Source organism: Phascolarctos cinereus, unplaced genomic scaffold (genome assembly GCF_003287225.1).
Source record: "Phascolarctos cinereus isolate Bilbo 61053 unplaced genomic scaffold, phaCin_HiC Scaffold_3;HRSCAF=262, whole genome shotgun sequence".
NCBI lineage: Eukaryota > Metazoa > Chordata > Mammalia > Diprotodontia > Phascolarctidae > Phascolarctos > Phascolarctos cinereus.
The window spans coordinates 90359504-90503682 of record NW_027555736.1 but is presented as its reverse complement, the minus strand read 5'-3'; the positions used below and the strand labels follow the sequence as shown (position 1 = coordinate 90503682).

The 144179-nt window shown below is 37.7% G+C and overlaps 1 protein-coding gene across 2 annotated transcripts; it reads right to left on the bottom strand.

Moving 5' to 3' along the window:
- Positions 1-35960: 35960 nt before the first annotated feature.
- On the bottom strand, positions 35961-122347 carry CACUL1 (CDK2 associated cullin domain 1). 2 transcript variants are annotated; one of them, XM_020988196.2, is made up of 10 exons: positions 121746-122347; positions 109185-109311; positions 105413-105515; positions 65682-65777; positions 59029-59131; positions 53287-53376; positions 48401-48539; positions 38964-39007; positions 38794-38843; positions 35961-38479 (listed from the first exon to the last, which is right to left on the bottom strand). In XM_020988196.2, exons 1-9 carry the CDS (start codon positions 122278-122280, stop codon positions 38815-38817), a joined length of 1266 nt encoding a protein of 421 aa, XP_020843855.1. In that variant the 5' UTR covers positions 122281-122347; the 3' UTR covers positions 35961-38479; positions 38794-38814. The 2 variants fall into 2 exon arrangements, with proteins under 2 accessions (XP_020843855.1, XP_020843857.1); XM_020988198.2 differs by having other exon boundaries at positions 121914-122347.
- Positions 122348-144179: the final 21832 nt, after the last annotated feature.

The following is a 144179-nucleotide window of genomic DNA, read 5'->3' as shown; positions in this document are numbered from 1 at the left end:
TATTTGTTTGTAGTATAGCTGTCAGTGGATATGCCTGAAACAAGTATCATGATAACCATCTTTGCTCTTCAAGGGGCTATTGTGAAGATCAAATGACATATAGTATGTGAAAGAGCTTTTGGAAACACCCCCCCACCAAAAAAAAATAGAGAAATGTAAGTTATCAAGATAGGGTGTCCCAAAAGTCTTAGTGCAGTTTAAAGCTATTTAAGCTATTAAAGCATTAAACTTCACCAAAACTTTTTTTTACAATTTTAAAAACATTTTTATTTAAAGTTTTGAGTTCCAAATTCTATGCCTTCTTCCTTCCCTCCCCTTTCCACTCCCTGAGACTCTAAGTAATAAGATATAGGTTATACATGTGCAATTATGTAAAACATTTCCATATTTGTCATTTTATACAAGAAGACTCGAATAAAAGAAAGTAAAAAATAGCATGCTTCAGTCTGTATTCAATTGGTATCAGTTCTTTCTCTGGAGGCAGATAGTATGCTTCATCATTAATCCTTTGGGATTGTCTTGGATCACTGCGTTGCTGAGAAGAGCTAAGTCTATCACTGTCGGTCATTGCACAATGTTGCTGTTACTGTGAACAATGTTTTCCTGGTTCTGTTCACTTCATTCTGTATCAGTTCATGTATGTCTTTCCAGGTTTTTCTGAAATCATCCTGCTTGTCATTTCTTAGAGCCCAGTAGTATTCCATCACAATCATATACCACAGCTTTTTTAGCCATTCACCAGTTGATGGGCATCCTTCTGATTTCTAGTTCTTAGCCACCATAAGAGCTGCTATAAATATTTTTGTACAAATAGATCCTTTTCCCTTTTGGGGGATGTCTTTAGGATATAGACCTAGAGGTGGTATTGCTGGGTCAAAGGGTATGCACAGTTTTACAGCCTTTTGGGCATTGTTCCAAATTGCTCTCCAGAATGGTTGGATCAGTTCATAACTCCACCAACTACACTAAGACTTTTTAATGCTTTAACAGCTTAACTAGTTTTAAACTGCACTGAGACTTTTGGGACACCTGGATTATTGTCTTGATGGATCCAAGATTTCCTTAACATGGGTACTCCCTCCACCAGTGAAGATTGGAACCCTTCCAAGATGTCTTAGGCAAAATATTACAGCTTTCAGACTTAAGGGAGGTTTCAGGAACTAAGGCTACTGCTCCCCACCTCAAATTACTCTGTATTTACTTTGCACAATTTATATTGATGATCTGGATTCATTATTCATATACACATTGTTTCCCATGAGGGCAGAGGCCATTTCAGTTTTATCTTTGCATCCCTAATGGCTTGTACTATACCTCATGTAGTAGGCACTTGATAAATACTTGATAAATGAATGAACCTATTTGGTCACTAAAAAATACCAGTAGAAATGTTAACAGCCAGTGATGGTCAGACTCTATTACAAGATTAGGCCTTGAGATCACCATAACAGTTTCTCCTTAAAGGGAGGCTTGTAGCTTATAGAATCTATGCATGGAAACCATTGTTATAAGATTAGGCCTGATGGTTTTAAGGCCATCATAATAGTTTCCCTTTAAGGAAAGTTGTAAGTCTATAGAACATACTTATGTAAAAATGCTGGCAATAACATTGTACTCCCCAAATAATATTTTGTCCACTACTAGGTTGTTTTCTCCCTAATAATGAACTCTTGGCTCAGATTCCTAAAATCTAGCCACTGCTCTGATTCTTAGAATCTAGCCAATACCTCACAGACTCTCAGATTCTTCAAGAGTCTGGCTAATATGGTGGATCTGTCTTTGGCTGAAAAAAAAAAATAAACCCTTCAAAATAGCATTTGGCCCTGACCCCTGATATGCAATCTGGCTAACTCTAGGGAGGCCATCCCAAACCATAGCATAAGAACTTCACTCTCAGAAGAGTGCTCTAGAGCATCCACTCCTCTCCAGCAGGCACACACCTCCCTGCTGAGCGGACCAGAGTCTCTGTGCTCCCCAGACAGCACTGCCCTTACCTGAGTTATATTCTATGTTAGTGTGTATGCCTGAGTTGTAAGTTGGCTCCCCTCTTTCCTTATTCCCCCTTCTTTCCCAGTGCTTGCAATAAAGCTTTGCATTCATTGAACTGACTCCCACTGTCCCACATGTTATTCTCAGCACCTGATCCCATTAAGAGGCTGTTTTCCCTGCTGTCTCTGGCTGGCCCAAAGGCCTTTCCTTAGACACAAACTAGATCCCAAAGACTTAACCTATCAATAGCCACACCTACCCTGGCAGGGGATGACACTGCAAGACCAATTGTAGAAAGCAAGGGTCTACAGGGGACTCCTCTGTGTTCCCAGAAGGGACTCCTTTAAGCTGAAGGATGGTGTCAAAACAATTGGTAAAGTGAGCAGGATCTAAAAAAAGACTCCCAACAATTTTAACCAGAGAAACCTGGAAGTCAATGGGAAAAGACTTCTGAGCACCACAGAAAATAACTGTTCACAAAGTTCATTCAACTGAATTCAGCAAACACCTATAATGGGCAAGCTTGAAAGAGGCAGCTACTGGGTGTGAGGGATGGAGACCTGATCTTGGAGTATCCAGGGGGATTGAAGTAGCATACAGCAGAGGAAAGGGCACTAGATTTGGAGTGAGAGGGTCTGGGTTGGAATCCCAGGTCTGCAACTTACTACCTGTGGGACCTTGGACAAGTTATTTAACTTCTTTGGGCCTCAGTTTCCACATATGAAAATGATGGCGTTCGACAAGATGATCCTTACAGCTCTAAATCTATCTTCTGCCACTCCTGCATACCAAGGTTGTGCTGGAGTCGGCTCTAGCAGAGCTGATTGTTAAATTTTCCAGGTAAGCATTTACACTTTGGAAATCAGCAAACTACAAATCAGGTCTTGATTTACTGTTTTGTTGATTATCCTTAAGAAACTGATGGAAAACAATCTTAATAAAGCAGAATTCAATTAAAAATATATTGTGGATTTTTTTTCTCAGAGAGTCAGTTGTTAAACATTCACTAGAACACTATATGACCACAAACAAATCACAACCCCTTGGGATTGCAGGCACTTTTCTAAGGCTCTAAGTTACAAAAAAGTCAGATCTGCATCCGTGGAGCAAGTTTCCCAGTTGCTTCCACTGATAAAATCACAGCCATGCCCCCCCCCAAAATGTACAAGAGATATAGTGGAACACTGGAGATTCAAAGACAGAAATGAAAGACTCCCTTCCCTCAAAGAGCCTATATTCTGCTATGGTAGGGGCTTCTATCTAATGGTTCATAGATGATCAAGGGGCTCTAGTTAAAAATTATTGAATGGTGCCTTAAGCAGGAAGTAAATGCAGAATATTTCAAGTATTATAATAATATTATCCCAGGGTTTGACAACTTTGTTGTTGCTGAAAAAGATTCAAAGAACAAAAAATGTTAAAAGGCTCCGTATCTATTTCAGCTGTAATGTCTGATTCTTTAAACACAGAAAAGTGCAAGGTGCGGACATCATGGGGGCAATGGAAAGAGTAAAATGCTTTAGCCTGCACAGCTTGGGATCCTGACAAAGTCAAGTGGCAAGGAGCTTTACAGCCTCAGAGGGGAGTGCCATCTTCGCTCACTAGGAAAGCCAACCGATTTAGCTGGGGGAGAAATCTTTTACTGAATTTGTTTCCCCAGGGCGCCATCCGTTCCTCCATTATATTAGATAGGAGATTAGAAACTGTAAGAGACTGGAAGTCAGTTAGAAATGAGAAGCAAACAGCGAGAAATGAAAAAGAGGAGTGCTGAAGGAAAAGAATTAACAATTATGGTATCTGGGGTCTTGGGGGGTCTCAGTAGCTCCTGAGGTCATCTCCAGAAATCAGCCAGCAGATGTTCTGAGTCATTGAGAAAAGATTTAATTACACTGGGCATATGTGACTTAAAAAGATGTGGAGATGTGTAACACATTTTAGAAAGGTTTCCTTCAAAAGGATAAAATAATAACAATAATGTTTTAAAGTATTTGGTGCTAAGGGAGATAGCTGTCATGAATCTAAAAAAGTCATGGAGGTAGAGCAGTGGATAATCAAGGTGTCCTTATCTCTGGTTCACTTACATCATCAAACAAATGAAGGCATTTAAAGAAAAGAACAAATTACACTACTACGTCAAACCCTTCAATGGCTCCCAATTGCTATCAAGTAGAATCAAAACTTCTTGGCCTCCTCTTCAGTGTTATTTACATTCTTTTCTGGCTAGAGCCAGCTCACAGTGGTTCCTGAGAACTGATGGCTGAATGTGCAGTGTGAGCATTTACACCGCGGAAATCTACAAATTGAGGTATGATTTATTGTTGGATTGAGTGTCTAGACTTAAGAAAGTGATGGAGAAAATGTTAATAATGCAGATTAAACCTAAAAGTACGTCATACTTCCCCCCCCTTCCCCAGAGACAGTTGTTAAAAATTTACCATCCCACCTAGAATCAGAAAGACCTGAGATCAACCTCATTCACTAGCTGTGGGACCCTGCACAAGTCACTTAACCTTGATTGCCTCCTATATACATGTATATCTGTATATGTATATGTATATGTACATATATATAGTATATGAATATATATGTATGTACATATGTATATATAAATTTACTTATATATTATATCATGACATAATATATACTGTTATATAATTTACTTATATCTAATTTAATTATATAGATATATAGAATTTTTGTAAATTTATAAACTTTGCCAGTCCATCCTTGACCCCAACTTGCCTTTTCAGATATCTCAGTGTGCCCTCTCATGGAGCACGGCCTCTGGAGTTTAATGAGCTGTATTTAAATCCTGATTCTGATACCTACTGCCTCTTAATGGCCTTGGGGAAGTCTCTTCCTTGGCTTCAGAGTTCATTTGTAAAATGAGGGAAATTACCTAGATGGCCTGGGTTACTTACTCCTACAAGCACACCATGTTCATGATCATTTCTGAGTCTCTGGCCTCCTTACCATACATACCGTTTTCTTCTCTTCTCAAGTGCCTGCCTACCTATTTATGGATCATCTAGTCCCATCCCTTCATTTTATAGATGAGGAAACTGAGTCCCCAAGAAATCAAGTGACTTAACTAAGGTCACTTAACGATATAGTAAATTGCAGGGCCTCCTGGTAGTCTCCTCATAACAATCCCATCCCTGCCCATCTTATTTAAGACAACCTACAAAAAGAAGCTGAAGGGGTTGGGAGTGGGAGAAGGGGATACCAGGGAGTACCCGGCATGGGGGCATGATCAGTATGACTCAACACCAAGCAGAGGTAGTAGTGGAAAATGGAGAGTTACCTAAATGTATTTCTTTGCAACTTTTACCCATTGTTCTTAGCTCCTCTAGAGCCCGAAAGGATAAATCAAATCTTTTTCACAAGCCAGCCCTTCAGATAATTACAGACAGCTATCATGTTTCTCCTAAGTCTTCCCTTCTTCAAACTGAAGATCCCCAGTTCTTTCAACTGTTTCTAAGCTAGCAGGGAGCTAAGCCTTCCACCATTCTGGTTGCCTTCCTCTGGCCACTTTCCAAATTATCAATTATTTTCTAATCTGTGATCTAGATGTGGTTTTACTAATGCAGGGTATAGGTGAGACTACTGCCTCATTATTCTTGGAAGCTTTGACTCTTTTTGTGAAGTCCCAGTTATTCTAGTTGTTTTTGTTTTGTTTTGTTTTGTTTGGAGAGGAGGCCTTATCATACTGTTGACTCCATACTATGGAGCTTTCAGTCCACTAAAACTTCTTATCTTTTTAAGACAAACTGTTATCTAACCATGCCTAGCACATTTTGTACCTGTAAATTTGATTTTTTTAACCCAAGAGTAAGATTTTACATTTAACTCTCTTTAATTTCATCTTATTTGATTTGGCCTGAGAGAAATAATTATTAATAATCAATGATTTGGGGAGATTAAGAGTTCCTTCTTTTTCTACAGTCCTCATTTCAAAGTTCAGTCTTTTGAAGGACATTGCTGATAATGAGATTAAACTAATTCTCCTCAATCTTGGTCAGACCCCACCCACTCCCCCAACTTTACAAGGAATTGAAAGTGAAACTCCCAACCCACTGTCTTCTGCTCAGTCTGGGGTTGGGGATATAGATTCTTTGTCTAGATTTCCCCTAGGCTGGGGGTAATTTAGAAGTAAATGACATAGTAGAAGTTAATAAGTCCATCCCTCATTGTAATATTCATTCTTTCTCATTACTTGTTAACCAATCAGAGTTGATTGCGACACTCTGGAACATCCACTTTTCCAAGGTCACATAAGCCTCAAACCCACTGCTGTGTGGTATCTGGCATTTGAGAGTGCCACTCACCTCTTTTGTTAAAATGCTACCATTATTAATAAAATGACTAATTATCCAGAAATTATGTCTCTTGAACTTTTTAAACATCATAGGCCCAAAGGGCTAGCCTCCAAAGATACTTTTACATCCTATCATCCGAAGCATTAACTACCTCATGTAGCTTTATGTATCATCTGTAAATGCCATAAAATTGCCATAAAGTTGACCTATGACTTGAGCAGGTAGATGGTGCCTTACTATGTGGCCTTCCTTATCTTGGATACCAATTTCTGCTTAGCCATTTTTGTTTTACTTCTTCCAGTCCAAAGTCACTGATAAAGCTGTAAATGCACAGGGCCAAACCCAGAGGCTTGGAGTATTCCACTAAAGCCCTCCTTCTAAATGAACAGAGTACCATCAATGAGCGCTACTTGGGCCCAGTATCCATCTATCATCCAGCCACATCTGTCCACCGTTTTCTCAAGAATAGCATGAGTTTTGCTAAAATCCGAGTAAACTCTACCTATAATATTCTTCTGATCTACCAGTATATTAACTGTCAAAAAAAGAGAGAGAGAGAGAGAGAACAAAAGAAAGAAACATGTAAAGAAACAAAGAAAGGTCAATCCAGCATGATATATATTTTTTTTAAATTTGTATTTATAGCTTTTTTTTTAGTTGTTCAGTCATTTCAGTTGCATCCAACTCTTCATGACACCATTGGGGTTTTCTTGGTAAAGATGCTGCAATGATTTGCCATTTTCTTCTCCAGCTCATTTTATAGAAGAGGAAACTGAGGCAAACAGGGTTAAGTGATGTGCCCAAGGTCCCATAGCTAATAAGTGCCTGAGGACACTTGAGGACACATGAGTCTTCCTGACTTCAGACTCAGCACTCTACCCACTGTACCACCTAGCTGTCCCTTTTATTTTCACACTGTCTATATTTTCCCCATTTCTTTCCTCTTCCACCTCCCAAAGAGTAATCCTTTATAACAAGGAATTTTTGTTAAGGAAAAAGGATGACTTGAGTTTTCACAATAAAGCTCTGAATGAGTGAACAAGTCGATTGGCATAGCGAGCAGAGTGGGGAGTTTGTTTTCTGACATGTGAAAACTTAAGAATAAGATAAAGAAATGAAAGTTAAAATACAGTTTATCCCAAAAAGTCTTAGACTTTTGGGACATCCCCTAATGGAAAAAAAAGAAAAAGAAAAGAAAAAAGGATGAGGGGGCAGCTAGGTGGCACAGTGGATAGACCACAGGCCCTGGAGTCAGGAGGACCTGAGTTCAAACGCAGCCTCAGACACATGATACTCACTAGCTATGTGACCCTGGGCAAGTCACTTCATCCTGACTGCCTCATCAAAAAAAAAAAAAAAGGACGAGAACCAATAAAACAAGCAAGAACAATTCAGCAAAACCAATCAATACTTTGGAAAGAAAAATCCGACATTATATGCAAGGTTTCACACCTTTGACAGTGACACCTCTGCTAAGGATAGGGGCGGAGGTGTCTTCCCATTTTCCTTCTTTGGGGCTAAGTTTGTTCTTTGTAACTTTGCAACCTTCATTTTCAATTATTTTGTGGTAATTGCTTTTTCCATTTAAATTGCTGTAGTAATTGTAGATGTTCTCTTCACTTTGTAACAGTTCATAAAGTTTTCCTGTGCTTCTCTAGATTTATCATTATGTGTTGTTTCTTACAGCACAGTAATATTCTATTACATTCATGTACCAAAATTTATTTAGCCATTCCGCCAATTAACGATGGCCTACTTTTAATGAGGTCAAGCAGTCTTCCTGTGATCACCATTTCATTTTTCAGATGTTAACTAAGAATCTCTTTAATAATCCACTCTAGAACTGTGCTAGGGATCTAAGTCAAGCTTGCTGGCCTATAGATTGCAGATTCCACTCTCTTCCCAGAAAAACTGCACGTTTGTTTTTGTCATGGTGCCTCTCTTGTTCTCCACAGTAGCATGCATAGTGTCACAGCAATCATGTGTGGTAGTTCCCTCAAGATTTAAGAACTTTGCTCATCTTAGGACATGTGTCTTGACCTCTTGGGAAGATAGGGGGTCCCTCAATATCTGGCCTTCCTTGTCTTGGATTCAATTTCTGATTAGCTATTTTTGATTTATTCTTTCCAGTCTAAAGAACATTTTCCTTGGCAAAGAAAACAGAAGGCAAAGAAGAATTAAATAGCTCTACCTTCTCTCTGGTATCAGTGATCATCTTTGTCTCAGCCATCTGAATAATGGTCCTTAGACTTCTCCTTCAAAGAGATTCTTTGATACTCTTTCCCACAAAATAGCATTTTTTTTAAAAAAAAGAATTCACTATCTTTCGGTTTCCCAGCAATAGTCTGTTCATGTAAAGCTTCTGCATAATATTTCTTGCATCCATCCCCTTCTTTCCACTAGAATGCCCATTGTTCAGTTGTTTCAGTCATGTCTGACTCTTCATGACCCCTGGACCTCTGTCCATGGGTTTTCTTGGCAAAAATCCCAGAATGGTTTGCCATTTCCATCTCCAGGGGCAAAGAGGTAAGTGGGACTTGCCCAGTCACATAGCTAGGGAGTTTCTGAGGCTGGGTTTGAATTCAAGTCTTCCTGAACTTGTTTTTCTGATTCCATGGGCAGCTGCCTCAAATTCAAATCTGGCCTCAGACACTAACTGTGTGATCCTGGGCAAGTCACATCACCCTGTTTGCCTCAGTTTCCTCATCTGTAAAATGAGCTTGAGAAGGAAATGGCAACTCCAGTATCTTTGCCAAGAAAACTATCCAAATGGACAACTTCTTGAATCCAAGCCCAGCATTATATCCGCTGCGCCACCTACCTAGAATGTCCATTACCGCAACTCAATAATAATAATAATAGCTAACATCAGATAGTATTTACAATGTGCCAGGCAGCATGCTAAGCTCTTTACAAATATTATCTCACTTGAGCTTTACAATGGTCGAGACAGAGGTGCTATTATCATCCCCATTTTACAGTTGAGGAAACTAAGGCAGGGTTTTAGTGATCACACAACTAGTTAGTGTCTGAGGCCAAACTTGAACTTAGGTCTTCCTGATTCCAGGCCCAGTGTTCTATCCACTGTGCTACCTGGCTGTCCTAATTTAGCACCTCATTACCTGTCAAATAGATTACTACAATAGCCTCAGAAATGGTCTCCCCACTGTGAGAAATGCTTAATAACCAATGTCTTAGGGAGATTCAAAGCTCTCCCCTTATTTCAAAGTGTTGATTTAAGTTGTCTGTTGAATGACATTACTGATAATGAGACTGCATTAACTCTCCTCAATCTTGGTCAGACCCCACCCAACCTTACATTAATCTAAGGTGGGGAAGCCCATTGAGTTCTACTCAAGCATGGGTGGGGACAGATCCTTTTATCTAGACAGCCCAAGGTTGCAGTGGTCTGAGTAGAGATAATTCTCTGCCCAAGGGTGACATGATGTCACTAGCAGCCCCTCATTGCTTTGAAGGGAATTATGAACTGTGAGTCTGCCACCAGGATTGTCTTTGGTCAAAGAGAGATGGCCAAATGGCCATCCTTTTATTAATAACCTGCTGGCCTCATTAATAAAATGATTAAATTACCCAGAAATTAAATCTCTCAAACTTTTTTAAAAGTTACCCCACCTCTAATCTCTCCCCACCCTAATTTACCCATCACATTGCCAAATCGATACTCCTAAAGCCAGGCTCTGAGCACATCCCTCTCCTGCTCACAAAACTCCAAGAAAAACTATAACTTTTGCCTGCAGGATCAAATAGAAATTTCTCTGATTGAGCATGTAAATGCCTTCACAATCTGACTTCAGTACACTCTGCCAGGCTTCTTGGTCATTCCTATGTTTCATCTTCTATAGATTTCTGTAGCGTTATGGGAGAAATGTCTCCTCTCTGAGTTCATGGGGGTAGGTAGCTGCTGCCAAAATAGTTACCACCACACAAAAATCAGAGAGGCAAAAACCTACACTTTATTATTATGCTCAAGCATAGGTTCAGATCTCAGAGAAAACCTCAGCTCCCATTAGGATTCCAACCAAATAGGCCAAATTACATCAGAGTGATGGAGAAATAACTCTTTTACATATTGTAAACTTGTACAGTTAAAGAGAAGATAAAAGGCCCATAATACCATACTTCCTTCAATGACATAAAAGCTGAACAAATTTAAACAGAGTCATAGTCTCATTCATCCCCTAAGGAAACAAACCTGCCAAACAAACTCTGTAGGTAAACTAAGTCAACTTACATTTAAAGGATTCACAAATATGCTGATTGAGGAGGAAGATTCACAAGTTACCAAGATAACCAAGAACAGGCTTCAGGAAGTCCTTCCTTCAACAGTTAGCTGGGGGAGGGGGGGGGGCGCAACAAATAACTAAATCACTTTGGCTTCCCTTTGGCTTCTACCTGAGGAATGTCAGTCTTCCCTTATCTCATGAGTCAGATTTTGGTCAGTTAAGGTTAATATTAAGAGAAGACAGACTTTTAGTTAATCAAAATATGCAGGAAGAACGGCCCTGAGTCTTTAATAATAAAAGGAAACTTAAAAAATCAAAAATTCCTATTGTATTAGGCATCCCCAGCTTGCTCACTTTGAGTTTTCCTTCCTTCCATCTGTGTGTCTCTGCTAAGGCTGTCCCCCTTGACTACAACGTACCCCCTCCTCACCTCTGCCTCTTAAAATTCCTTACTTTAAGGCTTAGCTCATGGGCCACCTTCTACAGGAGACCTTTCCTGATCCCTACAGTTGCTTCTGTCCTCTATCTCTAAATACTTTATATATGTTTATATTTTCTTTTTGGTAGGCAGAGACTATTTCATTTTGTCTTTACATGCCTGTCTGAAACCTAGTAGATGCTTAATAAATGCTTAATGGATGAATGAGTGGTAACTGGCACTGCCATCTATGGGGCATCGGTGCTTCTTTGATATTGCCCCTACCCTCTGCAATTAGGGGCACTCTATGCAACAGGCACAGGACAGCAATGACACCTCCTGAACTGCTGTCATTTATACTTTGCCCCTCAGTTGGCCATGGCTGGTCCTTAGGAAGGGGTCTGTCTGTCTGTCTGAGTCTCTCTCTCTCTCTCTCAATCCCCTAAACTCTTTAGATGTCCTGTTCTCTGGTGTTTCCTGTTCTCTGATGACCAGCATAATTGTGCTCTGCATTTCCCAGGTCCCCCAAGAGACCTGGTAATTTCTGACTAGCCTGACATAATCACAAGGAATCAAACTAATTCAGCTTTGCAAGGAGGCTGAAAATTACTTGAGAACTATGACTGCAGCAAAAGGGAGAAGATTAAAGGCACCAAACACAGAGGCTGATGTAGGAAAGGACATCAAAGAAGGAAATTCCAAGATCAAAGCGTTGTTTTCTTCTCTCCCCACCCCCCCCATAGCTATCTGATCAGGGGCTGGGGAACCCAACCACACAGCCCCCCCTGGGATGCAAAATGGGAAAATTCAAAATGAAATTCAGATGTTCAATACAGGATTGATGGAAAATCAATTTCTAAGGAAGAGGACTGAAAATTAACAGGGGTCTCATAGGTCTCACGGGAAAGTTGGCCAGACAAGTTGCGACAACCACTGCACTGCGGAGAAGAGCAACTATGAGTCCCCAGATCTTGTTGGGGTGAGGGGAGGTAGTGAGATGGAGTCCCAGATGGAGGAGTCAGGAAGTGCTACAGGTGGGGGTGATCAGGAAAATCACAGAGGCACCTTGGTTTAATAGTTTGTAGGGTTATTCTAGGAAAGATTTCCTACAAGTTTCACAGGAAACCAGAGAAATTTCCTTTGGACTGTTGTGGATTGTGAACACTAATAAGAGACACTTCCTAAAGGAAAAGAAAGGAATATGTGTCCTAGAGGAGTACTGGACTTGGGCCACAGCTCAGGAAACAGAAAAGCTCTTAGAGATCAGGGTCTTGTTAACTTTATATTGTCATCTAGAATCGCTTATTTAAACTAAGGACCCCTTATCTGACCACTTCTTCCTGGCCTCAGAGTAAAAGGCAAAATGCTAGAATTTCATAAGCATGTATGAATTCCAAGAGAAAATGAAGTTTGGTTTTCAGAGCAGTCATTCTCAGGAAGATGCAGTTACTAAGTAAAGGAATTGTTATCCTGTGTAAACAAGGTCCCCTCTAAGACTTTTAGTGGTCACATTTGCATAGGAAAAGTTTAGGAATGGGGCTGAGTTGTTGGCAGAAACAATGGCTTTGCCCTCTCAGTATTTGAATACTTACCAGCTTTTCCTCCTTTCAATCAGTTACAAAAACAGGAGTTAAAAAATATAATTGGGAAAGAACTAACCCATGAGAAATAGTCTGTGACAGAAGTAAGGCCTTGGGACCTGGAGCGGAGATCCTGCTGCTTGGGAGGTAATAAGACTCAGAACCAAAGGGACAAGGGAACAAAACTGGGGAGATTCTCTGCTGGTCCCAGAGATAAGGTTCTGGTTCTTCCTGAAAGAGTCCGGTAGCACCCCAAACAAACATTTCAACTGAGGCAGAAGCTGGAGGCCATGGAGAATACAGCCTACCTACCAGCAGAGGAAAGCTGGAGCTGATGGGAACTTCAGAGTAACATGCCCAGCATAAAACAGGTCCTGAAAGTCCAGCAGAACAGAGCCCAGAAGAGATGTCTCACCCAGCCCAAGTGAGACATCAAGGCGTAGGAAGACACCAAGGCCTTATCACAGCTGTGTTTGGCCACGTGTGTCCATTCACCTTGCTGATATTGGGTGTACTCATAAGAATACCCCCAGTTTAGGGAAGAAACACTACTGTAGCACAGCTTCTTATCATGCCATTTCAGGAAAATGTCTTTGCCTTGAACTAACTGCAATCTCTGGAACTCTTTCTCTCCTCATTTCCACTTCCTGGCTTCTGTCAGAATCTAGGCTAAATTCCCACCTTCAAGAAGCTCTTTTCTTAATCTTAGTGCCCTCCACCAAGTGGGATCATCTCCAGTTTATCCTGTGTGTGACTCATTTGTGCCTAGCTGTTTGCACGATGTCTCCACCATCACTTCGGGACCTTCCTGAGAATGGACTGGGTTTTGTTTGTCTGGTTTGGTTTTGATTGCTTTTCTTGGTATCCCCACTGCTTAGTAAAGTGCCTGGCACAGAGTAGGCACTTAATCAATGTTTGGGAGTTCATGAGCTCTAGCTTTAGGGCTGTAGCGCCCCCAGACTACCCCGGAGCTGTTATCCAAGGGATCCAGCCTGCTGCTGTGAGTTGGGAGCAAAGGAACATTCCCATTAGATTACAGACTTAGAAACAAAAACTTAATCCACAGATTTGCAAATAAAAGCCTTGTGGTGTCTCAAAACAGAAGAAGCAACAGACCTGAGTTTGAATCCTGGCTCTGCAAATAACAAACTTTATTATTTTTGGAGAGTCACTTCTCCAATTTCTCCTCGGTGCCTTCGTCCTATAAAATAAGGGAGTTGAAGTGTGTTATCTCTAAGGCTCCCCCCAGCTCTGAAATCCTAGCATCTTCTAGCTGGTTCACAGAAAGCATGAGGCAAAACAATGTTACAAGGGCAAGGGTCTGCTTTCACAGGAACAATGTTATAAATGGCAAAACAATGACACAGTATCAATGAAGGTATTAAGAAATGGCTTGAAAAGGGTGATATTGATGGGGGAGGGGGAGAAGGAAGGACACATGCTGGCTTTCTTCTTTTCCAGAATCGATGCTAGTCAAAATTCCAAAACCTAAGCCAATGCAACCAAGATTAGGAGGGAAGCAGAAAACTGGGAAAAAATTTTTACAACCAGTGTCTCTAATAAAGGTCTCATTTCTTTCTTTCTTTCTTTCTTTTTTTTTTTTTTTGGTTAGGCAATGGGGTTAAGTGACTTGCCCAGGGTTATGTGTCTGAGGCCACATTTGAACTCAGGTCCTCCTGAATCCAGGGCCGGTACTCTATCCACTGTGCCACTTAGCTACCCCTAAAGGCCTCATTCCTAAAATATATATAGACAACTGAGTCAAATTTATAAGAATACAAGTCATTCCCCAGTTGCTAAATAGTCAAAGGATATGAACAGGCAGTTTCCAGATGAAGAAATTTAAGCTATCTACAATCATATGAAAAAATGCTCTAAATCACTATTGATTAGAGAAATGCAAATCAGAACAACTCTGAGGTACCACATCACACCTACCAGATTGGCTGACATGACAAAACAGGACAATGATAAATGCTGGCGAAGATGTGGGAAAATTGGAACACTAATGCATTGTTGGTGGAGTTGTGAACCGATCCAACCATTCTGGACAGCAATTTGGAACTATGCCCAAAGGGCTATAAAACTGTGCATACCCTTTAACCCAGCAATACCACTTCTAGGGATGTATCTCAAAGAGATCATACAAATGGGAAAAAGACCCACATGTACAAGAAATATTTATAGCAGCTCTTTTTGTCGTGGCAAAGAATTGGAAACTGAGGGGATACCCATCAGTTGGGGAATGGCTGAACAAGTTGTGGTATATGAATGTAATGGAATACTACTGTGCTATAAGAAATTGTGGGGGGCAGCTAGGTGGCACAGTGGATAGAGAATCGGCCCTGAAGTCAGGAGGACCTGAGTTCAAATCTGGCCTCAGACTAAACACTTGACACTTACCTGGAAAAAAAATTATGAGCAGGCAGACTTCAGAAAAACTTGAAAAGACTTACATGAACTGATGCTGAGTGAAGTGAGCAGAACCAAGAGAACACTGTACACAGTAACGGCCACATTATGTGATAACTAACTTTGATAGACTTATCTCTTAGCAATGCAAGGATCTAAGACAACCCCAAAAGACTCATGATGGAAAATGCTATCCGCCATCTAGAAAAAGAACTATGGAGTCAGAATGCAGATCAAAGCATACTATTTGCTCTGCCTGTCTGTCTGTCTCTGTACCTCTCCCCCTCTCTCATTTCTTCTTTCTCATGGTTTCTCCCACTGGTTCTAATTCTTCTTTACAACATGAGCAATGTGAAAATAAGTTTAATATGAATATATATGTTGAGCCTATATCAATTTACACACTGCCTTGGGGTGGGGGGAAGGGAGAGATGGGGAGAAAATTTGGAACTCAAAATCTGATGGAAGCAAATGCTGAAAATGAAAAATAAATTTATAAAAAAATTAAATCAAATTTTAAAAAAAATTCCGAAGGCCTTAGATGGTCCAGCAGGAAGGTGGAAGAGGGAACCAATGGCTTGGGCTGTTTAGCAGGTCTGGCGTTAACTAATGGTGGGACTCTGGGAAGGGACCCTCAGTCTCTTTGGGCCTCACTATAAAATGAAAACATTGGGCCAGATTAGCTCCCAGTTCCTGTCTGACAGAAGAACAGCAACTGGCCTTCTCTTTAATTCTACCAATATTTAGAAGCACTACAAGATATTATGCAAAGGCCTAAGAATAGAAAGGCAAAATAAACTGTCTCTACCCTCAAGGACGTACATTTGAAGATTGAACATGGAGTAAAACTGTAAACACTTCTCTCTAAATAGGGGCCGCCAAAGAGGCTATATCCTCAGGTAGCCCCTGGGGATAAGGGAACAGCTGTAAATAAGGGTTTGAAAATCAATCTGTCCCCAGGAAAGAGGAGGGACTTTTGAATACATTTGGACAGGTCTTTTGCTGGTCCTTTTGACCCCCTGCTTAGGACTTAAGTCTTTTCTGGTACACCATCAGAAAATTCACCCAAGTCTTTCCAAAGGACTGACACTCCATTAGAGCCTACACTCAGTTCCAGACATTCGTAAATTACTTTCTCACCAAAGTCTGGCAGGAAGAAAATGCATTTTCAAACCCAAGGTTAGGCTAGTTCTATTTTCAAAACAGTAGGGGATCTTGCTATGAAAGGCAGCTCTGTGACCCCCTAATCCCACCCCTGATGTTATCCAGTCTGTCCTAGAGGCTCCATAAATAACAGGAAAAAGGGAGGAAGTCAGGATCCTCCCAGAAAGATGGCCAAAATGGGTGGGTGCTTCAGGGAGAGTAACCCTGGAAAAAGTTGCCTGCGGGGCTCTTTCCAAGCTTCTTTCTGGTCAACATAATCAAGGTTCCTTCTTTTAGAGCTGTGGAGGATGCTCAGATAATGTGAGTGACACAGAGGTGGGAGGGAAGTGGAGGAGAGCTAGGAACTAAGGGACTCTAGGATCTTTTACCTCTTAAAAAAATGTCTTCATGAGAGGGAGCACAGCATAGTAGGACAGAGGGCTGGCTTTGGAGTTGGGAAGACCTAGGTTCAAATTCTATCTCTGGCATAAATACCTATGAGGTAAATGACAATGAGGAAGATACTTAACCCCTTCTGCCAAGTACTTTTTCTGATTTATAGACCAACATATTTTTTTTCCTCCTTTAAGCCAGTAACTGCTGGAAGAATTGTGTGCACTTGGAGAGATTAAGGAGTATAATTAATGAGCTCTTCCCCCAAGATTTTTCAAATCAATATTTATTGAGAAAATATAAGAGTAGAAGTACAAACATCCTCTCCCCCAACAATATCTAGGGACACACTCTCCCCTATACCATCTTAGTCCTAGGGGGAGAGTGAAATCAAACTTAAAGCAGTTTCTACATAGCATCCACCCCACCCAGTTCACTTCCAAATTGTCAGATCCAATGGATGATTCCCTGTTGTCTTTCTTGGCTTTCTTCTAGTCACTAACTCACATATGGAGTCATATAGGTCACTTCTTGGAGGTATACTAATAGCAAAATATGGTATAGGTCCCATATTCCAGACCTCTGACAGCTCACTCTCTCCTGACATTTCAAAGCTCACAAAGTATCAGCCTGGTTTATACTCTACTAAGAGCAGGAAAGAACAGACACAACGAGACAAAAAAGAGAAGCTCATGTTCATGGGCAGCAAGGTAGCACACTTATTGTGTGCTGCACATGGAATCCGCAAGACCTGAGTTCAAATCCAGCCTTAGGTACTTCCTGTGTGATCCTGATCAAGTCACCTAACCTTTGTCTGCCTCAGTTTCCTCAACTGTAAAATGAAGAGAATAATAGCACCTACCTCCAGGGTTGTTGTGAGGATCAAATGATAATATTTGTAAAGCAACTAGTGCAGCACCTGGCACACAGTAGATACTTAATAAATGCTTATTCCCTTCCCCTTCTTGGACTATATACTGTATGGAGCAGAGAGGCAGCTGGCAGCAGGAGGCTACTACCTCCACTGCTGTTACACTGCTACCTTTCTCAGCAGCAGTAAGGCCAGATATTCTCAGTTCTATGGCAGCTTAGAGGGAGAGAGGGCCCAAGGTCCCTCTCCCACCTGGAGATGACCAATAACATTCTGCTCACCATCAGAGAAGGAAAAATGCATGAACTAACTTGAGGAGCAATGCATTCCAGGCAATTCTGTAAGAATCTAAGTTATCAACAAGGTGCCAATCTGCATTAGTGGAGGGCATTTCCATACACTTCTGAAATAAGAGACACGGAGAAAGAAAAAGACCTCCTATTACTAACCTTATAGTGTGAGTGAGTGATCAAAGCAACAGTCTAGGCCTCAAAAACCCTGACCAGGTTCAGCCACTAACCTGAAACGTAACATAGAGCAATGCTCAGAACTTTTAGGGGTCTCAGTTTACTCAGTTGTAAAATGGGAATTAAAATAATCTGCTCTCCCTATTACACAAGACTGTTCTAAGGATTAGGTGAGCTAATGAATGGCAAAGAGCAATGAAAGATGCAGAGTCCTATAAACATGTAAGGCAGAGGTGTCAAACTTGCTACTAGCCAACTGGATTAAAATGTACTCAGGAAATATTAAATAAACTATGAATAAAAATACAACATAGGTCATGCTAATTTGGGGTTTTCTATGTCAACATGCTGGCAGGGATCCCTTTCTATCTGAGTTCCTATTTGAATTTGACACCACTGATGCAAGGTATTCAATAGGAACTTTAAGCCAGATTTATCATGAAGATCACATTTCTTTTCCCCTTTTAAGACCAAGAAAAGAGCTAGAAAAAGTCCTCCCCAGGCCTATCCAAGTGTTTTAAGTGTTAATGAAGGACAACATATCACTATAGCTCCTAGAACATTAGATATAAAAGGGGCCCTAAATATTCAAGAGTATTCATGCAATAAACATTTAAGTGCCTACTATATGGAATGCCCTATGCTAGGCACAGAGTATGGGGGGAGAGGACAAGCACTTAGTAAGTGCCAGAAACTGTGCAACATGCTTTATACATATTTGGTTATTTGATTCTCACAACAACTCTGTAAAGTAAGTGTTATCATTATCCCCATCTTACCAGAGAGAGGTTAAGTGACTTGCCCAGGGTCACACAGCTATGACGAGGCTGAAGCTACATTTGAACTTAGGCCTTCCTGATCCCAGGCCCTGTGATCTATCCACAGTGCCACCTAGCTGACCTAGATAAAAAACACATGAGTCCTTTCTTTCAAGTTTACAATCTATTCTAACCTCCCTCGTTTTACAAGTGGCAAAAATGGGCCTTGAGCTAAGAGTTTGAATTGTTGTCTTTGTATCCCTCCCACCAATATATTTGGCATGGGGGCAATGTGTTTAGAGTTGTAAAAATAAGGGTTTTTCTGTCTTTTAATATGATAAGATTTCAGTGATAAATGCATAAGTTCATAATAAAGTTGTGAAGGCTATTTAGGAAGTAGGAAAGAAAAGGGGAGAGAATTATTTAGAATAGGAATTATCACCACATGTCTTCTTAAGGGAATATACACATTTGTGGAGAATAAAAAAAAATGGGTCTCGAGAAAGGAACGTGACATGTCCAATTCCACACATCTAGTTAGGGGCAGAGCTGAGATTGCAACACCAGCCTCATGATTGCCAGACCTTTGCTCTCTTCCTAACCCCAGACAATAAGGGGCCACTTCCCTTTCCCAAGGCTGGAGCTAGAAGGTAAAAGTTGACTAGTCAAGATGAATTCTCTTCTTGGGGGATGCACATCTCTCAACTTTATTTTTAAGGGTCTTTCCCCTCTGCTTCCCAGAAGCTCCTCAAGGCATAATTCATTCTGGAATCTCCAAATGGGAATTAGGAATAAGTTGATTTTTTTCTCCCTTTTCCCCTAGATCTGAAGTCATGTAGCACAACTGTCCAGCTGAGGCCTGAATGGAGGATCATACAATATGGAGTGGTTAGACATCTTGGAGAAGGGATAGTCTAGCCTCCACATCTTACAGATGAAAAGACTGAGATCCAGAGTGATTCACCCAAGTGCACATAGGCAGTAAATCTTAAAACTAAGGTTCCAGCTAAGTGCTTCTGAATCCATTATTTAATGAAATTTCTAAAACCAGACTGCCTCTCAACGAATAGTGCTCTTCCTATTGGTACTGCTTATACAAAATTCTAAACTATTTAATTTTTTTTTGTCTTTCCAAGAATAGATAAATTTTCCAACAATGAACGGCTTTAAAAAATTGTTGATTAGCAAATCTGAAGAGCATTTGGCAGAAAAAAGAACTTGTGTTTGTATGCAGATCTTTCTGGGAACTCACTGGATGTACTCTACAAGGGTAAAAAGACAAGCAGTCTCAATGTAATAGCTCACAACACTACTACCTAACAATTATATGGTGTTTACTATATGCTAGGTACTGTGATAAGAGCTTTGCAATTTAATCAATCAATAAATATTTATTAGGCGCTTACTACATGCCAAGTTAAGTGTTTCACAAATATCTCATTTGAGCCTTGCAACCCCCCCAGGAGGTAGGTACTATTATTATTCCCATTTTACAGATGAGGAAACAGAGGCAAAAAAAGTTAAATGACTTGTCCAGGGTCACACAGTAAGGGTCTGAGGCTGGATTTGAACTCAGGTCTTCCTGACTTTAGGCTCAATACTCCATCCACTGCACTATGTAGCTGCCCTGATGTGACAATTCAATCACAAGGTTTTTGCCAATCCTTTCAAAGAAGGTCCCAGGCTCATGAGGCAGATACCACGAAACTGCAATCCATTTGAAATGTGTGTCCATCAGCAAGAATGATTATGGCTCCAATAAATAACTATTGTTTCTTTTTTTAATAGATGCTCAAGTTTGCAAAACAATTTAACCATGATCACACAGGTCACACATCAGAGGTGGAATTTCAACCCGATTCTTGACTGTATCTACTCTGCAATGACACCTCGTGGTTTGTGACCCCCACACCCTTTACTTCTTATTCACTACCTTGGACCCACTACATGGGAGAAACCTAGAACACAGTGTTAAAGCTAGAAGAGAGGTCACAGATGCTCAATTTATAGAGGCAGCTAGGCAGAGCAGAGTTAGACCTGGAGCCAGGAAGACCTGAGTTCAAATCCTGTAAATGGGGACAATAAAAGCACCCACCTCATTGGGTTATTGTGAAAACCAAATGAGACAGTATATGCAAAGTGTTTTGCAAATTTCAAAGCACTATTAAAATGCTACCTATTATTATACCACAAAGAGCACTAGATAAGAGAGTTTGATGTGGGTTAGTATCCTGCATTTGTCACTCCTAGCACTTATCACTGATAAGAAGTCAGCTTGTCGGAATCTCAGGTAAGGATAAGACTGGCACCACTTTCTAGCCCCAAGGCAGTTGTAAGGATCCAATGAGATATTTTGTAATCACAAAGCATATGTGAGTGACAGCAATTATTATCTGTGATGAAGGACCCGGGGTCAAAGAAAGGAAAATGACCTACACGAGATCATACACCCTAGCTGGGAAGAAGAGGTACTAGAATCCAGATCTCTGCACACCTACCTGTACTTGGTTCAACAAGAAGCATTCGTGAAGTGCACACTTGGCAATCTTAAACTTTTTCCACCACATGATGATTTATTTAGCCTCCTCGTGGAAAAGGCTTGAAATGGAACGTTCTTGCCTCCCACCAAGGGAGTGTTCTTGTGGATGAGATGATAAGCCACAGAACGAGGCAACAAGAGAAGCCAGAACCACCAATCCTGGGGTTTTTCCTCCACAGACCCCTGTTTCCCCTCTTTTTGCAAAACCAAGCTATGATGAATCTTGAACAGAGCTCATTTGCCTTAGTGTAGCTGGTGCAGTGCCAGGATCATACCTAGCAAGCTGTTCGGGAGATCTCATAGGAGAACCACAAAGTGGTAAGACTTCCAACACTGTGCCCACTGCAAAGGCTCAGGTGAAGAGAAAGGCATGGATGGCAGCTGAATTAATTCACTCCTGGAGTGTGTTCCAAATTTCAAGCTTGTACATCTTCCCCTGGAAGCCTGTGTACGGGAGATCAATCATCCCTTTCTCTTCTGAGTCATGCAGGGTTAGACATCTTTCACCTCCATCTCCTTTTGACCCAAGGGAGCTACTGCTCTCAAGAGGCCCCAGAAACCATTTGGGGCATAGAAGTAATTTACCTGTACTTTGTTTATCTGCCTCTTCCCATGGGCAAGAACTTGGCTCCTCAAGAGCACTGAACTCCACAGATGCTTATGCTCTGCTTGTTAATGAGTGCTGCTGGCACATTTGCAAAGGTGCTAATTAGTAAGGCAATTTAGGTGCTTAAAGCATCCCAGAGATCATTCTACTATCAATTGCTCAAATTACAGAAAATGGTTGTAGGCTGAAACTGCATGTGCACAACCACCCTACTCCTTCCACTGAGTTTTTCTCCCAAGATGGGTCACATGCATGCCTATGTCTTATCGTTTCTAACTTTCAAGTAGATTCTGGCAACTGCTCCCTCCATGGAGGTGGGGAGTGGGGTATAGGGGGGCAGAGCTCAGACCATCAGAAAAGGTGACTTCCTCCTAATTAGTTCTCTCTAAACACGAAACTGTAGCTATGTCTCTTCCTCCTCCTAACAAATGGACTTACACCATTCCTCGCATATAGGGTAAATGGTTAATCTCCTCGGTTCAGTACTCATTCAATATTTATTATTCAGATCTCTATAGCTATCGCTCATCAGGTACCATATGCTTAGATCTTGGGTTACTCAAGCATGGGGGATTGTAACCATACCTAGTTCTTGTATCCTAGGGATGGGAGTAAGGACAACCCCATCCTTTCCCCCTTCTTGAAATCCATTACAAGAGTGAGCCACATGGGAGTGAGGGGTGGGAGCAGAAAAAATGAGGATTGTCACCCTTACCTCTAACAAAAGAAGGGAGCTGCTTTTTAAAAAAAAAATTCTCTTCTCTAAGGCCAAGATTATCATTATGATTACACAGCACTTGGCTTTAGCATTTTATATTACTATACTGATTGTATATATTATTCTTCTGGCTTTGCTTCAGTCTGCTTTGGTTCATAAACTTCCCATGTCTCTCTGAATTCATTTATACTTTTGTGGCACAATATTCCATCACACTTCATTACCACAAATTGTTCAAACATTCCCTAATTGATGGGCAGTTTCCACTCTGGCAAACAGCTTAGTGTTGGGTTTTTTCCCCCCTGGCATAAAAAGTGTTGCTATGAATGCTCTGGTACATTTGTGGTTTTTTTGTTTTTGTCTTTGATCTGCCCAGTATCTCCTTCTCTGCCTCCTTTGCTGGATCATGCCCTTTAACTATGTCTCTCAGGCTTCTGTTCTGGGCCCTCTATGCTCCTTTATTTGGTGACCTCATCAGCTCTCAGGGATTTAATTACCAACTCTATGCTGAGGATTCTCAAATCTACCTCTCCTGCCCCAATCTCTCTGCTGACCTCCAATCTCACTTCTCAAATTGCCTTTTAGACATCTTGAACTGGATATCTAGTAAACATCTTAAACTTATGTCCCAATTGGAACTAATCGTCTTTCTGCCTAACCCCAGCTACTGTAGAGAGCAATACAATACTCCCAGTCCCTCAGGTTCACAATTTAGGAATCATCCTGGACTCCTCACTATCTCTCCCCTTCCCCACCCCTCCCCCATTTCCAATCTGCTGCTAAGACAGATCAACTTCATTTCTGCAACATCTGGGAAAACATCCACTTTCTCTCCTCTGACACTGCCATCACTCTAATGAAGGTCCTTATCACCTCACACCTGGATTATTGCAAGAGACTGCTGGGGGGAGGTCTGCCTGATTCAAGTCTCTCTCCCCACTCCAACTTACGGCCCATTCAGCCACTAATCTTACTAAGGTGAAGGCCCAATCATGTCAACACCTGCCTACTCTCCCACTCCCCAATTAATGAACTCCAGTGGCTCCCTATTGTCTCCAGAAGCAAATACAAAAGGCATTCAAAGCTCTTTGTAACCTAGCCCCCTCCTACCTGTCCAGGATTCTTACACCTTACTCCCCCATACTCTTCAATCCTGTGACGCTGGCCTCCTGGCTGTCCATGAATAGTGTGTTCCATCTCTCAAGTCTGGGCATTCTCCATGTCTGCTGTGCTCTCCCTCATCTACTCCAACTACTAACTGACTGGCTTCCTTTAAATCCCATCTTTCCTCAACCCCTCCTAATTCACATGCTTTCTCTCTGCTAATTATTTATCCTGTATATAGCTTGCTTTGTTTTTGTTTGCACATTGTCATTTCCACTGGATTGTGAGCTCCTTGAGGGCAAGGGCTGTCTTTTGCCTTTTATTTATTCATTTATTTTTGTGTCCCCATAACTTAGCACAGTGTCTGGCACATGGTAGGTGATTAATAAACATGTATTGATTGGGTGCATTCTCTGGCTTAAACAGTATAACCAACTTGGAATTGAACAGGAAAGTTACTAAATTGTTTGCTAGTGTGGTTGCATAATTCCAAGATCCACTAATGGTCTATTCATTTTGGGTTTTGGGGTTTTTTTTTGCCTTCTGATCAAATTTTTATCAGACTTAGATATAGGTACAGATGCCATGTTCATCGAATTTATGAATGACCCAAAGCTAGGAGGAATAACTAATATATTGAATAACAAAATCACATTACTCATTACCAAGATTCCTAAGAGGAGGGGGGTGGGGAGAGAGGTTGTACTAGGCAACCACTAAAGTCCCTTGCAACTTTTTTCCCATGATTTTATAAACTGTAATCTAAAAAGATCTCAGCAGAAGAAATTGGTAGGTTTTATTTTTTTACATTTGACCTAATAGGCATAGATGTAGTCCTATGCTAGGGTTTTTTAAAGATACACAATGGAAGATACGGGCAAAATTCTTACTAAGACCTCAGGTTGTTAATACACTACAAGATCAACATGACAGGGAAGCCAACCCCAGTTGCAAATCGACATTCCTCTGACCATAATCTTTTATCATTTCAACTCTCCCTAGGCTTCATCCTCCTAAACCTGTTATTTGCTTTCATTTCAGCTTCTAGTACCTCTATCCCTCAGTACTTTCTCAGGCCATACTCCTGTTCTGACTTCACTTTTCCTCCCTCACTAAAATCAACTCAAATATTGCTCCTATGTCAACTCTGCAACACCCTCTGCTCTTGAATCCTTCGTCCTATTATTACATTTCTCTGGACAAGGCCTAGCTCTGAATTACTCCCACCATCTGGCTGTTCAGTTTCTACTCGTGAGACTGCGTAAAGCTCACAACTGTGCTCTGTACATTACAAATTCACAGTATCCAATGTCATCTGGGCCTTTTGCTGAAAAGCAACTTTTATTCTTCCCTAATTCATTCTATCACCCTGCTGAATCTACTGCAAACCTTCAATCTTCAACTTCCCTCCCTCACTATCCTCTTAAATAAACTTACCCCCTATTTTACTGGGGGGAAAAGATGGGACCATTTGATGAGAGCTCAGTCTTTTTCTATTCCTTCATTTAAAAAGTCCTTGACATCATTTCCCACTATCTCTTCCTTTACCACAGTCTCGACAAAGAGAGAGCCTTTCTCCTTGTCATGGCTGACTTCTCTATACATGCACTCATTCCCATCTTCTATCTTCTCCACCAGACTGCACCCCCAATCATCCCACTACTCTCTCGAATCTTCAGTCTTTTCTGATCAACTGGCTCCTTCCCTACCTTCAGATATGCTCCACTCTCCTAAAACTACCATCCCCTCAAACCATCATCCTACATTTCTCCTCCTATTCTTAGCCAAACCTGTTTTAAAAAGCAGTCTACACTTCTTTCACTTCCTGTCCTCTTAATACTTTTCAATTTGGTTTCTAACTTCATCACTCAACTCAATACTGCTCTCTCCAGTTACCAATAATGATCCATTTTTTGCCAAATTTAATGCTTTTCCTAGTCCTAATCCTTCTGAATCTCTACTGCATCTGACATGGCTGACCATCTATTCCTGCTCGATAATCTCTCCTGGGGGGCCTAGATCCATATATTCATCTCCAGTCTCTCTTCTGAGCTTCGGTCTCACAGCACCAAATGCCTATCGGATAGTTCACATTGCATGTCCTGGAGTGACCTTAAACTAAACATAACTAAAACAGAACTAAATCTTCACTCTACTCCTTTCTTTCAAACATTCTATTTTTTTTTTCAGAGGAATCATTATCCTTGCAGTCTTTTGGACTAGACTCCTTACTCCCCCTCACCTCATCCATTCATCCAATCAGTAGTTAAATCTCACCTTTTCTAACTTCACAATAGCTCTTGCCTCTGATCCCTCTCTTAACACAGCTACCTCCATAAGCCAAGCCCTCATCACCTTACCTAGATTACTGCAAAAGACTTCTGTTTCATTTCTCCCCAATCCAGCCCACCCTACACAGTAGTGTCAAAATAATTTTCCTTAAACACTCTTCTACCCAAATAATTTGTATCTTGTTGCCTCTAAGATCAAATACAAATATTGATTAGTTTTAAAAGTCTTACATAACCTGGTCCTAATCTTTCTAATACCATGACGTTACTATCTCCTCAACTTCACAATCCAGGCAAACCGGCCTTCTGTCTGCTCTTCATGTGATAGTCATCTCCCATCTTCATGCCTTTGCATTAGCCACTCCATAGGCCTGTAATGCACTCCCTCCTTACTTCCCAAGTCCCTCTCTTCAAGCCAACACCTTCTGCACGAAGCCCTTTCCAATTCCCACAACTGCTAGTGTCCTCTCCCTCCCAAACTACTGTATTAAACTACCTTGTATGCATTCACATTAACTATATAGTTACACTATATATATTTTTAAATGTACTTATTGTGTCCCCCATTAAAATGCAGACTGCTGAGAACCAAGGACTGCTTTATCCTTTGTATGTCCCCAGCCTCTAGCACAATGTCTGTTACATAATAGTTGCTTGATCAAGAGCTGTCTTTAAGAAATGGGGCTGTTTAGCCTAAATTAGAGTCGGGAGTGGATGAAGGCACACAGGACATCAGTCTTCACTGCTTTGTAGAATCATTTCTGCTTTTCACTCATGCTAACTGGGACGTAGCAGACATAGATACTTGTTTCCTCACTTTACTATCACTGCTTCTCCTTGGGAGAGAAATACATTGACTGCAAATTGCTATCTATTCTTACCTCTTCATCTCAGCATACTCCCAAGTATCTCTTCTAGGTTTTCTCCTTTTTTTAAGTGTCTATGATTTCAAAAAATTGAACTGCAAATTACCAAAATTTGCCGATGGTCTTTTGTCAAATTCTAGCAAAGCCTGCTGCTTCTAATTTGAGTCATTTTTTTCTCCTCTTCTGTTTCCCAGATCACAGGTTTTGAGAGTTGGGGATGGGGAAAGGTACAGAGCGAAAAAAATATCAGCAATCAATTGACCCAGAGCTAAAGTAGGTTCCAGGAGTACACTGAGGAGACATCACTTACCAACAGAGGGAACTCCTATTGATTCCTACCCACCTCCCCAAAGATAATATTCCCACCATAAGATCTTGAAGGTAACAATCCTGGTGCAGCCCCCTAAACCTAGAGCTTCAGGACAGACTGCAGTAAATCAGAGTTGTCAAACACATATTCAGTCTCATGCATGCCATCAACACTCTGGAGTACTGCTGATCTAGATTAAAATTAACTGGAAAATAATAACAGAAGAAAATATAGTAAAACATAAATAACATTACCTTTTAAAACTGTCAATATGCAACCAGCAGGGATCTTTATATATAGCTTTACCTCCCTGTCCCTTCCCTGCACCAGCCAAACTATGAGGAAAAGAGATAGGGTAAAGAAAGTATCCCACTGCCCATTTCAATCTGAAGAGAAACTATGTGGAAACCCCAAGTCACTTTACTTTTCTTTATAAGGGTTGCTTATAAATCTGACATAATTAACATATCATGACACTTTACATGCAGTCTCATCTCATTAGATCATTTTAACTTGCTTTGAGATAAAGCAAGTAGCATTTCTAATAAAAACAATAAAAATCATATTTAACGACTTGTTTTCAGCATCTCTAATGATCTTATAGAGCTCAAAGTTAGGCTAGAAGGAACTTTAAAAAGACGGAAGCTCAGACAGGAGAAATGACTGGCCTAAAGGTCACATGAACAATGGCGCTGCTGGAATGGCATAGCCCAGATCTCCTGAGAAGGCTTATGCGAGTCCACATAGTGCACCCTTAAACCCTTACTCTAGCACTATTTTCACTACAAATCCTTCAATGGAAAATTTTTGGAAGTTTATGTCTTGTCTTAGACAAGTAGCACATCCTCAGTGTGGTACCTTAAGTGTGATGTTGCCTTTAATACAGTAAAACTTCAAAAGTTATTGATTGTTTACTCCTATGACTCATTTTACTCACTTACTGATTCAAATATCATTTATTAAAAATGCTTGAGAAAGCTCAGAAACAATCTTTACAACAGCAAGTGTCTCAGATAAAGGCCTCATTCCTCAAATATAAAGAGAAGTGATTCAAATTTTATAAGAATACAAGTCATTTTCCAATGGATAAATGGTGAAAGGATATGAACAGGCAGTTTTCAGACAAAGAAATCAAAGTTATCCATAATCATATAAAAAAATGCTATAAACCACTATTAGAAAAATGCAAACTAAAACAACTCTTGAGGTACCACCTCATACCTATGGGATTGGCTAATACGGCAGAAAAGGAAAATGACAAATGTTGGCAAGGATGTAGGAAAATTGGGACACTAATGTGCTGTTAGCGAAGTTGTAAACTGACTCCACCATTCTGGAGAACAATTTTGGAATTATGCCCAAAGGGTAATCAAACTCTGCCTGCCCTTTGATCCAGCAATACCACTACTACATCTGTATCCCAAAGAGATTTTTTAAAAAGGGGGAGGGGGAAGAAAAGGACCTATTTGTACAAAAATATTTATAGCAGGGTTTTTTTTGTGGTAGCAAGAATTGGAAATTGAGGGGGTGCTCATCAATTGGCTGAACAAGTTGTGATATATGATTGTGATGGAATACAATTGTGCTATAAGAAATGATGAGCAAACGGATTTCAAAAAACCTGGAAAGACTTTACATGAACTTATGCAAATTGAGCAGAACTAGAAGAACATAGTACACAGTAACAGCAATTGTACGATAATCAACTGTAAATGACTTAGCTATTCTCAGCAATACGCACATCCAAGACAGTTCCAAAGGATTCATGACAAAAAATGTTATCCATATTCAGAAAAATAACTGGAGTCTTAATGCAAATGAAAGCATAAGATTTTTCAATTTTTTTTCCCCTTTGGGTCTGTGTCTTCTTTCACAAGTCGACTAATATGGAAATGTTTTACATGATTGCATATATATATATATATATATCTCTATATATATATCTCCTATATCAAACTGCTTACTATCTTGGGGGGGGAGGTAAGGAGAAAACTTGGAATTCAACATTTTAAAAAACTGAATGTTAAAAATTGTCTTTCTATGTAATTGGGAAAAAATACAACACTATGTGAAAAAACGAAGGGGGAAAATGCTTACTTGGGCAAAGCAGTAATGTCAACAGAATTCTGTGGCTTTATATCCATTTCTTCATCCATCCTTAACTTCCTTCTACAGCCCCTAGTGTCAGCTGCTCTCACTGCTTCTACTACTGCTACTTTCTTTTTTGCACTGCCTCTTACTCTTTGCTTTAGCACAGGAAGAACTTAATTTTTATTGACATCTTCAGATAAAAGTGCTCCTTTCTTCTGGGCAGGGAACTGATCAATTATGGCTTTCAAAAGAATCTTCTTGTGTGACTCAACTCTTTAGAACTCCCTTTCTTTAATTCAAAGGTCTCAGGTACCCTGGACAATTGAGGGCTAGATCTCAGAACAGAGATGAGCTAGTGACAAAATACTTGCACTTCTTTGAAAATTCTTGGATTTTAAAACAAAACCAGTCAAGTACTGAGGACCACCATGCTCATCTTTGGGAGAATGTGTGTAATCTGATACCAAAATATTGAGGTTTACCTTTGTCCAGAATACACTCGTAGTTCTTAATTCAATAAGATTAATTTCAAAATGCTGTATGCTCGGTCAACAACTCTGAGGTACCACATCACACCTATCAGATTGGCTAACTTGACAAAACAGGAAAATGATAAATGTTGGAGAATATGTGGGAAAACAGGAAATGCTAATGCATTGTTGGTGGAGTTGTAAACTGATCCAACCATTCTGGAAACAATTTGGAACTCTGCCCAAAGGGCTATAAAAACGTGCATACCCTTTGACCCAGCAATAGCATTTCTTGGGCCACATCCCAAAGAGATCATAAAAATGGGAAAAGGACCCACACGCACAAAAACATTTACAGCAGCTCTTTCTGTGGTGGCAAAGAAATGGAAACTGAGGGAATGTCCAACAACTGGGGAATGACTGAACAAGTTGTGGCACATGAATGTAATGGAATATTATTGTGCTATAAGAAATGATGAGTAAGTGGACTTCAGAAAAACCTGGAAAAACTTGTATGGACTGATGCCGCGTGAAGTGAGCAGAACCAGGAGAACATTGTACACAGCAACAGCCACGTTTTGTGAGATGACTAACTTTGATAAACTTAGCTCTTTCTCAGCAATGCAAGGATCTAAGACATCTCCAAAAGTCTCACGATGGAAAATGTTATACACATCCAGAGAAAGAACTATGGAGGTTGAATGCAGAGCGAAGCATACTATTTGCTCTTTTTTTTCCCTTCTGTTTTGTTTTGTTACTTTTCTTTTCTTTCTTTCCTTTTTTTTTTTTTGGCTAGGCAATGGAGTTAAGTGACTTGCCCAGGGTCACACAGCTAGTAAATGTTATGTGTCTGTTTGAACTCCAGTCCTCCTGAATCCAGAGCCGGTGCTCTATCCACTGCGCCACCTACCTGCCCTTTGTTTCTTCTTTCTTGTGCTTCCTCCTATTGGTTCTAATTCTTCTTTACAAGATGACTAATGTGAAATTATGTTTAATAGGAATGTACATGTAGCGCCTATATCAGATTGCACACCGTCTTGGGGAGGGAGGCAGAGAGTAGGAGAGAAAATTTAAAACTCAAAAGCTTATGGAAGCGAGAATGCTGAAAATGAAAAATAAATTAGTAAAAAAAAGACCAAAAAAGTGCTCCATGTTCAAATTATTGCACCCTCCTCGCCCACCCCCTGTCAAATGGACACCACAGTTGTCTGGTTTTGAAAAGCCTTAACTCCTCACCTAAACCGATGAGTGTGGATAGGGCATTTTAACTGCTACTGGCTAATTCCATCACCAAGCTGCATACAGGGAAAGCATGTGACTCACTCAACTGACCAATATACATCCAACAAAAGAATGAGACAACAGACACATATATAACATAACCAGGTCTCTCTCAAAAGACACCAACATTAGATTAGCATTTCCTCCCACGTGGCACTTAAAGGACTTTAAAAGACCATCAGTGTGTGATACTGATGGTTCCATTTCCCAGAGAGGACTGAAAAGGAGTTATTAGAAAAAGATGGTAATGCTGGTTGATGGAAGGCTATATTCCTAGCCAAATTAAGGAAGGAGAAAGGTGAATAAAGTTTTCCTTTGCCAGTTACTAGCATTCCCTACATCTTTCCAATTCCCCCACACAAAAAGTATGCATGAGCTTTGAAATATAATTTTAATTGGAATTAACAGGCTGGAGGGAAGGAGGAAGGGGACATTTTTAACAACAGAAGATGCCAGTAGATAATAAAGCATCTACTCTGCCGAGAGAGTATATGAGCTTTCTAAACAAAGATGTTTTACACACACCACCCAGAGAAAGTAAAAATGGATTAATGTGAAACCAAACAATCTTTTTATTTAAGTGTAAAGTGTGGCATTGGCACAACTGTTTTAACTGTCTCAACTACTCTGTCTGGATGACATAAATAATCATTTTAAATTGGTGTCAGCTTATTAGTCCAACAAAAGATATGAAGGACTAGGTTCTTCTTGGAACCCCTCAACGATCATGGTGAGTGGCTGCCTACACAGAATAGTGCTTAGTAACTGCAAATGTAGCAATGACATGGGACTTAAGGCCAAAAAGCAAACATCAAAATTCCAGTGCAACTAAGAAATAGGCCAAATGTGCTCGATTATACACAGCTCAGATGAAAAAAACAATGCTGAAACTCAGTTCAGGTTTAGAAAGAAATATAAATGGAATAAAGATTAGTACAAAATTTGGGGGCAGCTAGGTGGTACAGTGGATAAAGCTCTGGCCTTGGAGTCAGGAGGACCTGAGTTCAAATCTGACCTCAGACACTTGACACTTACTAGCTGTGTGACTCCGAGCAAGTCACTTAACCCCAATTGCCTCACCAAAAAGCAAAAAAAAAAAAGAGAGAGAGAGAGAGAGAGAGAGACAGATTACTATAAAATTCAAAAAGCCTTGGCATATTAGGAAATAGGCTGGCAGAGAGTAAACTACACTTTTTTGACCTACAAAGAAAGGCAAAATTGGACCTAATAGAAACATGACATGTGCTCAATAGAAATGCTAAGTGAGAAGGGCAACTTCCTAAAAAATTCACATAAAGAGACATAAGAGAAAAGTATAACACTTGAACAAAAAAGGACAGAGAGGCTAAACAAAGTTAGACCAAATAAAAAATAATCACACATAATACGTATACTATATATACATATACTGCTCATACCAGAAGACTGGATACGATGAAAACTGAAGAGGCAATAACTCAGGTGATAAGTAAGAGAAGAGCTTTTGGGAATTAGTATTCTAAGAAAGTACTCAGGAATGGTATTTCAAAAAAGACAATTACATACAATAAAGTAAACATTCATAGCAAGGGTTTAAAAAAAATAGCAGATATGATTTTAATTTAATTTCAAACAAAGGGAACAACATCTAAAGAATAAGGTAACCAAAGTAAAAACATTTCCACACTGAAAAGCAGTAAGACTAAGGAGTAGCAAAAGGGAAAAAAAAAGTAAGATGAAGTAGAAAAGCAGAACTTATAACTTTAGTATTAGGGCGCAAGAATAACAACACCTTACATTATAGGTAACCAGTTTGTGTGTTAGGCGTTTACCAAGTAACAGCTGTATTTCAGAAGATATGACCAGACCTATAGTATAACCATAATACAGGAACCATATTATACTTGTCATATCAACATAGCAAGACTCAAAACAGCATTACAAGCTTTATTTCATCAATAATAATATTCATAGAAGAAAAGTATTATTTCCTAATACAGAAAAGACAAGTAATGACCTACTGTAAAGTAAAACACCACAGCAAAAGTTTTGGCATAAGTCTGAGGGCAAACTTGAGGGAATATAACAGGGTCTCTTCTGAATGCCAGGAAAATGAAGTATCAGGTACGTCAAAACTCAAAAAAAAAAAAGAAGAAAAAAGAAAAGAAAAGAAAAGAAAAGAAAAGAAAAGAAAAGAAAAGAAAAGAAAAAGAAAAGAACTATGTATAAGATCCTCCAATGCCATCATTACAATTCAGCAGGTAGGTACAGAAGCCTCTTGCCTGGATCTGGCTGGTGCAGGGGGTATCATGCTAGTGAACTTCCCCTTCTCAACCACAGTTCTTTGCAACTACATTTCTAATGATTTCTTCAGAATACCCCGGTTGTAATATTGACTAATGGGCCAAAAAGTAAATGCCACTAAATCACTAGCTGTTTTGAACTCAGCATATACTCATGGAAGAATGTCCAAAGGCTTACTGCATTAGCTACATATTCACCACATTAAAGTAATGAATGAAAAGTAATTTAAGGTTTTTTTTTAAATTATTAACCTCAGATCTATATTGTTTCTCAGAACTGTAAGTCACTATAATTGCTTTGTTTTTATATTTTTTTTTAAAAACAAAAGTCTGAGCAAAAAGAGATTTAAATCATTTCAAATCAGCATGTGTGCAATATATACATGTATAAAGAGAGAGAGAGAGTGTTGCACAAAAATATGTACTCCTGAGGTGGCTCTTTCTTTAATAATCCTCTTAAAGCCATCCAATAAAAATAAAGAGATTTGTTAAATATATTTACTGTCCTCCAAGAACAGATACGAAGACTAATTGTGGATTAGGCACCCAAAATATCATCCAGCAAATCTTTTCTTGGAGGAGGAAGGGAGGACACAGTCCTGGACTATGCCTTTTAATTGAGAACCACTGAAATAATTAACTTATCTTCAGAAAACTCAGTAAACACAAGACAGAAGTTGATGAGTCATTTTTCAATCAACCAGTATATAAAAAAGGATTCTGGTGTGTTTTAAACATTTTATATTGGTGGGGGGGGAGGGGAAGTAGAGAGGGTAGCCCTTTTATATATGTAACAGCTAGGAGGTGAGCCAGAGCAATGAAGGCTGTTTCCCCATGAGCTCTTGCATCCTCTAATTCTTTCTATAATTACATGAAATCTTATTAAAAATTGCTAATTTAACACTAAAAAGTCTTGTGTTTTCTTATAGGCACTAGCCGCTAATACATAGTATACTTATTATGTTCAAGCTTGCTATTGAAAGGCTGGGTCTCATTATCCTTTGTTAAAGACCAAGCTAAGAGGCTCAAAAAGTAAGACCATAAAAATCAGTCCTAAATGTTACACGTGGATTTTGTGTTTTTCATTTTAATGGCAAGGCTTTTAATAGCTTGGATTAGTTTGTACTCATAACACAACATTTAGAATTAATAGCAACTGCACTTAGACAAAATATTTTAATTTTAGCCCTGAGGGCAATGCCTCTCCCACAATAATCACTAAAGTAATTAATTTCTCTGCAGCAGAGTAAACAAGAGGAGGATATACTGCCAATCTTAATAACAATAATACAGTCTTGGTTTTTTGTGGAGCATATGATATGGGAATAGAAAATGAAATAGAAGAGTAAGAGATCTAGAGGCAAAGCTACTATTCAGGTTAGAGGAGCAGAAGCTGAGAAGGTTTCTTTAATCACACCTGCTCCCCTCACAAGGAAGCCAGTGGACTTATTGTGAAAAAGGAGGGAAAGATTTGTTCCTTTTTCAGTCAGTACAAGAGCCTGCTATTTAATCCAAGTGTAAAGTATTCTTGAGGAATAACAAATACACACAAAACTACCACAGAAGAGACTCATACATGGGATAAAATAGGGAAATTTTACATATTTGTACTACTAAGGCCATATGTTCACAAACCATTGTTACAGAGGAGCCTGTATCACATAAGCATTTTTTAAACAAACCTCCTTAGATCTTAGCACCACGATTCAATCAGGTTCTAGGACTAAACTCCCTTAGAAGGGAGGAGAAACCGCTCTTCTCAACTGATCTTAACATACCTTCCCAAAATCTGTTATGATAGAAAGAATAGCAATTGTGTAAAACTTACTGACAGAAAATTAAGCATGTACCAGATAAATACTTTAAAACATTTTTTGGTTGAAGCTTATGCTAAAGTTCACATTTCCTGACAAGATTTTCATTTTTTAAACTCCTACAAGAAAAACAGGAGACATTTCCTTTCGGGTAAGGGTAAAGTGGTGAGACAGAAAGACAGCAAAGATGAGGCTAGTACTAAAAGCAAATCATTAAAACAAATAATATTTATAAAAAAATCATTAATTTGATCAACTGTTACATAACTGTTTGAAGGTTTTTTGAGGCCTTCTGCCTTCAATTATTTTTCATCCAGGGCACAAAATTTAATTAGGGAGGGTTATGAGACATCTGCAATAATATGGTACTGACAAAAAAATAAGCAAAAAATATTTCAGACAGCATTTTCATGGTGAATATTTTCTATAAAGTCAGCATGTTGTAGTAAATAGTCTGCCTTACAGTGATGAAGACCTGGGTTGGAGTAACAACTCTGAAATAGACTAGCTATGAGATACAAGACAGATTCTCTAACTTCTCGGTATCAAACATGAACACCACTGTGCAGCCCAAACCAGATTAAAATGTAACTGGGAAATACTTAGCAAAATAAATAAAACTACAATAGAACATAATGTCAATATGTGGTTTTCTGAATTAATATGAGGCCCACAAGTATCTGAAGATATGATCTAGAGGCTCATTTCCATTTGAGTTTGACACCACTGCTCTCTAGGCAACTCTGAGGCAGAGAAGAAGCCAACCTGCACTGGCAGAGAGGCATTTCCTCACCTAGAGTACTATAGCATCAAAGAAATCCCCAATCTGTTTGCCTCCCCATCCCACCTTTCCCCCCACTCCACCCCAATTATTTACTTAAGTCTCATGGCAAATTTTGCCATTACTTAGCATATCTCAAGCCAGCAAATTACAAATAAGAATTCAGTATATAATCTTAAAAATTTAAATATCACATTGTTCAACTCAACAAATTAAATAAAAACATTTAATATTAATACAGAAATATGTTCCAAAGTATAGTTTGTATTTCTGTTATTGATGAGTTCATTTCAGGGGTGGAGTGGAGCTTGGGAACAATAAACAAATCAAAGCCAGTTATGTTGTTAAAAGAGTTACCAGTATCAGTCCTACCTTACCCTCATGTCTTTACAGTACCAGCTCCCAGAAAGGAGTTACCTTTAATCAGTGTAAAATTTAGAAAACTAAATGTAGACTATTATCTATTATGTTAAAACACACACAATAATAAAGCCATAGAAGACAATATAAAAATACCTCTGCATTAAGTTAATAATGCAAAAACATACACAAATTTTAATGCCAATTCACAACATAATACAGTATTTTTTTTCTTACAAAGGAAATTCATACATACTGCTGGACAAGCAAGAATGCTACATTGTGGAAAAAGGTTTTCACTACTGCTAGGGTGCTTATGCATTCATCTACATTAAGAGGAATGTTCGGTTTTTCCTTCTTGTAGGACATTGAAGTTTATTTCCTAATGAAAATTTGTTATAGCCACCTTCTCAGACGTGAGACTTCAGTTGTGTACTATTTACAAGCTCAATATCAAACTTTTTATTAAACAAAGTAAAATTCTAACTGCATGATGAAAGAATTCTTCAACACTCTAAATTAGAATGTTACTGATGTAGCAAATCAATTTCTCAGGTCACATTTTGTTCCTGTACATGTACATATATATATATATATACACATATATATATATTTTACAATAATTCAATATCTATTACCACAACCTATAGATCCTTGGATGGTTAAATGGACCCTGCTCAAAGTGCTCCATAAGACCTGAAGGTTCTCCTTAATCACTGATCCTAACTAACTGGAAAACTCAATAACATCTTCAATTCTTGCTTTCCTAGTGAAACAAGCTTTCCTAAAGTGGAGGCTTCCTTTGAACGGATGAATTGCACCCCTGGATCTTTCTTTTCAACCCTATGTCTTATTGCCTAACTCCCTCCCAAACAGAGCTAGTTGGAATTTATGGAGGCTACATGAGATAAGGCTTCAAAACAGGAGTGAGTGGACCAATCCAAAGGGTCCCCCTAAAGGCCTCTTTGCCACCTCTACAATTTTTGAGGAGGTAAAAGTTATCCTGACATAGCCACATAAAACTGAAGTCTGTAACACAAAACACTATAGTCTGTTTGGACTTACGGAAAAGAAGAGAAATTTTTCCCTGCCACATCTTGCAATTTTCTCCCCCTTTTAAACTGGAATAAACTTAAAAGAATTTGGCCAAGAGAGAGTACTGTGGGTGTAGAAGAAAAAAATGCTCCTTTGCCTGTGCTGGGAAAGGTCCTGGTGACAGAAAAGTAGGTCTAACCCCGCCTCCGCCATGCCAAGGAGCTCTGTCAGGATGATATGGCTACCAAAAGCTAGAGTCAAACTGCTTTGTTTTGTCAAGTACATTTCTCACCCATTTAAAAAGAAATGCATCAGGAACCCTACAACACTGACTTTATCTGGATTCAAAACCTAATTCAGAACTTTAAAAGGTGCTAGTTGTTCTGACAACCCTAGAAACACAAAAGTGGTATGTGTTCTGAGATTCAAAAATTAACTTACTGCCATCACTGCAGCAGCTAACAGAGTCATGGTTAAGTGATAAAGGGAATGGAAATTTCTCCAAGAGTTGGTCCCCAACACTAATATGAACACACACATATTAAAGCAGATGGAATATCTCACCAATCTGCTACAAATTAACAATTTCCCCCCTCAATTAGCACCCTGCCAGCTGAGTGCCTTCCTGGGTTTGTATATGACACCATGAGCATTTTCAGGAAGCATCTTTGAATTTGAAATCAGTTGTTGCAAAGTGCACAAAGCTCAAGGCACAGAGCGGAAAAAAGCAAACCAATGAGAATTCAGAGTATTTATGACAAAACAAAGTTAGTAATCTCTTTTAACACACTTTCTAATGCTAAACAAAGGACCAACTCTTTAAAAGGGGGATTTTGTTTTGGTTATGGACAAAAAAAAAATACTGTATTGTAATGATTTTTAAGTAAAAGCTATCTTGACATATGAAACTGATATATAACAACACACTTAACAGTCCACAAATGAACAAAAAATAAGTGCAAAAAAGGATTCTTCTGGTCTTTTGCAGGAAGCTGCTGATTTGGGCTGACAATTTTCACTGAGTAATGCTTCTCAAGATACCTGTTCCTCAGAGAAGAGGCGTGAATAAAATTTGTTGAAAGATTGTCACCTCTCAAAATTATCCCCAGGTTTAGCAGCAATTGACGTTTTAAGAAAAACTAGAAAACCAAGCATGAAGTCCAACCTCCTCTTCCAAATCTACCTTGGCGACAAAGCTCCTGAGTCTTAGCAGGGCCCAAGCTGGTGCTTTGGATACAATCTCAGCTCCTCCAGGGTCTCCTTTTAGGAATGAAAGCACATCCAGGACACATTCACTATCTGCACCCTCTGGAACTGGCACATGCTGATGAGCCATCTGGAAAAACATTTGAACAGTAAACAACTGTGTACACAAAACACCATTCACGAGTACTTTAGGGGGCTGTTGCTATTTCCCTAGCTCACACAACCTCCTCCCCAAATCCCCTTGTTGCAAAGGAAGGGTTTTACAAAAATATTCTGGGTAGGATTAAATGGCACCAAACATATAAGGGTCATGAAAGGTGCTAGATCACTAGCATGTGAAACTGGGTCACCCTTTATTCTGGTGAGAAACTGCACAGTGTCAGCTTCTTCACAATCACCCCACCAATGTCTACCACCACAACTTGATTTCCCTACTGAAACTACCTGCAGGAGTCAGTTTGAACTTCATGAAAAGTTGGTCCTTATGTGGACACCTGTTTCATCAAGAAACACACCAATGTTAAAACACTTCATCACAGAGTTATCAACACTGTTTGTATCAGGTCACAAAACTTCTGATTTTTAGATAGAAGAACAAAAACGTTATCACTTACTATAAGCTAATTCTTCTCCAGCTCTCTTACGTGACTGATCACCTCTAGGAAAACAAAAGCAAGAAGTTAAGGTAAACAGGACTGACTTACTGGTAGAGATACAAAGGAAAATCTGTCCTTAATTATGATACAGATATGTGTATGTGCATATCTATGGCAGACACAGTCTTAATCACTCCTTTGCACAGGCTGTCCCCTATTCCTAGAATGCACCACCATCCATTAGAATATCTAGTTTTCTTTAAAACACAACTCAAGCGTCATCAACAACATGAGGCCACTGCTGATCCTCCCACCTTCCAGTGACTCTGCTCCCCAATGACCCTGCATATATGTGTACATGATATCTCCCAACAGAAGGAAAGCTCCTTGAGGACAGGGACTATTTCTCTTTTGTCTCTGTATTCCCACTGCTTAGCACATAGCAGCCATTACAAGTGTTGACTTATTGGTTCTAATCCAAGCAAACAGATTTAAATCATGATAATAAAAAGCAACACTGCTGCAAACTCTGAAACTTGAATCATATACATTTTGAAATACATTCAACTCTCAAATATTTACATTTAATAGAAGGACAGTGACTATGACAATTTATATTTTGTTTTCAAATGTGTTTTTGCACAATGTTTGAAAGATTTGCACGGGATAAGAAATGTATGAGTCTAATAATGCAGTGTTTCCACATTATGAATTTGATTAAGCATTAATTCTAACAGACATGAAAAGGCTATTTTTTTTCACCATGAATTTATGAAACAGACAGAGATGGGACAACTCTGCTCTCCTTCTGGCCCCTGCTCATCTCCTCCAAAAAACCTGTCATATAGTTTGAAGATAACAAGAGGTAACTGGGTTGCCAGCACTGCTACTGACATACAGATTTAGGCAAATCCTCAGACTCCCCAAATGCCAAATAAACACGTGAAGGGCCTTACCTGAGAGATTATAACGAAGCTAAATAAAATGGCTAAAGTATTTTGAAAAGTTCATAAACATCACCCTAATGTACCATAATGTCTTTCTTCCAAGAAAAGGAAGGGATTATAGATATTATCTAATGTACCTTAAAACATATGCAGGAGAGATGGGGATTTCCTTAAAAAGTAAAGATTTCTTTACTCTTTACTTTATAGATGAGAAAATATGGAAGCTAAAATTGGCACATCTAGAGCACGTTAGTGGCAAAAGCTAGGACTAAGTCCACACATCACCTATAATCCATTCTTCTCTGCCTTCATCTAGGCATTTTAGTTAATATAGGCAATATTCCAGAACATATATGAAACCATTTTCATGCTTAAGATCACTTAAGTAATATCATTTCATGTGGTCATTACTTATGAGTTATTAAAGCACAAGTATAAATCTAGTTCTGAATTATCTCTCCAAATTTATATATTTTCCTGATCTGAAAAATACTAAGTTAACTAAGTAAAATAGGCATCTAATTCTCTTTTCTGGGCCGAAAATTCTAAGAAAAACACATTTTTTTTGAAACTCAACTCAATGGACAATTTGGATCCAGATGTTATCAATTCAGGAAAAAATATTCTATTAGGAAATGATATTTATAAACAAGCTTGTAAAACTCTAATTGCAATACTTAACTAAATGCCAAATGAAATTCAGTTTATCATAATGTTCTTTATGAGAGTAATTCTGAACAAAGGAGGTTCAAGGACCCTCTATCCGTGATATAAACTTTCATGAAAAATTTTCATTACTTCACCTCAACAGACACAACTGAAAACATAAAACAGATACCATGGAAAACTAGAAATGCACACAATGTAGAAAAACTACAAACACAGGAGAAATTAAGAATAAAAATATTATCCCTTGAACCTATCTATAATACAGCCAATGACATGCCATCTAATCATACTAATGACAAACTGTGAGGTACTCTAGAGCTGTAATCTCTAGTACCACATGGATATAAAGAGTTTTCAGGTTCAACTACTAGAGGAAAACAGACCAACACATTTAATGGGGTCAATTTTCTTTTGTAAAAGAAATTGTTCATTATACTATTAGGAAGTTTTCTTTTACTATTAAAAGCAGTTGGTAGTTACCTCCAAGGACCCCAAATTCAGCTGTAAATTAGGGATGGCTCAATACCTTTTCAAGCTGAGCACACACTTTAAAAGCTCAGAGTTAAGCTTACTTTCCATTATTTGATTTCAGACAACAAACCAGAACCTGCAAAGTCAATTCAATTAAAGAACAGGAAAAAGTTGACTCCAGTAAAGAAGAACAAAAAAAGTTAAAGAACAGGAAAAGTTGACTGCAGCTCACAATATTAATTGTTTTAAAACAAGACACTCTGTAGAATTCTTTACATTCACAAACATCTTTTCCAATTCACCAAAAAAACCAGCTCAAATGTGAATGTGCTCACTAGCAACCAATAACATAGCATGAATGCAACAACATTTATATATTAGGACAAAACACTGCAAAGACTTCTGTGGCACACTCTATTAAATCTTGGACATAGTGCTAGACTCCAAAATAATGTGATGGGAATATAATCTTAAATGAAAAAGTGGTTTGCAAAGCTGTGCAGTATAATCTTGTGGTTGGCTGAGCACGAACCATAAAATGACTGCTCGTATCAGAATAGCCAGTAACAGAATTATTATTAGATAACTGTACTATATTCTTGATTCTTCTCGCATCAGTGGATACAATTTCTTCAAAAACTGCTCTGGCCAAATAATGATCAAAGAAGGCACTGAGTTTTACAGAGCATAATTTATAAGACCCATCAACAAGCTCTTAGGAGCAAAAGGGTGGCTTTTGCATTAACCTAAGTATGGTTTCTGCAAATCCTCTCTGAATACTATTCAGTGGGAGGATAAAAAGTTGGACTGGAATAGTCGTATATGATGACATGAGCTTATGTTGCCTGTTCTACACAAAGTACTGTCAGTATAATTTAAGAGGAGAGTTTAATCCCCACAATAAACGTATAACCATAAATTTAATTATATAAAAAGCACAATTAACTTGATTATAATAAAATCTATTTTAATCTTATTATGTTCTGGAATATTGCCTGGTACTTAAATTTTAGCCAGAGGCTGAGCAAAGAAAATGAAGTTTTTCCATATAAAATAAAATTTTTTATCATTTTTATGGATGTAAGGGATTTTGTCTTAATTGTATAATTCAGTGATATATTTAAGTTAGTATTGTATGTACTCAGAGTTTATACATGAAAAGATTCAATGAAGCATTCATACCACACCTAAGGACTTCAAACCCCAAACCTTAAAATGTCTTGTCCTAAGGACTAGAGAAATGGTTCTGCATATTCCACTCATCCTAATAAATTGTTCTGGCACAAAGCATATTCATTCTTCAGAGAAGCTATAAATTGAAAGCACCTTGAAGACAGAGACTGTGTCATTCTTGTCTTCATTTCCCCATCAGAGAGCACAGTACCCAAAAGTATTTAACGAGTATTTGCTGAATTGTATAGCTACAATCTTATACTACCTTCATCACAGTTCAAATAAAAAAATCAAAAAACGTTTAAAATTGTAAAAGTGATTCTCAGTCCCATGTAGGCCACCTTTTAGTGGCAGAAACAGAGCTTTAGGGTTAGAAAAGTTAGTTTTTAGCCTAGGAGTTAGGTTCTTATCCTTTTTTGTGGGTATTGGATTCCTCTGGCAATAACCTATATATTTCCTTCTCAGAAAAGTGTTTCTAAATATATAAATACCTAAGATGATAAAAGAAACCAATTACATTAAAATGTGGTTATCAAATGGTTAAAAAAAATTGATGGTGCCCAGGTTAAAAAACAAACTTGTTTTAGGCCATCTATAAATACTAAACCACTGGTACATGAAATATAAGCCACTAATCCAATGACCGAAGAGTAGACATAAAAACATAAACTCAATCATATAAACCTTGACATTCCCATTATAAAAGATACTAGGAGACAAAAGAAAACTTCAGCTAAGTGGAATTAGGGCACATGGATTCTCCTTAAAAAGTGAACAGTGGAGTTGGTTGTATTGTTTTACTCATGCATCGAAAAGTAACAAAGAAGTAGTTCACAAGATACTAGGTAATCTTACATTGGTAAGACGCAGAAAAAAGATACACCATGAAAATAACTGCCACTTATATATCATCACCTGTTGTGGAGACCAAGGAGGTAAAAAAAAAATTCTATCAAAAAGCTGATAAGCCTCTCCCTACTAAATCAATATTATTAGGGATGGAAACAAAAAAATCTAGAAAGCCTGGCTTAAGATTAAAAAATGAGAAAGGCCAAAGGAGTATAGAACATACTCAAGAGTTGCCTCTAATAGCAGATAATATTTTTAACAAATGCTGACTGTTTGACTGACACTGAAAAGAATCAGTGCCCTAAGTTGATCTGCCCTAGTTCCTGCCCACACATGCCAGACTCTAAGCCATCTTGATGTTCCTAGTCAGCAGAAATGTTCCTTCAGATCTCCCCCCCCAAAGGATTCTGTTTGGTACACCTCTCTAATGATTCTTATAGAAGATCATATAGTATAGTTACCAAAGCGTCTACCTCATCCCTCTAATAAGCTCCCTATCTTCACACACACACACACACACACACACACACACACACACACACACACACACACACGACTCACACCTGTGTGGGAAGAGTACTTAAAAGAGAAGAAAGTCATAAGGTGCTAAACATGGCAAGCATCAAAATAACATCAGAAAATAAAATGAAATTATATTTCAACTGAAAGAAAGTGACTGGTTACTGATGTGGAAGTCATTTTGAAATTAACTCTCTGCATAGTCAGACCACTGACTAGTTAGAGAAAACATCAAAATCAGTATGAAATTAAGAGGAAAAAAAGATATGGCATGTAACTGAGACAATTGTGACCTGACCTAAACAGGCTGTTTGTGTACAAAATGAAAAATGGGATATAAGATTATCACCATTTCCTAAAGAAATTAAAATACTAAATCAGCAGTTACAATAAGGAAACCAAAACCTCAACTGGTAAACACTTGATTTCCTCGTCAAAGTGATACAGCAGTTAAAGGAATGAGTTTTTATAAACTCAAAAAATCTCACAGAGTAGTACAGTGCAAAATTATGATCAGTGAATGAATAAGAAACAAAGTAAGACATGAGAAACAGATACTATAGATGTAAAATTCTAAAGGCTCATAATTAAATAGGAATAAAGAGTTCTATTGCAGCTTTGCAACCAGGTGGTGCATAGATAACATGTTGAACCTGGAGTTAGGAAGATCTGAGTTGAAATCCAGCTTTGGACACTTACTAGATACGTGATCCTAGGCAAGTTACTTAAAAATCTTTGTTTGCCTCAGTTTCCTCAACTGTAAAATGGACATAACAATACCCACCACATTCCAGAGTTGTTGTGAGGATAAAATGAGATAGTATTTGTAAGCTTTTAACAAGTGTCTGGCACGTAGTAGGTACTTAATCAATGTTTATTCCCTCCCTCCTACCTGATTGCAAAACTGCTCCACTTTCATCCCAAGCGTCTATCTGAAACAAAGGTCTATATTTTTTAACACCACAGTGATCCATATGGTTAAGGGATATAAAATTTCACAGTCTCCAAAGAATTCAAGTTAAGGGTCACTCAAAGGTCAATGACAATGCACATGACAAGGCATACACAGACCAAAATAAACTACCAAGAAGGAACTGTGTAGGAAGAAAAAATGTAGTAAAAGAAGTCAGACATAACTGACCAGAAAAGAACTGAGGGCTGGTCACACAGCACAAATGAAGGCTAACTGATAGACTGCTTCCTGCTCCACTGGTATCCATGCAATGGCAAGAGATCCAGAGGAAGTCCCCCTAAGCACAATGGGTGGACTCCTCACCGTATGGATTTAAGGTAGACATCAGTAAACAGTGTTCTGCACAAGTGGAACACTGATGAAAACCTAGAACTGTAACAGTTTCTAAGAGAATATTTAACTTACAATGCACACAATTTTAAGATGGTCTCTAAAAAAAAAAATCCAAAAGATTCTGGGTCATGCAAGATAGTGGTCTTTCTCCAGACCACTTTAATTTTTTGAAACCTCCAAAAAAAGATTTCAGTTAAAATAAAAGGTTTCAGATAAAGCAATTACAGCAAAATCCACAACTAAAAGAGAAAATCCCCAAAAGGTAAAAATCCTTATGAATGAATACCTCTCTCACCTGCCATCATGCTCCTGGCAGGACAGCATAAAGTAATTCACAGGCTTGAGCATGAGGCCCACATATATTGGGATCCAGACTGCTGCCAAGGCTCCACTTCACACTTTATCTTTTATACCCACAACTCACAACAGTAAGCAAACACTGATTCCGCCTAGGGGCACGAGGAGGAATGATGATAGCAGGGTAAAAGCATCCTCCCCTTTGACTGGGCCCAACCCCAGGTTATCGCTCCCCCCTCCAACCCCATCCCTTCAAGACTTCAAAGTAGCATACAGAGACAACTTAGGAGCCACAGGTATTTCAAAAGAACATGACAAATCAAAAAGCCTGAATGTCATAATGCAGGAAATGCAATACAACTGATGTGCGGTTTTGCTGAACTTCTTCATTCCCCCTTTTTTATTCTTGGTTGAAGAACTGCTTTGATGGGAAGGGGAGGGATATAGAAATAAATACAATGTTAAAAAAAACAATAAAAACATTTTTGAATGCTAAAATCTAGATTTCCTTCTCTCCATCTTAAAAGACGAATTTCAGATTAATGCATTGGTGATTTCATGTGGGCACTCCTTTCGCCAGTACAAATGGCAACGTTTGTTTGCCTTCTCATCCTATCATTCCTGTCCATGTCTTCCCAGAAATTCTCCACAGGAGGATCTATCCAACTGCACTTCAGCCTCTGCTTTAAGACTTAATCTTTCATAGGTGCCTAAGCTATCCAGCTGTTTTTCCTCAAATGATTAGCTCAATTCCTTTTCATCCAAACCCTTTAGTATACCTTTTACACTATTTCTTATGTGCATATTATGGGTAATATGTTTTACCCTATTTACTTACACACGACCTGCTCTACTTTTCACTGCCCTAGATCACCTTCAATTTAGATTCTTTGGAGATGAGGTACAATTTGTATCAATAAACACCAAATTTGTATCATCACCAGGAGAATACTGATATTAAAAAAGATTAGTTTGTGTTTCAGGAAGCAGCCTAGGACCCAAGTGCTGGTAGTTTCGCAAAAGTAATCCAGCCCACTCTCCTATTAATTTTAGGCCCAGTTCATTGTCCACATGCAATATCACTCCAAATACACGTGCTGATAGAGACAGGCTACAAATGAGTTGTCCATCCAATTGCATGTCCTAATCCGGATAGCATGCATTCTCCATCATCCATTTTCTTCTTCCTACGCACGCTACTAAGCTGATTATCTTTTAGGGACTGTGGACCTCAATGAGGTAGCCTTAGGACTTCACTCAATCTGAACAATATCAGTATCTGGAGAAACTCATCGCTATGTTTTGCAAGTAAGTGTTTGTTGAATTAAACAATCTTGTACTTAAAGCATTAAAATTTAAAGACAATCATGTATTAAAAATCCTTGGCTGTTTCCTGTCTCCACTGACAAGGAGACCAAGAGTTTACTAGTTTGGGTGATCTGGGGACTCTTTAGACTCCATGTTGTGATAATTTATTTACATAAGTTAAACTTCTCTAAGAAACAGTAATGATGGTAAAGCTAACTAATAAAAGCTAATGATGTTCATTTAGCTGCCATTTTTCAGAGTCAACAAATTATTTAGAGAGGATGGCATGCAGTATTTTCTCTTTATCCTTTGTTTTATAATTTGATGTTTATTTTGGTCTTTGCTTTTAATCAGTTAGTCTGATGGTAGAAACAGATGAGTAAGAAATGTCTCCAACATCAGTAACCTATAATTTGCTATCTAATGGGATAGAACCAGTTTTGTCTGACAATGAACCAAAGTGAGAGTTAACGCCTCTTTGAATCCTGGCCACTAGAGGGAACCAAAGATGGGGCAACATTGCTGTAACTCATGCAACTCACTTGCAGCTAAGCAGTGAGGCTTTACCAGGCCTATCTACATAGATGGATAACGTGAAGAAGCAGCAGGAAACACTGTATGCTAACAAACAATGTGGGGGTATAGTTCTACCTTCTATCTCCCCACCCCACTGCCAGCCTCCCCTCTTCCAGGCACCTACAACTGGAGGCAGAGCCATCAATAATATTTTCATTTACAAAGGAAAACAGGAGTCTGAATAGCTCCATATCAAATGTTATACAAATAAAGAGAATATGATCATATTCACTATTCATCACTAAAGGTAAAACACATATAACTGTGGAACTGAAAAAGAGCTGTTATCTCAGCCAAGGTTACCCCAAAGACTCAAGCAAACACCAGAACCTTTGATAAGTCCTCACTCATAAGAGTGTGTTTATCTGCAGCTCTGAAGAAAGGAGCCAAAAGAAGGCACGTTCCTTTCCACAGTTTAACATCCTGTCAACAGTTGGTATACGATTAAGAAGTACTCAAGCATATTCATTCCCTTTAAAGGACTGCTGAGCCTGGTTTTGTAACATGTTAGGGAATCTCCAATTTTTTCAATGGATGTCAAAATTCAGATAATTTTCATTTACTTCAACTTTAAAAATAAAGTACAGTATGGCACTTTAGCAAAAGGGGTGTATATCACTCAAAAAATATGCTTAAGAAATAATAAGATATGGTCAACTAGATGCAAAAAATTTCTGAAAATTCTAAAGGAAAATTTTCCAGGGGAAAAAAAAAACATGTAAATACCTTTAAAAAAAAGCACCCTACACATGCTTTGTTAGCTTAGGACTAATAAAATTATATTTCACATAACTCAATTTGATTAAAATGTTGTCTATTTAGAAATGCAAAGGTCCAAAAGTAATCATCTACCCCACCCAATTTTTACAATTTGGGAGTGGGGGCAGTGTAAAGGCTGTAAGGGTAAAAAGTATCTTCCCTTCTAAGAATTCCTACTCTAGGAAATCTCTAAAATAGGGGCTCTTGATCTTTTTGTGACATGAACCCCTTTAGAAGTCTAGTTAAATCTATGGGTCCCTTTTCAGAATTTTTTGTATGCAGAAAATAAAATATAAAGGAATGCAAAGGAAACCAATTACACTGAAATACAGTCATCACACTATTTAAAAAGCATATTCACAGACTCCAGGTAAAGAATCTCTACTATAGAACTTCACATAATGCAATAAAATCTCTTATATAACCCTGCCATGGACCCAACCCATCCCCTATTTTAATGTTATAAATGTTCTCCTATCTTGTGGAAACCCATGTTAACACTGACCAAACTACTAAAAAGGTTTTCCTTCAGCTGTAGCCCTAGCTTATGAGAGCTGGTACTGAAGCATAACTCAACATACCTTGCAAATCCGTTTTGTAAAAGGTCTCTCTGGAGTTTCTGATCTTGAGCTGCATATTGCTGAAGCTCTGATTCCACGGCAGGTGGGAGTATGTTTGGGATGAACTTAGAAAATAAAGCTGGTGCCATCTGAACCCACTCTGTGAAAGGAGGAAAAAAAAGAAAAATTAAGTGGAATGAAGAGTTTGGGAGTTTATTTTCTTTGAAAAGCAAAATTTATACCAAAGTAAACTTCAAAAGAAAAAAAATATATCATTAAAAGATCTCTACTACTAAATTTTAAAACTTGACTATCTACTGTATGTAAGCCACGTAAGCTGCCAAAGATGAATAATACTGTCACTACCCTCCAGGAGCAGGTGAATATAAAACACACAAATAAGTATGGAACAAAATAGAGTGTGGTAAAGATGCTCAAAATGCTGTGGGAATTTTAGTAGCAACAAGGACACCTTATGGGAATGGTTCCCAGGGAAGAAATTTCTGTTCTAGGCAGTCACAGGGATTTTGAGTGGAGACACAGGGAAGGAGGCTATTGTTCCCTTTCTATTACCAGTGGTAGTACCAATTTGTTAACTGCTTACAGATTAAGTGTAAGAGGTAAAAAGGGGTGGAGGAGTGGTACAGGCACAATTGCTGCTGTTCAGTTGTGTCCAACTGTTCGTGACCCCATTTGGAGTTTTCTTGGCATCAATACTGGTTTGCCATTTCCTTCTCTAGCTCATTTTACAGATGAGGAAACTAAGGAAAACAGAGTTAAGTGACTTGCCCAAGATCACACAGCTAATAAGTGTCTAAGGTTGAATTTGAACTCATGTCTTCCTGACTCCAGGCCTGGCACTCTATCTGCTATGCCCCCTAGCTGCCTGTATGCACAGTCACATATTCTAGGATGGCTGGAAGGATGTGAACTAGACAGAAGTTAAAGAGAGTTTTTGTTCACCTATCTAGAAGGAAAATTCACATCTCCTCTCTTCCTACCCCAATCATCGAAAATTATTTTATGCATATATATATATAAAACACAATGCCCTGTATTTAGAACTCTATAACTTTTTCACAGAAAATAAAAGATCTCCCTCATCTCAGAACATAGTAACGCTATTTTAAGCCACTGTTAGTTAAAATTTATCTCCATTTCTACTAAAGAAGAAAGAACTTTTAGGTGCTCTGGGGAGTTTAAGATGAAAGAAAGAAGCAGTGTGCCCCAGGGGACAGAAAATAAGGCTTGAAGTCAGAAAGTCCTGAGTTCAAGTCTTCCCTCTGACTGTATGACTCTTAACTTCTCCATTGCCCTCAGACAATTCAAGACAACATATATCTAAGAATAGTTACTAATCAGTATAGGTAGAGGAATCTGGTTCATCTTAAGTTCCTTTTACCAATTAAATCTTAAGTGCAGACCTTCCCTCACTCCCCAAAATGCTAAAAGAAAATAGGTACAATGTGGTAAGTAATGGTAACAGTCAAATGCTGGGTTATTAAACCACAAATCATGTCTTTTTTAGGAACCTAATCTTTTTGAGATGAGTACAGTACAATACAAACTCCTCAATAAAACAGAAATACAGGGTTCCTAAAAGTCTTAAAGCGCAATTTTTAAGCTATCAAATCTTAAAACTATATTTAACTTCTAAACTTTTTAAACATTTTCAAGACACCCTCCATAATGGCTATTGCTAGTAACATAAAGGTGCCAAAAAATACGTCCCTCAGAAAATATCTAGAATAGCAAAGGTTGTCTAAATGAAAAAGAAAAAAAAACTGTTTAACAGGTCAATTCTTGAATATCAAGTTCTTTTCACAACATTATGAATTCTATTACTAGTGCTCCAGCCTAGATAAAATAACTTTTAAAAAAATATTCACCAACATTTCTTTTTACCCTAAGAGATTACCTCTATTTATTCTAAGATTCTCTTCATTATTTGTGATAAAAGCCACACCCAATAAAGCTGTCTATTCAGTATACAGAACTCCAAAATGCCATAAAGGACCTGGTTGCCATCCAACATGAAAACATTATTCATAGGCTAACCCTTAGAAATCACATGAGCTCTGTTTAGCACTACTGTTTAATTAAAAAAGCTCCAATTGAGTTCAATAAGATAGGTAATAGATTACTCAGGAACTTCTGGTCAAAAATTTTCAGGTATATAACCTAGTAAAAACCTGACACAAATTTCTAATACTTCACATTAAGCTTTGTAAACAACTAGGGAACCACTGGTATTCATAATTGTGTATGGGCATTAGGAATTTCTAGGAAATTAGGAATGGGGGAGGGGCAGTCCTATTTTACATCAACCTTGACAGGCTTCATTGGCTGATTACAGAAGAAACTTTCCTTAGAATCCTCAATAGAAATACAGTAATTAAAACTAAATTAGATGGGTACGGCATTTTACCAATTTACAAATAGCTATTAAATGTTTTACAGACTCATCCAAAGAAACATTAAGAAACTGTTCCTAGAGAGTATTTTTTAAAGTTGTGTTGTTGTTGTTTTTAAACTAAGAGAAGGAATGGCTTGGGATGTTTTCCATTCAGATGGAACAATGATTCAAAACTTCTCAATCTGATATTCAAGACTGTCCATATCTGCCAGATTATCACCTTTATTTCAATCTCAACCCATGCTAATATCCCATTACTAATTTTATAATTTAGTTTAACTGCTCACTGACTCCAGGGATCTTCTTGTACTCCTCTACACTTGTACTTTTGCTCCTGTCATTCCACAGGCTAACCCAATTTTTGCTGGTGAAAAACTACCATCTTTCAAGACCTTACTTAAATGCTGCTTCTTCCAGGAAGCCTTGCCTGCTCCTCTTCTCCCAAGAAGAAGACTTCCCTTCTCCTCTCACGAATTGAAGCGGGACAATATATCTGTGAATATCTAGTCCAAATCATAACAAAAGACAGTCTCCTAGGTTTTACACTGAATAAGCAGTCATTCAGCCTTTGCCTGAAAACCTCCCAATGAAGGGAAACCCACAACCTTCAGAGTCTGTCTTACTTCAAGGAAGCGTAAGTTGGAAGAAGCTAGGCCATTGTGATACACTCACTAAGTCCTTGAAGTCTGTTTTATGAATATTCTTGGCCTCTAAGTAACCTCTCCAAAATAGATTGAACTTGAAGAAACATAGTATGTTTCAGTCTTTTTGGAGGGCATACTCATATCAATATATCTTATACTCAAATTCAATAAATACTAAGTGCCCATGAATAATATAATAATGATGATGATGACTAACATTTATGTAGCACTTATTATGTGCAAGTTAACTCTGCCAAGCACTTTGCAATCATCTCATTTGATCTTCATAATAACCCTGAGTACTATATTTTCCTTGTTTTACAGATGAAGAAACTGAGGCAAACTGGTTAAGTAACTTTGGTCAGGATCACACAGCTAGTCAGTGTCTAAGGCAGGATTTGACTCCAGGCTCAGCACTAGGGATGCAAAAACAAAAACTAAAAAGTCCCCAACCTCAAGGAGTTTACACTCTATTAGGAGGACACAATACACATACAGAAAAGTATACTACACAAAGTAATATGAAGAAGAAACTAACCACTGAGGTGATGTGGAAAAGGTTGCACCTAAAATGAGTCTTGGATTCTGAGAGGCTGATCTCAGAAAAGAGAGCATTTTAGTCATGGTGATGCATGATACGAACGCAGAGACAGGAGATAATGTCAAGTTCAGGAAGAGCAAAGAGTCCACTTTGGCTGGAATGTATCACACATGAAAGCGAATAATATGAAATAATGTAGAAAGGTATACTGGAAACATTTTAATAGGGCTTGAATGCCATACTATGGAACTTATATTTTGTGGTAGAGTAGGGGGAGAACTAGATTTGGTTTCAAATTCCTTTGGTAATTCACCACCCCGTGTGACCCTAGGCAAGTCAAAATTACGTCTTAATTTCTTTATGTATAAAATAAGGGGGTGAACAATTCTATATTTCACACCCTTACAAACAGCCCTGTGAATACCCTTATTTTACAGAGGTGAAACCGAGCGAGCTTCAGATTGATTCTGGGTTACTGGGTTTGATAACCAATAAATGTTGACTATCCAGATCTGCCCAAATAATGACAGCACTCTACCTATTAGTCCATCCTGCCACTAAATCCTATAACATCAGGAGCCATGTTTTATCCACTTCGCATTTCCCCTTATGACTAGTACGGTATTCTGGGCACGGTAAGCTCCTTTAAAATATCTGTTAAATTCTATCTGGACAAGAAAGTCTCTTGGGGTTTCCTTCATACTTGTGCTGCTCTTATTTCAAGACAGGTACACTAGAAGAGCATGCACTCCCAAAAGAAGCATTGAAAACTTCAAATCTTTTCAAAGCAGTTACTTCAGAACTGTGGCTTCTATTTGACACTTAACTTTCTTTTATTTGGGGGGGGGGGGTGCAATTGTGGTTAAGTGACTTGCCCAGGGTCACACAACTAGTAAATGTCTGAGGTCAAATCTGAACTCGGGTCCTCCTGACTCCAGAGTCAATGCTCTAACCATTGCATTACCTAGCTGCCCGCACTTAACTTTTTAAAAGCCTTAGTTTTCTCATCTCCAAAATGAGGATTTAATAATAGCAACCACCCCCCAAGGTTGTTGTGAGGATCACGTGAGGTAACATATGCAAACCTTAAAAGCGCCATATACACAATAGCTAATACTACCATTAGAACAATCTATAAAGTGGTAAATTAAATTGACACAATTAAATGTCATACTATTAACCTTCATAGAGGAGAAGATTTAAAATACACATTTAATTTTTTTTAAAAATTAAGCCATTTCACTCTTGGTTGAGGCTGACCCTCAATCTCTGCAACCCTTTTCAAAGGAAAAAAGGTAATGTTTACCTGGTCTAAGTGTATACAGGCCTTTCACAATATTTGCCATAGTTGAAGGTGTTATTTGAAATGGTGTTGACTGGGCTTCTAAAAGTAAAGCTGAAATAAAAAAGAAAAAAATGGTTACAAAGGCTAAAACCCTTACTAGTCCCCAAGACTGCTGTTTATGACCTTCCAGTTTCACTTGCTTCTCTAAGAAAACCTTATCAAAATTTCTACAAAAGATCTACATATAACTAGAGATAGTAATTTCTGGCTTACTAGTAAACACGAGAGTCTGTGGGAATGTCTAATGGAAATAACTCAATTCCTACACATTCTAGCACATATCACATTTGAATATTGACACCGTTCATGTTACCATAATGAATGAACTTCTAAGTGCTTCCATTAAATTGCTAAATCAAACATTTTCATTGAGGCAGTAGAATGTTCTCTAAACTCAATAAGGTCACTAACCCTTACCTTTCCATAAGAGAAATATTTCTGGTAAGTGAAGTCAATAAATCCTGACAAGGAAACACTCAGAAAAATAAAATTTCTGGATTGCAACGGTTTGAGTTTATTCTAAACATGGCAGTAGGGCTGATAACTGAGCTGCTTTAATAATTCCAAATGAAAATGAGTTTTCTTTTTGTCACTAAGGATTCACTGAGATTCATTAACACTTATTCATTATAAAAATTATCAGATTACTCTAGATAACCAATCACTAATAGATACAAATTTTTACTATTTTTCCATTAAGGTTTAGTAAGCTCTAAGTAATTTTTTGGCAGATACTACATGTGAATCGATAATGTTAATTTTTTTAAATTTATGGTCACTGTTATTTATAGCTAAAGTCTTTCAAATAAGTCAATAGCAGAATTTTACTATCGTCTGATATAAAGTTACAGAAAATAATTCTTCATTTGTACATAAATACTCAAATGGATCTATGATCTCATTGATTAGGGAATTCATTCCAAGATAGATTACAATCCATCCACATCTGCCTATTTCATGTTACTCAGGTCCATGGCTCAAGAAAGGTTGACAAAGAGAGTTCATCCAATTTGTTGGAGGCCTTACTCTTTCCCCACAGGGTAACAATGGAACACAACTGCTGCTTATCTGACCCACACACCCCCTTGTTATGTGACCAGACTTCACTTCTGGTCATGCAATTCTCTAAAGACATCTTTTACTCCTATCTGTCAGAGTTTCTCACTTGTTATGTGCTTGCAGGCACCATCCGCCCCTATATTGCCCTCTGTGTGATATTCCTTTTTAGTTTTCCATGCCATATAGCAAGATCAGTAAAACGTTAGTATTAAAAATATGGGCCTTTGCCTTTATAAGAAGTTTTGTAAATGGTAAAAAAAGCTTAGCAATTCCCCTAAAGTAATCCAGTCTGCTCTCCTCCTCTTATTTGTTGAACAAACTCTATAAGGCATCTATCAAAATACATGTTGATATGTAAGCAATACATCAGGCCTGCACAAGAAGTTCTTCATTCACTTGGTCTTTCCTATCTGGATGAACAGGCCAAACTTCTTTGAATGGTTACAGATTTCTTCCAGGAGGCTATATATTTGATGCAACCAGCACAGTACTATCCAAAGACAGGAATCTGGAGGACTTCACAACCCAGTGATTATCCCTCCTTAACTTGGACTGTGAAGGCCAGATCTCTCTCATCACAATGGTAAATACCTTGGGTTAGAATAAGTCTCCCTGTTTTATGCCTCACCTGATGTTTATTATCAGGTCACTGAACAGGATTATTTCTATTGTTACATTTTCTAAGAAATCTAAATTGTTTTGTTGCATGGATGGAAGATATCTTGCAAAAGATCCTGTAAGGTTGTGTTTTGTTTTACCAAGCCAAATTCCTTCATAACCAATAAGCACAACAGGATCATAGTTTATGCAACTTTTTAAAATGAGAAGTATTTCCATGAGAGATATGAGAAAATTCTTTTGACAAACTTAATCTTTCATTATTTAAAAAATGTTCAGCTAGTTAAACTTAAATTTGACCTAATGAGGCATATCATCATCAATATGCATTACTCATTTAATTCTAATTTCATCTGGAAAAAATCTTGACTATATTTAATGCTGTAACAGCTTTTACATTTATATCCAAATTTATTAATAACAAATTGTCAAGAAGATGAATTCTATATACACTAGAGATGCACTGCTGCACGTTCTCTTTTACTTTAGAATATTTAAATTAAATGCCAGATTTTAAGTCATATCTAAAGGCTCCCAAAAACTTCAAGATAATCCTAGTGCAATCATTAGAGGCATTCAATAAGCACTGCTGTCAGTAAATTCTCATTACTCAACCCAATGTTTCAGTAAAGGCAAAGGTAAATGCCTCAGTTGTGTTGTCAAGTAACATAAACATCTAGATGTAGATACTACACACCTCAAAATACATTGTGCTAGGCAAATTTGAAAGCTTTGGGATAAGCACAAGTTAAGAAACAGAAATAAATTTAACTGATGGCTCTTTTAACATAAGAAAAACAAAATATACGTAAGAGTGATCTATATATATATACACACACACAGAGAGAGAGAGAGAGAGAGAGAGAGAGAGAGAGGAGACAGAGACAGATTTTTTTTTTTCAGTAAAAAAAGATCACAGTGTGGTATAGGAAAGAGTACTGGAGTCAAAGAACCTAGATTGAAAAGCTGGCTGCAACACTTAAGTATGTATACAACCTCTGTTAGCTAAGTCATCTGACCTCAGTTCTCATATTTATAAAATGGGAATACTAATTGCATTATTTACTTCCCAAGGTGATAGGAAAGTGGGAGAGAGGAAGCACTTCGCAATTATGAGCTCATGATGTTATAATAAAATGGAGTAAATATGAAAGTACTTTGTAGCCTCAATGCTTATGTAACTTATACTTAAAGTTAACATAATGGAAGCTGTTATTATCACTGATGATTATCAAAGAGGAACTGTGAACTTTTGTCTAACATTATTCCTCTTCAAGGACAAACTTATTTTAAAAAGATACCAATTCTCTTTTTGCCTGTCCCTCCCTCCCTCCCTCCCTCTCCCCATCCCCTTCCCATCTCATATTTCTCTTCAAGTAAACTATTTTGCTAATTTTGATGTGCAAACTAACATTAATCTCTTTGCAAATCAAAACACTCATCTCCTGAGACACTTTCTGAAATTAGCTAACCAAAACCTTTGCATGTTTAGCTTAGCTTGCTTATTCCCCAAACAGTATCACAATGTAGCTTCTTTTGGCTTATAATGACCTTAGTTCCTAAAGCGTATTTCTAGTTGAAACCAAAATAACTATTTTCTTTCAAAGGAGAATACGATTTTTATATCAGCCAGAAGAAGGTATGTTTTATTCTACTCCATCAGGTATTCAAATAATTGTACTACAGGTACCTAACAGAATATTTTTATACCTGCAATCAAAGGTCAGTGTTTGGAATTATTCATGAAATAATTCCTCTCTACAAATCACAGGTTCAGCTTTGGCATTTAGTCATGAATATTTTCTGCACATGGCAATATGCCTTCAATGACCAGGTCTTCTATAAAAACCTCATAGTACAAGACAAAGTGCCACTCAGTTGACATGATAATCCACTTTTCACTGGAGAAAAGAGGGTGTCTACCAGCTCAGTGAGTGTGGAAGGACTGGGAAATGTTTTATATTTCCATTTCTAAAGAGAGGTTTATAGATCAGCTGGTAGGAAGAAACTGATAAACTGGAGTTTAGGTCCATAAACCATGAGGTTTTGTTTCTGTTTTTGGTGTTGTTTTTTTTTTTGTTAGAAAAGTTAACAAAACATAACTACATCACTATTGTTTAGATTCTTTATAGACCTTGAATTTGAGGATCTGGTCACCTTTTCCTTCCTGGGCACTTTGACAGAGTAAAAAATGTAATGTAACTCGGCAGACCAAAGGAATGATCACTCCTAGAGAACAGACCATTTCTATAAAACTTTTATGCCCTATATTAGGTGACATGAGTGTTCTCAGAAAACCCACAGATTTATGAACAGACTCATGTATTCACTGAAAATCATCATAATAAGAAATCTGACCAATCTCTCCTCCCCAACATGAAAATAGCAATTATACCTGCATAAGTATTCAAATAACAAAACTACACAAAATAGGTGGTCAACAGAAGAGCAACATCTTCCTTAACACTGGGAAAAAATATTTAAAATGTATAGGCAGGTAGTGGAAAATAAACCTTCTGGCACTTCCTACATTCACTAGGTGAAGTCAATGAGCAGATAGATGCTTTAGAGTAAAGTAGATACAACAAAGTAAAGTAAAATACAACAAAATGTCCTATCCCATAGCTGACCAGTAGTTGCTATCCATTCATGGGATTTAAAAATATTCATGGAGTTACTTGCTATATTCCCCCTTGAGTAAGTGGGTACACTCAACTAATGCCCATCCTTTTTTGGAAGACCAGAAGCCTTTCTTTTTCATCTCTTTAGCGTCATGTAAATGATAATAAGCAAAGAAACCTTTTATTCATTTGACCTAAACTTCTAAAATCTCTGAAATTCCCTAGAGCTGTGATAAATGAGCAAAACGAAATTGTTTTCCTAGTTATTGCCAAATACAAACGGATATCTACAAAATAAGTAACTTTTTTGTCAGATGGTATAACTTCTCTGTAGGATTTTGGCAGTGTAGATTTTCAACATGCTATATATACCATTATACCAAGGAAAAAACATGAAAATATCAACAGTCTAGGGAATACTTATTAATTAATAGCCAGAATACTAACACATGAAATGTTTTAAAACATCTGTTCAAGTTTTTAAAAAACAGATGGTATTCTTTTAAAATCCTAGGCATCTAAAATGATTCTATGATTTCTCAGGAATTAAATAAAAGATACAGATAACTTCTACCTTTTACCTTCACAAATTGTTTTTTGCATGTTAGTTATATACAACCTCCAAAGATGTCAGTGATTCCCAATACTCTCTCACCATTTAGCTTTACACAGTGGATTCATTCAAACATTTATTCATCTGAATACATACTGTGTAAAAGGAGCTGAGGGAGATAGTTATTTACCAGATGTAAAACTCCTTCCCCTAACATTTTTTTACTGTGTGATTTTTAGCACGTCACTTAGCCTCTTTGCTTCAGTTTTCTCCTCGGCAAAAATGGAGATAATATCTGTACTACCTCACAGGGCTTTTGTAAATGAGATAAAAGATTTAAAGCGCTATATAAAAGTCAGGTATTACCCAAATGCTATGAAAAAATAATGCACTGCTTTCTAAAATTATCCCCTTTCATCTCTATTCATAGTATATTTATATCACCATTTAACATTAAAGAAATTTCTTAATGAGTGATGAGGCTGCATGAAATAAAATGAAATACAAAAAGAAAAGCTAAATAGAATGTTTATGAACTGACCATTAAAGTCAAGTCTGGGTATTAAATCAGACAAAAAATAAAAACTATGCCCAGATATTTTAAAATAAAATCCACTATGCATTTTCATGTTATATGCTAATTTATATGACTTAGTTTTATGCAGTTTTAAGACAATACAATACTATTCTTTTTGTACCTTCAATGCCAAAAGTATTATCAGTTTTCAGAAATAAAGTAAATGATAATCATGAAAGCATGATTCTTTCAAAAGATTTAGTTTGAACCAGAAACCTTTGCCAGAATAATTTTAAAGCCTCCTCAACTTTCAAAAGGTAAACATATTTACTTACGCATTAGGCTGTAAATGTGCTTTTCTGCAACATGTTCCGTAAACAGCTTTATAAGATCATCTTTTAAGTCTCTGTTAAGCTTGGTTTCTATGTAAAATTTATTCTGGAAAGTAAGATTAAAAAATAACATTTAGAAGCAAATAATCATTCCAATGAAGTGATTCACTAAAATGCTAATAACATTTTTACTTTTAAGTAGTAAGGGGTACCAAATCTCTAAAAATAGTTTCCACCACAAATATCAAAGTCATCTTTGTTTTAAAGGTATAACTTTGTCCAATTTTATGAAATAATGCTAAAACCCACAAATTTTTAAGTTAAATAATGTTGTCGATTCTGTTTCACAGTCAATTTCACAGAACCAAGGCAAGTAGAAATGAAGACTTCTCAGTAGAGGAGAAAATAAGGGAAGAAGTTGTAACTTTCCAACCATTCATTTAAAAAACTGCATTAGAGGAGAGAAGGGAGCCAGGGATGCAAGAGTTTAGTACAGTATCTGACCTGGGCTTAACTAATTTAACTTTGCTGTTACAACAAAATTTAGAAAAAGAACTGAAGATACAGAGTGGATTCTTTTCTCTCTCCCCCATTCTGTTCTCTATCTCCCTCCCATCTCTTCAGATAATATATTAGTCTAAAATCTTTGATCCCAATCTGAATTAAGAAACCTTATCAATACTTAAATCAAACTTCTAGGAAAAATTGTGCTCATCTTTTTCAAGGGTGACTCCGCAAAAGCAAGAAGTTCTTGACTGATTCATGTAAGAGCAGCACCCTCTCTCTCCATGCCTTGACCAAATTAGAGTAACAATTATATTAAGGAGAAATCTTTGATTCTTCAGTTCATGCAAGTATCTCTAGATCATCTTTGGTGAGGTACAAAGGAAAACTCTTACAGTGAGTAATCAGAAAGAGGGACTGGACTGTTTTATGAAAACAAAAATGTTTTAATTTAATTTTTAATTTAATATTGTTCCTAAGACTTATCTTGCTTAATTTGACTGTGACGTTTGTCTACAGTTTGAGAATATTTAAAATTGTAAATTCCAAAATGGGGAAACTGTCACCTCTTGGTTTGCAGAAAAAGCTCAAATTGTAATCGTTTGTTCTTCCACAGAACAAAGAGTAACACATTCTTCTCTAAAGAATATTGGCAATTATAACCATAATTAGTATATGCTACAGTTTGCTACTAAGTACTAATAAAAGGCATTGAACATAAAACATTATCACAGCTTCAAAGGATTTATAGCTCAAAAGAATCTCAAAAAAAAATCTAGTCCATATCTTCATTTCACAGATGAGGAAACTGAGGTCTAGTGAAGTCAAGTGACTTGTCTAAACCACAAAGACACTAAGTAGAAAAGTTGAGATTTACATATTTAGCCAATCCCTGAATTCACTGGTCTTTCCCTTCTTTTCTATCATTCTCTTTTTCGCTTCTTACTACTTTTAAATGGAAGCATTCTGATAGCTCCTCGGTCCAGTATCATTACAGTTTAATCACGTAGCACAAGTTGTTCAGAATTCTCACTCACTCACAGCTACAAAAATAGCTGGTCATACTCTTGATTTTGCCATCATATAAAACTGCAATGTTTCTGAACTCTGAAATTCCCTTATCTGATTCACTGTTTTCATTCTACTTCTCCCCTTCTACCTTGCAACTCCAAACTCTGGTCTTTGTCCTCACTATGATGTCCAAACCCTCTGTCCTTTACTTCTTTCTTTTCCAGGCCATCACCCCTGCACTGGCTACATTTTTTCCCATTTCCATTTTGACATCCTGGAGAACCAAATCCATAGTACATGGTCCTCTCCTCTCAAGTCCCTTGCCACCTTATCATCAATCTGGCCTCACCTACCCTTAGACTTGAATTACTTTCACCATCACTCCCTTTACTCCTCCTGCTGTTGAACAAAAGTAGAGAAAATTATAAAACCATGCTACACAGGTCCACTACAAATCTGTGTTACATAATCTCAATTGGACCTAACTTTCACCAAGCAGCCCTTTGACACCAACCTGACTCACCATCCCACTCACCACAGCAAGGGTTTCCAAACCTTTTCCTCTCTCCTCAAACCTCCCATGGTTCCCTCTTTCCAACCCTCTTGGCTGAGAAACTTCCCTCATATTTCACTGAAAAAATTGAGATCATTTGGTGATAGCTTTTTTTCTCTCCCCTCCTCAACCAACAGGTGCCTTCACCATCTCACATGAGGTGGCTGCTCTTCTCCTTGCCTCCAAGGTAAAATCCTCTCTTGTTCACAAGTGACCGCATTCCATCCCGTTTTCTTTTAAGACTGTCTTATCATTACCAATCTCATTTATCTTCATGCTTTTCCTGTTTACTGCCTGCTTTCCTACTGCCTACAAACATGCCTGTTTCCCTTCACTTGATCCCTCCTTCTCAATGAGCTACTGTCCCTTCCAACTCCTGCATTTTGTGGCCAAACTCACTAAGAAGGTTGTTTAGGACAAGTGCCTCCACTTGCTCTGCTCTCACTCTCTTCTTTACAGTCTGGATTCTGACCTCATCATTTAACTGAAACCACTTTCTGCAAACTTACTAACGATCTCTTAGTGGCCAAATCTGATGGCTTTTTCTCAGTTTTCATCTTTCTTGACCTTTCTGCAGCCTTTAACACTATCAAATACCCTCTTTTCCTTGATATTCTCTCCTCTCTGGGCTTGGGACACTATTCTGACTATGAGTGCCTTGAGATCAGGGACTGCTTTTTGCTTTTCTTTTATTCCCAAGTGCTTAACAAATGTTTACTGACTGACTCCAAAAGAATACTAAATTATACTTAACCAGGTGACATACATCAGGTAACGTGTTCGAATGAATACCTGTTAATGAGTTTCATTAATAAAAGGACAAAACATTATGCAGTATCCATTCTATGTTTTTATTCATAGTTTAGGGACTCAGCTACTTTACACTATACAAACACCACTAAAAGTATCTTATTACTGAGTACGTAAGAGGCAGACTGGAATAGGAGGAACTCCAGGTTTGGCATTAGAAGACATAGGTTCCAATTCCAGCCTGCCACAACTTGGGTAAGACAGTTCCTTTCTCTAGGCCTCTACTGTCTCACCTACAAAACGATGGAGTTGAAACAGACGAGTTATAACATCCTTTCCAACTTTAAACTGCATGATTCTCTAAAATAAGTCAAATCAACCTCACATACATACCTCTCTCGATTTAAAATTACAGTGGCTTTAAAAAGGTAATATGAATGAATAATGACAAAGGACTACATGAGAATAAACTGCTTACATTCAAATATGGGGACATGATAACATATGCCCCCTCTGCACCCTATCATCACCAGAGTTCAGACAGGAAGTCCAATTAGACAAGGCCTGAGAGTGGTTCTGTTTTGTCTTGATGACATTAAGTAAAGAATAGAAAGAAAGGTGAAGAGGAATATACTAGGGAGAAGGAGAAAGGAAGGTTAAGGAAAATTATCTCACATAAACAGGGTATACAAATAGACATCTATACAAACAAAGAGAGGGAAGTAAGGAAAACAGCTAACACTTGAACCTCACTCTCTTGAATTGGTCAAAAGAAGAAAGAATATATACTTACATGCAACCGTACACTCACATACAAATGGCACAGAAATACATTTTACTCAATAGATGAACAGGAGAGAAAAGAAGAGAAGGTGTGAAGGGAGATTTAGAAGGAGGGCAGATGAAGGGAACAATTAGTCCTGAGCAAAACAAATTCTAAGGGATGTACAAAAATACTGACAGTTCTTTCTGAAGTAGAAAAGAATGGGAATCTGCGAGGATGCACATAAACGCAGAATGGTTGAACAAGTTATGACATATATAAATGTGATGCAATAGCAGTGTTGAACTCTCATCAGCATAATACGGTTTAATGATGAAAAATGTTACCCATTTCCAGATAACAGAGGTAATGGATACAAATGCAGAATGAGAACTTTTTTTTTTTATGATATGGCCAATGTGGAAATCTGTTTTGATTAACTCTATGTGTTTGTAATGAGTTTTGTTTTTCTTGTGTTCTCAATTCGGGGATGGGGGTAAAGTTGGTGTAGGAAAGTAAAGGGCATATCTCAGCTAATTAAAACAAATAAATTTTTTAAACCAAAAAAAATTTACAATTGGCTTTCTTTCAGATGAAAATTTAATGTCCAGAAATACAAAGTTAGTGAAGCATAGCTTCAGGTTGATTTTTAAAATTAAATTAATGCAAATCTTTTTTTCCAATTTTTTAAAAACATTTTTACTTAAAGTTTTGAGTTCCAAATTCTATTCCTTCTTCCCTCTTTCCTTCCCCTCCCTTCTCCCTGAGACAGTAAGCAATCGGATATAAGTTATACACGTGCAATTATGTAAACCATTTCCATATTAGCCAAATTAATAAGCATCTTAAATAAAACTTTTCCATTGTTGTTCAAATAAAAATTTAAAGAAAACATTATTTAGTTGTACAAGCATTTTCATCCTTTGAAGTAAACAAGGTATCTGTCACACTAATGTGTATACTCTTTATTTGTTTTTATTTTGTTTTTTGGTTAGGCAATGGGGGTTAAATGACTTGCCCTGGGTCACATGGCTAGTAAATGTTATATGTCTGAGGCCAAATTTGAACTCTGGTCTTCCTGATCCAGGGCCGGTGTTATATCCACCGTGCCACCTAGCTGCCCCCACTAATGTGAACAGCAATAAGAAATGAAACCATTCTACTTACAGAAGTCCGAAAGGAAAATCTTTTCAATATATATGATTTATTTTCACTTCTGAGTTATTACACAATTAAAATTTTAAGTTTCAAGGCACTAAACTTTGATGTTACTACTCAGTAGTGGGAATACACTGTTCTGATTGTAACAGAAAAGTTACAAAACTAGTGAGTACATGTGGTACCTCAAACAAAAAACACTATATTCCACAGAATAACTTAAATGCTTACAATATTTGCTCTTCTAAAATACTAAATAGACTCCCTATTCACAAACCACCATGACAAATATCAAAGGGCTATGACTGGAAAAAGAAATGGTCTAGTCATTATCAAGAGCAAGAGATAACCACGAGTTTCACCACAAAATGTTAAGAGATCAAGAGTATGGCCTCCAACACTGTGCATGGACATCCCCTCCCCCTGCATTAAAAATGTACATGAAGATATGGACAAGAATCATACAATTTTAGAAGGACAGATGGGTTGAGATTTGAAACACTGGAAGGATTACCCATATCAATGAAAGATAGGTACAATGAAGTATTATACAACACACCCTGATTAACATACAGACACTAAATCTTTCTTCATCATAATGAGACAATAAGTTTAATACTTATTATTCATAGTTTTAAAAAGCAAGATATAATTGTATGATCTTAGATCAAATAGATCTTAGAGCTATAAGTTATCATATTTTATTTGTAACACCCAGCCACTGTCAATTTATGTACACAACAGACTTTGAAATTAAGTTTTAACATCTACTCATTCTCAATTCTCTCACCCAGAAATATCCTCTATCCCTACAATCTACTTCTAATCTACACTCTCTATAGTGGAAATGTCAAGAGAAAAGGAGTTTAATTTATGAAAATAAAAGTATGTTCACAGCAATACAGTTATTACTTTAACTCCCAATATCACTACAACCCAAAATAACTAACTTCTCCTAAATAAGGTGCCTATGAGGTACTTAAAAAATAAAAAAACAGGTGATAAGCCTTTTCCCCCCAAAGCTGACATTTCACTAAGGGATAAATGCTATCCAATCATTCACACAGAAACAGTTAATGTCACTTCTTTAACAGGAATGAATAAATGCATCTTTATGGACTGCAAAAAGAGGAATTTTAAAAAAGATTTTATTTGACCCACCTTCTTACAAAGGAAATACCACCCTAGTTCATTCAGCATTCTACTAACAAAGCCCCTATTAGTCATCATTTTTGCTTATAATACAACTTATATTTGTATATTTTATTTAGTCTGAATATAAATTCATAATGTAAACAACCAGCAACAGCAGCTGTGATCTAAATTGATGGAATGAGTACTTGCACTAAAAAAAGGTTATATATTCTGCAGCAGTTTTTAAAATTTATATTATATATGTGGCATATACATCCCTTATTTGCCTGAGAAGTTGGTTAATTAAAATATCTCACTGCCCAAATCATGTTGACAACTGTAACTTAAATGAGCAAGGTCTGACATCCCAACAGATTACAAAACATAACCAAGAAAAAGATGCAACTATGACCCATCAACTAATGGGGCAGGAACAACATATAAACTCTCCTTACTATATAGCAGTTTGACTATACCCCTCATTTGATACTTGGCATGTGCTGTCTGGTATTATTAGTTACTCTACGAGTTTTACCTCTTTAACTAGACTTTAAACTCCTTGAGAAGAGAAATCAAGATTTTAAAAGATATTCAAGTGTTGTTACCAGATTATTATATGGCTTATCCTAAATCCTGGAGCTGTTACTTTACAGCAATTTCAAAAACGGGAAAAAAGACAGAAAAATGTCACAAATATCTCAAAGGGTATTGTCTCATTGATCAGATTATGGTTCTAGTTCATATATTCTCCTCAGGGTCGTTTTTTTAATAGCATAAACTTACCATATATATGAAAAGAGGCACAATGCTCTGCAATGCTCCCATATATTGTCCAAGTGCTAAGTTAAATCTTTCAATATAGAGTTCAGGAGGGCTGGCCTGTAGGAAGCAATAAAAAAAAAATGTGATCTTTTTTTCTGGCCCAAATAGTGAATAAAAACCTAAGGCAAAAAGCAATATGGTTAATAGCTACAAAAAGACCCCATACTATGATTTGAAAAGTAAGAAATCCAAAATGATGCCATAACTGATACCTGAATGAAGTGAAACTTCAGTCTTAAAGATTGGAACTCTCTCTATTACTAAATATGACTGTGACAAGTTCTATAGTTTGGTTGAGAGACCTTAAACACACACACACACACACACACACACACACACACACACACAACGTTAAAAAGCTCATTAAAAAGTTTTACCTCTTCCTAGTTGAAAACATATATTAATGTTTAGATGAAATAATGCTTAAAAGTTCAAAATTATTACTAAATTGTATAACTAACTTCAACAATTCATTTTACCCAATGCAGGGTAGAAAGTCAAATGTGAAGAAGTTTGGAAGACTTCATACAATATGATATCCCAAGTCATAAACCTACCCTTTTAAAAAACAGTAATACCACCTTTCATCTTACATTTTCCTTAAACATAAACTAAATGTTTTTATATACAATTTCATATGGTTCTCTAAGAAGCCAGGACATTCTTATCATCTGACACCAGTTGTACAATTCTGTTACAAAGGTACTTCACCTGAGTCTCAATGTCCTTCTCTCTCTCAGAAGGGGAAAAATCTTCTTACCTCTATCCCTACCTCAGTGTGTTACTCTGAAGAAATGGCTTGAGTCATTATTTTATAGATAAAGAAACAAACAGAAAGTGGTTAAGTAATTTCTCCAACAACACCAAGCACAGCAGCACCAGGCTGATATACCTGACTTAAGGGCTCACTTTCCTCATTAGACCATTCAACCACAAAATACCCACACAAAGTGAGATTGGTTGTATAAAGTAGAAAATACAACATTTTCTTCTGTGGATCAAAGAACACAAGTCTTGTTTTTGTTATCATATCTCCTACAGAAAGAAGCCTGACACTACTTAAAATAATAAGAAAAAACATAACAGCTCATATTTATGTAACATCTTAAGACTGCAAAACACTTTTCATTAATTCTCCTAACAATGCTAAGAAGCAGGTGCTTTTATACCTCTTTTACAGAGGTGGACATGAGGTTCAAAGAGAATACATGGCTTGGACATAGTCACATGGCTATCTGAAACGGTATTCAAACCCAAGTCTTTCTTAGGAATTTCTCTAGGAATTAACTGGTTGAAATCCTGTCTCCTTCACTTATTAATTATATGAAATGGGTCAAGGTACCTCCTTTGTACTACCTGAATCACAAGAAAACTATAAGTAAAATAAGTGAGAACACATATAAAAGCACTTTTAGAGGTGTAAAATACTAAATAAATAAGATAAATTTTATTTAAGTAAAATTCGCTTTTACATTAACAAAAAATCAGTGCAACCAGAATAAAAAAGTAAATATTAAGAAAAAATTTTTTGCATAAGAATTTCATAAGCATCTGATGGAAGAACATGAATGTACAAGACAAAAACCCATCCCCCAGTGGATAAATGATCAAAGGATATGAAGAAATCACTCTCAAAAGAATATACGATTGTAACATAAGATTGTTACAAAACACTACTAGGAGGAATACAAATCAAAATAATTCTAAGGTTTTACCTTATTTCCAGAAAATTAGCAAAAATGCTAAGAAATAAGAGTCTAAGTTGGAAAGGTTACTAAAAGATAGGGACATGAATGCCTTGTTAGTGGAACTATGAATTCATCCAACTATTCTAGAAAGCATTTGGGAATTATACTAAGAACAAGTCAAACTTAAGTCTAATGGACAATAAAATATTCACAGAATCACTTGTAGTAGCAAAGAACTAAAAACAAAAAAGATGCTATCAATGGAGACTAAACAAATCATGGTAAATTGTAAATGTGAAGGAATATTCCTGTCATAAGAAACAACGAAAGTGAAAACTTAGATGAACTAAAATAAAGTGAAGTAAACAAAACCAAGAAAACTAAATATGGAAAGAACAACAATTAAAATAGAAATCAAACACTCTGTAATGATAATAAAGTTTGAACTCTCTACTTTGCAAGTTTAGGGGATTACAGATGTGGAACACTGCACATGCTCAGAACTAACTATCTTCTGCTGATCTGCTTTTTTTGTTTCCTCTTCTTTATTCTTTATTATAATATATGACACTCTGGGTAGGGAAAACATTTATATAAAACAAAAAATAAAGGTGACATAGAAACAAAATATAATGAAAGGAAATAAAATTTGCTTGTTACTACTTTAAAAAAAATAAGTACTCTTAAACAGAACAGCATATATTGAATTCATATACCAAAACTGTAAAAAAAAAAAAAATTAACAACTTCTAGTAAGACCATTTAGGAATCTCCAAAAAACTGTATGAACATAATAGTCTTCCAACACTAAGTTAAGGAGCTTAAGAAGTGATCATGATTAAAGTTAATACAAACACGTTTATGTTTCAGCATCCAGAAAACATAAAAAATAGCTAAAATGACTTGAAATCCTTTCTGATGATAACATTCTACAATTCTAAAAAGTACCTAAGGCCCAGCTCCCTGACACATACATACATGCATGCAGACATACACACACACACACACACACACACACACACACACACACACACACACTCTCTCCATCATATTAAATAAATGATCAAGATTCCCAAAGAGAAACAATAGTAAGCTCTTCCATCCAACGTAGGTCTGCACAAAAAGAAAGCAACAATAATTATTAATAATAATAAAACTAATACTACTACATTTATATAGTGCCTACTACATACCAAGCGCTGTACTAAGCACTTTACAAATATTATCTCATTTGATTCTTAGAAAAATCCTATGAGGTAGAAGCTGTTATTTTCTTCATTTTACAGATGAGGAAACTGAGTTAAAGAGAGGTTAAGTGACTTGCGCAAGGGTCACAGAACTAGTTAAGTGTCTGACATCAAATCCGAACTCAGGTCTTTGTGATTCCAAGCCCAAGGCTCTATCCACTGAGCCACCCCTAAGCTAGCTCAGGAAGCATTACTTGTGAGGACAGGAGCAAACAAGGCCTGATTACCACAACTAAAAGTGTGTAAGGGAGGCAGAGGGAGGAGATGATTGGGATCTGACCTTGGCCCCAAATCTCAAACCAAGAACTGAGGCATCTTTTGCCTCTTTTTCTATCCTCGGGTTTTAGCATGTAAGCTTTTAGCATACAATCATCAATAACGTGCCTTGCAGGAAACAGCATAATCTTAAATACAAACACAAGAATAAAGACAAACCAAGAAGGGCAACACCATCTGAGCAATCAGAAGGGACTACAAGCTGATAAAACTATTTACATAAGGGGAGAAGAGACAAGTATGCCTTTAAAACTTGGCATTCCTGTGTAAAAGAGGAACTTAATAAAGACAAGCACAAAGCCTAGAGGAAGTTTTCATTTGTTTTAATGGTTTTAAGATGAAAGAAAAGGAAGGGGGGAAAAGACACTAGGGAAGAAACAAGGAAGACAGGAGGGAAACCTGCTAGTTCATATAAATGGAGTGCATGAGAAGAAGAGTATACAAACACAGAGGATGGGGTGAAGAAAACAGGCATCTCATAAACCTTACTCTTATCTCAACCAGACAAAGGAGGGTTGAACATATACAAAGTTTGTGTAGAAATACAATAAATTCAACAGTACACAGTAACTACAAAACCGTAAATAGAAATGATACATCAAAAAATCAAAAGTAAACATAACAAAATTATACACAACCTCAACCTACCCCTTTGTCAAGGCGGGAATAGGTGCTACATGATGCACATTTTCAGACTTTTTTGATGTATTTCCATTAGTTGTGTTAACTTTTTCCCCCTTTCTTAAAAAAAATACTATTTGTCATATGGGATGGCTGGGGGAGAGGGGTTACGTGGGATATTACAGTGATATAAAAAAAGAAAACATAAATTAAAACTTTATCTTTAAAAAAAACTGTGGGCAAGTTCTGAACTAAATGAACAGAGCAGGAACAGTAGAGTAGGAGCACATCAGTTTAGAGATCACCTGTGCTGATCACACTATTTTTGTTTATTACCTTCTTCAAAAAGAGGACAAGGGAGCAACAGGGAAAATATACAAGGGGAAATTCAGTTATAGCCATCAAAATGAATGGGATAAAATATAAGAAGATAGTAGAATGGATTAGAAAGCAGAATCCAATATATGTTGTTTATAATAAATACACTGGAAACACAGACTGAATTAAAATGAAAAGTTAAGAGTATATTTCATTGTGCTTCAGATGAAATCAAAATGATAATCATGATCTCAGACAAGGAATAAAAATGAACATAGTTAAAAGATAAACAAGAAAATTACATTATGCTCAAATATACCAGAGAGAACTAATAATATCAACATTTAATATACAGGCACCAAACAGTTCAGGATCTAAGTATATGAAAGAAAATTTAATTGAATTACATGGAGAAAAAGAAAAACACTAAGAATTGAGGACCTCAATGATCCCTTTTTGGACTTGGAAAAAACTAACAAAAAATAAGACAGAAGTTAAAGATCTGAATAAAATTCTAATAGTACAGATAAGGTAGATCTTGGATAATCACTAAGTAGAAATAGAAAGGACTGTTCATATTCATCAATTATGAAAGACACATTTATAAAAATGACATGCTAGGGCACTAAAACTACAAACAAATTAAGAAAAGTCAAAATATTAAGTACATACTTTAGTGATAAAATAATCCTCTTAAGAATTCAAAATTAAATGGGAGACTAAATAATTTAATCTTAAAGACTGGTGATTCAAAATATAAATCAATTAATAAAAATATATGAAGTGTCTACTATGTACCAGGCACTGTGTTAAGCATTGGGGACACGAGAAAAGGCAAAAGACAGACCCTGACTTCACAATAATAGGGGAGACAACATGCAAACAAATATATGCACACAAGTTATATACAGGATAAATAGAAAACAATTAACAGAGGGAAGGCACTAGAATTAAATGGGGTTGAGAAAATCTTCCTGTAAAAGACAGGATTTTAGCTGGGACTCCTACTGCCAGGAAGGCAGTAGGAGGCATTGAGAAGGATCAGCCAGGGAAAATGCCCAGAGCCAAGAGATGGAGTGTCTTGTTTGTGGAACAGCCAAGAGCCTGTGTCACTGGATCAAAATACATATGGAGGGGAGTAAGATGTGACAAGACTAGAAAGACAGAAGGTGGCTAGAGAGAAAAGAGTATCAAGGAGAAGAGAATGATCAATAGAATCAAAGGCTGTAGAGAGGTCAAAAAGAATGAGGACTGAGAAAAAGGACATGGGATTTGACAACTAAGAGGTCATCAGTAATTCTGAAGAAAGAAGTTTTGGTGGAATGATAAAAGTTGAAAGCTGGAATGTAGGAGCACCTATTGCAGACCTTTTTCGACGATTTTAGGTAAAAGGAAGAAGAGATATAGACAGTGGAGACGTAAGGATCAAGTGAAGGATTTTTCAGGATGGGGGGAAATGTGAAAATTTGGAGACAATAGGAAATGAGCCAATTAACAAAGAGAAATGGAAAATAAGTGATAAGAGTGAGGATGACAGAGGGGACGGATGGAATGAGATCTCTTGAGTAGGTAGAGAGGTTAGCCTTGGTAAGGTATAAAACCACCTCATCATATGAGACATGAATGAAGGTATCTGAGTGATAGAAGGTGAGGAAGAAGGGAAGAGCTCACAGTGAATGGTCTTAATTTTTTCTATGAAATAGGAGGGAAGGTTATCAGCTGAGAGGGTTGGGGGAAAAGGAGCCATGGGAGGTTTGAGAAGGGATTAAAAGGTTTGGAAGAGCTATGGAGAGCTGGATAGTGAGTTCATAAAGCAGGTACAGAAGGACTGACTTGTAGCAGTGAAAGCCCAGTTAAGATTATGTAACAAAAATCTGTAGTGGACCCAGATAGAAAGGTTGCGCAATTTTCTCTACCTTCACTCATAATTCATGCATAATTTCATCAAAACAAATAACAAAGGAAACAAAAAGAATTGGAGGGATGTGAATTTTAAGGGTCACATTTATATCTCAAAACACTTTCATAACAAAAGAGAAAGGACTGACCATTGAACTGAGCATAGAAATTTTTTTTAAAATGGAAAAAGCAACAAATTAATGCAAAAAAAATCAAATTACCCACAAAAAATCATTAAAAATAAAAGTGAGGTGGAATTTTTTTAGTGAAATAAAAAAAACTGTTACCTAACCTGATGATAAAAAAGGAAACTAATTTCCAATATGAACAAGAGAATTCTCAACAAAGAGAAAAGGAAATCATACACTATTTTTCTGAATTATATGCTAACAAAATAGATATGTATGAAATGGAAGAACATTTACAAAAATACAAAATACCCAGATCATCAGAAATAAAAATAGACCATCTATTAGTCTACTGTCAGAAAAAGAAAATGAACAAGCCATAAATGAACTCCCAAAGAAAAGACCTGGGACCAGACAGATTCACCAATGAATTATATCAAATCTTCAAAGAACAATTTCTAATATTACACAAATCGTTTGCCAAAACAGAGCAAAAAGGGAATCATAACAAATTGCTTCTATGAAACAAATATGATCTTGACAAGTTAATAACAGACAAAGCAGAAGAAAAGTATAGAATCTAAAGAACAGCAACACAAAAATATTAAATAAAATATTAGCAAAGAGGCTAAAACAATGTATTTTAAAGATTATATTTTGTAACCAAGTTATATTTATACCCAAGAATTCAGGATTAGTTCAAGATTAGGGAACCTGTGTATGTGTGTGTGGGGGGGTGCACACACGCGCATGTATACATATATATGCATGTATATATACACATATAGTATATCTATATCTATAATATGCTATGTTAACTTTTTAAAAATAGGTAGTATTCACACACCACTTTAAACTTTGCAAAGCACTTTTACATATGTTAACTCACTTGATCCTCATAATAACCCTGGGAGATAAGCACTATTATTATCCCCATTTTACAGATGAGGAAACTGGGGCAGACAGAGATAAAGTGACTTGCCCAAGGTCACACAGCTAGTAAGTGTCTGAGGCTGGATTTGAACTCGCGTCTTTCTGACTCCAGGTCCAGCACTCTATCCACTGCGCCACCTAGCTGTCTAAAAAACAATAAAAACCATATGATTATATAATTAAAGGCAGAAAATGCTTTTGATAAAACACCTATTTCTGTCAAAAAAAAAAGACCTTTAAAATTACAGGAATAAATGGTCCCTTAATAAGGTCAATTATATCTAGATAAAAGCTTTTCCAAATAAGATGACCAACAACAAAATAAAGTTCAATCCACTACTATAATTTGATGCAGTTCTAGAAATACAAGCTATAGTAACAAAACAAGAAAATGAATTTTGGGGAATGGCAGAGGAAAAAAAATACCAATTTTTACAGATGATAATAGTTTAACTATGGAGCAGCTACAAATTAACAGCAACAATTCCTAATGTCAGAAAAGTAGGCTATAAAAAAAATCCACCAAATCATCAATCTTTCTGTATGTGATCAACAAAACCCAGTAGCAAGAGACAGAAAGAAAAGTTCCATTCTAAACAAATGCAGAATATGGTAAATATCTGCGAATCCATCTACCAAAACACACACAGGATTTATATTAATATAATTATAAAACGCTCTTTACAAAAATAAACACATGTAAATAATCAGAGCAATATTAACTGGTTGTGCCTGCTTGGGCTTTACCAATATAATAAAAATGATACTACCTGAATTAATTTGTAAATTTACTGCCATGCCATTCAAAACACCATTATAAAACTAGAAAAAATAGCAATTTGGAGTCAAGCCAAGAAGCACTGATTAAGCATTTACTATGTGCCTGGTACTGTTAGGCACTGGTATTATATATATAAAGATAAAAATGGTTCCTGTCCTCAATGAGCTCACATTCTAATGGGGGAGACAATATGCACACAACTATATATATATATATATATATATATATATATATATATATATATATATATATATATATATATACACACAAGATATATACAGGATAAACTGATGGTAATCTCAGAAAAAAGGTACTAGCACTAAGAAGGATAATAAAGGCCTTTTGCAGCCAGTGAAAATGGATTGAGTAAGAAGACCAGCATCCCAGGCTCATCAAGTATATAGAAGGGAATAAGCTCTTTCTTGCTGCTGGATCCAGATGGCTCTGGCTTGCCAAAAAGACTATTTTATGGAGAACTAACACAGGGCAAGGTTCACACAGTGGTAGTGACACAAGGACACTTTCTTAAGAACTTTGGAATTGACTATATGACATGGGAGACACTGACAGAGGACTGCTCAGTATGGTGTGCCCTCATGAGAGAAGGTGCTGTGAGCAAAGCAGAAGTGAAGTAGCTCAAAAGAAATATGAGATACCTGATAAGGGCCTTCTTTCTAAAATATATAGAGAACTAAGTTAAATTTATAAGAATACAAGTCATTCCCCAACTGATAAATGGTCAAAGGATATGAACAGGCAGTTCTCAGATGAAGAAATTAAAGCTATCTATAGTCATATGAAAAAATGCTCTAAATCACTATTGATTAGAGAAATGCAAATCAAAACAACTCTGAGGTACCACAACACAGCTATCAGATTGGCCAACATGACAAAACAAGAAAATGATAAATGCTGGAGAAGATGTGGGAAAATTCGAACACTAATGCATTGCTGGTAGAACTGTGAACTGATCCAAACATTCTGGAGAGCAATTTGGAACTCTGCCCAAAGGGCTATAAAAATGTGCATACCCTTTGACTCAGCAATAGCACTTCTAGGGCTGTATTCCAAAGAGATTTTTAAAAAATGGGAAAAGGATCTACCTGTATAAAAATATTTATAGCAGCTCTTTTTTGGTCCCAAAGAATTGGAAATTGAAGGAATGCCCATCAACTGGGGAATGGCTGAACAAGCTGTGATATATGAATGTAATGGAATACTATTGTGCTATAAGAAATGATGAACAGGTGGACTTCAGAAAAACCCGGAAAAGACCTGTATGGACTGATGCCAAATGAAATGAGCACAACCAGGAGAATGTTGTATACAGTAACAGCCACGTTGTGAGATGACTAACTTTGACAGACTTAGCCCTTCTCAGCAATGCAAAGACCTAAAGACATCTCCAAAAGTCTTATGATGGAAAATGCTATCCGCATCCAAAGAAAGAACTACAGAGTTTGAACGCAGATCGAAGCATACTATTTGCTTTTTTTTTCTTCTGCTTTGTTTGTTTCCTCTTTCTGGTGGTTCCTTCTACTGGGTCAAATTCTTCTTTACAACATGACTAATGTGAAGATATGTTTAATAGGAATGTATATGTAGAGGCTATATCAGATTGTATGCCATCTTGGGGAAGGAGGTGGGGAGGGAGGGGGAGAAAAATTTAAAACTCAAAAGCTTATGGAAGTGATTGTTGATAAATCAAAATAAATTGATTAAAAAAATTAAATTAAAAAAAGAAATATGAGATGTACAAATTTAGAGAATCCACCCCAAATGTTCACATGGACTATTTGTGCCCCACCTGTGATAGAACATTCCAAGCTTATATTGGTCTGATCAACCACAGTGGTGTACACTGTAACTTGACAAAATGACATAGTGATGTCATTTTGGTCTCTTCAGGAACAAAGCACAAGAGCCTAGCCTTAATCACTGTATGGGTGTTGCCTCCATCAAACTGAGACCTGGGAAAGACATTAACTTAAAAAGGCCAAGGTCTCTCACTGTATCTACGGCCATTTCCAGTCATTCTATCTATATCTTGCCACTGGACCCAGATGGCTCCAGAGGACAGAGTGAGGCTGGTGACTTTGAACAGCCCTCCCTCACTTAAATCCAATTCACTTGCAAGTCATGGCATCACCTTCCTGATCTCATGGTCCCCTCTGAGAACAAACGACAAACAACAGAAGGGAGTAAGAAGTCAGACAACTAAAAAGATAGGAATAGGCTAGGTTATAAAAGGCTTTAATAGGCAAACCAGATTTTCTATTTGATAATAATTTAACAGGGAGTCAATGGAATTTATAGAAAGGAGGAGAGGGTGGCACACAGATCGATGGTCAGACCTGTGCTTTAGGAAGACCACCTTGATAGCTTAGGACCTCTTTTTGGCGGGGGAAGGAATGAGGGAGGGCAGAAGGAGGATATGATAGTGATACTATTTGTTTTAAAAAAAGAAAATATGAAAATCAATGAAACTTAAAAATGTTCAAAAAAAAGGAGAAAGAAGTTCAGAGGGAGACAAAGAAAAGACAAGCTTGAAACTCCAAAATTATTATGCTGACTTTTCCAATTATTTTGTTGATTTTACTTCTAGTTTCTGGGGGAGACAGGCTGCAGAAAACAAAAACTTTAGCTTATTAAAAAAAAAGAAAACTATATAGATGACTTGGAGGAGAATAATGAAATAGTAGTAGTAGGTTGAATTTAGGAAAGAGAAATTTGGAAAAATTTAAAGAACACTCTTACACTGTATACCAAAATAAAGTCAAAATGGGTACATCATTTAGATATAAAAGCTGATACAATAAGCAAACTGGGAGAGCAAGGAATAGTTTACCTATCAGATTTATGGAGAACAGAAGAATTTATGACCAAACAAGAGATGGTGAACATTATGAAATGCAAAATGGATAATTTGGGTTACATTAAATTGAAAAGTTTTTGCACAAAGCCAATGCAAACAAGATTAGGAGGGAAGCAGAAAACTAGGAAAGAAATTTTACAACCAGTGTCACTGATAAAGGCCTCATTTCTAAAATATATAGAGAACTGAGTCAAATTTATAAGAATACAAGTCTTCCCCAATTAATAAATGGTCAAAGGATATGAACAGGCATTTTCAGAGAAATTAAAGCTATCTATAGTCATATGAAAAAAGCTCTAAAAAGAGAAATGCAAATCAAAACTACATCACACCTATCAGATTGGCTAAAATGACAAAACAGGAAAATGATAAATGCTGGAGAAGATGTGGGAAAATTGGAATACTAATGCATTGTTGGTGGAGTTGTGAACTGATCCAACCATTCAGGAGAGCAATTTAGAACTATGCCCAAAGGGCTATATAACTGTGCATACACCCTTTGACCCAGCTTCTAGGTCTGTATCCCAAACAGATCATAGACATGGGAAAAGGACCTACATGTACAAAAATATTTATAACAGCTCTATTAGTTAGTGGCTAAGAACTAGGAATTGAAGGGATGCCCATCAGTTGGGGAATGGCTGAACAAGCTGTGGTACATGAATGTAATGGAATACTATTGTGCTACAAGAAATGATAAGCAGGCAGACTTCAGAAAAACCCGGAAAGACTTACATAAACTGATGCTGAGTGAAGTGACCAGAACCAAGAGAACATTGTACACAGTAACAGCCACACTGTGTTATGACTAACTCTGATAGACTTATCTCTTCTTAGCAATGCAAGGATCTAAGACAACCCCAAAAGACTCATGATGGTAGTAAATGCTGTCCACATCCAGAAAAAAAAGAACTATGGAGTCTGAATGCAGATTGAAGCACATTATTTGTTTTCTCTCTCTTTTTTTTGTTTCTTCTTTCTCATGTTTTCTCCCATTGTTTCTAATTCTTTACAACATGACTAATGTGAAAACAGGTTTAATATGAATGTATATGTTGAGCCCATATCAATTTACTTGCCACCCGGGGGAGAGAGATGGGGAGAAAATATGAAACTCAAAAATCTTATGGAAGTGATAGTTGAAAACTAAAAAACCAATCAATAAATTTATTAATTAAAAAATGAGACATAAAAGCTTTCAGGTAAGAGATCATTCAGTAAGAGGAAGAAGAGATTAGTAGTAGTTATAATTTCCCTCCTCACATACTGAGGCAGCTATTTGTTTACGCTAAGAAAAACAAAAGATGCTTTTCTTCATAAAGCAGGCATGTAAAACATAACAGAACCTCCCAAGGCTTACCAAAACAGATAAATCATCCATTTCTGATTATTCTGGGGGCACAAATGACACTACCATAGTAGTATTAATTAAAGTACTACCAATGATTATGAATCTCAGTCAAGAAATTGAAAATCATAGGGATATAGGCTGTGTTTTCCTCAATGTCATCGCTGAAATCAAAAGATAAAAACCTCTATCAAATTGCTTACTGTCCAAAATAAAAATTTGCTTACCATCTTGGGGAGTGGGGAGGGGAAGAAAGGTGGGAAAAAATTTGGAACTCAAACTCCTTTTTTAAAAAATTTTATTTTTTTTATTAATTTATTTTGATTTATCAACAATCACTTCCATATGCTTTTGAGTTTAAAATTTTTCTCCCCCTTCCTCCCCACTACCCTCCCCAAGATGGCGAATAATCTGATATAGGCTATACATATACATTCCTATTGGAACATAAACTCTTAAAAGGAGAAAAAGAAAGCAAGAGACACAGAAGAGAAAAAAGTATATTAGGGAAGTCAATGGTTGACTAAGAAGGTTATATCTGAGAATGGAGTTTGGATTTCTAGATCACAGCTTAAGGCTGGCAGATTTCTGGTCAGAGATGGCCTAACAAAGGCTGGTAACAAAGAATTTGCCAGTTGTCTTGCAACCTAATCAAAACACTTTGAAGGCAAAAGGGAAGGTTGAGACTACTTATGTATATCCCTTAAATTAGATACTGTAGAGTCCAAAGAGGGAAGAAGAGTGGTTGAAACACTTAGAAATTCAAAGGAAACAAAATCCAAGAAAGGAGTAAGCAGTAAAACCCATGACTTCTATAGCTACGCACAAGTTTAAGCAATGAATAAAAGCAACCAGAGATTCTAACATAAAGCGGAAATCTGACCTTATAGGTATTACTGAGACATCTTTGGATGAAATCTCTAACTGGATCATCCCCTGGAATGTACTTCCCACCTTTGCTCTGCCTCAGAGTCCCTTTATTCCTTTAAGATGCAGCTCAAACACCATCTCCATGAAGCCTTTCCTGAGGACTCCAGATACTTCGGCCTGGCCTCCCTAACTACCTTCTATTTAACTACTTTATACATACATTCGAATTTATGCTGTATATATTTAATATGTACTTACGGCCTTCCCCATTAGAATGTAAGATCATTAAGAGTACCCCTCAGTTCTCTCCCAAGCCACTGCACCTGCATTAGATATCCTTTCCTTCTTTCCTACCTTAACTCCCTTGGTGAACCAATTCAACTCTATACTATCTTCTCAAGTCTTTATCCTCTTAAAATACTGCCAAACTGCGCTTTGCAAAGCCTCAGACTTGGATCATTCCCACCATCTACTGCCTTCGCTCCTATATACATGCTACAGGAATGAAGGTGGAGAAAAACCATGCATCCATACTGACTGGGTGCACTACAAATTTATGTTACATAATCCCAACTGGGCCTTCACTGATGCTAAATAATCCTTTTACATCTACCTAATTAATTTATTATCCCACTCACTACAGTGGCTCTTCCAAACCTATTCATCCCTCGTCAAACCTCCCATGACTCCCTCCCTGCCCACCTTCTCAGCTGAGAACCTTGCTTCATATTCTACAGAAAAAATCAGCTACATTAAGAGCTGCATGGCTTCAAGGAACAGGAAAGTGAAAATTCTACTAATCTCTGCCCTTGTCAGACCCATCTGGAGGATTATTTTCACTTATAGGCATCGCAGCTTAAAAAGGACATTGACAAAAGAGTGTCCAGAGAAAGACAACCAGGATGGTAAAGATCCTTGAGTCCATGACAGGAATTGGTTGAAAGCAGTAGGCATGTTTAGCTTGGAGAAAAAATGACTCTGTGAGGATATGATGGTTGTGCTTACACTGAAGAGTTGCCATTTTGTAGAAGGAATTAACTTGACTCTTAGGGCCAAAAAGGGATATCAGGGAGGCAAATTCAGGCTTGATGTCAGGGAAAACTTTCTAACGATACAAAAGGAAAATGGCTTGCCTTGAAAGGCACTGGGTTTTCCCTCCTTGGAGGTGTTCAAACAGAAGTCAGACAATCACTTGTGCAAATTATAGTGGGGATTCCTTTTATGCATGGGTTGTATTAGATGGATGTTGAAATCCCTTCCTACTTCAAATACTCTAATTTGTTTTATGTTCTAAAAAAATTATCTGTATATAATAGATTCATGTTATATTCTTGCCTTATCTTTGGAGGATGTGGGTGGATACCAGGGAGGTCTAATATCTTTATACCACCAAGCTACCCGTTAAGGATGTCTAGTCCACTAGCTCCAACTTTGCAGGTAGACTCAAACAATAAACATTTCTTAGTCACAGGAAGGAAGGAGGAAATTGTTGCTAGCACCTCATTCATAATTTCTAATCCATCATATTGTCTCCTAAGCCTCAACTCTATAACCAATCATATTGATTTTGCAATTCATGATATTAAGCTCTTATAACTAATCATAACTTGTTCCCCACCTATGGAAGTCCTGTTCTTTGTTCTGTACTCCCCAAAAAGTACAAAAAGGAGCTTTCCTCCTCAAGGTCTTTTGGCTACTCGAGGCAGTCATCAGATCGCTTTAGTACAAGATTTGCAGTCTGCTAATAAACTGTTATCTTGTTCAGACAACACATGCCTCAATCAACTTTTGTTAAATTTCACTCTTGACACTAGGTATGTGACTTCATAAAATGTATTTAAACACTATATGCCTACTCACACAAAAACCAAAGATAGTAATAGCTACCCTTATGTAAGATGGTTAAGAGGATCAAATAAAATGCACATGAAAACTATAAAGCATTTTTATAAATGCAGTATTATCAAAACGTAGTTCTACAGAGAAACAGAAATTTTTCTGGGAAAATTTATATTCATTATATAAAAATTTACATTCACCTACAAATACTACAAAAAGTTTAATAAATTATTCATGAATAATTATGCCATATTATGCCATAATTACAGTTGAGAGATTAAAGAGTAACTAAGCCCAGCATTATGATAGCAAGATTAAGACAAAAACTTCATGCGTCAACAATTACTAAACATAGTTGATCCTCATTATTTGCAGATTGTGTATTTACAAATTTGTCTACTCACTAAAATTCATTTGTAACCCCAAAATCAATACAGTGTTTTCACAGTTACACACAGTGAAGTAAAAACATTGTGGGTTGCCTGATGCACATGAGGTGTAATATTCCCAGGTGAGATCTAACAAGGCAATACTCTGTCTTTTTGATTCAGCTTTCGTACTGTAAACAAGTGTCCTTTTTGCAGTCTATTTAATGGCATGTTTCAGAATTTTTGTGCTTTTTTATTTTGGTTGGTGATTTCTCTATTTAAAATGACTCTCAAGGATAGCGCTAAAATGCTGCCTAGTGTTCCTAAGGGCAAGAGGGCTACAACTGAAAAGTCAATCTAAACAGATATTCTTTATCTACTTGGTCTTTCTTACATAGCTGACCAGGCCAAACTCTTGGGTGTTTATAGATGTCTTCCAAGGAAGCTTTACAATGTTACTGAACTTGATGAAAGCAGCACAATATAATTCACAAATAGAAGCATCAAGAGGACCTCACCATCTACAGGGCATCCCTCTTCAAATCCTAGACTACAATCTCCTCAATCACAGTGTCAACCATCCTGGGCAAGAATACATCTGTCTCCCTGATGTTTGTGATCAAAACGTTACTTAACAGTTATTTCTGTTACTATGTCTTTTAAGAAATCTGAAAAGATTATGCCATATAATTATTGAAAGAGAGCATTTACATGGTATTTTATTCTACTGAGTCAAAAGCTTTTTCATTATCCACAATAACACAGTGGGATCTTTTATTCTCTACATCGTTCAGGCAAATGCATGAAGATGAAGGATGAAGATGTGGTACAGAGTGGAATACAGCTTGTGAAAGTCTGCCTGTTCTCTAATACACTAATATTCATGATATCTTTCACATATGAGCCTCAAAGATTTTGTGCAGTGGGTAAAACAGTAACATAGGTCAATAGCTGTTAGTATTTTCTTGGTTGTCGTATTAATAAAGTTTAAGAATTTTTTCCACACCTTCAGTATATTCTTTCCTTCAGATACCAAATGAATGGAACCTTCAAATGCCTTCTTTCTTAATGCCTACACCATCTATATATATATACACTTGGTCCTAGGTAGATACTCTTCCATCTTTGTTCTTGCTAGAGTCATCTCCACCTCTTCTAAGTGCAGTGGCTTTACTGGCCTTGATTGTAAAAACTGTTGCAATAACTTTTGTCCTCCCCCCTCCATTTTTCTTCTAGCTATTGTCCACTTTCCATTTTTATCTTTAAATATCCTCAGGTTGGGGGCAGTTAGGTGGTGCAGTGGATAGAGCACCGGCCCTGGAGTCAGGAGGACCTGAGTTCAAACCTGGCCTCAGACACATAACACTCACTAGCTGTGTGACTCTGGGCAAGTCTCTTAACTCCACTGCCTAGCCAAAAAAAAAACCCACACCCACACACAAACACACACACCCGCAGGTTGACTTTGCTTTACTGGCTCTCTTGCCAAGCTTTCTTTAAATCGGTTCTATCTTCCTCTGCTCCATGAGGCAATTATTTATAATTACCCAATATCATCATCTGTAAAATGATCATTATTTTTGTTTGTGTTTATTTGTTTTATTTATTATTTGTAAAATCTTATGAATTAGCTTCTATTCTAAGCTGACGTTAATCTCTGATCGATTACATCTCTCTCCACTTAGCAGATAAGTCAAATTTTTTTAAGGTGACTTTTAGACTACTTTAAGTCTCCCTGTTATAGGCAATTTATGGGTGCATTAAATATTTGTGTAAAATTAGATACACTGTCAATGTCATTTCTGCTGTCCATTATTCATTTTTCATTGTAAATTACTTTTTAAATAGTTTAAGACTGAATTGTTTCAAATGCATGCCATATATTTTTCCATTTTTTAAAGAACTCTGATCTTTGTTCTAAAAAGAGAGTAGTCAACTATACCCAAACAGCCAAACAACACATCAATAACAAGCCTTCCATTGTGCATTAAAATGTTATCTACTTCATTTTTTGTGACCTTATTTAATACTCATTAGGTCCTGTGCCTGCTAACTTTTTCTTTTGAGGGAAGTATTCAGGATAAAGAGTCATGAGAGTCATGAGGTTTCTGTCTTTAAGTCTTTGGTCTCTCAACTTGTTTTTGATCCATGCTTCCAGATATATTTCTCAAAAGCTTCTTTTATTCTCACAACTTTGCATTCAAGTCATTAAGTAACAAAGTATCTAAAGATCTAATTTGAAAGGTCTTATTAAGTTCTTCACAGGATGTCTCTTCCTTTTCATACTCAGGAACTGACATTAACCCATAAGCTACAATTATTTTCATGGTGAATCTTTTTTTTAAAATACTTATGAGTACTGTAATCCTAGATCAATACATCATACTTTATCTCACATCATTACTTAAAAAAAGTTTCCTAGCACAAAAATAAAATAAAAGCATTGCTTTTTCTTCTGAAATGAAATATTTAAGAAAATGGTACACGGTTAATTTTAAGTAATACTGTTTTTCACAGCTGCACCCAATGTCCAAAAACATTAATTAGCAAAATTTTAAACCAAATCAGAATATGAAGATTTTAAAATAAGTTTCTAAAATCTTTCTACAATAAAATGTTATAAATCTATTTAAATGGCTACATTTTATAAAATCAGCAACATTACTTAACCTATTAACACTGATTTTTAAACCACCTTCCAAGTTACTACCTATAAGTGGTAAAGAATGAAGCCAAGGAGTCCCTAAGAATACCTTGGCAGCAAAAGAAACATTTTGCCACATTTTCAAAGCAATGTAACACATTTTAATCAAAGTTTACTAGAATAAATGTTCATTCTAATAAGCTGATTTTTTAAAAACAAAACTTTTCTAGCTAATATTCTTAATAACTCTGCACTTGACTACCACAAAATGAAGTATATTAATTATTATCTCACATTTTCCTCTCATTTCACCCAGAGCAATTTATCATGAAAGGATTAATGGTAGCTATGTGCGTTTATGCCAATATCACAACATAAGTTTAAAATTATCTCCTAGATTTGTGCACACACGCACATGTACACATATATACACACACATTCCCTGTATAGATTTCACTTTCATATTTCTTCCAATTAGTAAAACTGAAAGGAGACTGCTTCAATAACACAAAGATAGAGGCTTTGAAAAGTACTGACCTTTGAAAAGGTCAAAAAATGATCCAGTCTTAATCACTGAATGGGCACTGCCTCAGTCAAACTGAGACCTGGGAAAGACATTAGCTTAAAAGGTCTCCCACTGCATCCAGGGCCATCTCCAGTCACTCTGATCTGTATCTTGCCACTGGACCCAGATGGCTCCAGAGGAGAGAGTGAGGCTGGTGACTCCGCACAGCCCTCTCTCACTTACATGCAATTCACTTGCATATCATGGCATCACCTTCCTGATATCACGGTCCCCTTTGAGAATGAAGGTCAAACAACAACAAATGACAATATTTTAGAATTTGGACTTCAGAATATTAAAATTAACATCAAAGTCAAAGAAATCAGCTCATTTGGACATTAAAGAACAGAGATAACCCAAATTCTACTGGTTCTAGAAATTGTTCATATTATTTTAATATGTGTCCATCTCATTTAGAATAAAAAAACTGGCTTATCAACCAGTCTTTTATTCATAAAGTTAAAATAGCTGTTCTTCATAAGATTTTTCTTTTATAATAAAAACAATCCCAGTCAAAAAATGTTCTTATATGTCCTAAATTAATCAAGTACCTGGAACTTTATAAAGTAACTACTGATTTACCATACATTCACTTCATTTGCTCTGCTTCCAAAATTTAAAATTCACATGCTTACCATCAGCAGAGACACTGAAACTCTTGGACAGACCCAAGCCTAACCAATTATCTCTTTTCAATATAAGCTGTCTCAGCTCCCTACAGCTATTTTCAATCCTCAGTTTTGGTTTCAAGGCAAGATTAAAACAGGGACAAATGTGTTTTTCTATAAGTCAAGAATAACATCTGAAGACATACTATGTAAAGTAGCTTTTAGATTCAATCTAATTTTCTACACATGAGAAAAGCACAGGAATAAGATCCAGGTTAGAATTCTGGCTCTGCTTGTGACCTTGAGCAAGACATTTTCTGCAGACATCAAGTTTCCTCATCCACAGAATAAGGAAAGTTGATAAAAGGACCTAAAGTCAATCTCTATGTCTAAATGCTATGATACAAAGACATAGAGTGCTGCTTCATTTAACTATACAAAGGATAGTATAATAAGATATGCTATATGTTGCATGTATTACTGGGAAGTCTGAAATGAAATTCATGAGGATATAAGTATTATAGATGTAAAGCTGGAAGGAGCTTCAGAAGTAAAATCTAATTCATTTATACAGATGAGTGAACTGAGGCTTGGAGAAACGAAATGAGTTGAACCAAGGTCAACACAAATAGTAAGTAGCAGAAACAGGATTTGAACCCTGGTTCTATGACTCCAAATATTTTTACCACATATTGCCAGTACAATATAGTGCTGTTGTTTTATAAAATATCTGAGAATATTTTTGCTGTGTATAATTCATTACTTATAAAACATGGTAAAAAACTGACATTTAAGAAATCATACTGTATTAATCTAGTATTTTAATTTACCTAATTTGTGATTTTCTTATTGTTAATCAAAATCTTATTAGTAGAAAATAAAATATATATACATACATAACTTTAAACATTCTTAAAGAGGATACAACGTCATTTGTAAAAACAGTAAATCATAACATACAGCAATTCTTTAAGCTGCAGTTTTTTCCACTCCCTAAACAATTGCCCCATTATGTAGCTGAAATAACCTTCCCTACACAAGGTCAGATAGCCTTTTATTACTTCTGTCAGTATAATAGGTTTGAGGAAAATTGTCCTCAAACAATCAAGAGGTAAAATGAAGGAAAACAGATTAAGCAGCTGATCTTTTCAATTCACCTTGCTGCTATCTGCTCCCACCTAAGAAACACATTTTACATGTAAAGATTTTTAATATGTTTTTTATTCTTTCTAATTTCAGTACGTTCAAATTTAACAGTTCAAAAATAATTTGTCATATTTTGTTTGAATTGCTTTATCACTTTGCTATGGCACAGAGAAAATGAATTTTGCTAAGAAAACTAAGGAGGAGTTAAAAGAGAAAAAGAATTGAGTTTAAAAGGGATGTATACATACGAGAAAGACAGCAGGAGGTAAGGTTTAGAGAATATTGCACAAACATGACCAGGTAGGAAAGAATCCCTGACTACTACTAACCAAGGACTAAGACAGTCACAAAAGAGCAAAGGTGAAAGCAAGTTAAACTGCTGGTTCAAAAGTTCAATGATCATAACTTGGGGAGTATCTATAAATAATAAGTATCCAATGACTATGATAAAGTTCCACTGTTATTTTCTTTTGAGGAAAGGGAAAGAAGTTGATTTTATGCCAAAATCCCTTGCAATCTGGCTTCCATGAAGACAGCTGTCTTCAAGATCACTAAGCACTAAATTATCACTAATCTAATGGTATTTTTGCTTCTATTTTCATCCTTAATGATCTCTGTATAGCAGCTAACACTGCTGACCACACAACACTCCTTGATCTCCCTCTACTCCCTTGATTTCAAATTGATTAATCTCATGGCTCTCTATCTGTCTGACTACTCCTCCTCTGTTTCTTTTGCTGTCCCCAGCTGCCTACCAAATAAAATCCTACTAATCTGGACATGCAAGGTCCTCCAAAGGCCAGCTCCAATTTCCTTATACAGACTTCTCTAATATTCTTCTTCTTTGTGGACTTTACATTCCAACCCAATTGTACTGTGTTCAGAGGCACAGGCAAGATGGTGGAACAGTAGGAAAAGTAACACCCAGCTCCCTCCCCAAACCTCCCCGATAAAGATATGGAAAATGTACTAGACCAAATCTTGATGGCAAAATTCAAGAAAAATTCACAATGAGTTATTTTCCAGTCCAGGTAGGTTAGGGAGACAGATTATAGAGGTCTTTGGCCATTGGGGAGAGGGTCTGGTCTAGCCAGGAGAGCACTGTGTCCAGTGCATTGCAGTGTTCAGGGACCGAAAGACAGCTGAGACTGGACACCAGGGCAGGAATCACTAAGGAAGGAAGAGATTCCAAGGGATCCCTGGATTACCACAGGGTACTGTAACAGGTTCCATCTAGTAGCAGTAATTAGTTACAAGTCAGATTTAGGGTAGGGGACCTGTACCTCATAGTAACTACTAGCAGGCCCTACCTGTATACCAGCTGTGTGGCTCTGATCACTAGGGAAGATTGGAATTGGGGGTGGGGGTACCTAACCTCCAGTTCAGGCTGAAATCTATAGTGGAATAATCAGGGCAAAAGACTCAGACCAAAGGGAATTTTGCAGCTCAGTCACTCAGAAGCAAAGAACCTCCCAGTAGTCAAAAAGCAGTTGAGTCCAGTGGTAGACTACTGAAACTGGCAACCAAAAACACGTTGACAAACTCAAACCTGGATCAAGAATGTATATATGACTCAGATCAGGAGGGCAGTGGCCAGACTTCACGGGAATCACAATCAAAGCTGTGAAAGCAGCATAAGAACACAGGAGGATTGAAGTTCAAGGAAGACATTCCCCCAACACTAGCACAGAGCTCAGTCCTAACATAAAGTCCAAAGTGAAGAAGTAAGCTAGAACAGTGACCCAACAAACAAAACAAATCCCACCATAAATAGCCATAATGGCAATAGGGAAGCTCAAAACACAAACTCAGAAGAGAACGACTCTAAAACACCTACAAGTAAAGCTTCCAAGAAAAACACAAGTCCAACCAGAATTCCTGGAAGAGTTAAAGCAAGCATTTCAAAAAAGAACTAAAAAAAAGTTTTTTAAACCAAACAAGAGTGGTAGAGGGGAAAAAAGGGAAAAAGAATGAGAACCATGGAAAAAAAAAAACGAAAAGAGAATTAACAGCTTGAAACAAGAAGTACAAAAAAACTTATCCAAGAAAATAAATCACTAAAAATTAGAACTGACCAAAGAAAAATTGATTCCATGAGACATCAAGAAATATTAAAACAAATTCAAAAGAATGAAAAAAAAGAAGAAAATGTGAAGTATCTCATACCAAAAACAAAATGACCTAGAAAACAGATCAAGGAGGAAAAATTTAAGAAATGGACTACCTGAAATCCAAGACCAAAAAGAGCCTACACATCATATTTCAAGAAATCATATAAAAAAATGTCTAGATCTCATAGAATTATACAGCAAAGTCAAAATTTAAAGAATCTACTAGTCACCTCCTAAAAGAAATCCTTCCCAGCAAGGGTGGAGGAGGCAGCGGGAACCCACAGGAATATTGTTGCAAAAATCCATAGCTCACAGGTCAAAGGAAAAAAAAATACTACAAGTAGCCAGAAAGAAAGAATTCAAGTACCTCAAGGAGTCACAGTTAGGATCATGTGATCACAAATCACATGATTTAGCAGCCACCATTCTAAAAGAGCAGAGAGCCTAGAAAATGAGATCTAGGCTTATAGCCAAGAATAACTTACTCCACAAAACTGGGTATAATCCCCAGAGAGGGGAAAAAATTGGATCTTTAATGAAATAGAGGACTTCCAGGCATTCCTAATGAAAACAACAGAGCTGAGTAAAAAAAAATCTGACAGACACAGGAATCAAGAGAAGTATATAAAGTTAAACATAAGCATACAATCATAAAGAATTAAAGTTAGAACTGTTAATGTTCCTTTATGAGAGATGATATATGTAACCCCTCAGAACTCAGTATCAGTGGTCATAAAGACCATCTAACTAGACAGAGGACCTGGGAGTGGTTCTGTTATTCTTTGATGGTCTTTTTTGTTGTTGTTGTTTTTGTTTTTTAGGCAATTAGGGTTAAGTGACTTGCCTAGGGTCACACACCTAGTAAGTGTCAAGTGTTTTGGTCTGAGCCGGATTTGAACTCCGGTACTCCTGACTTCAGGGCCAGTGCTCTATCCACTGCGCCACCTAACTGCCCCATTCTTTGTTGATCTTAAAAAGAAAACTAGAAAGGGTAAGAAAGAAAAACACACAGGGACAGGGGAGAGGAAGAAGGGGTAAAATTATCACACATGAATCAACACACAAGTAGAAATCAATACAACAAGAAGGAAGTGGGGAGAAGAGCAACATTTGAACCTCACTCTCATCTGAATGAAAGAGAAAGATGAAGGAACACACACAAATATACAGAGTTGGGTACAGAAATACATTTTACCCAATAAGGAAATGAGAGGAAAAAAGATTAGAGAAAGGGAAAATAGGTGAATAAGAGGGAGAGTAATGAACTCCCAAAGAAAAAAATCCCAGGAGCATATGGATTTACAAGTGAATTCCACTAAACATTTGAAAAACAACTAATTCCACAAGTTATTCCCCAATTAATAGTCAAAGGATATGAGTAGGCAGTTTTCAGAGGAAGAAATTAAAGCCATCTATAGGCATATATAAAAATGCTCTAAATCACTAATGTTTAGAAAAATGCAAATCAAAACAACTCTAAGGTATTACATCACAGCTATCAGATTGGCCAACATGACAAAACAGGAAAATGATAAATGTTGTAAAAGATGTGGGAAAATTGGAACACTAATGCATTGTTAGTAGAGCTGTAAACCAATCCAACCATTCTGGAGAACAATTTGGAACTCTGCCCAAAGGGCTATAAAAATGTGCATACCCTTTGACCCAGCTATAGCACTTTTAGGGCTATATTCCAAAGAGATCAAAAAATTGGGAAAAGGGCCCACATGTACAAAAATATTTATAGCAGCTCTTTTTGTGGTGGCAAAGAATTAGAAATTGAGAGCATGCCCATCAGGTGGACTTCAGAAAAACCTGGAAAGATTTGCATGGACTGATGCCAAGTGAAATGAGCAGAACCAGGAGAACGTTGTACACAATATCAGCCACGTTGTGAGATGACTAACGTTGATATACTTAACCCTTCTCAGCAATGCAAGGATCTAAGACATCTCCAAAAGTCTCATGACGGAAAATGCTATCCACAGCCAAAGAAATAACTATGGAGTTTGAATGCAGATTGAAGCATATTTGCTATTTTTTTTCTTGTTTTGTTTTCTTTCTTCTTTCTTGTAGTTCCTCCTATTGGTTCTAATTCTTCCCCACAACATCACTAATGTGAAAATATATTTAATAGGAATGTATACGGGCAGCCTATGTCAGATTGTGTGCCATTTTGGGGAGGGAGGTGGGGAGGGAAGGGAAGAAAAATTTAAATTTCAAAAGCTTATGGAAATGATTGTTGATAAATCAAAATAAATTAATAATTAAAAAAAAAAAGAACCTAGACAAGGGCTCAGAATTTTACAATCTAGCCAAGAGCTCACAAATATTCAGATTCCTTAAGAGTCTGACCAATATGATAGATGTTCTGATAAACCTTAAGTTTGGCTGGGGGAAAAAAAACAATTAATTCCAATACTACGTAAATTGTTTGGGAAAAAAAAGGAAGGGTTCCTTTCATTTTCTTTCTATTACACAAATATGGTCTTGACACCTAAAGCAAGGAGAGTCAAAACACAGAAAGAAAAGCATACAGAACAAAAACTACAAAAATCATGGGATTATGTTAACAGATGCAGAAAAAAGCTGTAGACAAGACACCATATTGATTCCTATTAAAAATACTAGAAAGCACAGGAATACATGGAGCTTTCCTTAAAATGAGAAGTAGCATCTATCTACAGCCAAAAGCTAGCACTATCTGTAATGGGGATTAGCTAGAGGCCTTCCTGAAACAATCAGGGGTGAAATAAGAATGTCCATTATAACCATTACTATTCAATGCAGCTAAAATGAGAAGAGAAGTAGCAAACTGGGGGGAAAAAATCTTCATAGCAAATTTGTCTGATAAAAGTCTCATTTCTAAGATACATAGAGAACGGAGTCAAATTTATGGTAGTAAGAGCCATTCCTCAGTTGATAAATGTTTTACTATTTACCACCAAAAAATATAAAGAGGCAGTTTTCACAGGAAGAAATCAAGCTATTTATCGCCATGCTCTAAAAATCACTAATAATTAGAAAAATGCTTGATTTTAAGGTATCACTTCACATCCACCAGATTGGCAAAGCTGACAAATATGGTAAATGACATGCTAGAGGGGTTAGAAGAAACAAGTACATTAATGCACTGTTGGTGGACTTGTGAACTGGTCCAGATATTCTAGAAACAATTTGGAACTATGCTCCAAAAACTACTCACCTGGTGCCACTAGGAAGTCTATACCCTCTAAAAGATCCATTTCTTTTTCTTTCTTATTGCTATAGGTAGCATGTCTACCACTAGATTGAATAGTAATGGTCATAACAGACACTCTTCCTTCACCCTTGATTGTTTTGGAAAGGTTTCACTGCAGCTCTTTTTGTGATGACAAAGAACTAAAAACCATCAAATGGAGAATGGCTCAATAAGTTATGATCTATGGATGTGATGGAATACGACTCTGCTGTAAAAAATGATGAAGGGGATGGTTTAAAAGAAACCTGGGAGACCTGTATAATTAATATAGTAATGTGAGCAGAACCAGGAAAACAATTTAAGCAATAAGGACATACTGTACAGAAAAGTAACTCTACAAGACTTAGGAACTTTGATGAACACAAGGACCAACCACAATTCTAGAATACTCATGATGAATATGCTATCTACCTCTAGAACTCAGTACAGATTGAGACATTTTTTTTTGGACATAGCTAATATAGGAATTTGTTTTGCTTGACTATACATACTTTAAGAGGTCTTGTTTTTCTTGCTTTCTCAATTGGGGGAGGGGCAGGGAAAGGTGGCAGGGAGATTAAGCCTGGGCTACAGTTCTACTTTTTGACATGCTGGCTGTGTGACCCTGGCCAAGTCAAACCTCTCAGAGTCACTCTCTTAGAAGAAAGCCTGCAGAGAAGCTGCTGACCCACCCTGATACAGGGAGTTTTCCATACCAATAAAATCACAGATCCAGTCCATATAAGTGCATTCTAATATTCTATTTTGAAATCAATTATAATGTCATTATCATCCCTAGACCACATCTGAAAACTAAAAATTGAAATTACTCCATCGACATTCTTATTTAAAGGGAGCTGGAACAGATCTTGTCTCCAGTTCCCTCACTGGTCTATGATCCTGTATAACAAGCAAGAAAAGTCATTCAAACACACACCTGTCTCCATGCGAAAAGGAGTTTCATGACCCTTGTACAAACTTACAAAACTAATACAGTATTTTGATTGTGCATTTCATATTACAAGCAACAGACTACAACATTACTTTCCAGATAACTACTGTAGCAAATTTGAACAAAACACTAATAAATATACCTGTCCCCTTCTAGGCTTGATGAGGCAATGGCAGAGGCTAAAAATGAATGACAAAAGCCAACATACAAGACATTTGTATTATTGCCTACTTCTTGCAGAACACATACTGCTTTATCAATAGATTTAAATCCAAGTTACTATATTTTTAAAACTCTGGAATTCAACCTAAATACCTAAACTATTAAAAAAAAATAGGGCTATATAATCCAAGTTAGTTGGCATTCAACAGTACAAAATTTTCAACTTGGTTTAACATTATAATTCTATGAGGTCTCCTTGAACATAAAACTAACATACATTTAAGTATGTATCTACTATGTATAATTTGTTACATGAGAAACCTAAGGATAAAACACAGTCCTTGCCCTTAGGGAGTTTATAAATTAGTAGGGAGTCACATATTCAAATAAATGTGCCTAAAAAGTACATTATCTAATATGTTATTTAATTATTAAATATACATTATCTAATTTAAGCCTCAGAACAATCCTGGCAAATAAATTAAAGGAAGTATAACTTAAGTGTTCTAAATAAATATTAGAGATATTGGGAGAAAATTTCATGGAGTAGTTGACACATGAAGAGTCTTGAAGGATAAATAGGACATTCAAAAATTTTAGAGAGATAGTGTCCTAACCATAAGAAATGGTGTGAACAAAGACACAAAAGCAGGAAGGTAAAGAGACAGGAATACTAGTAGGGATGTACTCAGGACACAACAAATGGAACAATTTGGTTGGAATGTCAAGTGTTAAAGGAAAAATAGTAGTAAAAATTGACATGGAGGTAAAAACCAAGCCTTCTAATTCTGATTCAAATTTTTGTACTAAGTACAAGACTGAAAAAGATACAGGAGAAATTCATATGCAAATGATTAATCTATCATAAAGTCTTCAACCACTTTAAGACTTCTGACCTTCTACAATATAAGAATTAGGAGGTCCTCACCACAAGTCACCTCTAAGACAAAATAACAATCAGTGACACAGGGCAAACAAAATAGATATAAATATTATATTAAAGAGATAACATTCAAAAGAAATTACATGATAATAAAGATAGTTAATGAAATGGTTATCTATGACTAAAACAACATAACCAGGTCAGGATTACAGATTTAGAGTTCGAAAGGATCCTAGGTCACTGAATTCAACTCCCTCATTCTACAAAGGAAGAAAATGAAGAGACCTGCCTAAGGTTACACAGCCAGTGAATAGCAAAGTTGGGACTCAAAGAAGACCAAAATTTCCAAAGTACCATCATTTTGTCACCTAAGTATATACTTTTATAATTGTCCATACTAAAAGCACTAATATAAACCTGAATATAACTGACAATTATCAAATATAAAAGGCAGCTAGGCAGCACAATGGATAAAGCACTAGGCTTGAGGCAGGAAGACCTGAGATCAAATAAGTCCTCAAATGATGACTAGCTGTATGACTCTGTGCAAGTCAGTTATTCTTTGTCTGTATCAGTTTCTTTAATTGTAAAATGGGGATAACAAAAGCACCTACCTCCCAAGGTTGTTGTAAGGATCAATGGGATAATATTTGTTTAGTACCATACCTAGCACATAATATGTGCTATATAAATACTAGGTGCTACTATTATTATAATTATAAAAGGATAAATTTCTATATTCTGGTTCTACTAAACTATTTCAAAGGATTCTATAATACAAAAAAAAAGGTCACATGTCAGTGACTTATCAGCATGGCATCCCTCCATCTTCTCCCCCATGGATACAAACCTCACAACTCCTTCATGCCTTTACATACTTTGCAATTTTTTCTGTTATTTTCCTTTAACTTCTCCAAGGAGAATCTGTCCAATTCACTGGAAGTATTATTCCTTTAACTTCATGAGGGTTCCACTATACCATTCTATCTAGTTGTCTACCAGCTGTATCTCATTCCACTAAATTACTGATAACCACTCTTCTTCCAGCCAGATACAGCTACTATAATTTTTATGAGCTTCTTGCTGGTAGGCAGGCAGCAGCAGGTTACAAAAACTTGTTTGCAAGAAATGACACATTCTATAAACTTGAGACAAGTGATATTGGGAGAAACAAAACAATGAGCTACTATAAAAGAGCTAATGCTGTGTAATAAAATCTAAGCCAAACAACAACTGAATTATTACAGTATAGCAAAATACTCGAATGACATATGAAAAATTGTTACTTTTTACCAAAGTCTAATTTAAAATATCACTAATACAGCTATTAATTTGCTTACTATAATTTCTCCACTGTGAAGGAAAAAAAACTGTTCCACATTAGTAAAAGCCTCAGGTGTTTCAGTTAGCAATGAACTCAATCTCTAAACTTCCATAACAACAGCATCAGCAGCCAATCTTTTCAACTATACACCATGAAAGGAATAAAGATTTTAGGTTGTTTTACTTCAATTTTAAAATGCTATCAAGAGGAAAATGCCCTCAAGTCCACTACATTAAGAACTCTATGAAGTCTGAGGCCACCACTGTTGCTTTTATAGGAGAAAATAAACCCATGTCCTCAAATAGCAAAGACTTAACTTAATGGTACAACACAAGCACATAAACCTGAGAAGCAAGCTAACTGTTAGTCCACACACTGTGTATTACACACACATACATACCCAAAGGGAAAAAAAATTTCTACAGAGTATATGGTGTCCCACATAACTGAGTTTTCCAGATAACTAAAGTTTTATCTTTTATCATGAAAACTTACTAAATTTAAACTGATTTATAAGGAAAATCTAGCATATATGCTTTACTGTCTTCTTAAACAGTACAATTAACATAATTCAACCTTTTCTCCATGACTCCAGATTCATCATTATGAATATCAATTAATGTACCTTGAAAAATACAAAACTATTTTTAAAAAAATTATCACCTGTATGTTAATATAGTATTAACATATACTTTCTAGACTACAAAATGGATCATAATGTGGAAAATATTCTAACAAAAACCAATAAATATTATCATAACAAAAAATAAATGAAGCTCCCTCATCCCCCTTGTGATTAGACTTAGTCTACATCATTTCATTTTCCTAAATAGTAGTTTTATAGCCTAGCTATTCTAACTTTAATTCAGATGGCAGACAGTAGCCATATTACCTTCAGCTTGCTACATATACAGTGGATTTAGAATAAATGACAAAATGCAACTAAGCATTTTCTACATGGAAAACACTGACTGGGGAACAGATCTTTGATACCAAAGCAACAGAGATGATTTAAATAGGCACACTCATAAATAATACATTATATTTTTCATTTTTACTCATTACTCCCAATAATCTGAATATAAAATTCTTACAAACCTCCATCATGGATATCCCCACTCTAATGTCTCCTATAGCAACAATAAGATAGATTTCTTAAAAGAAAAATGAGTATTTTCTTAAGACAGCTGCTTCAAGTTTTGGCAAAAGGCAGATTTTCAAAAGTTCTATTCAACAATGACATTTATTTTACTTGACACTTATGAAGAAATGTTATCAACAACATAATTATGCCACCTTAAAAATTCTAACAAGGAGGGACGGAGCCAAGATGGCAGAGTGAAAGCAGTGACTTGCTTGAGCTCTCCTCCAAACCCCTCCAAATACTCATAAAAAATGGCTCTAAACAAATTCTGAAGCAGCAGAACCCACAAAAAGACAGAGTGAAACAAATTTCCAGCCCAACACAACCTGGATGATCGATCAGAAAGGTGTATCGCGCCAGGCTGGGAGTACAGTACAGCACAGCGTGGGAGTGCAGGTTGCAGCAAACCTGGAGCAGGCCCGGAGGACTGAATCTCGGGCAGCTGTGGTGGCTTCCAGGCTTCTCAACCCAGGAATGACAAAGACAACTCAGAAGGTCAGTGGGAAAAGTCTGTTTCTGTCAGTGCTGAGAAAGGAAGGCGGGGTTTCAGCTCCATTCCCCAAGAGCGTGGCCTTGGGGGGGAGAGCTGCTTCCCAAGCTTCCGGCCCACAGACTGAGGGGGAATCCAGTGGCTAATCAGAGAGGGATTGCAGGGATCTCTTTGCCAGTGCTGAGGCAGGAATCTCTTGCTTTGCCTGTGTTTGGATCTGGGCCACAGTTCTGGGTGGCAGTGCTGGGGTGAGAAGGAGCACTGGCATAGTAGAGCTTGTAGTGGCTGTGGAGAGGAACCCCTCCTCACAGTTACAGGACAGAAAGGAGTACTTGTGTCACAGGCCAGGAAAGGAGTAAACACCTCCCCTTATCATACCACCTTGGAAGAACTGAAAATTTACAGGTCCCTACGAGTATCTCTGAAAACAGCTACACAAACCCCTGAAGCTTGGGACAATACATTCTCCACATTGAAAGCAGACTCTTACCTTAACAAAGAGTTTAAAACTCAAGTAACTGGCCGGGATCATGAGCAAGCAGTACAAAAAGAGTCAGACTATATTATCTTACTTTGGTGAAAAGAAGATCAAAATATACAACCAGAAGAAGACAACAAAGTCAAAGCTCCTACATCCAAAGCCTCCAAGAAAAATATGAATCAGTCCCAGGCCTTGGAAGAGCTCAAAAGGGATTTTGAGAAGCAAGTAAGGGAAGTAGAGGAAAAACTGAGAGTGATGCAAGAAAATCATGAAAAACAAGTCAACAGCTTGCTAAAGGAGACCCAAAAAAATACTGAAGAAAATAACACCTTAAAAAATAGCCTAACCCAAATGGCAAAAGAGGTCCAAAAAGCCAATGAGGAGAAAATGCCCTAAAAAGAAAATTGGCCAAATGGAAAAGGAAGTCCAAAATTACTGAAGAAAATACTTCCTTAAAAATTAGAATAGAGCAATTGGAAGCTAGTGACTTTATGAGAAATCAAGACACAGTAAAACAAATCCAAAAGAATGAAAAATTAGAAAACAATGTGAAATATCTCATTGGAAAAACAACTGACCTGGAAAATAGATCCAGGAGAGAGAATTTAAAAATTATTGGACTATCTGAAAGCCATGATCAAAAAAAGAGCCTAGACATCATCTTTCAAGAAATTATCAAGGAAAACTGCCCTGATATATTAGAACCAGAGGGCAAAATAGAAATTGAAAGAATCCACAGATCTGCTCCTGAAAGAGATCCCCAAAGGAAAACTCCTAGGAATATTGTAGCCAAATTCCAGAGTTCCCAGGTCAAGGAGAAAATATTACAAGCTGCCAGAAGGAAACAATTCAAGTACTGTGGAAACACAATCAGGATAACACAAGATTTAGCAGCTTCTACATTAAAGGACGCAGGGCATGGAATATAATATTCCGAGGGCAAAGGAGATAGGATTACAACCAAGAATCACCTACCCAGCAAAACTGAGTATAATCCTTCAGGGGAAAAAATGGTCATTCAGTGAAATAGAGGACTTTCAAGCATTCTGATGAAAAGACCAGAGCTGAATAGAAAATTTGACTTTCAAATACAGGACTCAAGTGGAACATGAAGAGGTAAACAGGAAAGAGAAATCATAAGAGACTTATTAAGATTGAACTGTTTACATTCCTGCATGGAAAGATGATATTTATAACTCATGAGACCTTTGTCAGTATTAGGGTAGTTGGAGGAAAAAATTATATGTATGTATATGTAGATAGAAGATAGAGGGCACAGGGTGAGTTGAAGATTAAGGGGTCATATCCGGAGAATAAAATTAAGGGATGAGAGAGGAAGAGAGGAAAGGGAGAGGTAGAATGGGGTAAATTACCTCACAAAAAAATAACAGAAAAGAAAAGTCTCTCACAGTGGAGGGGAAACAGGGGAAGGTGAGAGGGAATGAGGAATCTTATTCTCATAGGATTTGGCTTAAGGAGGGAAGAACATACACATTCAATTGGGTATGGAAATCTGTCTTACCCTACAGGAAAATAGGGGGAGAAGGGGACAAGAGAGCAGGGGGATGATAGAGAGGAGGGCAGATTGGGAAAGGGGTAATCAGAAGTAAATACTTCTGAGGAGGGACAGGGTCAAAAGAAAGAATAGAATAAATGGGAGGGCAGGATAGGATTAAGGGAAATAGAGTTAGTTTTTCACAACATGTCTACTATGGAAGTGTTTTGCATAACTGCACATGTACAACCTATATTGAGTTGCTTGCTTTTTCAATGAGGGTGGGGTGGGGAGGGAGGAAGGGAGAAAATTTGAAACCTAAAGTTTTAAAAACATATGTTTAAAAAAATGTTTTCATATGCTACTGGGAAATAAGAAATACAGGAAATGGGGTACAGAAGTCTATCCTGCCCTACAGGAAAATAGAAGGGGAAGGGGATAAGAGAAGGGGGGGGGAAGATAGAAGGGAGGGACTAGGGGAAGGGGTATTCAGAATGCATGCCATCTTGGGGTGGGGGGAGGGGGGAGATGGGGTGAAAATCTGGAACTCAAAAACTTGTGGAAGTGAATGTTGAAAACTAAAAATAAATAAATTTATATTAAAAACAATTCTAACAAGGAGGTTGTAAGTCAATATACTTTGAAAATTAACTTTGTTCATTTGGGTTTTGCAGTTAATGGTTAAACAGATCACAGATTTTAAAATCTTTTACAAAGCTTCAGTATATTATGACCCTCCACAGGGCAAGAATGGCAAAGTTTTCCTTACTTGCTCCAATTTTAAACTTCAAATAGTGCTTGAGAAGCACTGAGAGTTTACAAAAAGAAAAGTTCAATGGTTATTATAACATTATGGAATACATAAATGGTAGTTTAGCATTAGTCTATAAAAGGAAAATAATGAAACGCTTTCCTGGGAACACTGGTAATATCTTAGAGTGATATTTTGAGACTACTTCATTTAATGTTTCAATGTTCAATATTCTCCAACAAAACATTTTTAGGGAGTAAGAATGAGCAAGTCCATATAGTCCATATGCCAAAATGACTAAGTGCTGCCCTACTCTGTAGATCCAATTGCGATTCTTATCTCAGCCTCTTACTCATATTGGAATAAGGCTGAAAGCAAAAAAGCAGAGCTACAGCCAAGTCACTATGAAAATAAGGTGGGTTTCTTTCCCCTTCCCCCCAGAAAGCTCCCTGATATACTCTGGTAAACATGGAGAGGGGGATGAGAGTGGAGAGAGGAGAGAACACACACACAGACACAAACTGAGAAGGACAGAGATAGGGAAGAGAAAGAAAGAGAGGGAAGACAGACAAAGAACACATAGACATTAGCATAAAGACAGAGAGACCACCTTAAGGTCTTTCATACGATATCTACCAATAAACTGTCTAAGTTTCTAGAAAACTGAAAGGTTAGTAAATATACAAAGCTAATCACCACCCAAAGATCAACTTAGTATGGTACAGTGAAAAAGTGCTCAATTTGAGCTCATGAGATCTGGGATTGAATTTTTACTGTTTGATGCATCAAAAATAGATTAACCTGTCTGAGTCAGTTTTCTCATTTGCGACTTGTTCTACCTACCTCACAAATTTATTGTGAGTAAAGTGTTTTGTAAACTTTAAAGCACCACATAAATATGAATTTATTAAGATCATTCCTTAACTAAATACTCAAGCACAAGAATTTTTAAAAGTCAGAACCTAACTTAAAAATTAGTTAACTCTACTTCATTTTATAGAAACAAAAGCTGAGACCATAAAACAGCATCCTGCATAAGGGTCACACAGCCAGGTAGTGGAAAAGCCAGGACTAGAACCTAGGTCTCCTTACATCCAGTCAAGTGCTCCTTATATTGCTATACTAGCCCCAAATAACATCAACTATAGAATTTTCAATTTTATGGAAAATAATCTAAAACTGAATTTTCAGAGTGAATAATCTGGAAAATGTAAAAACGAACATGATAATTCTAAAAATAATCAAATGATGTCACAATAAATGTTTATTGAATAAGTGATCATCAAGTTGCCACACTGATTTAAAGAACAGAGCACAAGTAAGTTATTTTGAGATACTTATAATCTAAAATCTTTGAAAGAAAAGAAAGCTTTTTGAATATGTATCCTTCCAAAAGGGTACCATTCAGAGGAGTTTAACTGTATGGTACCATAGTGCCATCTAACTGTAAGAATTTTTAAAAAATAAGCCCTCATAAGATAAACACACATACATACATACACACACACACACACACACACGTATTAAAACCTATTCACAGAGACATACTGTAATCTAAAAGTGAATTTAGTAACTTTCAAATTCAACAGTCAGAATAACAAAATATAAGTGCATCTACTGTGACAAACAACTGCAAAAAGCAGGAAATTTTATTTTTCTGCAAATAAACTTTGTAAGAAAGCATGTCAAACTACTTTTTTGTCTAGCAGTTTTAAATTACAACTTTTTACACAAAGAAGTATAGAAGCATATTACTGTTTTTGAAATATTTTACTGATACCAAGAAAGTTAGTAATTCTGACCATTATATTAAGAAATTTCTCCTGGGAACCAAATTTATTGAGTTTATAGAAGCATACGAAATAGCTGCTATAACAAAATTAAAAAATTAAGTATCTGGTCATAAAAGCTAACATTCTCATTGAAATTAAGTTTAGAATTGTTATAAACAGAATTTCCATCAATCAAGTAAAAAAACAGTACAAAACAATTAACATAAAAACATGTTATATAAGCTGTAGAAAAAAAAAATAGTACCCTTGTATAGTTGATATGAAGTAATTAAAGACCACAATGGCTATCTGGGTGAGAAAATATAAGGAATAACAGAACTGTAAGGCTATCTCCTACCTAAAAAATAAAGTACCTAGAGATAAATCAGGAGAATGAAAATGGTCTAATCAGAGTCATAACAAGAAAGGGTAGATCATGGAAGGGAAATTTAGAAGATGTTGATAACATTATCACATGATATTCAACACCACACACGAACATCCACCCCTCCGCCCCCCTACCACACACACACATCCCCCATAAGCTCCCCAGAGGTGAGCTCCTCTCTGGCCTCTAGAACATGGACAGTCCATCAACAATGTACATACTCTGTAGAATCCAGGGGTGGGCTACCTCCTCCTGATGGTCATGCCCTACCTAGGCAAACCACCACACACACCTGTTACAGATGCAAAAAATGCTCCAGTACACTGACTACTCTTCCAAGTGCTGAAATTCTTCCTCACCAGCCTTCAAATTTTAAATACAGTTATGCAGCAGTAAACAACTTACAAGTGACTTTTCTGAAAGCGAAATTACTACACTACAATGTAACCAGTACTGGAAAAAAAAACAGCACATGACTCTTTATCACTCAGAACTTCACTGTGTTCGAATCCGGCCTCAGATATGTAACGCTCACTAGCTGTGTGACTCTGGACAAGTCACTTAACCCCATTGCCTACCCCACTCCACACCCCCCAAAAAAAACTTCACTGTGGTAGCAGTAAAATGTCAGAGTTTAGGTGGATTCCTCACAGCAGAGTACCTTCTCCAACTTACTCTCTGAGATGTTGTATTTATCATGCTTATCAGTAAAAAACATTTTATTTGAGTAAAGATTTTCAGTTTTCCAAATACAGGAAATATCAGAAACTAGAAGGCAAGTCACAATTTATTAAAAAATGTTTTCAAAATACCATGGGGAAGGGGAGGGAGTGGTGAGACATAGGAAGAGAGGATGGGTTTATCAAGTATCTACTAGATGCAAGGCACTGTGTTGATCCTCACAACAATCCTGAGAGATAGGTGACATTATTATTTCCATTTTACAGATAAAGAAACTGAGACAGAAAGAGGCTAAGTGACTTGCCCAGGATCACCTGGCTAATAAGTGCCTGAGGACATGCATGAACTTAGGTCTTCCTGACTCCAAGCCCAGTGCTCTATCTACTGCACCACCATGTTACCTCTAATTACACTGCACCACCTAGCTGCCATGTATCACAATAAACTCCAAATGGATATATGACCTAAATATAAAAGTTTATATTATTAAAAAATTAGAGAAGGGAATTAGAAGTTATCACAAAAGATAAAATGTCCAAATTTTACTCGGCCATTTTCATAAAATTAAAAGGCTTTTACACAAAATTAATGCAACTGGACTTAGAAAATAAACTAGAAAATATCTTTGCAACAAATACCTGATAAAGGTATAATAATTCAAGATACATAGGGAATTGAGAGAAATATATAAAAACAAGATTAACTGCCCAATGGATAAGTGGACAAAGGATGCAAATAGAAAGTTTTCAAATGTGAAAATGTAAAGTACCAACGACCATATAAAAATGCTCTAAGTCACTAATTAGGGTAATTCAAATTTTAAAACCTTTTAAGGTTCTGCCATATAAACATCAGATTGGCAAAGATAACAAAAAAGGAAAACTCCAAACATTGGAAGAGCTGTAGAGGTCAGGCATACCTGCACACTGCTGGTGAAGTTGTGAATTGGTAACAATTCTGGAAAGAATGTGGAACTACACCTAAGAAATATCTAGAATGTAATCATTCTTCTGACCCCATACTATCACTACCAAGCATGTACACTAAGATACATGTACAAAAAGTACATGTACAAGGCATGTGTACAAAAAAAATGTTATAACAATATTTTTGATCGTAGCAAAGAAGTGGAAACAAATGGGTACACAAAAACAAAGTAGGACCATAGATTTTAGAGCTGGAAAGGACCTTAGTTGGAGGCCATGTCATCCAACTTCCTCATTTTTCAGATGAGGAAACTAAGGTAAACAGAGAGGCTGCTTGAACTGCCCAGGATCACAGCTAGTACGTCTGAGGTGGAATGTAATCTCATGACTATCTGACTTAGATAAATGGATTATTACATCAAAATAAATGACAAATATGAAGAATTTAGAGCAACTTGCAAAGACTTGCATGAAATGATGTTAGGTAAAATAAGAAGAACCAGAACAATTTACACAATTACCACAATAAGAGAGAGGGGGCAAATACCTTTTGAAAAAAGACTTCAGAATTCTGATACGACATTGCGACCAATCATGACTTCAGGAGACTAACAGAGGAGCATGTTCCCTGCTTCCTGGCAGAAGGGCAATAAACTAGAGGTGAAGGATTTTTGTTGTTGTTCAGTCTTTCAGTCACATCCCACTCTCTGTGACCCCTTTCGGGGTTTTCTTGGCAAAGATACTGGAGTGATTTTCTATTTCCTTCACCAGCTCATTTCACCAGCTGAGGCAAACAGAGTTAAGTGACTTGCCCAGGGTCACACAGCTAGGAAGTATCTGAGGCCAGATTTGAATTCAGGATGTGTCTTCCTGACTTCAGACCCAGCACTCTATCCACTGCTCAACCTGCCTAGCTGCCCCAGAGGTGTAACATACATTTTCCAAACTAGAACTCTGTGCTGATTTGTTTTCCTTGACTATACTTAATTGTTATAAGGGAAAGTTTCTATTGGGTAAGGATGAGATGAGATGGTACAATGGTTCTGAAATTGTAGTCTGGGGACCCTTGGGATCCTTAAGACCCTTTCTGGGGGTACCCAAGGTCAAAACTATTCTCATAATAATACTAAGATGCTTTAATTGCTAATATACTGTTAGATATAACCCACATAAACAGAAGTTCTTTGGGGTCTTCAATTTTTAAGAGTGTGAAAAGATCCTGAGATCAAAAAGTAGAATAACCACTGAGTTAGTGGTAGTGACTGAGATGAAATAAAAAAAGTTTCAACATAAAGCATTTAAAAACATATAACTAAAAACAAAAATTCTAAAGAGACGAAAGAGGACAATTTTATTACAACTTCATTATATTTCATGTACAATTTTAATTTTGTATATAGTATAAAGAGTGCTAGATTTGGCATTAAAAGGCTTTGGTTTAAAATCCCAAGTCTATAAATTACCTGCATGACTCTACACAAGTCACTTAGCTCTTAAGATTAAAAAGTTACATCTTCCTTCCTCTCCACACTCTACTACTGACTCTCTAGACTTCTTCCCCCACTGCACAGAATGCAAGTTCCCTCAGCCCTTGGCCTTCTCATTCTGGAAGTTCACTCTACTACCCTGCAATCCCTTCTTCTAACTAGTCAGCCCCTCCCTGAACTTCCATTTTACACCAACCTTGTCCAAACCACACACTTTTCAGGTTCCTTTTATGTCTCGTCCTCCCTCATTAGAATGTAAGCTCTACAAGGGGAGGAACTGTTTTTTTTTTTTATTGTGTTTGTATTACCAGTGTTCAGCACAGAGCCTTTCACATAGTTACAGCTTAAATAAATGCTTGCTGATTTGGTTGTGGTTGTTGAATTACAAGTTCTGCCAATTCTTTTTATGATAAGGTCATGGAGAAATGTCAAAGAGTGTTCTCCAAATATGTATCTAATGCGTCAAGACAAAATGCATTAATCTTTTTTTTTTAATAAAAGCAATGGACTAAATTCTAAGATACCTTCTAGGTAGAATCTATGATCCATGATGATATGGACCCAAATATGACTTAGGCGCAGAAGTTTTTAAGAAAGCCATTAACTTCTAAGGCAGGTTAAAGGTGTATGGGGGGGGTAGAGGAGGAAACAGCTTAAATATAAAGTATAGAATTACAGCTAAAAAATAATAGCTAACCATTATAATAGCATTTATATAGCACTTTAAGGTTTGCAAAGTGCTTTACAAAATCTCATTTGATCCTCACAAAAACTCTGGGAGATCAGTGTTATTATCAACCCCAATTTAAAGATGAGGAAACTGAAGCAGAGATGAAGTGATTTGTCCAGGATCACACAGCTAGTAGGTATCTGAAGCTACATTTAAACTCAGGTATTACTACATCTAGGTCAAGTCCTCTATTAATTGTATCATCTAGCTGCCTAGGTTTTGTTTTGTTTTTTCTTTTACATAAAAAAAAGACATAGCAATAAACGCTATCATTTAAGGCTCTATTACATACTTTGGACTACGAGGAGGGGGAGTAGAGTAAGAAAAGAAAGAAAATATAAAAACCATCACAATTTATAGCTCAACTTTTAAAAAGAAATGTATGTCCCCACACCAATTATATGGTTTAATCAACTTTGAAAGCCTTCATAACTACAGTGAGTTATGAACTATTAAATGAACACTTCCCTAAAGTTACACTATGCATGCTATACCATTTGCAACAGGTTAGAGGAGAAAAAAAGATCAAGCAATTCCTTACCTGCAGCTCCTTTGAGACTCTCTCTAAGTGGTTAGTTATCTTTTTAATCAGATCACTATACATCTGTTCAGAATGCTGCTGGCATACACATTTATACACACAGCTGCAGAAAAACAAAAAAGCTACAGTAAGGCACTTGCAGCAATTTAAACTTAAAGTAACTATGCAAATGAACTGTAACCGAAAGAACCGAAACCCTAAAAAACTGGCCCCTAATAGCCTTTTGTGCTTTGCCTTCAAGCAACTTTCAACTATACCAAAATGTCTTATATTATTACTTGTAAAAAATACTGGCTACTGTGCATAATCAAATTGAGGGGAGCAGGGGAAGGAGATCTAAATCTGTGACTGTCACTATGAGGCTTGATACTTTCTCCTTTCAAGAGTACCAGAACAGCACCTGTGATTGGTAGAGGATATTAACCATTACAATAGGAATCCTCACATAACAAACTTTTGGAACACAGCATGATCTTAAAATGTTTGTTTCCACAGAAAAATACACTTAAGTTCAAACAAGTAGTTACAAATGCTAGGAATCACTGTTGCAAAATTAATTGTCCATTCCCCCCAAAACCCATTTTAACCAATATGCTAAGCTTAAAAGTTACCATATTTTTATGCTTTACAAATTGTGTAGCTGTTTATGAGAAGGCAGTGGTTGTCACAGAAGAACCCCCTGGCTCTGAATTCAGTTATCGCTGTTCAGTCTTTCAGTCATGTCTCACTCTTTGTGACCCCTTTTGGGGTTTTCTTGCCAAAGATACTGGTGTGGCTCGTCATTTCCTTCTCCAGCTCATTTTATACAGACAAAGAACTGAGGTAAACAGGGTTAAGTGATTTGCCCAGGATCACACAGCTAGTAAGTGTCTAAGGCCATATTTGAACTCATGAAGATGAGCATGTAACTATTTATGCATTAATAATTGTGTCCTTTTGTAATTTTTCTATCACTATCAGCTATCCCATTTGCTAGCAATACCTTTTGTCCATCACCTCCATTACCTCACCATTCTAACTTACTGCTTCTAAACTGTAAAGAAACCAGACTATATGCAACTCTAACAAGCATGGTTGGGAATGGTCAACAGAATTAGAACAAACTTTTTTCTTGGGCAGAACAACACATACTCATAATTTCTAGTACTAGATTTTTCCAAAACTGAATGCATCATCGTTTATCCTTCCACTCGTGCCCCCTCACCCCAATTTCAAGTTTTGTATTAATGACCGTATTATTCCCACAAGGTTAAAAACTCAGAATCATCTGCCTCTTCTCTTCTTAATCCCCTACATAAAATCAGTAGACAAATCTTTCAATTCAACCTCACCAATAGTTATCCCAACTATTTCTTTCCTTTTATTTTACCTGCCTCCAACCTAATATATGCCCTTATACTATCTTGGGAAAATGGAGAAAATTTCTAGTACCCTTTCCTCCCACCACTCACTTCTCTAATCCATCCTCCACTCCCTGACAAAGTAGTTGGATCACCTCAGTCCTCAACTCAAAAGGTTCTGAGGCTTTGGGGAGTTCCCCACCGCCACAAACTTTTCAGCCTGAAATTTAAAGCCCTCCATAACTTGAATCCAACTAGTCTTATTTCACACTCTACCCCTTTACATGGTCTGCTTCAAGCTGGATTGCTCACCATTTCCTAATCTCAATTTACCCATAACTTCTATACATTTGTACATGTGATTCACTCTATGCCTAAAATGCTTAATCTTCAGTTGTTGAAATCCTTCCATTGCTGCAAAGACCTGCTCTGATGAAAACTCCACCATGAAGTTTTACCTGATCCCTCAACTAGAAATGAGCCACTTCACTTAAATTTCTTATGCCATTCTGTATGCACCCCTCCTATATTCAAACGTTCATTGTGTTCGTGTTATATACCCCTTAATATATTATAAGCTCCTTGCTGGAAGGGGCTATGTTGGACTTTCATCTTTGTACCACCTTAAGCATAGCAATTAGTTGCTTAGTAAATATCTGTTTAATTGAATGGGCTTGTGGCAGCTATTCTTGTGAGTTCTTTTTTTACTCATATCTAGACTCTTAACAACATTCTAGATGGTTGAAATGGGGGGCAGTAGGGAAGGGAGCTGATTTCCAAATAAACTGGATATTACTTTACTTCAATTATCTGTAAAACACTTGCAAAGGGAAAAGTACCTATTAAATTTTTCATCCATCTTGTTTTTAAACTAGATCTATTATACAATATGAGCTGCTACACAACGTGCACTGTGGCTATAAAGCAACCTTTCTTTCTCAAGTCATCCCGGATCTTAAAAGTTGCTAGGTTCTGACTGCCTAACTTGCTAGGTAAGTACCTTGACATCAACTATGCTAGGTACTTCTACATGGAATTACAGTTTTCCCTAATTTCACATGAGAAGTGAACATGAAGACATTAAAAGGGACCTAGCCTGGGTCTCACTAACTAAGGAAGAAGGTAAGTAATATTTGTAAAAGATAACAAATCTTTGTAAAATGAATATAATCAGAAAGTAATTAGTAGGAACACAGACTGAAAGAGAACAATTCTGACAACTATCTTTGCTAGCTATGCAACTACCAGGAGTTTGGAAGCAAGGTTATGTTGGAGAGAAGGCTATTGTTGGACTGGTGAGAATGAACTGAAATTCTTAGCAGGTGACTGGATCCACATTGTAATACTTGGCCTCATGGTGAGCTCCTGGAGGGCCAGGGTTGTCTTTCCCCCTTTTTAGTATCTGTACAATTTAGCACAGGGACAAAGTAGGTGATTAATTGTTTACTGACTAATCGACTTTCACCTGGAGTCTCCCTGAACTGCTACTCTTTGTCCTTGTCTGCCATATTGCCACCCTGAGAAACTCTGCTTCTGGAGTCCTTCTCCCTTCTCATCAGTAACACCATTTGAGGAAGAATTCTAGCCATGCTTCACTTCATTCCTGCCCAAACTCTCTCCAAGACTTCTTGTCTGTAGCATTATTATACTTGTACAAACACTTCTTCCTTTTTCTCAGCCCCACCTATGTGTTGTCTTCTCCCATCAGAATATAAAATCCTTGCGACAGCTAGATGGCGCAGTGGATAGAGCACCAGCCCTGGCGTCAGGAGGAACTGAGTTCAAATCCTGCCTCAGACACATGATACTCACTAGCTGTGTGACCCTGAGTAAGTCACTTAACCCCGATTGCCTCACCAAAAAATAAGATCCCCGAAGGCTGCAACTCTCCTGTCGCTTGTATTTGTTTCACCAACCCTAGCACACTACCTGGCACATAGCAACACTTTTACTATCTATCTACACTAAGATTATGCAAGGCTAATCAGATGCACGTTTCATACATTTTAGATAGAAGAATGTCCACAATGGCTACTCCTGTAAACTTAGGAATAAAAAGCCTGGTTCTTGTACCCTTCAGGGCTAGAAAGAAACCAACTTCCTCATAACAGAAAAATTATTGTCAGCCACCAGATAATTCACTGAAAAGGGCATTAAGATTTTAAAGGGCTTCACATGCAGAGAGAAGAACTATGATCTCTGCAAAGGAAGCAGGGCTAGGAAAAAAGGGAAAGACAAACTCGGTTGAAGTAGAATTCTGACACCACCTTCGAGAAAGACTCTGGGTGAGTACTGAAAATAACTTTGTGGCTGTGGAATTGACCTAACACACTACATATATACATTAAAAATTAAGTCACATTTAAATTACAATTGGACCAATAAATGTATCATGGTTAAAAAAAAGTTCAGTCCTTTAAAGATGGTCTTACCTGTATATCTGTTCATATGATATAGGGATATAGTCACCAGGACTTTGAGTTAAAAGCTGATCTATGGCACCATCCAATTTTGGCCAGTATGTGCTCTTATAATCTTCAATAGTTATAACATTCATTACTAAAAATACAAAAAAAAAAATCATTTTCACCTACTGCATTTAAAATCGTAAAACAATTTCATTATTTAAATATATCTGACCTACTTCCCACTTTTACACTTGTACTCTTATCAATTCATCATGGCTCCATTCCTAATTGGTACATCATTTCAACAGAAAAGGAAAATTGCCCAGTGATTTAAAATAGCCATCAATTATGCCTTGAAAAGAATTAACATCTTGGAAATTAAACAGTTCATCTTTGACAATGAAAAGTATTTGGCAAATTCAACTGATATCACCAGTTTCTCTTGCTCCTTTTCACAAAGCTTCAGATGCCATTAAAACATTCTAAAACTCTGGTTCATAATCCAGTCACTGCCATTATAAAGGCAAAGGGCCTATGATACTTTAAAGACATAGTCTTGATAACTTAGAGACAGTCTTCAAGACTCCTGTGAGATCTGCAACACTGTCTAAAGCAACTACTTCAGAACTCCTACAGTGCTAACACTAATAGAACAGGAGAAAAGGTCAATGAGGAAAGAACAGTACTACTCTACCATAAATAGTATTAAGTTGACAGATAATCGACTTTCACCTAGATTCCCTGTAGATTTAACAATTTTACTTTAAGCAATCCTACTTTTCTAAAATTTTTTCATACTTTAATGCAGTTCTCAAAGATGAGTCAAAAGAAAAAGATAAGTCATTATTAGCTCTACCCCAAAGATGAGACGGCTAAGAGGCTAATGCCTGGAATGAAACTGTAATGCAGAACATTATTTTGCTATTCAGGTAGTAGGGCCGTTTAAGCCATGGAAAGCAAAAGTTGGTGCTTAATCTTGCCCCAGACCTCTTTCCTCCTAAATCTAAACAATAGTGAAATGTACTCTTGCATAGCTCAGCATGGACCGTACCTCCAATGCAAATGGATAAGAAAGCTTGCAATATAATTGCTTTAGATAATTATGGTTATACCAGAGACCAGGACACCTGGTCTGGTTTGTGTGATCTCTGACCCGTAATGATGGGGTGCTCGGGTGCTTGTGCTTGTACTTGTGCCCCAATTTCTCTCTAGTCTCATAGACACTGTCTCTAACAACCATTCCCCAGCCCAAGGACACTGTGCCTAGCAGTTATTCATGCATGGGCCTCAGCATGACCCTTATCTCTCTCCCTGGTACAGCTACACAGAGCTGGGCTGCTCAGGCCCCAGCCCCCAGATCATGTCTCCAGAAGCCTCCCAATTCCTCAGTAAGTTCCTGTGTTGTGAGAAAGCTTTCCTTTGTTGCAGAGCATTCTCATGTCAAGACAGAGGGAGAGGGGTGTCCTTGGCCAGCCCAAGGACTCTTCCTTCTACCAGACTCCAAAGACTGATCCCCCTCCCTGTCCTGTATACTCCCTGTACTTTCCCATCCATAGCCCCCAAAGACACCTGCATCTTTGGATTACCTCATCAGTGTTCCTCACATTTCTTTCCCATGCTTTTTTCTATATAAACCCTAGCTCGACCCCTGATGGGGGCTGCTTGATTTGGATGTGCATAGCCCTTGCAGCCGCGTGCTAATAAAATCCACATCTTAAAATTACTTCCGGGTCTCACTCACTGATTTCTCGGTACAACAAAACTATAGAGGCAGAGCTAAGTATGCACAAAACCTCTCATTTTATCATCTTCATGATAATTAACCTGACAATATTTGGTCATGTTAAAAGACATTTCCTCTTCTCAAACACAACAAAACCTACAACTTAAAGATGAAAGAGTTTTACTGAAGAAGAATGTAAGGCTTTTACTAAGAAGCAATATAAGTAAGTCCCATTACAGTAGTACAGTAGTTTTTCATTCTAGAGTTGACAAATATGCCACAATTTCAAAATCACTGTTTCAAGGACACTTCCAAAGTTACTTTTAAAAATAAAAGCAGAAAGCATAAATGAAAGTGGAGAACTTTAATGTTATTTCCACATCTAACAAAAGCTGTAAGATACTTAATTGCTGATAATAAAAAACTACTTTTAATATATATATTTTTTATTTACTAAGAGCTAGGAAACCAATTTGGTTGGGCCACAGTTTCCTAACCAGAAAAAGAAGGTTAGACTATGCTTCTTCTGGCTCTAAGTTTGTAATCCTTTGTGAATGAATTATACATGCCAACTAAACTCCATGGTAACCATTACCCTGCTAACAGCTTTCTTCTTAGCACAATCATCAACATTCATCATTGAAAAAAATGCTATCAGAGCAGCAAAACTTAAAAATGGCAAGTATCAGGAGCAAAGCAACCTGGTTTATTTCCTACAAGGAATGGATTAGTTGATGGGAACAGTACTGCAAACGAAAGAAAATATACATAGCAATTTGGGAACAGATCTACATACCAAAGTCTTTAGACTGCACTTAAAATTAAACTAATGGTAAAGTTTTAAGAGGTTGTTTCATTTCCTCATTTTCTAATCTTAACCTGTTAGCCAAGCTCATGCAATTTTATACGCTATGGACATACTCAGTCATACAGTAATAGTCTTGAATTTTATACTTTTCTAATAAGATCTTAATCTCACAACATTTGAATAATTTTTGACTTTTACCCATAAAGGTCAAGCTTTTTTTAGGTTACTATTTCTCTAAAGAAAAAGGACCTATAATTTACATGATGGGAGAATTGTTTTAAAAATTAAAGGTAAAGAGACTCTTAGCAGAAGTACAGAGTAAGCGATGAGATTTCTGGGATAATTTCCTCAAGCCTGTCAAGATTTTTTTTTGATTTTTGAATCTGGATTAATTATCCAAGCCACTAATAAAAATGTTAAGCAGTGCAGGTCCAAGTACAAATTTGGAGGACAATTCACTGGAGACTTCCTTCCAACCACTAACAACTGAGTCTAAATATTAACCCAGTTCCAAATAACCCTAACTATATTTACTGGTGCTCAAGAAGAGATTCACAAATTCTTTAATAAAATCTAAGAGCTATACCTACAGCATTTCCTTGATCCCAAATATATACATACACACATTTGGTCTGGTATGACCTGTCTTTGATGAAACTGTGCTAGTTCTTTATAATAACTACTCCCTTACCAAATATTTACAAACACTCACTTTAACAGGACTATAAAGTTATGAGAGAAACTGGAAGTCAAGCTTACAAGCCTACAATTTGTGTCATTCTTTTCTTTTATGAAAATTATGATATTTGCACCCCTCTAATTTCAATATTTCTCTAAGTCTCCATCATCTTTCAAAGATGAATAACTGAAGATGAGATTGGTTCAACAATCCCATCTGCCAGCTGTTTCAGTACTTAAGGATATAGTTCATCTGGATCAACTGAGTTCATGAAGTCATTTAGTCCTACTCTTTCATTTTATAGATGTAACCACTAAGGCCTAGAGATGTTGGGGACTTACTCAAAATCACAGATAGTGTCCAAGTTGAGATTCAACTCAGGTCCTGACTGCAGAGCCAATGCTCTTTCCAACCGCACCACCAATCCATTGAATTCAGCCCTAAGTGTTTGCCGAATTAAATGAAGGATTAGATACTAACTCTTAAAAGGTAGCACCTCAAAGCAAACACTATATTCCGAAAATGGTCTGACCAAGACAGAGTACAGTAGAGTCACCATCTCTTTACTCCTCTGTTATAATTCTTTGAATGTAAGCTGAGATCACTATTTGCCTTCTGGAGTACTGTATCACATTAGTGACTCATAATGAATTTGCAAGTTTACTAAACCACCCCCTAATCTCAACTGCTGTCTATCCATAACTCCCTTATCTTATATTCATGAAACTGATTTTCCTGAACCCAAGAAAGAGACTTTATATGAGGCCCTACCTATTACATTCCTTCTTATCAAATTTGGCTTAATATTCTAGCCCAGTAGCAATCAAAAAAACATTGGGGGAGGGGAGTAGGCAGCAATAATCCATACATAAGAATCCCTGTGGGGCACGTATCAATTTAGTTTTCAAATGCAATGCTATCTATGTTTTACTGGGTTTTTATTTATTTTGTTAAATATTTCTCAATTATTACATTTTAATCTACTTTGGGCTGTATTGGAAGTGGGCATGTTTGACATCTCTATTCCAACCTGTCAATATCTTGACTTATGAATGATATTAGTTATAATTAAGATAAGTAAAAAAATTATTAGCTGTCCTACTTTGAGCAGGGAGAGCTACAAGAGATGTAGAGATATCTCAAGTCCCCCACCCCTACCATAGCATACAGCTATAGGCTTGTGATCTATTTCCCAAGCTCCTCAAAAATTTCTTCTTGATTTCCAGACGGTCTGTAAAATACTCAAATAATACCCTGCTTCTGCCTCCACTCTTCTTCACTCAAATGATCTGCACCATGCTTTTCTCTCCTCTGCTCCCTAGATTTCCTTAAATTCACATGTCTCTTTAATGCTACTATCACATTACTATCATGGATTCTCATTCTAAGGCTCAATACCTGTAAGTATTGTCTCCCTGCATTAGTTTGTCTAATTACTGGTACAATGTACATGATATATTTAGGAAGTACCTTGTCAATAATTCATTTATTAAGAGGTAAAAACATCAATGTCCAGCTTCCTTTATTTAGTCATTTTTCAGTCATATCCAACTCTTCATAACTTCTTTTTGGGATTTTCTTAACAAAGATACTAGGGTGGTTTTACATTTCCTTCTCCAGTTCATTTTACAGATGAGGAACTGAGGCAAACAGGGTTAAGTGACTTGCCAAGGGTCACACAGCTGGGAAGTGTCTGAGGCTGCATCTGAACTCAGGTCTTCCTCACTCCAGACTAAGCACTCTATCCACTGTGCCAAAGGAGTCAGTTCAATGCCTTGTCTGTTTGTTGCATACTACCATGTGATAAGAATCTCGACAAAAAATACTTACCAAATTACTTAGTAAAAAATATTTCTATGAGATCAATCAACAAACATTTATTAAGTGTCTACAAGAGACTACGGTAGACACTGGGGATACAAACACAAACAATGAAATAATTCGTACTCTCAAGGAGCTTATATTAAGTAAATATTCATACAATGTGAAAAGTATGCTTTGTTTCAAACATAATATCAGGTGATATTACACTTATCACTCAAGTGATTCAGACCAGGACAGTAAGCATTTATAAGAATAAATTTGGAAGTGGGTAGAGCTGGTTAAAATACATTTGGTATTTTATGAGGTTTTGAAAATGCCAGATTGCTAGTAATTAGGTAACGATTAAAATATAATTGATTCCAACATAAATAAAAGTATTCTCAACTCCCACATAACTTCAGCAATCGTTGCCAAATTAAATGTTTATATAACAAACAGTGTGAGGCATACACACATAAGTTGATGCCATTCAGGCTAAAGTAGCTAACTAGTTCAGTCCTGCCTGATAAACCAAGTTCCTTGGGAAAACAGTGAGGGCCCAGATTTTCACAATTTATCGGCTTTACATTTTAAAAGTTTCAAGATGGCTAAGCAACTTTAGCAAAGGGAACAAATGAATACTAAAATCAGAAATCATAGAAAACTTTAATAATTCAGAGTTGGTCCTAACTATAGTAGCTGACTCATTGCAATTAATTTACATATACCAATCTAATCAATCTCAGCAACTCCTGAGAGCCAGCCAGAGGTCACTGTTAAATATTCCATGAAAAACTAATGTCATAACTAGAAATTTTAATCTTTGAAATCTTCTGACTGTCATCAACATGTCTCATCAGGCAATGCCCAGACAAGTCTAAACAATCTGAAATGGAACTTCAAGTAAGAGTTGCAAAAGCATGTCTTCTACCTAAATGGCAAATGCAAAGAAAAAGAAAAAAAAAGCAAGGGGGCAGCTAGAAACTATCTTTACTGTTTTAACACAGGCAACACAATTTCATCCTCTAGTGATGTTTTAGACCTACAAAATCCTACCCACTCACCCCTCTTTAAAAAAAAGTAAAATGCCCATAATTTGCAAATGTCACCTTAAGTACACAAAAGGGCTACTTGGTAATTTTAACACATTAGACAAATTAATACTGGCCCCAAATTTAAGGAGGCTCATCTTATAGTCGTTGTCACAAATGTGATGACCACTCAGATCAATTCTGTTCACCTGCAGCAAGCCAAAGCAGTTGGGGTTGGATTCCAGATCTTCTAAGGCCCCCTCCAGCTCTCAATCTATGAACCTACAAGCATGCACTAGAAAAAGAGCTTGGTTTCTGAGTTGGTTTTTATGATCTCAAGCAAAAAACCTCAACTTCTCTATATCTTAGCTTTCTCAATTGTAAAGAAAATCCTAACAAACTGAGTATTTCAGATATCTCATACAAGGGAGAAGACCTACCTAGGCAAAATAAAAAAGTATGTGTTAAAGACTAGAAGGAAATAAGGTTCACTAGGTAACTGGGCACCAAATTACAGAGTTATTAAGGGGAAAAAAAAGGTACCATAGGTTCATAAGGTTAAATTCACAGGTTATTAGAAATAATCTAATCCAAACTCCTCATTTAAAAGATGAGTAAACCAAAGTCACACAGTGATCAAGTTCCTGAATCCAATACCCTTCCCACTATTCATTCTGCCTCTTAACAAGGTAGAATATTAAGAAAAATGTTTTTGAAGGATTAGCCAGAAAGTAATATATAGGATACATATAATGGAGGCTGGATAGGACAGCCATAAGATTATTGCAATAATACAAATGAAAGGTAAAATTAAGGCTGGAGTTGAGGACTTCTAAAGCCCCTTCCTGCTCCAAAGCCTAAGAATTTGGTTTAAAGTGGGAACACTGAGAATAAGAAGGGTTAAATTGGACATGTTCCAAAAGGAAGAAACAGTCAAGCACTAGTGACAAGTTGGATACAAGGAATGAAAGAGAATAAAGAGACAGTGTAAGGGAAAGAGTGTTGGATTTGAAATAAACTGAAATTGGTTGATACCCAGCTCTACTAGTTACTGCGTAAGTTTCAGCAATTCACCTTACTTCTCTAAGATTAAGTTTTTCTCACTTGTAACATAAAAGAGATGGACTATGAGATAACTTAAAGTCCCTTCTAGCTCTAAGGTTTCTAATCTAGGAGACTAAAGAAATGATAAAGGACCACTGGGATACCTAAGAAGAACTGCTTTCTGAGGAGAAAAGCAATTTCAAAAGACAAATTCTATTTTGTTCCTAGGTGTCCCCAAATCCTCTCAAACTCTTCAAGTAAATTGTCTCTCAGGCTGCTGAAAATACCAGATGGGAGTACAGGTGACATGATAGAAGATATAAATTTAGGAGAGATCTACCAAGAAAAAAAAACACAAGCAAAGGAGAAACAAGAATGAGCTCTGGATCCATAATTAGATAACTCCTTCCACCAACTTCAGTATAATTAGACAAGGACTTAGTAGATAAAGATAAAGACTAGGGAGTTTCACACGAGTAATAAATGCCAGAAGTAGAACTACAGCACAAATCTTATGTACTCTAAGCTCACCTCTTACCTGCTACCTGACTGCTTCTCTACAGTTTTCTTGACCTCTCTGACAACAGCTAGCTAACCCACTCCTCCTTGAAATTCTCTTCTCACTTGACTTCTGGGGTTTTGTGTTTGCTTGGTTCTCCTATTTTTCTTCAAACACTATAGAATTTCAAGGAGGAGTGGATTAGTCAACAGTATCTGTTGCCACAGAGAAGTCAAAGAGAATAAAAAATTTAAAAAGTCCACTGGATTTATGAAGAAGGAAATCAGTCACTAATAACTTTTTAGAGACAGTAAAAATCAGTGGAGTAAATCTGTTTTAGTATATGTAGAAGAATGATAATCATATTTGTAGTTTATAGAGGATTTTTTGTATGCAACTTAAAATGTTTCTCCATGTGTATAATAGTTCAAATATTCTCCTGCTCTGATATATTCAAGGCACAAAGGTTGAGTTTTAGTCTAGCCCTTGACAAATTTATCACACAGTCAGAATTTTCAAAGTAGAAAGTAATATTTTAAATATATCTTTCAAAATATTACTTCAGCTTCTTTCTGATAATGAAAAAATAAGTTATTTGACATTTATAGTACAAGATAGGATTCACTATTGCATCTAAGAGTATGCCAATAAAAGGGGAAGCAAAATCATTTATATCTGCTTTCTGCATATTAAAAAGAACAAAAACATGCCCCATTTATCAGTCTTGCTTTTCTGTCAAGTTGTAAACCAAATCCTGGCAGATATGTTGATAAGTCCCAAGGAAACAACAACAGTTACAAAAGTAGGCTAAGAAAGACTATTTTAAGAGATTTCTTTGTTTTTGTTTTTGCTTTTTCTGGTAACAATATTGGATATAGAAATTTTGGACGTGGCAAAATCCTTGAGTTTATTATAAAGACGTAGTTCAAATAAAATGTTTCTTAACAGCACTGGTGTCTGACAAGATTAAATGAAATTTAAAACTTTGACATTACACACACATACACTTTTCTTCATTAGATTCTTTTATTCCTCTCCACCCTCCTCCCCTACCATCGATGATAAAAGCATTACATTTAAATGAACTGGGTCCAAATTCTAACTGTGCTACTTAGTGATTTTGGGAAAGTCACACTCTTTCAGTGCCTTAGCTTCATCTGTAATATGCAGGGGCTAGACAACATTTCTAAGGCCTTTTCCATATCTAAATCATATAATCTACATTTCACAAATAATCTGTTAACATTCTGGCTACCTGAAAGGCCTCACTATACTTTCCTTACTCCAACTCTTCAGAATATATAACACACATGAAATCGCATTCAAAATATGCTCTTGCCCAGTCTTTTCTTCTATGGTTTCAGACCCAACTTGGATATAGGTGTTTTCTGCTGAGAAGAAGCGCTGGAATTCGAGAAAGCTTCACCAAGTATTTTTAAGAACAGAAAGCTGGTCAGGGTAGCCTGCCACTTTCTACAGCTGGCAAGATTATCATCTGAGTTCCTCTGGAACAGCTACTGCACAACACGACTACGCACTTCTAAAATTACAACATGGTTCTTTAGGCTGTAATGCAATAATGTAAAGTGAACACAATCTCTACGTGGTAGTTACAGGAAAAGCACAAAGACCATCAAGACCGCCACTAGAGACAAAGGTTCAATTTAAATACATATTAAATTTGGCAAAAAATAAATCAAAAGTTTACTCATCCTTTGAACTGCTGGAGATTTCATACCTGAAACAGTACAATAAGTTGGCAGAGAAATAGCATGGCAGTACATAGTAAGGCTTAGTCAGGCAAACATAGGTTCAAATCCTGCCTCTGATGCTTACTGAATAGGTTTAGGCCAGTTCCAACCCCTCAGTGCCCCAAGCAACTCTCTAAGCTAGAAGGTGCTGAGAAACTGCTTATTTGCACTGGTAAAGGGAGTATCCTACAATGAAATCATAGGTCTTGCCCAAAAATTAAACAGTAGAAAGCAACTAGATCTGGAGTTAGGTCCTGGCTCTGCATTTAATAGTTGTACAGTCCTGGAAAAGTTATTTCAACTCAAGTCTGTTTCATCTGTAAAACGAGAAAAATAAAAATAAGGGTACTGACTTACTTCTTGAGACTGCGATGAGATTATGTACTTTCAAGTGCTTTGCAGCTATAAGGAGCTATATAGAGACAATTAGTGATAAATCTTTGCAGAGTAAATTTGTAATATTAACTTGAACAAGTTCTCTGAGCTTCAAGACAAACTATATTATCTGCTGGAGTATGAAACATCTTTATACCAAAACTTCACTGCAAAAATATTTGATAATATCTATAAAACTGAGTCTGGAAAGTTAAGATATTAATAAATTCTTCTCTAGCCAAATCAATCCTTCCATCTCATAATAATCAATGAAGGAAGAAGTCAGTCCATTTTTAGTCAGTTTTACAGTCATACCTAAAGGTACAATGAAGCAGAAACTCTATTTGCTGACAATTGCACTAAAGTAAGACTAGACACACAAACAGTGAATGAATTTATTTGTAGGTTAACAAACCTCAAGAAAGCCATATATCAGCCTAAATCAGAGAAGCAACACATGAAAACCTTTAATGTTAGTTATACAAGGCTGAAAGCAGTCAAGCTAGCAATCTATCATCTAAATATTTAGGTGGCAATAATTTGCCAAATGTTGGGGTGAAAAAAGAGATTATGAAAAGTTAGGAAAGCCTGCATTTTGGGACTGGCAAATAGATACCAACGTGATAAGCTCTAGGTCAAGGTGGGTCCACAGAGCTTACAGACATGGAATTGGACGTTCTGCAAACAGTACACCCAGCTTTTTCAGTTGTCACCAGTTTCATCAGTGTCACCTTAGAGCAGGACTTTTTTAACCTTGTGTCATGGACCCCTACGGAAGTCTGGTGGAATCTTCTTAAATGCATACGATAAAATACAGAGGACTGATAAGAAACCAATTATATTGAAATATAGTTATCAAATTAGAAAAAAAAAGTTCGTGGACCCCAGGTTAATAATTTCCTTAAAGTATTATTCAGTTGGCACAGAGGATCACCAACAATGTCTTGGAATGCAGACTTTTTTCAAACTTCCTTTTTTTTTTTTAAGGCAATTGGGGTTAAGTGACTTGCCCAGGGTCACACAGCTAGTAAGTGTCAAGTATTTGGTCTGAGGCTGGATTCAAACCTTTTTCAAAAAGATATTTTTTGGGGGCAGCTAGGTGGCACAGTGGATAGAGCCCGGGCCCTGGAGTCAGGAGGACCCTGAGTTCAAATCCAGACTCAGACACACAACACTCACTAGCTATGTGACCCTGGGCAAGTCACTTAACCCCACTGCCTAACCAAAAAAAAAAAAAGAAAAACCAAAAAAAGATATTTTTTGTAGCACAGCTCTACTGGACTAAACATGCAGAAAACAGTTAAGAGTAAAATATGTGTTATGTGGAGTGATGGAAAGGACAATTATAAGGATAGAATAGGACCAAGCATAAACTGAAACAATGTCAGTAGTGCAATACGGCTAGAAAATACCTACATATTAAATCAGCCAGTACACAAACCTGGCATCTATCAATCAGAAGTGGAATTCAATCCTAGCAAGCAACCTGTGAGACAAATAGGCAAAAGGAAAGCCATATGTGTCACTTAAGGTCTGTATGCATTAACTGACCTTTCTGCAAATCAATCAACTCCCCTACAAAATAATGCAGAGAAATCTTATTCAGGATTTAACAAATAAACCCAAACATATTTTTTGCCTGAATTCCAGATCAAATTATTTTCAAACATTTTTTAATTAGAACAAAATGTAATAGAATCCAAAACACTTTCACTGGCACTTGATTTTCGTTGTTTAACTTTCTCTCCAACTTAAGTGTTTTTCATATTAATATCTGTAAATATTAAACATCAAATCAAGCTATTCTTAGCTCTTATACAAGTCAACCAGTCAATTTGCATATTGTGAGAAGTGCCAACCTGGACCTTAATAGCAATTCAAGGATAAACTACTTATGTACACAGTCCTTTCCCACCACACCCACACAACAGAAAGCCAATTACGTATCAACACCATCTTCAAGTGGAAAAAGAGCACTGATACATTATCCTCCAGTAAAAATGTGTATAATACTATAATCCGATTTTAATTTAGTCAAATATTTTATCTGCACAGTAAATTGGGCAATTACTAGTACAGCTTGACAAAATTAATCAATAACTGAAAACCTAGTTTCAAAGCTGCTTTACCAGAAGCCACTGAAAACAAACTCCTTATAATAATGGGGGAAAAGAAAACTACAAATAACCTAGTTATTATAACTGATATCTTTGATTTAGAAAATCACTCAGAGGTCCATGACCATGCAGGAGGTTTTTCAACATTTGGGGAAATCAAATAGGACCCTTATTTCAGGAATTTTAAAAATAAGTAGTATACCATCTTAGTCCAGGATGAAAACACAGGTTTCTAAGCTCAAATACGCTCACAGTGTTGACCTAGATTGCTCATCGGCCAGAAAGTTTTACACTCAACAACAAACTTCCAACTGGAACAGGTGCTACAGAAAGTTATTTTCAGGAACGCTGCCTTTGAAAGGGAGACCATAATTACTACCTTCAAGAGTCATAACACTACTCCCAATGAATAAAATACACTGCGTTCACTCTGGAAGCAACCCACCCCCACCACGTCTCTTTATGTTAGAGGTACAGCCAGGGGTCACTTGGATTTGTGGCTCCACCAAGACGCCCAGGGCGGTTGGTTTCGAATGGGTTAAAAACCCAAGAAACAGCACTAGGATGCTGTCTCCTTCTGGACAGTCGAAGACGTGGGGAGGTGTCTTCCTTCCCCCCCCACCTCCTCCCCCACCCCCCTAACCCTCTGGGGCTGGACAAGGGCCAGCCCGGCACATCCCCCCCCCCCCCCAGCGGGGGTGGAACTTTAAAAGGGGAGACAGGGAGAACAAGAAGAGGAGAGAGGGGCTCCCCACCGTGGGAGGGTGGCTGCCAGCGGGGAGATAACGATCGTGCCAACTTTGGGCTCTCTGGACGATGGACGGCGGCCACTCCAGGCAGGTAATCGACCGAGCTCTGGCTGTGGGAGGGGGGATCCGCGGGACAAAGGGCGGAGGAAAGCCGAGGGTCGGGAGAGGACTCACAGAACTTGGAGGTGGAGGTATTGATGTTGATGGTGGCGCTAGGGGTGGGGGCGGTGGCCGCCTTGGCCGCGGCTGCGTCGCAGCTCTTCATCATCATCATCGTCACCCCGTTGGCCTCGGGCGGCGGCCCGAGCCCTTCCTTGGGGCCCTTCCTCTCGGAGGCCGCCGCCGCCACGGCCAGCAGCTGCACTCCCGGCGGCTCCCGGGGTGAGGAGGAGGAAGAGGAGGGGGGCGGCGGTTGGGGCGGCGGTTGCTGCCGGTAACCGTCCATGGCGGCCTCCCAGTTGTTGTGGTTCTGGTCGTCCATCATCGCCTCGTAGCCACCGCCGCCGCCGCCGCCCTCCTCCTCCTCCATGCTCTCCTCCATGCCTCCGGCCCGGGGTGCCTCGCAGGACTCCCCCTCCTCCCGATACACACTCACTCACACACACACCCCGCCCGCAACCCCCCCCCCCGCTCCGGCCCCCTTTCCCCGCCTCCCGCGACACCTGCCGCTTCAGCCCAGGGGCAGGGGGCACCACAGCCTCATGGCAGCGCTCACATCTCCGGAGACTGAGGAGGGACCGGGGGAGAGGGAAGAGCGGAGAGGAGAGAGGGATCCAGGGGGGAAGAGGAGAAAGGGGTAGCACGTCCGGGTGAGAGAGCCGGAGGAGACTCGGAGACCGGCGCTGGCTGCCGGTGGGCGCTCCCGGGCTCGCCTCAGGAACAGCCAAGCCGTAAAGCCGCCGGCTGCCGCTCACGACATTTTACAGCAGCTCCGGCTGGCAGGTGGGAAGAGGCAGAAGGGGAAGCAAAAGGAGGAAGGGAGGAGGGGACCTGGCCCGGCAGAACACGTGGTGCGGGCGGAAGCGAAAAGAGGAAGAGATGGCGAGAGGGGCGGGGCCTCCATCGTCAGCACCCCCGGGACGCTATCGGCAGGAGGATAGCCAGGGAACCCGCTAAGTGGTCACGTGTTGGGGGGGAGGGTGTAGTGTTGATTCAGCAGAGTTCTGACTCTCAATGGCGCGACCAATGATGAGCTCTGTAGCACGTGACGCAGGAAGTGACCTGCGCTTGCGCAATTTCTGGGCTGGGGAGGACAGTGGAAAGGAGGGGTGCATAGTTTCTCGTCTCCCTCACCGCCCCCCCATGGTTGCCAAGACAACGCAGCACCTGGACAGCTCACTCCATTGAGAGGCCCAGTTAATAAAATAGCCTGTTGCTGCCGGGTTGATATTTAAGTCCAACAGTGCTCATCTCCTGGTTTGCACTGCAACTTCGGGAGATCCATAATTCACTCCCTCTACCCTCCGTCCCCCCTACCCCCGTGCACATTGCAAACCATCCATGCTGTACCATTCTTGCCTGTACCGTTCCATAAAACCTACATAGAAAAGCTTTTAATATTTTGTGTAACGGTAGAGTTGCTGCTCTCAGGAAGGGCCTCTTATAAGAAGCAGTGTCTGAGCTAGGAAGCTAAGAATTCTGTAAGGCAGAGGTGAAGAGGCTGGAGATAGAATGTCTTATGTGGAGAACAGTAAATTGGTCAGTCTGGAACCAGATTTAAAGGACATTAAATGTCAAAGAGCAGAATTTGTATTTTATCCCATAGCCAATAAAAGCCGCTAGAGCTTTTTGAGCAGGGGAGTGACATGGTCAGACCTGTGTTTTAAGAATATCAATTTGTCGGGGGGGGGGGGGTGCAGCTAGGTGGCGCACTGGATAGAGCACTGGCCCTGAAGTCGGGAGGATCTGAATTCAAATTCCTCCTCAGACCAAACACTTGACACTTACTAGCTGTGTGACCCTGGGCAAGTCACTTAACCCCAATTGCCTAGAAATTTAAAAAAAAGGGCAAAAAAGGAATATCAATTTGGCTACACTTTGGAGGATATATCAAGGGAAAGATTTGAGGCAAGTACACCATTAGAAGGCATTTGTCTAGGAAAACCTGACCTAAGGTAGTAACTGTATGAGTAGAGAGAAGAAGACAAGTGAGAGATGTTGTTGAGGAAGAAGAATCAAAACTTGAACAATGATTGGATGTGGTAAGTGGGATGATTCTGAATTAGCAAGCTTGGATGACTAGGATTGTGGTGCTGATGATGGGAAAAGGGAAAGCAGAGGAGGATAGCAGTGGATTTGGGGGGGAAATAATGGATTCCTTTTTGTGTATATTGAGTTTAAGGTAGAGATATGGGACTGGAGCTCAGCACAGAAGTCAGACAGAAACAAATGTCTGATACGTACCGAAATATTTATGGCAACTCTTTGTGGTATTGAAGAATTAGAAACAAAATGGGTATCCATTGGGAAATGGCTGAAAAAAAAATTTGGTATATGAATATAATGGGGTATTACTATACAGTAAGGAAAAAATGAATATGAGATTCAGAGAAACATGAGATTTGTATAAACTGATACAGAGTGAAATGAACAGAACTAAAACTAAATAATATGCACAATGACTTCAACAATGTAAAGTAAAAGATCACTCACAGGAAACAAACTGAGCATTTGAAAAACCAGTGGAGGTCCAGGAAATAGATAACAAAATATTCCTCTCTCCTTACAGCAGAATACTGTATACATTGTCAGATAAGGCCACTGTAGTGCATATGTGTGCTTTTCTTTCTCACTGGGGAGGGTTTAGTCTAGAATAGGAGAGAAACTGTTAGGTGTTTGAAATAAAGACAACATGAATAAATAAAATGCATTTTTAAAAAATGTAATTAGTGTATTTAATCAAATCCAATGAATGCTTACTAAGCATCTTCTACATGCAAAGCATTGTGCTAGAGAATGGAGATACAAAGTCATAAAAAAAAAGCAAAACAATCACTTCCCTCAAAGAGCTTACATTCTATTATGGGAGAACAACATGATCACATACAAGTAAGTACCAAATATATACAAATTAGATATCTATACCCCCACCACAATTAATGTAAACACAGAAGGCCCAGACTTCTCTAGTCTCTCAATAGATCAAAGGTATAAACTAGTTGTGAGCAAGTCCTTAATCAATCTGGGAGCGGCAAACTACTTGGATCATTGGAAAAAGATGAAGGAATCAGACACTTGTCTGGGCCTATGTGTAACACAGCAAACCAGTCTAATGGTAGAATACCTGGAGCCAATTTGAGCAAGAGATAGGGAAGTAGCCCTGAAGGGGTGTTAGAAGCAGCTCTAACACCAGCATCCTCTTCCATTTAGGTTAAGTGTTGGAATGAAATGAGGCACTCAAAAGTCATTAAACATTTAACAAAGGAGATTTACTTTGCCTTAACACATCAAGAATATGCAACAAGGATGCATGACCCTTAGCTTTTCTGCACCTGGCCCCCTCTTGTTTCCATCTGGAAATGTATCTGGTCAGTAGGTCATCTGAGTAGGTCAACTCACATCATCTTAGGCACCCACCAAGTCAAAGGCCCAGACTTCCCATGTCTGGGACTTTTTTTGCTCCTAGATAACAAGGAAGCTGCATCAGGGAAGCTGAGACCAATCAGGTTCCAGGGACAGCTTTGTCCTGCTACAAGGACGTACTACAAATACAAAGTAATTTGAGGAAAGAGTGAATTCAGAACTTGGGGAATTAGGAAAGACGTCTTATGAAGGAAGTAGCACTTAAGTGAGCCATGGAAGGAGGTAAGAGTTCTAAAAGGAAGAGATAAGGGCTCATGTAAGCCCTGAATATATTTATTCCAACTCCCACTCCCACTGATGAATTGTGTTCCCAGAGTTTGCCTATATCTCCCCATCAAGGTTTTAGAGGAGCCCTGATAAGTAAAGGGTGATTCTTTCAGTCTACTGGCTTGAGCTCCCACCAATGTGGGATTATCCATTGAAAATAAATTGTCAACCAACTCTATCTTTAGAAAGTGGTATTTACTGAAGTGGTACGGTAAAAACAGTTGATACAAAAGGTCCCCCTAAAAGTCTGTGATACAGTCTATCCCAAGTACATGCAAAGTCCAGGACAAAGTGGGCAAAAGCTTAGAGGACATATGTGACAAGCACACAATTGCCTATTGCTTGACAAAGTGTCCCTTAGGTATGGTACAGTTTCTTTGCTGGGCTTTTTATGGAACTGTGAAGCTAAAGTCCTGTCTATCCTTTGCTCTCAATGTAGGTACTGCTGTCAGCTGATCCCAGGACATCAGTGGGAAGATGGAAAGTCCAACATCCTCTGGACCCTTCAAACCTCACAACAGCCTTCTCTGGTCAAGATGGAGAGGAAGGAAGGATCTAGGCGAAGGCCAAATCGGAGTCCTCTCCTTGCCTTTCAAGAAGTTCCTTCTCAGCGCAGCTAGGTGGCACAGTGGATAGAATACTGATCCTGAAGTCGGGAGGATCTCAGTTCAAATTTAGCCTCAGACCAAATGCTTGACTGTGTGACCCTGGGCAAGTCACTTAACCCCAACTGCCTGAAAAGAAACAAAAGTTCCTTCTCAAGGAGGTTGGGTGAAGGACACACCTGTCCTAAACTTTCAAATGAATCTGGTTTTAACTAGCTTAGTAAGTTATAGATGATTACAGAAACATGGCCATTTTTCCTTAGCTTATCAGAACACTATTCTTGTGCAATGTCAGCTTGAGGGACTTTTTGAAATTAATAATAATAATAATAATAATAATAACTAGGATGTGTATAGCACTTTAAGGTTTGCAAAGTGCTTTACAAATATTATCTCATTTTATCTTCACAACAACCCTGGGAGGTAGGGGCTATTATTATCTGCAGTTACAGATGAGGAAACTGAGGCAGAGTGAAATTAAGTGATTTGTATAAGGTCACACAGCTAGTGAATGTCTGAAATTGGATTTCAATTCAGGTCTTCCTGACTCCAGGTCTAGTACTCTATCCATTGTGCCAAAGCCCATGATCTCACCAAGTTAAGATATACAGGCTAAAAGGGAGTGGAGTGGTTTTGACTCCTACCTTACATTAGCATGGGAGAGTAGGAGAGACAATGTTGTGTATAGGGAACAGCAATTAGGCCAGTTTGACTGGACTGTAGCATGTGTGAAGGTCAGTAATATAAAAATCAATCTAGAAAGAGGTATTGGAATCACATTGTGAGCAGCTTTAAGTTTCCAATAGAGCAGTTTGTGCTTTATCCTCAAGTCAATAGAAAGTTCCCAGAGCTTTTTTGATCAAGGGGATGAAGCAGTCATACATGTTTCATTTCAGCAGCTACGTGGAGAATGGATTGTGGAAGGGGAAAACTTGAGGCAGGAAGGCTAATAAGGAGACTGCTTCAATGTACCTGTCACAGGTGACAAGGACTTAAATTAGAGTCAGGATTGTAGGAGTGAAAAGATGAAGATGGATGCCAAAGTCAAAGTAGAGTGGAATCAAGACCTGGCAACTTATTGGATTTAGATATATATGCAACTGATTGGAAGGAGGGATGATTCCACAGTTGTAAACCTGGGCGATTGAAAGGGTGATGATGCTCTTAATAGAAACAGGGAAATTAGGAAGTGGGAGAGGATTTATGGGAAAGATAATGAGTTCTATATTAGACATGCTACATTTGAGCTACCTATGGGGCATCCTATGTGGAGATGTCCAGCAGTCAGGTGGTGGTGTGGCCCTGGAGCTCACATGAGAGATGAAAGTGGGCTGTATAGATTTGGGAGTCATCTATGTAGAGATGATAATTAAATGCATGGAAGCTGATGAGATCACCTAGATTGAGAGCTATAGAGAGATTAGAGAGAAAAAAAAGAGAGTCCCAGCTAAATTCCTGGGATGCACCCAAGAAAGGGGTACAGAATAGATGAAGATCCAGCAGAGAAAACTGATATGGATGGATATTCAACAGGTGGGAAGAAAACCATGAAATGGCAGAGAAGAGAGACCATGTCAGAGAAAAGGGTGTAGTAGTATCAAATGATGCAGAAAGATCAAGAAGGATAAGGACTGAGAAAAGACCACTGAGCTTAGATATGGAGAGATGTAGAGATCCTTGGTAACCTTGCTGAGAGATGCTTCAGCTCTGTGGTGGAGTCAGAAGTCAGCCTGAAAAGGGCTATGAAGAGATGGAAGAAGGCAAAGAGTAATGGTAACTGCATTACCAAAATTAGTTTCTTCTAAGAGTTTGGCTGTGAAAAAGAGGAGACACATAGGACTGTAATATGAGAGGATAGTAAAGTCAAGGGAAGGTATTTTAAGGGTGGAAATCTGGGCATTTTTGTAGACAGCAAGAAAGGAGCTAGTGGATAAAAGGAAATTGAAGGTTAAAAAGGAAATGATTAAAAAGCCACCCCTTGAGAACATGAGAGGGGATAGGATTGAGGGCACAAGAAGAGAGGTTAGCCTTGGCAAGAAGGATCACCTTTTCCTCTGAGACAGGAGCAAAGGAGGAGAGAATGGAGAATAATATTGAGGGGACTTGAGTATAGAACTGGGGGGAAATTGGAGTTCATGATAAATGGCCTTCATTTTCTCAGTACAGTATGATATAAGGTCCTCTGCAGGAAGGAAGGGATGGGAATGTGGTCCAGGCAGCTTTAATAGAACAGAAGGTCTGAAATAGCTGCCATAGTAAATGGATTACTGTACATCACTGAGGGCCCAGTTAAAATAAGATAAAATAAATTAGGAACCCTATTGTGTGAATTCCTATAGCAGCATTCAACAGCTTGCAAGCCCTAATGGAGAAGGTAGATGGACAGGCTAATTCAGCGTTGGGACTTGGAAATAATGTATTGTGATAAAACTGTGAGGCAAGAGATTCAAGGGTTAGAGTACAATGTTAAGTTGAACTGGTTAACCATAAGGTCAAGATTGGAAAGAGAGGAAAGTGAAGCCAAAGAGGAATGATGACTGAGAAAGCAGGGAGGGGAGTGACTGAAGCCTATGATGAGGTTCAAGGATAGTTAGGGAGGAATGAAGCAGGTAGAAAGATAGAAGGAAAAGAGTTGTGGTCTGAGAGAAGAATCTCAGAGTTCTGGATGGCAAGGTATGAGGAAATATCCCAGTTACCAAACTGTCACATTGTCTTCTTTGTATCCCTGGGTCTCCATTTACTGCAGCTCCTTTACCAGACCCACCTGCTTATTTCACTTCCTTCATATGTTCCTAAGTTCCTAATTAATATCAATAAACTCCAAATAATTTCTTTCAGACATTGCTGCTTCACATTAATTAATGGCATACATTTTTTTTTGAGGCAGTTGGGGTTAAGTGACTTGCCAGGGTCACACAGATAGTAAGCATCTATGGCCAAATTTGAACTCAGGTCCTCCTGACTCCAGGGCCAGTGCTGTATCCACTACACTCCCTAGCTGCCCCATGATATACAGTTTTCAAATAAATAAGTATGTATTGAGAGCCTGAAGGTCCAATGATGATAGGCAATACAGAAGACATCTTAATTTTGAAATCAAAGAAAGAGAGCAGATTTGTCACCCTAGGTAAGATTGGCCAATGTGATTAGTTGGTGAGGTAATGGGAAGGGGGAAACCCTGAAGTAAAATCCATGATCAACTGCCACTCTCTTCCATTCTTATCTAATCACCCAAGTCCTATCAATTCTTTGTCAGCAAGTGCTTCATGTCCATTTGCTTGTCTTGATTCACAGCTGTCAGCCTAATTCAGATTTAAACCCCTTGCTCCTTAATGTCTGTGGACTAACCATATTAATCTATTCTATATACTGTTGCCAGATTAATATTTCTAAAACATCATTCCCTGGTTCAAAAACCTAAAATCACTCCCTGTTTGTGGAGAGGACCAAATCCTAAAAATCAGGGTAGTTTAGAGGAGAAAGGGAGCTCAATCTGACCTCAGTTTTCACATGAGAAAACTGAGACCCCAGAAAGATGAAGCAGCTTGTCCAGGGTCACACATGTAGTTCCCAGGGCCTCACTTTACTAATACAACCTATTCTCTTGCTAATCCCTAATAGGTTGATCTACTTACTGTCCCTAGGAAATAATCTTGCTTAAATAACAAATATTTCAAGGTATCCTGCTGCCTTTGCTCCTTCTATTCACCAATACCCATGCTATCCCTCTAGAATGCCAAAATCTTTTAAATCAAAGCTTGAAAGTGACCTTGGTCATGAAATTTTTCCCAACAGTGTACCACACTGAGCTTTCCCTTACTCTGAATATCTCTTAGTACTATCTTTGCTCCACCATACAATTACTTATGTAACTACATATATTATACACAGATATGGTACCCACCTCTCACCAACTCTACCTATGGCTCCAAGAATCAGTAGCATGCACAGCAATAACACCTCAGTAAACTGTCTTGGCAGATGGGATAAACCAGGTGGAGGGTAACTGGCCCTCAAACCTATTGGTGAGTTAGGGAAATGTCTACCCCAAGCATGTGAAGACTTCCCTGGATAGAATGGGCAGATGAGAACAATTTGTTCCAAAAGCCACAAAGGCACTTAGAGGTTGGTCAGACATGGAAGATACCAAGGCCATCCCCTGCATCCCTGGCCATCGCCAGTTGGCTTGACTTTGATCTTGCCACTGGATGTTGATGACTCGGGTAAAGAAAATGAGGCTGATGACTTTGTGTGACTTTCCCTAATTTAAATCCAATTCACTAGTATAATGAGAATGAACTGTACAGCACTATGGAAAAGTAACACTGGTCTATGAATCAGGAGACTTTGATTCCAACTCTGTCATTAATTGGCTAAATGACCTTAGGCAAGTCACCTAAATTTTCTAAATCTCAATTTCTTCATCTTTAAAGGTTTAGAATATGGTACCTAAGATTCCCTCTTCTGCTACCATTCTTACAAACTATTACTTTATTCTTGTGACAACTCAAAGAGTTAGGTAGGGCAAATATTACTATTTTCATTCTACAAATTAAGAAATTCAGACTTTAAAAAGTTTCCCCCACATGTACAAAAATATTTATAGCAGCTCCTTCTTTGGTATCAAAGAATTGGAAATTAAGGGGATGCCCATCAATTTGGGAATGGCTGAACAAGTTGTGGTGTATGAATGTAATGGAATACTATTGTGCTATAAGAAATGATGAGTAGGTGGACTTCAGAAAAACCTGGAAAGACTTGTATGGACTAATGCTAAGTGAAGTGCGCAGAACCAGGAGAACGTTGTACACAGTGACAGCCACATTGTGGGATGACTAATTTTGATAGCCTTAACCCTTCTCAGCAATACAAGGATCTAAGACATCTCCAAAAGTCTCTTGATGGAGAATGCTATCCACATCCAAAAATAACTGTGGAGTTTGAATGCAGATCAAAGCATACTGTTTGCTCTTCTTTTTCTTCTGTTTTGTTTCTTCTTGTGGTTCTTCTTATGGGTTCTACTTTACAATACGACTACTGTGAAAATATGTTTAATAGGAATGTACATGTAGAGCTTATATCAGATTTCACGCCGTCATAGGGAAGGACTCAGGAAGGGAGGGGGAGAAGATTTATTTTAATTTTTTTTCCGGCAGTCTTTTGTTTTTCTTTTAGGCAGTTGGGGTTAAGTGACTTGCCCAGAGTTACACAGCTAGTAAGTGTCAAATGTTTGGTCTGAGGCGAGATTTGAACTCAGGTCCTCCTGACTTCAAGATTGGTGCTCTATCCACTGCACCACCTAGCTGCCCCGGGGGAAAAATTTAAAACTCAAAAGCTTTTGGAAGTGATTGTTGAAAACTAAAAATAAATAAATTTTTTAAAAGTTTCCTAAAATAACTCAGTTGGGTGGGACTAGAACCTGTTTGTTTATGACCCAAAGACTGTGTCTTATTCTAGGAAATCACAAATTACCTCGGGTACATACTGTACCTTGACATCAGGGACTCTGTCTCCTTCTTTGATATCCCCCAATGTACTAGATACAAAGAAAGCATTCAACAAAACCATGATAAATTGAATAGAACCTTGTGGATGTCTATACATATTTGAAGTGGTACCAGAAATAGGTTAGGGTTTGTTTCATCATTTATATCTGTATTTTGTGCCCAGCACAGTATGTTTATATCAAAAGCTTAATAAATGTTTATTTATTGCTTTATTATTATATTATTCTGTAGTTATGGTTTAAGTTATTATATTACTATAAATCATAGAAGCTCTGAGGATCCTTATCCCAATTTCTGCCCTCACAGATGAGTCTCAGGCAAGACTGCATCTCACCATCAAGGGCCTAGGGGTACCCTCTGAGAAGACAGGAATAATTCTCTAATACCATAGGCTTGACTACCCAACAGTGTGTTCTTTGAGAATGAATTATCTTTGAGAATGAATTGAGTCAGCCTTAAGTAGCTACAAAACATCCTCCTAAGAGCCTATGATACACTTTCCCACAAATACATAACAGAGTTCAGGAGAAAACCTCAAATTTGGCAAAGGTTACTGGAAGTCTTTTTTTCCCCATTCATGGGGTACATAGGACATTCCTTTTAGGTATGGTGTAGCTTCCTTGCTGGGTTCCTTGTGAAACTATGAATCTACATCCAGCGAAACTATGAATCTCCATCCAGTCTGTCCCTTAGCTCCAAAAGCAGACACTTCTCTCAGCTGAACTGGGGGTGATATTAGGACACAGAGGGGAAGAAGGAAACTCCAACACCTTGGGGACTCACTGAAGCTTGAAATGTCCTCCTCTGGCCAGTGACCAGGGTGGGGATGAGGGGGAAGGAAGGGAGTTAGGAGAATGAATGAGACCTAAACCATGGTGTAAGCTGAAGAATCCCCCCACCCCAGGCACTTCCTTTGTGGGTGGGGGGGAACCTACTGGAAAGTCATGCTTGTTCTAATGTCTCAAATGACTCTGGTTCTAAACTAGCTTGATAATTTGTAGAAGACCCCATGGCAAAAGCAAGTTTCCTCAGCCTATTTGAAAATGATTCCTGGGCAGTCAATCCTATTCCAAAGACTTTTCTCACTAAATCTAAAGTCTATGGTTGAGGTTGATTGACTGACTGGCTGAGCATCTTATCACTCACTTTAAGTGGGGTGGGATAACTCGTTAGAGTAAATAACTCAACCTCAATGAGCTCCTTCTGAAAAGAAACCAGGCTTAGTGGAAATAGCATCATACCTGGAGTCAGAAAACCTGGATGCAATTCCCTGCACTAACACTTACTGAGAGACTGCCTTGGGCAAGTCACTTAAATTCTCTAGGTCTCAGTTTGCTCATCTATAAAATAGGGGTAATAATACTTACAATGCCTTATAAATTTATATGCATGAATATTTATGTATATACATACAAATACATATATGTACTACATAAATGTGAATTATTATTATTACTTAGATTTCTCCACTACCTTTAAAGAAAATGCATCCACTCACATTCATTCATTATCATAGAATTATTGGTTTGGGGTTTTTTTTTTGCTTTGCTTCTATTTCAATCTGTCTATTCATTTTTTGTAGAGAAAAGGAGTGTGAATTCAATTTTCTATGTAAAGAAATCAAAAAAGCAAAAAGAATAAAACAAGTTAAAACAAGTAACTCTTTCACATATCTATGATTTCTTCTATTCTCTTTTTCATTGAATTTTTATATTATCCCTGTACATACTCCCTCCTCCATTGGGAACTACAGTATTTCTTATTTTTAAAATATGCTGTAATTGTTTTTTGTAATTGCTAGTCATAAAAGTCAGAAGGTGAACATGGAGGAGTAGTGTTTATGTGCATATAAAGAAAACAGATGATTAATATTCCCCCATGTCAGAAGGCCCTCCCTCCTCACCTCTCTCTCTGAATCCCCAGCTTCATTCAAAGCACAGCTCAGGTGCAGCCTCCTACACAAGATATTTCCTGATCCCTCTAGTCATTAATGCTCATTCCTTCTTGAATTTACTTCACATGACTTTTATAATCTTTGTACTTACTTATCTCTAAGCATGCTTTATCTTCCCAATAGAACATAATAAGCTTAGAGGCAGTGACTTTTTTTTTCTTTGTATTTCTAGTGCCTAGCACAGTGCTTGGCATCTGATAGGTCTTTAATGACTGTTTATGGAATTGAGTTGTAAATTTACATAATGAGCTTTTTGTGTGGTGCTGGTACAGGTATATCTGTGACTGCAAAGACGACTAATATTCAGAACCATTCAAACTAGGCATTTGGGGGCAGCTAGGTGGCGCAGTGGATAGAGCTTAGCTCTTGGAGTCAGGAGGACCTGAGTCCAAATCCAGTCTCAGACATATAATACTTACTAGATGTGTGACCCTGGGCAAGTCACTTAACCCGATTGCCTCACCAAAAAGCAAAAACCAAAACAAAATGAACTGGACCCACTCCAAATTCATTTTGCCCAATCTGAACTGGACTATAGGTACAGCTCTACCACTGTTATATTTATCTTACAGATTCAGTAGCTCACTGCTTAGGTAGTTGTCCTAAATTTGATCCTTTTTTTGTTAAGCCCTGAATTCATCTCCTCACTCACGGCAGTAAGATAGCCAGACCTGCCTATGTCACCTCATTTTTTAAAAAAATTGATGCTGTCCCTTGTTAGCTCCCTCAACCAATCTCATTTTTACTTCAACATTTTTCTTCCCTCTGCATCTATTTACTTCTCCTTCCTGCCAGTCTCAAAGGAAATGGTAACATCCTTCCTAAAAGCTAAACCTTCCCACTGTGCCATGAATTCTATTCTTCACTTTCTCCCATGGTTATCTTCAAACTGAACTCATCTTTCCCTACCAAACCCTCCCCTCTTCCCAACTTCCTTATTGCTGTTGAGGACACCGCCATCCTCCCAATAGCCCAGACTCACAACATAGGTGTCATTTTCAACTCCTCATTCTCACCTCACACATCCAAACGGTTACCAACACCTCTCAGTTTTACCTCTCTCACACACCCCCTTCTCTCCTCTCACACTGTAATCATCCTGGTACAGGCCCCGCCCTCATCATCTCACTCCTGGATTCTTTCTTTCTTTCTTTTTTTTTTTTGGTGAGGCAATTGGGATCGAGTCACATAGCCAGTGAGTATCACAAGTCTGAGGCCAGATTTGAACTCAAGTCCTCCTGACTCCAGGGCCAGTGCTTTCTCCACTATGCCACCTAGCTGGCCCTCACCCCTGGATTCTTACAACAGCCTTCAGGTTGGTCTCCTTGTCTCAAGGATCACTCCACTCCAGCCTGTCCCCCATTCAGTTCTCAATTTAATCTTAAAGTGCAGGTCTGACCACGTCCACGCTGCTTCCTCTCTCCTTTCAGTTAACTGCAGGGGTCCCCTATCACCTCCAGAATCAAATATAAAATTCTCCATTTGGCATTAAAACCTTTCTTAAGTTGGCCTCCTCCTCCTACTTTTCCAGTCTTCTTATGCCTCACGCTCCTACCCTCCACATACTCTTCAGTCCAAGGACACTGGCCTCCTTGCTAGTCCTTACACAAGATTCTCCATCTCTTGAGAATTTTCACTACCTGTGCCCCTGTGTTCTCTCTCTTTATCTCTGCTTCCTGGCCTCCCTGGCTTCTTTCAAGTCCCATCTAGAATCCCACCTTCTACAAGAAATTTTTCTTCATCCCCCTTAATGCTATTGTCTTCTCTCTGACAATTATAATTTAAGGTGTATGTAGTTTGAGCATTGTTGTTTGCACGTTGTTTCTCCCATTAGACTGTGAACCTTCTAAAAGGCAGGAAATATCTTTTGCCTTTTTTTGTATCCCTACACTTAGCACAGTGCCTGGCACAAAGTAAGTGCTAAATAAATGCTTGTTGACGGACTGATTCTTCTGCTCCAGCACCGTGGGCCTCTTTCTTTCCATTGGTCCCTTTCTCTGCTTTCCAACATAGTCAGGTCTCCCCTTACTTCCAAAAACCTTAATTTGACCCTATTGCCTGTCTACAACTTTGGGTTTAACAAGCATATAGTCAAGTCAAGAAGACTTGGATCTAGAGACCCCAAATGACAGAATCCCCAGAAGCCATATCAGTCCACAATCCTAACCCTGGGCTCAACTCCAGGCCTCATTCAATTACCCTTGATAATAAATTCAGACAAAAACAGTTAATTTGTGAAGAGATAGGAAAAAATTAGAAATCATAGACATGAAAAGGACCACAGAGATCATCTGTCCCAATATATTTAGGAAAACTTGAGACCTAGATAAGACTTGACCAAAGTCACACACATTAGGCTCCAATGTTCCATGCATTCCCCCCTTCTACATCAAAATGTTGTTCAGTCATGTCTGAGTCTTTGTGACCCCTTTTGTGGTTTTCTTGGCAAAGATACTGCAGGGGTTTGCCATTTCCTTCTCCAGCTCATTTTATAGATGAGGAAACTGAGGCAAACAGGGTTAAGTGACTTGCCCAGGGTCACACAGCTAGTAAACGTCTGAGGCTGGATTTGAACTCATGAAGATGAACTAATGTAGAAAAGCTTAATAGGTACAGTTTATTTTAGAATTGGTGTGAAGAAGAACAAGAAAATCGCATCAATAAGATATAGTATTCCCACTGCTTTAAGTACCATAATATTAGATATTGTATATTCACCAAAGTCTAGTCCAAGGCCTTATCATGGAATGGAGATGACACTGGGTTCTCAAAGGTCATAGAGCACAAGCACCAGCAGACCTCACCAAGCAGGAAAGACCTCAAGCACGAACCCAGCAAGGATGGACCTTCTGGTGGTCTGGGGACCTGTCCAGCCAAGGTCCTGAGAGACTCATCACTGTAGGAGGCTGATGATGAGTCTGCCTCATTAGAGGCAGTAACCACCCTTAAGGAAAGCTTGGACACCCTTAAAGAAAAGATATTCTGCAGTCTCAAAGTCAGCCTAATGAATCAGTCCAAATTTTTTGAGTTTTGTCTTTTTGTTTCCTGACAGTGGTAAGCCATTTTTTAAAACAAGTTATTATCCATGCTAATGAAAAGCGAAAAGAAAAGCACATATGTAAAAAGAACACTTTAATGATTAGATCCACCCATCTGCCCCACCAGTCTAGCTTCATATTTCCATTTGCCATCTCTATAATAATATTCTCATATTTTAATAAAAAATAAAATTGATTATTCAAAATTTCAACTCTTCATTGCTCTCCTCTCCATCCACTCCCTAGGATGTTAGCAACAAGTCCCATGGCCCAGAGACTGACAGCCAAAAGGGGGAAGAGTTTTAAGAAGAAGCATTATTATGATCTTTCCCTCAGATCCTCCACCTCCCTTTGACCTCCCTGTTCCTGCTTCTATCTCCACCACTCACCCAGTCACCCATGTTTGAAACGTTGCTGCTGCCTTTGACTCTTGTATTTCCTCCACCTCCCACATCCAGTCAGTTGTCAAGTTTTATCAATTCTGCCTCTGGAATATCTCTCCCATCTGTCCCCTCCTTTCTATACTCACTGCCACCACTTCGTGCGGGCCTCCATCACCACCCACTTAGACAACTACAAGTCTCCTAACCAGTCTTCCCACCTTCAGGCTTTGCCCTTCCAATCCATCCATCACACTCCTGCCGGCTTAATCTTTTCTCATGAACACGTCTAATCATGTCACTCCTCTAAACCTTTAACTGATTCCTGTTCACTGCTAAATAAAATCCATGTGCCTTGGCTTCACATTCAAGGCCTACTCCATTTTGGGGCCTTATCTCTTATGCCACTCCCTTCAAAGTATTCTATTCTAGCCCAGCTATACCACTCACGCGTTCCCGTTTTCCCATTTCCCATCTCCATATCTTTGTTCCTGCCATCCCCTATGCTTGGAATGCCCCCCCCATCCACTTCTGCCTACTAAATCCCTACTTATCCTTTAAGACCCAGCTACAATGTCATTTGCTCTGTGAAGCAAACCTTCCTCCCATCTTCCCAGCTAGAAACTATCTTTCCTTCCTTGGACCTATATTGCCCCTGTTTTGTAATTTCACATTGTTCAGCTAGAAAACACCTAGGTGGTGCAATGGATAGAGTGCTGGGCCTGCAGATACTTGAGTGACCCTGGGCAAGTCATTTAGCCTCTATTTACCTCACTTTCCTCATCTGTAGAATGGGGTAATAATAGCACCTGGTTATGAGAATCAAATAAGATAATTATTTTCAAGCACTTAGCACAGTGCCTGGCACATTGTAAGTGCTGTATAAATGTTAACTATTATCATTTATTATTGTTGTTCATATTTTGTTATCATATGTATGCTTATTTATATTATATGAAAGAATGACAAGTATCTATTGTAAGTTTTTACTATGTGTAAAACACTGTGCTCAGCACTGGAAATACAAATAGAAAAGCAAGACAGTCAGTCCCTGCTCTCAAGGAGCTCACATTCTAATAAGGGGAGACAACATATCCAGGAGGTATCTACTGTAGGGCAGAAAGAAAGGCCCAGGCAACTTTAGGGTCCAGCAGCAGGGCAGACAGCAGGGCACAGTGAGCCTGAATGTTTAATGGCAGAACAGACAGTAGGGCTCAGTGTTCCTTTGGGTTCAGCAACAAGGCAGATGGGCCAAAATGCAAGTAATCCAGTTCAGTTCAGTAGCGGGGAGATAAAGCTGATCTACTCACTCTTGCCCCCTCCTTTTTCTCCTTTGGGCTTCTTAACATGGTTAAACATGTAAATGATATCGAGAAAATCTTCTGGAGTAGCTCAAATTCAAACCCTGGAGCTGCCACTCTGCTAATGCTGTCATATGTGTATATCTATACGTATGCGTGTGCATATTATACATTAGTATATTATTAATGAACATATAAATACACACACACATATAACATGTATATGCAATCCCTACAATTTTGGCTGACATGTATGTGTATCTCCTTCCCACTACTCTCTGTCTTTCTCTGTCTCTGACCCTTCCTCTCTTTTTCTCTCTCCCTCCCTCTCCATACACATGGGGATAGAGTGCTGATCAGAAAGAATTGAATTCAAATCTTGCCTCAGACACTTACCAGCTGTATGACCTTGGGCAAATCACTTAACCTTAAGCCTTAGCCTTGTTTTCTCATCTGTAAAATGGGGATCCTAATAGCACCTACCTCCAGAGTTGCTGTGAAGACTTTAGTATATACGAGCATATATAAAGGGCTTTGCAAACCTTGAAACTATATAAGTATTAGCTATTATTATTGTTGGTTTTTGTTCATAAGTATTTGTGTGTGTCTCTGTGTGTGTGTGTGTGTGTGTGTGTGTGTATGTGTAGTACCCTATTAGACTATAAACTCCATGAAGTCATGTATGGTATATCTCATCTAAACTTTGTTTCTCTTCCCTCCCATAATAAACACTTAATATTTATGGAATTGAATTGAACCAAAATAAAGATGTTTTACTCTCTTAGACTGTTGTAATAGCCACTTAATTGTTCTTCCTGCCTGAAGTCTCAACCCTCTTCAACCCATCCTCCACACAGGTACCAAACTGGTACTCTAAAAGCACAGGGCTTGCTTATGAACCTCCATTGCCTTCCTCTTGTCTCTAGGACAAAATACAAACTCCTTAGTTTAACAATTAAGGTCTTTCTCAATTTGATTCCTGACTGCCTTTCCAGGCACACTATTTTCCAAGTACTCTATACTCCAGCCAACCTAGAGTATTTGCAGTTGCCCATATGTAAAATTCATCTACCCCCTCCACACCTCTGCACAAACTGTCCTCCATACCTGAAATGCACTCCTTAGAGAATGCCTGGCTTCCTTCAGTGGTCAGCACCACCTCCTGGAGGAGGCCTATTCTGATTCTCCCAGTTGCTAGTGCCCTTGCTTTTGAAATGATTTCCTATTTAATTTGTTTTTATTTTGTATTTACTTGTCAGTGTCCACGTTGTTTCCCTCCAATACAAGTTCTTGGAGGTCAGGACTTCTGTTCTTTGTCTTCCTGATCCCCACTTCACTACAATGTCTGGAACAAAGTAGGGATTTAATAAATACTTGTTGAATTGAATAAATAACAATGAATGAATGGATAATCATATCCTAAATAAGCCAGAAAGAACTGATTTGAGTTAGAGGTGATTGTGAGAAACATTTATGTTTAATTTCTTAATATTTGTTATTACCATTTTATGTTGACATTGAATTCATTGAAAGAATTGGCAGGTACCACTTAAAAATAAGATCTTTGGTGGTGATAAAAATGAGAGACAATAGAAAATAATCAGTAGGATGAAACTGTATTTGTATGGCTTCTTTTTTAAGTGCACTGAGATGATAAAAGTGCCCAATGCAACAACTGACAAAGAAATCATTTGCAAATGCTTAATACAGTTGGAAACCTGATTCTGAAGCTATTGTAATGATCTTGATTAGAAGGTAAAAGGATTAAAAGAGTGTAAATAATTCAAATCTCAAAGGCTCCTTGTGGAGGTTATTACTTACAATTTATACATGTAACCACTCGGGGGAGCATTTTCTATTTCGTCTATTTCTTTTTATGTCAGGTTTTGTTTGTGCACCCTTGATCATTGTGTAAGTCTGCTCCCCAGCAGAGAAGAGAGATAAAGTCTCAGCTCAGTAAATTCAGTGAAAAACAATGAAGAAAACACCCTTCAGAAGGAGGTCTTTCAGTGCACTAGCTGAAATAGAACTGCATGTTAAAGGAAGGATAAATACAAGCATCAATCGGAAATTCACCCAAGTGGGACCACCTTATTTCAGGAGGGCTCCTCAGAGGATTTGTTTTCTTTAAGGTGGTTCTTTTAATACCTGGCACTGAAAGAGAGAAAGGGGAATAGGGAGAAGGAAAGAGGGGGAGAAGAAGAGGGAGAGAGAGAGGGAAGGAGAGACAGAGACAGAGAGATATGATATATGCACAGATGCACTTAATCTTCTCCTAGGTAAAGATATTTGTAATACTCATGCTTCATGGTCAATTTTAGTAAATAGGTGTTAATTCCTTGCTAAGTAAAGAGATCTGTGCTAGGTAAGGGAGGAGATGGTGGGGTTAGGGTTGATGACCAAAGCCGCTATGTAATTCAGCAATCAATGGCAACAAAGAAAAGTTTAATGGCCTGTGATATTGCTGGGGCCTAAAAACTAAAAACGATTCTAAGCCCTGCTGATTTCACACGAGCCTAGAGAGCTGACTCCTAATGGACAGTGGACACAGTCATTTTACAGCCTTATGTCTTTATTGTCATATTTATCACCCACATCCCTTTAGGGTACATCCCAGTTCCAGAATCATAGGATCCAAAGCTGGAAAGGACCTGAGAAATCATTCAGCTTGACCCTCTCACTTTACAGATGAGGAAACTAGAGATCCAGAGGTTAAGTGATTTCCCCAAGGTCATACACACTTGCCCTGACCTCCCAGGAACAACCCTGTTATATTATGTACTTTGGTATTTCAACAGACCTGTAATCTCTCTCCATCAACACAGATGCCTGTTCATTCTGTGCAATTCTTATCTCTTGTCTTCTGCAGATCATCTGGGAGGAACTACCCAAAGAACTGTTGGCCGTCCTCCAGGTCTTTTTACATTTCCCAAGTACCAGAGAAGGACACTAGCTATCTATCTGTTAGCCTTTGCTCTTGTCATACAAGCAACCCACTTCCCTTTCTTTAAAAAAAATTTTTTTACATTGCCTTACATTTGCATTTGCATTGCATTACATTTTTTACATTCATTTCTGAATAGATTCTTCCCCCACCCCTACTGTAACAAAGATTTTAAAAGAACAAGAAAACAGTTCAGCAATACTCGCCAACATATCAACTATGTATGATAGTATATGCAATATTTCATATTCATAGACCTCTAGTTATCAAAACTTTTTCCTGAGTCAAGTTCAGTCATTACAAAATACAAATTTGTTGGTTTTTTTGAAAAATGTTCTTTCTATTACATTGTTGTAGTCATTGCATATATCTTTTCCTGGTTCTACTTATGTAATTCTGCATAAATTCTTACATCTTCCTGTGCTTTTCTGAATTTTTTATATTCGTCATTTCTTACCGCATAGTAAAACTCCATCATACTCATGTACACTTATTTAGTCATTCTCTAGTTAGTGGGCATCTGTTTTGCCTTCCAGTCTTTGCTAGCACGAAAAAAAAGTGCTTCTGGGAATATTTTGTTGTATATGGGACTTTTCTTTCTGTCTGCTATCTCCCTGGGTCATATGTTTAGCAGTGAGATCTCTGTTCCAAAGGTATTTTAGTCACCTATTGGTATGATCTCAAATTTCCAGAATGTTCAAATCATTTCACAGCTTTGCCAACAATGTAGAGTGCTGGTCTTTCCTTAGCCCTTCAACAATGACTATTTGCAACTTTGGTCAATTTTGCCAGTTTGTTGGATCTGAGATAGGACCTCAGAATTGGTTCAATTTGTAATTCTCATTATTGACAATTAGAAGCAGTCCTTTATTTTTTATTTTATTTTATTTATTTATTTGTTTTGATTTATCAACAATCACTTCCATAAGCTATTGAGTTTTAAATTTTTCTCCCCCTTCCCCCTCACCTCCCTCCCCAAGACAGCATGCAATCTGATATAGGCTATACATATACATTCCTACTAAACATACTTTCACATTAGTGAAGTTGTAAGTAAGAATTAGAACCAATAGGAGGAACCAACAGAAAGAGGAAACAAAACAAAACAGAAGGAAAAAATAGCAAATAGTATGCTTCAATTTACATTCAAACTTTATAGTTCTTTCTTTGGATATGGATAGCATGAGACCTTTGGAGATGTCTTAGATCCTTGCATTGCTGAGAAGGATTAAGTCTATCAATGTTAGTCATTGTACAACGTGGCTGTTACTGTGTACAATGTTCTCTTGGTTCTTCTCTTTTCAGTCCATACAAATCTTTCCAGATTTTTCTGAAGTCTGCCTGCTCATCATTTCTTATAGCACAATAGTATTCCATTACATTCAAATATCACAACTTGTTCAGCCATTCCCCAGTTGATGGGCATACCCTCAATTTCCAATTCTTTGCCAGAGCTGCTATAAATATTTTTGTACATGTGGGTCCTTTTCCCATTTGTATGATCTCTTTGGGACACAGCCCTAGAAGTGCTATTGCTGGGTCAAAGGGTATACACATTTTTATAGCCCTTTGGGCATAGTTTCAAATTGCTCTCCAAAATGGTTAGATCATTTCACAACTCTACCATTAACGCATTAGTGTTCCAATTTTCCCATATCTTCTCCAACATTTGTCATTTTCCTGTTTTGTCATGTTGGCCAATCTGATAGGTGTGATGTGGTACCTCAGAGTTGTTTTGATTTACATTTCTCTAATCAAAAGTGATTTAGAGCATTTTTTTCATGACTATAGATGGAAGCAGTCCTTTATATATTTGTTAATAATTTGCAATTCTTCTTTTGAAATACATTTGTTCATATTCTTTGACCACCTATCCATTGGGGAATGGTTCTTTGTCTTGTATATTTCTGTTAATTCCCTATGTATTGGGCTCTTATCAAAGATATTTAATGTAAAGATTTTTCCCAATCAGTTATGTCCCTTTAGAGTCCTACCATGTCTAATGGTCAATAATGCAAAAGAGAGAAAAATTATGGGATTAGATTTTGCCTTCCTCCAAAGGAAAATACATCACCCTATTATACGGTATGAGCATGCCATAAGAGTTGACAGTACCAAAAAATTGCATGTTTAATGCACTTTAATGATTAGATCCACCCATCTTCCCTCATTCTGTACTTCATCCCACTGGAGTTTACACTGAATTCCCACTGGAGACATGGAGACTTGTTCCCTACTCTTTGGCAATGCCAGACTGTTAACAATGTTGCAGACACGAAGGCTTTTCCAGTATGTACCAGACTTTGGATTTGATTAGGTGGCACCCTGCCAGCCTTTCTCTTCTGCACCGTAGCCATTCCACATAGTCCTGAAAACTTATAGGTCCAGTGGTGAGATGTGACAGCAACCCAGACATTGAGATGAAGCACCTTTCGTAACTGTCCAATGGACAAGTAGTTAGCCCACCACATCCTCTTTCCCTAGATCTGAGGCTAGGCTGATAACAAGGTTATGGGGAAAGGCTGGGCTGTTCCTTGAAGTTAGAAGGTGATGTGGTTCAGGAAACAAGCATTGAGATTATTTACTGTTTAATGTATTTTCCTTCCGTTTGCCCTGTATTTTAAATACATTGTCCATTTTACCACTGCAGTATCTTCCACTTAATTAATATTGGCTGATGTCTGAGAAAGAAAATGGGTGCTCCAAACAAGAATGTATCTAAATATGTTGAATATATCTAAACCTAAACTGGCCATAAAATACCTAAAAATTACCGAAAGGAGTGCTGCAGAAATACCGACAAATTTGTCCCATTTTCTTGGTATAATGCGGTTCAGGTGGATGTCACACCAAGTTTTCTGA

Excerpts from the sequence above, each read along its gene's own strand:
- CACUL1 (XM_020988196.2), bottom strand. The coding sequence starts at position 122,280 with ATGGAGGAGAGCATGGAGGAGGAGGAGGGCGGCGGCGGCGGCGGTGGC. Across the intron at positions 65,778-105,412 it reads GAGTCTCAAAGGAGCTGCAG|GCCAGCCCTCCTGAACTCTA; the intron begins GTAAGGAATTGC and ends TGCTTCCTACAG. Across the intron at positions 59,132-65,681 it reads TGCCTCTTTTCATATATATG|AATAAATTTTACATAGAAAC; the intron begins GTAAGTTTATGC and ends CTTACTTTCCAG.